Source organism: Artibeus jamaicensis, unplaced genomic scaffold, assembly GCF_021234435.1.
Source record: "Artibeus jamaicensis isolate MK-2021 breed Jamaican fruit bat unplaced genomic scaffold, CSHL_Jam_final contig_700, whole genome shotgun sequence".
Classification (NCBI taxonomy): domain Eukaryota; kingdom Metazoa; phylum Chordata; class Mammalia; order Chiroptera; family Phyllostomidae; genus Artibeus; species Artibeus jamaicensis.
The window spans coordinates 3,117-125,012 of record NW_026521930.1 but is presented as its reverse complement, the minus strand read 5'-3'; the positions used below and the strand labels follow the sequence as shown (position 1 = coordinate 125,012).

Below are 121,896 nucleotides of genomic sequence, written 5' to 3'. Positions count from 1 at the left end.
TCTTTCCTTCCCTTCTCTGAAATCAGTGGTCTAAGTACCGAAGAGCTTAGAAGAGCTTACAACCGCAGGTGCGAGGGGTTAGGATTCAAAGGTGCAGCTTGCCATTTCCTTTCTCCATGACCTAGGGTCAAATAGTTAGCTTGTTTTGACTGTACACAGACCTTTTCATTTCTCTGGCACAACCTGAACTTGATGTGAAGCACTTACACAAGGAATGGTGCAGACAAGAAGGCAGCTTTATTGTACTTTGGGGAAAAAAACTTAATTCCATTTAGGGCGAAAGAAAAAAAAGCCATTGACACTGAATAAGCAACACTGCCACCTAGTGAAATGGTGGCATACCACCAGGACTCCTAGGACCAGCTATGAAATGTGATTTGCTGGTTTAAATTTTCACCATAAAACGTCATTTTTGATGAGCTAAACTTCAGAGAACCTCAGATTTTAAGAAAATATTTTTATCTGTGAAATGCATAAGTATATGTTTTCTCTGCATTTTTAAGAGTTTAGGTTTTGTTTCTTTTTTTTTTAACTGACCTGCAAATTAAATCTCAAAGTTATGAAACACTTTAGGGCAGCCTGCCTTTTGAACATCCATCACTCTTACACTCTTACTGGACAGTCTAAATAGCAACCCCTGACTATTACAGACAGTTCATAAAGAAGAAAACCTCAACTGTACAAGAACTATGTTTAGTCATTTCCTCCTATTTTTACAAAACAGGGTGCTAAGTATTTGCTCTTCACTTACATAAATTTCTGGAAAAAAAAGCATTAAAAGGAACCAACAATTATGCATAAATCACAGAATCAAACTCATTACAACTCCACGGTAACAATGGTAATACTGGTGTGAGGATGTGGGAGTGCCATTCTTAATGCATAGTAGAGTAATTCTCCTCAAGGCTTTAATTCTCCTTTATGCCCAGTTGTTGCAGTAAATGTGTTGATTTGATGACTTCTATGAGCATATAAATGGGAATATTTAATGAAACACTTGCCTGAAAAAAAATAGAGTTGTGAAAATAACATACTATTAATAACCACAATCTCAAATTGGCATCTCTGCTATTACTGAGATTTTAGATTCTGGGTTAAGTGCTCTACTCTTTGGAATATCCACAATGGTTATTGACCAGCTAATGAGTTCCTCCTGTACTGCAGCATTTCTGGTTAAATGGTTGGAAGCACTCACAGATTCTAGAATGCACAAGTCTGACACTGTCTCCATCAATTCATACTCTTGGCAAATAATAAATTCAGTCAATGATTTCAGGAAGAACCAAACTCTGGGAAAGAGGTATACAAATGTACAGTAAAAAGTTGAAAGAAAACATCTTCAGGTTGCATTTTTTTTCAGTAGACACAACTGAATGTTTCCACTCTGAGAACCTGAGATTGTCCAGAACAACAACGTTCTGAGTGTAGGACGTTAGCTATTGCAAAGTCAGAACCCAGTGTTTTGCGTTTCCCAAAGCAACATAAACTAGGGAGTAGGAAGTCCCTGAAGTACTGTATCTGAATGAGGTTGTTCTTTTGAGGGTTGGTCTCAATTGCCTTGGTGTTCACAATTTAAAATAACACCCCCAGCCCTCTCATCTGAAGCCTTTCTTCGTGGCATGTTCAAGTCAATTGTGTCTTTCACTGTGCTACTATGTGGGGAACCCTGAAATCAAAGCAGTAAGTGGTGCTAGGGGAGAGCCTTACATTAACTCAAACCTGATATCAAAGTCATCTCCAAAAACGTTTATTAGCATGATTAAAAACATTTTCTTGAATAATGACAGAATGTCTAAACATGAAAGCACACCAGTGGCTATACCTTATAACCAGAATTTGCAGCTGAATGAATGCCTTTATTGTCAGTCTTCATTTTATTAAAAACAATCCATTCTTATTGTTTCCATTTGTAATCATGGCTATTGCTTAGATGGGTGTGTGGAGGGGGTGTCCCCCACTATGATTAAGTATAAAAAATAGCTTCTGTAATTGAAGTGAGACCTACATTATTAAGAACTAATTAAAATCCTCAGAGTTGGGTTTTGTTCTTAAAAAAAAACATTCATTTTACACACTACAAAGAAATAATTAGTATTTTGGCTTTTCAAATTCCTACATGATATTTAGAACAACAGCCCCCAGAGGTCCCCCCTTCACGTAATGGAGAACACAGACCCTTTCCAGGAAGACTCTGTAGACTGCAGCCTCCATGGGTTTACACTGGTTTGAGCACAAAGACCGCGTCATCCAGAACATAGTAGTCATTATACATGTCCCCTTCACACAGGTATGGCAGTCTGGTGAAAGCTTCAATAACAAAACCCGCTTTTCTGAAAACTTCAGGCAGACTATTCACTTGTTCTTCCCAGTTCTGTCCCTTGATTTCCAAAATTTCTGACGGTTTCTCCCACTTGCCACCTACTAAAACAAATAAAAACATTAAGTTAAATTATTGAACATATAAGTTATTTCAAGAGGGAAGAAGGGAAGAATCTGTGCCGAGCACTGGGTGCTTTGATGACTCACCTGCCAGGTACCCCTGAGGTAGGTGGACAGAGACAAGGTACAGCCTTGGAAGGTCTAAAGAAGGAGTCCAAGCTTACAAGGCTAATAAGTGTCAGAATATCAGGTTTATCTGGACCCAAAGCCTGTACTATCACCTTCTCTGGCAGAGTTTCAGATATCACCCTCCCTTTGACTGATCCACCAGGGTATAATGGTTAATGGTTTGGAAAACTGCTCATTAAATAGTGGAATATTGAAGCAAGGAGTAACACATGATATTTGAAAAAGGGTTTTGGGTAAGTGCTTACAAAATACCAGTAATCTAATAAACTTATGCAACGTTATTAACTACAGAGGTCTGTGAGGCTGAAAATAAAAGTAGGTTAATGCAGAACTTTAATTTATAAAAATAAATAATCACTGTGTTTTTCAAGGGAAGCTGATCTAGTTCCTAACTTATCAGAACAATTTCATGAAAGTTAAGCTCCAGGATCATAGAGAGGTAGAACACTAAAATGAATGAGTCATCCCAGCATGTCTTAGAATAGTGACTAGAATTAATGTCAGTCATTTCCACATCTATGAGCATCAAATGTGGGGGAGGCAGGTGGGGAGAAGGGGGGATGATAAGGTCTTCAAGTTCACATGAACACCAAGTATTGACTATAGAGAGAGATACACACAGATAATGGTACATATAAATATGGGGTGCCTTTACTATGGTGATATAAAATAAACACACATATACTAAAAATATTACTAAATTCAGACTGGGAATAACTTTCTGTACATGAGAATATGTGTAAGTGATAGGTACCAACAGTACAAACACTGTAGTGGAAAGACTTTCATTCTCTTCAGAGGCCCCGCACCTGAATCTTGTCCCAGAGTCTTGGTGGCAGGCAAAGCCTGGAAAGCAGCTTCCCCCAGCCTTTCTTGCCACTAAGGCACTAGGCACCTGGCCTGAGCTGATACACTCATCTAGCCCTGGGATGAAGAGCTAGTGACCCAGGAGTGGGGCTCAAAGCTCCTTCTCTGGGGGTAAAGCAGTGGCAGTGAGTCAAGGCTGGGCCAATACTGAGCAGTACTAAAAAAGTCTGGTCCACACCAGGACATCTGGTGTTTGGTGTGATATTGTGAGCTTCAGATGAGTCTGATGGAATGATACGGGGCATTTTTCTTGGCTGCAGCCCCCACATATGACTCTCCAGTACTCCCAGTGACTCTGTAACTGCCTACCCCAAATCCTTTCCATAAGTTCCCCTTTGCTTAAGTCAGCAGAGTCATTTTCTGCTGCTTACGAAGAACTTACAAGAGTGGGTGGTGCAGGGTCTGGGGAAGGTATAGGATGACAGAGATTCCACACATCTGTTTCACAGCGTATCAAAAAGAGGTCACACAAAACTGGGCACAACTACTTAATGGTACTCAGTTTATTTTTCACTGTGCGGCGATACAATTATTCTTCACTGATCTTCCCACTGTCTGTATATGAAGACACTTCCTTCTGCTTCTCCATTCCCAGCAGTTACTGGCCCAGCACTGAGCACACACAGTAGGTGCCCCAGGACCAGAGATGACAGCTCTGGAAATTTAAAGGATCAATTATCTGTCACATGACACTCCTTTTTGGGAATATGCACAAATCATAATCTTACTCAAACCATCTAATGCTTGTGAGAATTTGTAAAATCCAGGAAAAATTTATCATATGAACATTTAAAAATGTGCTGTAAGCTAAAATCTCAACTTTAAATGGTGAAACTGTGTTAAAAACAATATTTACACAATTACAAAAAGTTCCTGATTATGGTTCCTTAATAAGAGTTCCTCTCTTCAGTTCTTCCTTTTTAAAAAGAGAAAAAAGAGCCAACTCTCTTTAAATGCATACTCCCCGCCACACACACACAGAAATGGAGGCTGTGAGCACGGTCAAGATCATTCTCGGTCTGGAAATCAGTCTGATTCTGTTTTATGTCGGTAAGGTTCTTTTTTATTCTCTCTCTCTCTCTCTCTCTTCCATTTTATTTAAATCAACCACTAGTTTTTGCCTAACACATTTATATTTTAAGGCCCTGCAGATTAATTTTTAAGTGTAGACATTATGGAAATTATCTAAAGTGGTAAGTTTCCTTTTCCCCTAGGAAAATAAGTGATAAAAGAATAGCTGAGAAAGTTTTATGTTAACACTGAAAAATACCTTTTGCTATTATGCTGCTTTATAGAGATAGCACCTCACCAAAGGGTTGAAATATTCCTAAAATCCCATGTACTAGTCATCAAAAATTTAATTCCCGTACAATAAGCTCCCAAACTCACTCAGCACATAGAAGCACTGAACAATTTGAATACTTTCAGAGAACAGTGTTTCTGAAAAGCCCAGTTTCTGTAAATTAGACAGTAATTATCTGGGGAAAAAAAGTTGTCACGGCTCCTTTCCAGAAAATAACCATCCCATAATAAATCCATTTTAAAATTCTCCCTGTATCTGTTTTTCATCCAGGAAAAAGAGAGTTTCCTACCTCACAGTTCTAATAATTTCATCATAGTTCTAATAAGTCTAATGATTTCAGATTTGCCCACAAAATCTGGGTCGTAGGGCAGCAAAACCTCTTAATTTTTCATCTGTGAAATATATAAATTTAAACTGAATATTTTGGGTAAAAGATCTATGATTTCCATTTCTACTTTCAGTAATAGTTTGTATTTTTCTATTAAATATGTATTGCATTTATAAACTTTTAACTAGTGTTATTTTAAAGAAGAAATCTGGATCTTTTAAAGATGTACTCTGAAAGCTATGCATCTGCAATGTCTGGGATCTGCCCTAAAACACTGTGGGAGTGAAGGAGCCTGAGTGGGGAGGATGCAAAGTGGGGCTGGAGCCGGCGATGGCAGGAAGCTCACTGAGCTAGCCTGCTACTACTCTGCATGTTTGATATTGTCCGTAAGAGGCTTTTAATCAGTGTCAAAAATTAGTTTTCCACATATTTTCTAGTTTTGTTTTTAAAAATGGTAATCTTTTTTAATCCCCTCCTCCAAGGAGATAAACTTTCAACCTCTTCAGAGGGTTCCGTGCTTTTAAAAAAAATCCTGTAGAACATGAGAGTTCTTAAAGAGAAGTTTTTCCCCAGGAGCAGGCTATGGTGTGACATATTATCCAAACTTCTCTTTTTTGATAGACATTGCTTAACTTGTGTGGGGGAGAAACAGATGTTTCCTCATAAGTCTGTGCTCTCACAGGAAATCCTACAACTGGTTTGCTCTCACGCAGACTCATTTCACAGAACTGGGAAACAGGCAGACATAAAACTCCAGAGTTGCAAATATCTTTCACCGTGGGGCATTAGCTCTCCAAGGAAAGTGTTAAAAGTCAGCTTCTCCCTGGCTGGTGTAGCTCAGTGGATTTAGTGCAGGCCTGCAAACCAAAGGATCTGGGTTCGATTCCCAGTCAGGGCACATGTCTGGGCTACAGGCCAGGTCCCAGCAGGGGACGCAAGAGAGGCAACCATACATTGATATTTCTCTCCCTCTTTCCTTCCCTTCCTCTCTAAAGATAAATAAATAAAATCTTTAAAAAAAAGTCAGCTTCTCTTTTAAGAACTCCATTGGACAGAGGACACAGAATTGAGACATTGTTGGTTAATTCTTATGTTCTGACAGGCCCAATTCCAATTCAAACTTCCAAGATACAACGATCATTTGTTACACGCTATAAAGTGTTTGTCTAGGCTTCTAAGGTGGCAGTCTGGGTAGGAGGCGTGAGGGACTATTTATGATACTTAGCAGTGAACCCAGTACCCTCAGCTGGTCTTCTCCAGGTGACCTAACCCTCACACATAATTTATATTTATCAAGTCACTAAAAAGCTCCCAGCTCATCTTGAATTGTACAAATATTAAAATTAAAATATGGTGAGAACAGATGTGCCTCATAAGACCTGTAAGAAAATGTTAAGTGACAAAGCCCATCCAAAACATAAGTATCAGGCCAGCTACATGATTCTTCTATTTCATTTACAGATTCACACAAATAAGACCATTTGTAAACACACAACCAGGCAGAAGTCAAACTAAAAATTGGCAAAAATTAAAAAAAAAAAAAAATAGGGCAGAACTTCCATTTATAAACACCTGAGTAGCTTTCCAGCTTCACACGCCCGGGATAAGGTCAAGGTAGGATCAACCTGTGTGACTTGAAAAGTAGCACAACATGGTGGAGAGAGCCCTGGCCTGGGTGTCTGGTCCCAGCCCTGCTAACACCTTTAGCAGGCGGATGGCCCTGCTGGGACATCCACAATTATCTCTGAAATGGGCATATAACACTGTGGAAGTAGGAAAATTGGTACAGGCAAAAGAAATTCTCTACCTGTTCTTAAATATTGGGCTGGCCAAAAAGTCCATTTTGTTTTTTCCATAAAATAAAATATACATTTTTCATTTTTACCAATAACTTTATTGATTTGGAAATTTTGAGTATGCTGGCTATCTCCTACTATTGGCTTCTAGTGAGTAGAGGTCAGAGGTGCTGCTAAACATCTTCTAATGCATAAGACAGTTCTACATCAAAGAATTATTTGGACAAAATGTCAACAGTACCAAGAAACTTCACAAATCACTTCTGAAACATTTGATAAGTCACAGCATCTTCTCCATACACTGCACAAAGTTTTTCCTGCATTTCAATTGCATTTTACCTTTCTTGAAATAATAAAGCATAATACACCAAACTTTTGTATCTTCCTCCATCTTCAATATTAAAATGGCTGCACAAAAAGTCACAAATTTTGATGAGTTTTTTTAAATACACACTGATATGACAGCTGTCACACAGAATCTAACCGAATTGTTCTGAATGAAGTTAGAGACAACTAAGCACTACTAGAGCCAGTGTATGGGAAAAATGTAATGGACTTTTTGGCCAACCCAATACTTCCTACAACCCCAAAGCAGGAGGGTTACACAAGTAAATCCTCCTACATTGATGGTCTCAAACATCCCAATGACCCCACAAGGTACAGAATACTACCCCATTCTTCTAATGAGGAAGCTGAGAGGCACAGACTATAGAGATGGCAGAGCTGAAATCCCAACTCAAGTCTGTGACCTTTATCATGATACTGTTCATCGAAGAAGCTACAAGGGACTATAAAGCAGTGATAAAGATGCAGGAGAAATCAGTTTGCTTAGCCCAGACATGGCCCACTCAGGAGGCATTTCCCCAGGTGCACACTTTTCTTTTATAGTATTTCCCATAGGGACAGTGCTTCGCAATAGGACAATTGTGAACTGCCATGAATTCCTAGTAATCCCAAACCCCGTAAGGCAAAACACCAAATGCCTACTGCTCAGGTGGCTCAGCCATGGAAGCAACACTGGCATGAGGGCTTTGATCCCAGGACCACACTGAACACAAGAGTCCTGTGAGGCCAGGGGTACAGATGAGGACACAGGCTCTGAGAGATCCCAGGAAAGCCTGTCAGTCCACCGAGAGGGAATGTGGGGACTCTGAACCTCTGACCTGGAATTGTGGCCACCTCTGGTCCCAAGGCTGATCCCACTGGAACTTTTCTGAGGCTGTACCCAAGTAACCAGACATCACTGTGAACCAGCAGGCTAGGGTCAAGAAACACAGGGAGTTAAGAAAAGTGAGGACCATCGATGGCTTACTTTTATAGTCTTGTTTGTGCTGGGAGTTAAGATTAGAAAAAGAAATTTGGAGTTTCTAAGCCCACAAATGTTAGCAAGATAGAAGCACAGGCTGTCTTCCTCCCACAGGTGCTGCAGGCGACTGTACGATCTCTGTCTCTCAACCATCTGTCCTCGAAGTGGACTACACTCAAGTGGCTGTGACCATGCTCTGCACCTTCTCCACAGCGGGGTGCCCCCACAAGCAACCCAACAACCTGTGGTTTCGCTATGGGAATCACCAGCCAGAGACCCTCTGCTTGGATGGGTGCACAAGCAAGGCAGACAAATTTATAGTGAGGAAGGACCTGGCACAAAACCAGGTATCCCTCACAGTCAACAGGCTGACGTCCAATGACAGTGCCATCTACATCTGTGGAATAGCCTTTCCCAGTTCACAGGACCCAAGGGCCAAGCAAACCGGAGCTGGGACTGTGCTGGTGGTGAGAGGTTAGTTGGTCATGGCTGTACTGTGGTACACTGTATTCACTCAGCCAATTAAATGTGTTACACAGCTTACACACACACACACACACACACACACACACACACACACACACACACACACTATGACAGAACTCTGCTGGCTTAATACTCTAGCTGGGGAAGGGCCATGACCCTAGCACAAGTTGACACGCAGTTTGATTAAAAAACCAATGTGACACCCTCTCCAACCTCTGCAAAGTCGGGGGTATGTTGAGCGCTATGTTCTCTCCCCAAGTCCAGATGTTATTAGTGAGGGTGACCTTTCTGTCTATTATGGTGAGCGGTGTGACATACTGAGGCCAAAGGGAAATGTGTGATGGTTAGCATCAGCTTTCTCAGGAACTGGCCTGGAATTGCACCATTTAGAACAAAGTATTGGAGGAGTGCATAAGTGATCATAAATTGGACCCAGAAAAAGTATGTGTTACAGAGAATAAATACAAATTTGGACAGAAGCCACAGTGGTGTCCCTGACCCTACTATTCTGGGTGGACAGAAGAGAAAGGGACTGGAGTGACTATGGCTACTTGAGATTTGTTAAAACCATGACAATTTCTTCATTCAAGTAAGGATACTGAAACTAAGTCCTATATGTCAAGAAATTAAATTTTAAAATTTCAGGAAAAATGCTGCACATAATTCTAGGGAAAGGAAGAGAGGGCAATAACTCCTTGACTTTTTTTTAATCTCTTCCCTTATAAAGGACTCCAGTATGATGAGCACTGAGATCATGGAAACGTGAACTCACTTACACAGGACTTTGAGGGCCTGAGCTCTGCTGTGTTAGAATCCCCGCTTTCAATTACTAGGATGTTCCCAGGGGCTTTTGATAGTCCACTGCCATTTCACCCTATTTGATTCTCTCCTGTAAGATAAATCATACATGAATTAATATACATAAAGCACTTTTAATGGTGCCTGGTTTATAGCAAGTACTTGGTAAATGTTAGCTACAGATATTAAAACAAAAACACAAAAGTTCTGGAGATTTATATAGCTCACTGCATTAGTCTTCTATTAAAAAAAATGTTAGCCAAAAGAAAAAAGTGTTTGAAGAAGATAAAGGTCCCAAAACTGCAATCTCATGTTAAGAGAAATTCTTGTTTAGCAGCAGAAATGAGAGTATCACCAATATAGACACAAAAATTTCATGCCTTTTCTGTAGAACTCCTAACTTAGCCCTTGAAACATTTTTTAAAAGCTTTACAGATCTGGCCCTGGCTGGTGTAGCTCAGTGGATTGAGCACGGGCCTGTGAAGCAAAGGGTTGCCTGTTTGATTCCCAATCAAACATGGGCACATGCCTGAGTTGCAGGCCAGGTCCCCAGTGGGGGACACATGAGAGGCAACCACACATTGATGTTTCTCTCCCACTCTTTAAATAAATAAATAAAAATTTTAAAAAGCTTTATGGATGTGTTAGTTTCAGAACAAAAGTACTGTTGTTATAAACTGAGCTCACAAAATAAGCATCTAGGGATATTTAGTTTAAAAGTTCAGGTTTTTTAGATAATGACCACAAATCAAATTGTATTTTGTACTTCAAATAATCAAGTACTTAAAGACATAGCATGTTACCCATCCCCACATACAGCATAAGACACTTCCTATAAGGAGGAAGAAATTAGAATGGGAAGATGGATTTAATAATTCTACCTCCAAGACTTTATTAGTGAGAAGAAGGGGAACGTGGAACAACACCTGTCTTTCAAGTGCCTAGAGAGCGCATGGCCTTCTCAGGTCCTTTTAGATACTGCACTAGTCAGCTACATATACTGAATGGCTCAAGGTTACAAATGTCAGCATTAACAAATACAGAGGAAATACCTCTTTCACTCCATAAACACAGTCTTAATGACACTGTACATCATTTCTACCAAAAAAAAAAAATCATAAAGGTACCCCTGGCTAGTGTGGCTCAGTGGATTGAGTGCTGGTCTATGAACCAAAGGGTCACTGGTTCAATTCCCCCATCAAGGCACATGTCTGCGTTGTGGGCCAGGTGCACAACTGAGGGTGCACAAGAGGCAACCACACATTGATGTTTCTCTCCCTCTCTAAAAATAAATAGAATCTTTTAAAAAATCATAAAAGTCCTTGAATAACTGTCTTAAAATGTTTACCTAACTTTAAGTAATGTTTTATATAAAAATAATTTTTATCATTATGAAAATTGAATTAAAAAAATTTTTAACTTTAAAAACAATTAAATTTTTAGTATAATACATTTTAAAAACTGTTTAACTGGCTTTAACTATATGATATACTTGAGTATCTTTTGAATCAAAAGACAAAAATAAATTTTTATTTATTTGTCGAGCAAAGTTCATGTTTCATCTCTAAAATATAGTTTCGGTTAAACTTTAAACATATATTTGCAGTAATAAGTTTCAATAATGACTGTGGCTCTCTCTGTTTTTATAATTAACAAGAAATGAAAGGTCTAGGCAAGGAACTACAGGGTCTCCTGATAGCTCTGTTATCACTGCTCTCCATCTATGTTGCTGGTGTACTGGTGATCTTCATCATCCTCTCCAAAGTAAGTTAAATTCCCTTGCGTCTGGATTCCCACCCATCCTCATGTGAGCATCAGAAACAGCTCATCCAATTAACACCTTCCTGCATAGCTGTAGGAAATGTTGCCTGCAGGAGAGGTCATAGAAAAAAGTGTACATTTTCAACACGGAAATTATTACTGACCAGAATACATAATGTCTTCTCTTTAAAACTCAGTAGTATGGGAATAAGGAACCCTTCTTTATACCCATCTTATATGCTATCTTTCTGCTGGGGTAGGGGAATAAAGGTTTAAGAATGAGCAAAAAAGGGGTGAACAAAGAGATTAGAAGCTGCCCTAAAATACTCTTTCTCAAAAACTTTAGGCCTTTTAAAAGTATCTTCTGGCTGCTCATGTGCTATAAGCATGGTCTGTATGTATTATATTAGGATTACTATAAATCCAACAACCAGCATCAGTCTGAGTTATTTTATTATTATAAGCATCTCAAAAATGGCATAAAAATAAGTTTTACAGTATAGTATTAAATACTAACTTTCAATCTCATGGTAGGAGTTGTCTGCCGCAATTGTTTTGAGTACATAAAATGTCTTTTAAGAGTTTCCTTTTCTTCTTGACAGTCAAAATCTAATACTCTAAGAAGCAAAGAAACAGAAGACTCACAAAAGGTATTGATACCAGTGCTTGTAAAATATCTTTAAATTGTGGCTGGTTGTAACTATTTCAAATCTGAAACAGTATAAGAAACACAGAGAGCATCATGGTAACTTTCAACCACAGCTACCATTTCCTCTTGTTGAGAAACTCAATTATAACTCAAATGCTAAACTGGGATTTAAACCTGATAGTTTTTAGCCATAAATTCTACTTAATATATTCAAAATACCAGTTACAGGTAGGTGCAGGTGTGCTGGAGGAGGGGAGAGGGAGCTTGGTGACATGCAATGTCTATAGCTTCTAGTCCTAAGATGGAGGCATTTTTTTCTCATTTATATTTACAGAAAAAGAGTGCTAGGCGTATTTTCCAGGAAATTGCTCAAGAACTTTATAATAAGAAACACATGGGAACAAGCCAACAACCTGTAAGTGTAAAGTATGAAAAAGATGTCACGCAGACATAATGTATGTTTGACTAAAAAACTAAGCTGCCAACAGCCATCAATAATCATGGTTTCCTGTAGAAGAGTTCAAGAGAGGATTTGAACAAATGCAATGAATCTTTATATAGAACCTGTTTTGATAAAGACATCTGATACAATATTAAAGAGACCAGGCTGGTATCTCAGTGACATGGACTCTTTCAGAAGCATAGTGGGCACAGACAATGCTTTCAACACAGACAAGGCCACTTTTGTGGGCTGAAGACTCCCTGGTACAGTATGCAGGAGTAGGCATTGTACACAAGTTGCAAACACTTGTGGATCAAGTTACAGAGTAAACATTACTTGTTGCTAATAGGGCAGAAATAAGTTAACAGAAGAAAAGATACAGCTAATGAAAATAAAAGTTGACTATTTCTTCAGGATTTGGGGTTGGAGTGGTAGGAAGAATGCACTGACATTATCTTCTGACGGTGTCTCTTTAAAGTCCTATGTAAACTGGTTTTGCAAACGGGATGTGATTTTAGAGCTAGTAGAGCAGATACTCGGTTTCCATGACATATTCAGATCGTTCAAATTTAAGTTAAAATAATACAGGAAAATGAACTTCTATACTACTGAGGATACTTTCTTCTTAAACAGCAGCCAAAATGGCAAATGTAATAGGTTTCTGAAAGAGATGTGCTTTCTAAAATCAACATTTAAAAAGAATTTTCATCCAGGAGAGAGTATCACCTAAGTAGTCATTTCATCTTTCAATGTATATACAAATACATAAAGAAGTGGTCTGGTACCTAACATGCTAGTCTGAATAATTATAAATGCCTGTTCACACTCTTCTTAGTGAGGTTGGGGCATCTTTTTCAGGAAAGAAGCAAAGGTAAGTGATCTGAACATAGGCCTGGAAGTAAGAATTATAACATGTTCTAAGCCAGGACCTTAACAAAGGCATCTGAACAAGAAGATTAACTTTCAGTTTCCACATCTTACTCTAAATAGAGGAAAAATGGTAACTTGACGAGTACTTAGGAGTACTTAGGACCCAGAATGCAAGATGGTACAGCAGTTCATATGTTGCTTTCAGCATGGTATCATTGGTTATATAACCTGAAATATTTACTATTGCAGGAGAAAGACAACACTTATGAAAACAGAAGAGCACTTGACAACTATGAAAAACCATAGAAATGGTTTAATTTTCAATTAAGTCCTGAAAATTCAGAAGTTAATGGGCATACACCCATCAGGGCTTTAAAAATATAATCAAAGATAAATGGAAAAGACAACTGGCTACAAGTAAGAATGCTGAAATACAAGGAAACTACAACTAATGATAATTACCAAAATTCTAAAACGAAATCAAACTGTAAATACTACCCTAAATCACTAAAAGAATTCTAAGCACTTTAACATTTTCAAAAAAATTCTGTTTTTATAACATGCATCCTCTATTTTATTCAACATATGAAGTGTGTGATGATTATTACCCTGAAGATTTGAAGCCGCACCACATGCCTCAGTCTTGAGTGGAAGTTGTACAAGTGACAGGCCAATTAGACTAAGTTGGGAGAGAAGAAAGAGAGAAGGAAGGAAGGGAGGGAGGGATGGAAGAAAGGAGGCAGGGAAGGAGAGAGGGAGGGAGGGAGGGAGGGAGGGAGGGAGGGAGGGAGGAAGGGAGGAAGGAAGGAAGGAAGGAAGGAAGGAAGGAAGGAAGGAAGGAAGGAAGGAAGGAAGGAAGGAAGGGAAGGGAAGGGAGGGAGGAAGGAAAGGAGAGAAAGAAAGGAAGGGAGGGAGGAAGGAAAGGAGAGAAAGAAAGGAAGGGAGGGAGGAAGGAAAGTGTCAAAATCTGAGCTGGAGAAAAATCATCTTGCCAAGTACCTTGGAGCAAAAATCATCTCCTTTAGTACTGCCATGGGCAATGGTGCAGTGCACTCTTCTGCTGGGCTATACAAATGACTCACATTACACTGCCAACAAATAGCAAGACTAGAATAGAACGTAGTAAAAAGATGGTAGCTAAAATATAGAAAATTCAAAGCAGAAGGCCAAACAGAAAACCCCAGAACAAATACACCACAGCTGATCCAGATGTCAGAATTATGCCCAATAACCCCAGAGGAGTGGGTGACATCCTATACTTGACAGTGTCTTTGCCTTAGTGATTTGTAACCAACTTAGGAGGGAAATATCAGATAATGGGCTGATCCAGGAAGTATGTTTATGGAACTTATTATCATCTCACCAAGAAAAGATGCTATGGCTTGTTCTTTGAAAGTTACCTCAGTACAAAAAATTTATTTAAAATATCCACAAGTGTATATTCACCATTAAATATGAGTTATAACCTATTATTTTTACTTCATTAAAGTGTTTTAAGTGGTATTAAATGAGGTGTATTCTTATTTTAAAAGCCCAGATAGAATTTTTAAATATTCTATCTGGGTAGATAGAATATTTAAAAATATTAAATGAAGGTTCCCTTCAAAAATGTTTTGCATAGATGAATTAAATCTGTGATCTCCAACCTGTCTAGTTAGTCACACATGCCAGGAAAAATGGAAAAAGAAGGGAGAGCATGTAAACTCATTTTATTTATGTGTACATATATGTTGTACATAAATATAATGTATGTGTGTACATGTATATGTGTATATATGTGTTAGACACCAAAATAGAAATTAAACAATTGGCATAAAAATATACAGTTGACCCCTGAACAATTCAGGAGCCAGGGGCGCCAACTCTGTCTCCCTGCTGAGCAATCAAAAACACACAACTTTTGACTCCTCAAAACTTAACTACTAATAGCCTACTCTTGACTGAAAGCCTTACTTATAACAGTCAATTAACACATATTTTGTATGTTATATATATTATATACTATATTCTTACAATAAAGTAAGCTTGAGAAAAGAAAATATTGTTAAGAATATTCTAAGAAAGAGAAAAACATTTACAGCGTATTTTCAATTCTTGAAAATAAATCTGCATGTAAGTGGACCCATGCAGTTCAAACCCATATCGTTACACAGTCAACTGTAATTAGAAATGCCAATATTTTCTTCCTATATCCCGAAATAAATTGTCTTGTATACTCCCTGAGGTGTGTACCCCACTTTGAGACTGCTAGCATGGATGAAATAAAAGAACTACTAAACAGGATGGCAAAAAAGAGTAAGCAGTAACACTATCCAGGTGAACAGAAGTATTGAATTAGATCACTTACTTTTCATTTCTGAGAAGCACTACATTTTAGTACTTCCAGGGCTGAACATATACTATTCTTTGCATAACTAACTGGCAGGCAAAATCCCTTAGATAAATAAGTATTGATATTTAATTGAGAATAAGCTTTACCCACCACAAGCAAGAACTACATTTTAAAGATTGATTTTTAAGCAGAAATTTGGAATACACTTTCCCAAAGAAAGTAGTTATTCTCCCTCAGATCATATATAAGAGTGCTTGGTGTGTGCATAATGTCCATTCTTTTATTCATCCTTCTAGCCAACAATATTTATTGAACACAATACTATTACTCAAAGGCCTCTGGATACTATCCTTGGGTCCTGCTGAATGTGTCCTTCCCAACTCCACCCTGTCTACTCTCTCATGCTTCTGCATATGCTGTTCCCTCTGCCTCATAAAAGACTTCACAGAAACGGAACAGCCTGAGTGTCACCAACCATGTGAAACCTTAAGTGATTCCCCAGGGGTTAATGGGTCTTTCCTAAACCAACAGTACTTGGTCATATTTCTTATCAAACTATCCTGCCATTGTCTGTTTACATCTGTCTTCTGTCCTATTCTGTAAGTATTTTAAGGCTAGAAGCACATTTTTTCCACTGCCCAGCACTGTCTGGTACATAGTAGGCTCTCAAATGCCATTATATGAATGAAACTAAAAAATGTTTCTATAGAAAAATATTTTTTCAACACTTCAACTGAGATGTGAAGCACATTCGCTCCCTAGCCACCAACCCTCATACCCCTATCCATAAGGACTATTTATTGAATTCCTAATAGTATTAACATTCCTACTGAGTATTCAGAATTTTTGATGGAAAAGATTACACTGTAGCTTTCTGTTTAGATTTGAGTTTGCCATGATAATGAAAACAGAATATTACTGAAAGAACTGAAAGAGGGAAACAGACATGGTTCTAGTGTCTACACATCCTTTCATGACCACTTAAACCACATACCAAAAGATGGTAACAGGATTTTCAGAGTAAGCCATTTCTTTCTCTCTGCTATAAAAGACTTGAGAGAATCTGAACCTCTGACTAATTGGCATATAGTTAAGTATCTTTAGAATCAAGTCACATAAACTGATGGAAAATGCAAACTTGAAGCTGAAGTTAAAAAATGGAAAGAAGGCATCGAATTATTATTTTTATTGTTAAAGGAGTTTCACAGGCAAATCTACAGGACATTAATAAATATTTCAAACTGAAGAAATGAGAACAGGTATGATCAATAAAGCCACAAATAAAAATGAAATAACAGAAGAAGATGGGATGTATCAAATACCAGTGCTGAGACAGACACAGCTGGGCTCTACCCTATACACAAGATTATTTAATCCTAACAACATACTTTATGGACAGTATTAGCCCCAATTTTACAGATGAAACACTAAGCTTAATCAGAGGCCCAGGTTAGTAAGGGCTGATCTACATTTCTAGTACAGGTTGCCCTACAAAGACCAAGATCTTTCCAGGAAACAGTCCTGCCAGAGACTTGCTTGTATTTAGACTGACGGGAGCTTTTAGACTTACTGTGTCTAATTTAGCGAGAACAATGAGCCTAGTGAGAAAGTTGCCAAAGGCTACCTTTCAAAGAGCACATGCCCCAGTGGTTATCAGCCTCACTGCTATTACAGGAGAAATCTACTAAACTTTCAGAGATAACCACATGCCTTTTAAACTGTTCCGGAGCAGAAGAGAAAAAATTTCCAAATTAGTTTTTATGAAGCCAGCAGAACATCGATATTGAAACATGGCACAAATTGTATTCATCAATATTAATGCTAATATTTTTATTTAGAATTTTTGTAAAGACAATCTAATGATGCATTACAAAACTATTCTAAGCCCAGAACTGCAAAAGTGGATATATATTAGAAAAGTATTATTAATTTAATAAGTCAAAGGAAAAAAAAAACAGGATGACCACACCTCCACAGATGCTGAAAACAACCAGTGAAATATATCAATAGTGGTTCGTGATTTTTTAAGCTCTTAAGAAAACAGGATTAAAAAAATACGTATCTCAAGACAAACAACAGCAATGTCAAGCCAAAAGATAGCATCACATTTAAAGTGGAAACATTTCATTAAAGTCAAAATCAAAACAAAAACATCCACTGTTTTTAATGAACATTTTCTAGAATTAACTACCAATTCTAGACCAAAAGAAAAAGTCTGAAAATGAAAAGTAGTAAAACCATTTCTAAACATGAGAGAATCAATAATAAAAATATTGGAAACACTACAATAATTCAGTAAGACAAAAGATAAAAAATCAACTGCTAGTGTATACACGGTATTCATTCTATAACACAATGGAGGACCCACTTGGCGACAACATGAACAAACCTGGAGGACATTATGCTCAGTGAAGTATACAAATACCATAGGATCTCACTTGTACTTGGAATCTAAACAAGCCAAACTCCTAGAACCACACAGAAAAATAACAGTTGTCAGGGGCTGGGGTAGGGAGGAAATGGGGAGATGTCAGTCTAACATCCAGTTTGAGATGAGTAAATTCTATAAATCTAATGTACAGCAGGGTGACTACACTTATGATACTACTGCATAGTATACACGAAATTTCCTAAGGTAACTACATGAGGTAATGTGTTAATTAACTTGATAGGGATAATCATTTACAAAATGCATATATATATTAAAATCATCATGCTGCATACCTTAAATATATACATTTTTATTTGTTAACTATACCTCAATAGAGCTGAAAAAATAAAAATTAAAAATATGATAGAAGAGAAATTTCTATTTAAAGTATCTCACACACACAGACCCCATTAGAATAAATCTAACAAAAATTGTGCTGGACCTTTGTGGAGAAAAATTCCATGTTACTAAAGAACACAAAGAAGTGATGCAGTTGGACGATATATCCTATTATTGACTAGGAAGGCTCAATAATCTCTAAATTAAGATATAAATTTAATTTAAGGGGAACCAAATAAGCTAATGGTAAAGTTGATCTGTTAAATAAATGAGCCAAGAAAAGACTGAACAGGAACTGACTGAAGGCAAGCAGTGCTACAATATTAAAACACATCATGAACTGCATTAAGTAAAGTCATTTGGTACTAACACACAGAAAGATCAGTCTTAACAGCACAGAACCACACACACAGGATTTTAGTCTATGATAAAGGTGACACTTTAAAGCACTGAGGAAAGGATAATGATTCAGTAAATGATGTTAGGATCACAGGCTAGCAGTTCCAGCCCTATAACTGTATCCTACAGACAACCTTAACCTTACTTCCTCCAGGTCTTTGTCATACCCTCTCAGTGAGGTCCCTCCCTAGCCTGCCCTGTAAGATTACAGAACTCAAACCCAACCCCCAATTTCAGAAGCCTGTTTCACACTTTTGTTGTTTATTTCCTACCCAACACTCACCACCAATGACATGCCATTTCCTTAATGTCTATCTTCCTCGCTAGAGTGTAAGCTCCATGAGGGTAACTACATGTGTATGTTTTTTGCTCACTGTATCCCCAGCATGTAGGTACTCAGTAAATACTTTTTAAATGAATGAAACTATTCTGTGACATAGAGTATTCAGTACCCACTTCCCTTTTGCTTGCTCTCACTCTCTCTCCTCCCCATTCCCTTTCTCTCTAAAAAAATTAATCAATAAAATTTTTTAAAAGAATGCTCATGTCACTACTATTTATAAAGCAAACTGCCAGTGTCTGAAGGGGCTTCCTAAAGTGGTCATGACACACCCTGTGGTGTGTGGGTAAATGTTTAGCAACCTGCTCCAAGGAGAGGCTACCTGTGCTGTGTGCCAGTTTCCATGGTATTGGCACTTGCACCACGGTCAATTGCAGTAATGGCCACGTTTACAACCAGAGCACCAAATTCCTGCCACTATACCAACCAGTGCTCATGAGCCAGTAAAACCAGCTCCAGCACACCACTGCTTACAGTCCAAGAATGACATAGACACATATGAGGTCCATCTGAAAGAAGTCTAGCCATTGTTAATATAAAGAGAACAGTTTGCACGACATTGATGAAACCTGGCTGCCAAGGAGAGTGGACTGGAATGTGCATGTGTGAACAACAACTTCACTGCACTAGTCAGTGGGGGCAGTAGACGCCGGTGAGTAAGCATGTGTGCTGTGTGGCCGTTGCATTCAAAATGACTGAGCAAACTGAGCAACAAATCTGCATCAAATTTTGTGTTAAACTTAAATGTTCCTCTGCAGAAACTAATTAGATGATGCGGAAGGCCATAGCTATTGGCAACTGGTGATTGGCAGCTTTATCACAACAACACACCCACTTATGCATCACATCTTATGCAGAGTTTTTTGGTGAAACATCAAATCACCCAGGTGATTCAATCCCCCTACAGCCTAGATTTGGTGTCCTGTGACTTCTGGCTTTTCCCAAAACTAAAATCACCTTTGAAAGGGACAAGATTTCAGGCCATCAATGAGATTCAAGAAAATATGATGGAGCAGCTGATGGTGATTGAGAGAACTGTATGAGGTCCCAAGGTGCCTACTCTGAAGGGACTAAGGTATCATTGTCCTATGTACAATGTTTCTGATATCTTATATCTTGTTCAATAAATGTCTCTACTTGTCATATTACATGGGTGGATTCCTTCTGGATAGGCCTTGTATATGTTGGTAAGGAATAATCTGCTAGATATGTTTAAGTGGCAACAAAAGTATGATGAGCTTTAATTATATAATCCATTTTCCCATGTATACACATACTTATATATGTACAGACTACCTTTGGGGATATTCAATAAACCTAAACAAGATTGTGGAACAGGAAAGGATGAAAAACTATTCATTATATACCCTCTTGCAAACTGCTGGAATTCTTTTTTTATCATGAATTTCCTTTTTATGAAAATTACAATTAAAAAAAATTATACATCACTAAATTTTCAGTTTTGCAATATAATTCTCCTTTTGTTGATTATACAATTTTTACTTTTTTTGATGCTTACGACATTTCTCAGTGGATTTAATAATTCCTAACCAAAATTGGGTTAGTAAACCAAATAAACTGAAATTAGGTACATTTTGCATTTATTCCAAATGTTAATACCCAAGTAACAAAATCACTATAGTTCAAATTTAAGACAAATGAAAAAATTACAGAGAGAATCATTTAATCTACAATTGCTTTTTGTTCAAAAATAAATTAAGCCAAGTGTGCAACGTATACTCAGCTAACCTTAGAATAGCCCAGTACTCATGAATTCACACAGCAAGATCACCTTGGACATCCCACACCTCACAGTGTCACCTGGAGGTGTCACTGAGAGGGACTCTGAGGGACTGTCACAGTGTCACAGAGTCCCTTAGTGTCACCTAGACCCTGGAAACCATCAGGGTCTAATCAGTGACTTAGAGAAAGAAAGAAAGCCATACTAGAGTACCAAGGAGCAGTGCACAAAATTTATAGATCATTCCAGGTAACCCACAGTAACGAAGCTGCTTGTCTCAGGTGTGCTGTGTCACTGCAGACTCCCTGGACTCAGCAGGCAACACTGTGTACCCACCATTAATGAGCTTGTTTTCAGTCCTTACTAGAAACAGCCCTGTTGTCCAAAGTGACTCCTCAATTTTTAGTGTCAGAAACACAAGGATATAAAAATCATGGTCAAACTGTTTCTTCCCCTGCTCTTCCATCTCCTACTATGCCAGGAAGTTGCATTAAAGTTCTACCATGTGGTTACCCAATAAGGCACAGGAAACCAGGACCTTACAACCTGATGACTCATGACTGAAATGCAGAAAGACAGAGCTAAGGTCTGATTATACATGAATATCATTGAAATAAGATCAGGTTGCTGAATTATCAAGAAGGACACTTACTGGGTTTTTCACTGTACAACACATATATGATATACTGGGACTCACCCCTAAAGCAGTGTTTTCTTTACCATGACAAACGAGTCAACAACAAGAATGTAAAAATGGACATGGAAAGGGAATAACTGTACAACTCTTTCCCACCCTCCTATGTCCAAAGAAATCCCCATTTGACTATCATCAACACATACTTAAACCATTTGGTAAATGTTAAGACAAGCATTAAATATCAACAGACTAAAACCTGATGGGGGAAAAATAAAGACAAGAAGAAGTGAAGGAGCAAGTGAGTAGAAACACAAATCCATGGCCATAAGCAAACATAAACATTATTTCTTAGGATACAGATTTTCACAGAAGTCACTAACCACAATGCTTACAAAATATTCATGGATTTCTTAAATATGACTACAAGCTGTCCTGGCGGGGTGGTTCAGTTGGTTGGAGCCTCATCCCATATGCCAGAAGGTTGTGGGTTCAATTCCTGGTCAGGACACATACCTAGGTTACAAATTTGATCCCTCATCTAATCACATATGGAAAGCAACAAATAAATGTTTCTCTCTCACATTGATGTCTGTCTTTCTCTCTCTCTCCCCACCCCATCCTCTTTTTTCCTTTCCTCTCCCTCTCTAAAATTCTAAAAATCAATTAAAAAATATATCCTCAGTCAGGATTAAAATTTTTTTAATTTAATGTCTGCAAGCTCCTAGAGGTTTTTAAAAACAGATTTTATTTTTTTAAAGATTTTATTTATTTTTAGAGAGAGGGGAAGGGAAGGAGAAAGATAGGGAGAGAAACATCAATGTGTGGTTTCCTCTGGCAAGCCCCCTACTGGGGACCTGGCCTGCAACCCAGGCATTTGCCCTAGACTGGCAATCGAACCAGCGACCCTTTGGTTTGCAGGCCAACACCCAACCCACTAAGCTACACCACCCAAGGTAAAAAATGATTTAAGAGACAGAGAAAGAAAAACATCAATGTGAGAGACTAACATTAATTAGTTTCCTCCTGTACATGCCCCAACCAGGGATGCATTCTGCAACCTTACAGTGTACAGAATAGCACTCCAACCAACTGAGCCACCCAACTAGGGCAGCACTTAACAGTTTCTGAATCTCAGGCTGAGCTAGGCAGTAAAATTTTAAAAAACTAACGACTTTAAAACATTAACATGTACTATTTATATAACTAATATTTTTATATTATAGTACATTAACTTATAAAAATGCAAAGAGGCTGAAAGTCATAACTTTCAAAATGACCTGAAATGAAAAGCATATTAGCTAAAACTATGAGTCAATGTGATACTGCCAGAAGTCAAAGTAAATAAGTATAAATAGGAAATCAAACCATTTCTTCTAATATATTCTTCACTCAACATTGCTGAAGAGCAAGTCCACACAATCACAAAACCAAATGTTACGCAAAGAAATAATACCTGCTGGAACACAAAAGGGCAAAATGGATAACAGCATTTACCACTGTGAGAGTCTGGGATGAGAGATGTAAAATACAAAACAGCTATGACATTCAGCAAGTAGATACACGTAGATTAAAAAGCATCATTTACTTCTTGACCCAGCTTATAAACTAATAAATAAATAGTGCGAGTTCCATTTAAAAGCACTAAAGATGGGCCCATGTTAGGCTTTTTATTGGAGTGGACAGACACCACTGAGCACTAATTATTACCAGTGTGGATTTTATGAAACTCTAGAGGGACTGGAGTTCCATAAAACCCACACTGAGATGAACATTCATCAAGTAGGTATTTTCCATGGGTAAACTGTATTCTTTAAAATTCCAGACTATATTCTAAGAAACAGAATCCCAAATAGCAATAAATGCCTATGGTGGAAAAGAGGCTACTTGACCACACTCACCGTTTTCCACATAGGGATGAAAGGGTAAGACCAGGGCCAGGATGACCCTGCCTCTAGTTGGCTCCAAGACACTTCTGATATCCTTCAATAAAGTCAGGGGCTGATCACAGCGGTCCAGCAAATTCAAGCAGCTGATGACATCATACTGGAACCCTGTATTCTGCCATTCATTTATACCGAGCACTCTGGAAATATCAGAGGGAACTGGATTGATACAAAACTCCCTTAAACTCATCTTTAAAAATAACTGAGATGGCCCTGGCTGGTGTAGCTCAGTGGATTGAGTGCAGGTCTGCGACACATGATCGCGGTTCAATCCCCAGTCAGGGCACATGCCTGGGTTGCAGGCCAGTTCCCAGTGGGGGACTCACGAGAGGCAACCATACATTGATATTTCTCTCTTTCTCTCCTTGCCTTTCCCCCTAAAGGTAAACAAATAAAATCTTAAAATAAATAAATAAATAAATAAATAAATAAATAAATAACAAAATAAAAATAAAAATAACTGAGATGCCAGTAAAGCCTCTTAACTTTGTCTTCTAAACAAAAGTACATTTAAAAATCTTCATTTATAATCTATATTTGTAGAACTAAAAGGGCCAGGCAAGAGAAAAATTGCTACAATATTTTTTAAAATTTAGCATGTCACCTATTTCCAAATCTCAAATCATAAAATTTTCTTTACGAGAGCTAATCATATGTTTTATAAGTATGATGACATGGTGATAAAAATTATAAAACTAGAGTATCAAATGCTTGAACATCAGTTAATGAACAAAGAGTCATACTTTCTACATTCACTAGTATTTAATCATAAAACATATATTTATGTTTTCCATTCCTAGGGTCCCTCCTATTTTTAGAATGGCTAGGTGTAGTACAGATGATTTCCATTTATAACTTATAACCTTTTGAGCATATGTATTCCTGAGAGAGATATTATTTCATATTCTGGGATCTTCATATCTGAATAATTTATAGAAGAAAAAGCATAGAACATTCCACTAAAACTCTAAGTACATGAAGGGTATAGTTTTTATTTGCTAATATTTTTTAATTTTGTAATGTTTTATTGATTATGCTATTACAGTTATCCCATTTTCTCTCCTTTATTCCCCTCCACCCTGTGCACCCACTCCCACCCATGTCCCCCTGCTTTAGTTCATGTCCATGGGTCATATACATAAGTTTTTCAGCTTCTAAATTTCCTATACTATTCTTAACATTCCCGTCTATTTTCTACCTACCATTTATGCTACTTATTCTCTGTACCTTTTCCCCCTCTCCCCACACCCACTCCCCTGCTTATAACCACCCATGTGATCTCCATTTCTGTGATTCTGTACCTGTCCTAGTTGTTTGATTAGTTTGTTTTTGTTTTTGGTTCAGTTGTTAATGATTATGAGTTTGCTGTCATTTTACTGTTCATATTTTTATCTTCTTTCTCTTAGATAAGTCCCTTTAACGTTTCATATAATAAGGGTTTGGTGATGATGAACTCCTTTAACTTGACCTTATCTGGGAAGAACTTTAATCTGCCCTTCCATTCTAAATGAAAGCTTTGCTGGATAGAGCAATTTTGGGTGTAGGTCCTTGCCTTTCCTGACTTGGAATACTTCTTTCCAGCCCCTTCTTGCACGCAAGGTCTCTTTTGAGAAATCAGCTGACAGTCTGATGGGAACTCCTTTGTAGGTAACTCTGTCCTTTTGCTGCTTTTCAGATTCTCTCCTTATCTTTAATCTTGTTTAATGTAATTACGATGTGCCTTTGTGTGTTCCTCCCTGGGTCCAACTTCTTTGGGACTCTCTGACCTTCCTGGACTTCCTGGAAGTCTATTTCCTTTGCCAGATTGGGGAAGTTCTCCTTCATTATTTGTTCAAATAAGTTTTCCATTTCTTAATCTTTCTCTTCTCCTTCTGGTACCCCTATAATTTGGATGTTAGAATGTTTAAAGATGTTCCTAAGCGTCTCATTTTTTTTGAATTCTTGTTTTTTCACTCTGTTCTGGTTTAATGTTTCTTTCTTCCTTCTGGGCTACATCACTGATTTGAGTCCCAGTTTCCTTCCCATCACTGTTGGTTCCCTGTACATTTTCCTTTATCTCACTTAGCATAGCCTTCATTTTTCCATCTAATGTGAGACCATATTCAACCAATTCTATGAGTGTCCTAATCACCAGCGCTTTGAACTGTGCATCTGATAGGTTGGCTATCTCTTTGTTGCTTAGTTGTATTTTTTCTGAAGCTTTGATCTGTTCTTTCATATGGGCCATTTTTTTTTTGTCTTGGTGCACCTGTTAGGGGCACCTATAAGGGGCAGAGCCTTAGGTGTTCATCAGGGCAGGGCAACCCATGGCACTGCGACGTGACATTGTATGTGGGGGAGGGGTTTGAGAAGGAACAATGTCACTTGCTCTGCTCTCTGCCAGTTTTCAGTCATTTCCCCTGCTACCCACAATCAAATTGGGCCCTTCTGGTGCTGATTCCCGGGTGGGTGGGCATGTGTACATTCTAGGACCCTGTTGGTCTCTCTAAAGAACTCTCTTGTGAGGCTGGCAGTGTCTCCTGCTGTTGCCTCAACCCCCGCTAGTGTTTTTAGTCAGAGGTTTGAGGCTTTTTTCCCCATACTTGAACCCCAGGTTGCGTGGTCTATCTCACTCCCCAGTTCTTCCTTTCAGTTTATCTGCACGTGAATATGGGATCACCCATTCCTCAATGCACCACCTCACCGGTCTGCCAACTGCTGCCTTGCTGCGAGTCTTCTCCACTCAGCTGCCCATCTCCACCCCTCCCACTGGTCTGGATGAATGTCTCTTCTTTAACTCCTTGGTTGTCGGACTTGCATACAATTTGATTTTCTGTCAGTTCAGGTTGTTTTTTGTTTTTAAACTTGTTGTTGTCCTTCTTTTGGTTGTGTGAGGAGGCACGCTGTGTCTACCTATGCCTCCATCTTGGCCAGAAGTCCCATGAAGAGCATAGTTAACATACCTCTCTTAGCCCTCAATCTCTCCCTCTCTCCCCTCGCCCTTTCTTTTTCTCAAAGAACATTTCTAGTGCTTCACAGTGTTTTATCCATAGAAAGGGGGGATTGTATATGAGTTATCAAGAGTATTAGCTGATTTTATAACTTCTTCACTTCTATTTAGTTATAGCAACCACAATGTAGTAGGGCATGCATGTTATGATAGATGGGGGGGGAGACAGTAAAAGGATCTCTGGTAAACAAGTCTTTGATAATGCTGAGCAGACACAGTAGAGATAACCTAGAAAATTCTAAAAATATCATGATACCTGCTCAGGAACATGCAAACACTTTCCTCCCCATACCTACTTTCAAAACACAGATATTTTTCAAAGTGGGGGAAGTCAGATTAGTAATGCAGCATAACTTAAGCCACTGTTACAACAAAAGTCAAGCATTCCAAGATTTGAAATGGTGAATTAATTTCTAATTGAAGGAACATGTTTCAAGTATTATCATACAGACCCACCAGGATTTTATCAGAGACAGATTGCTAGAGTGAAGAGGGATCTTACATATCACTTAGTTCAACATCATACAGACATAAGTCTTCTATAACAAGTCCCTATATATCTGATCTCCTCTTACCAAGTTGTCTCCCATCTGCTCTTTTCCTCCCAACAGTCCAGAAAAATACTGCCAAGAAAAAATGATCTCTCTCAATTCCCACTTAACTGTAATATGGAAAGTTTTCTCTTTTTTAGTTTCTAACCACGAAAGTGTTTCTGATTGATATCCTTTAAATAATACACTCTCAAAAAGAAATACATCTAAAACCAAGAAATATATACCAAACCATGTCTAAAAATTATACCTGTATTTCTTCTTCTGAAGCTGCCATATCATAGTTTCAGAAAGCTCAGTGGCATAAATTTCTTCAAAATGAGGGCTCATGATTTTTGTGACTTCTCCATCTCCAGCACCCAAATCAAGAAGTCTATGGGTTTTCCAGTCTGGATTAATTTTAAGCAGTTTCTGGAACTGATCTGGTGAAAACACAAACATTGAGCCTCTTCCTAGCAACCTGAGGGAAAAAAAAAGAGGACAAAAATGGATGAGTCAATATGAGGTAAGCACAGCTCATATACATATACAGGGTGACTTTGGTGACTCAGCACCAACAGCTTTTTGAACTTACAAAATGTTTAGTTTACATGATTATGTGATTAAAATACATGTAATATTTTATATGATTTATATGATTAAAAATTAAAGTTAATAAAACAAGAAAATACCTCTAGATAGCATCATTTGTCTTTGAGGTTGCAAGTAATACCCCAAAAGAAGTGGGGCAAAAACAGGAATAAAAGATGAAAGAGGAAAAGAATGAGAGGGGAAGGGAAGATAAATAAATGAGAAAAGGTGAATGTGAAAAATTTATCTCAAAATAGGAAGGAAAGATGGAAAGAGTAACATAGAACATATTTATTAGATGACAGACCAACAGAATCAGGCCACAACACTAGCCAATAACACTAAACAGAAAAACCAAATATGGGAGAAAAGCCTTTATGAAACTAAACAATGGGTAAGAAAGAAATAGTTTTAGTATAATAGATTTTTAAGAAAGAAAAGTGGTCCTTGTGATATCAGCTCATTTGCGTTAAGAAAGTAGATTCATACTCATATCAGTGTAATTTGTTATACAATTGGCTAGATGCTATTACTTCTAAAGATCCTAAAAACGCTCATACAATATCTTCTGGTCAAGATGGAGACATAGGTAAACAAGACTTCCTCTTCTCATAACCACATCAAAATTACACCTAAACTATACAACAATCATCATTCAGAACCACCAGAAATCAAGCTAAATGGGAGTCTTACAACTACAAAATTAAAGAAGAAACCACATCAACACTGATAGGAGGGGCAGAGACATGGAATGAACTGGTCCCACACTGAAGTGTGGCAGATGAAAATCAGGAGAAATATCTTAAAAGTGAGGGGTCCCAGCCCCACACCAGGCCCCCTAGCCCAGGGTTCCACTGCTGGCAAGAGAAGTTGTCATAACATCTGGATTTAAAAACCAACACAGACTGAGGCTGCAGAAGACAGAAACTTTCGGAGTCCCAGGCAGTTCTTTTTAAAGGGCCTGAACACAGATTTACTCAGACCCACTAGCTCTGAGCTCCAGTACTGGGGAAGAAGACTGAAAAGCACCAGAAATATGGGGAGGAACTGAATTGTGCTGCATCAGGATCAGAGTTTGGGAGAAGCGTTCTCCCAGACAGAATGCTGACAGAGTCTACTCTTCCTTTTCTGAGCTCTCCCCCCCCACACAAAGGTAGCAGATGGGTGCCATATCTGAGACTCCATCAACCTGGCTCATACTGTTTGACCAACCCTGGTGATTCCCTGATGCTCACCCCACACAATTTTCAGGCCCACCCAAGCTGTTTCCAGTAGCTTTTCCATACAAATGGCTTGTCTTGGCTCATGCTTCAGATTTGCCTAAATTCTTTAAAACAAGCAACATCTAGTCTGAGTGAGCCCTGTACTTCTTGTTAAGTGTCCCCAGGCCTGGTACTAGCAGCAGCTAGCCTTGGTTCACAGCTTGGCCTCACCTGGGCACCCCCAAGAGTTGTAGCAACTCTACCTAATACACAGAAACTAACACAGGGAAGCTCTCTAAATAAGAAGACAAAGAAATGTGGTCCAAATGAAAGAACAGAGCAAAGCTCCAGAAAAAGAACTAAACAAAATTAAGATAAGTGATCTATCAGATGCAGAGTTCAAAACATTGGTTATAGGGATGCTCAAAGAACTTAGTGAGGACCTCAACATCATAAAAAAGATACAGTCAGAAAAGAAGGGCACACTAATTGAAATAAATAAAAATCTACAGGGAATGAACAGTAGTGTGGATGAAGCTAAGAATCATATCTCACTAAGTAATTTGGAATATAAGGAGGCAAAAAAAAAAACCCACCTCATTAGTAGAGCAAGAAGAAAAAAGAATCCATAAGGGGGAGGGATTTGGAGGAACAAATAGGAAGGACACAGGGACGAGAACTAAGGGGGGTGGAAATGGGAGGGAGGTGGGGAGCAAGGGGCAGGGGAGGCTGGGATGGGAAAAATAGACAAAAAACTGTACTTGAAAAATAACTAAATAAAATTTAAAAAATAAATAAAAAAATTTAAAAAAAAGGATAGTATAGGGAGCTTCTGGGACAACTTTGAGCATAACAACACTCATATCATGGAAGTACTGAAAGGAGAAGAGAACAAGAAACTGAAAACCTATTTGAAAAAATAATGAAAGAAAATGTCCCTGATTTGATGAAGAAAATAGACATGCAAGTCCTGGAAGCAGAAAGTCCCAAACAAGATGAACCCAAAAAGGCCCACACCAAGATACATCATAATTAAAATACAAAAGCTTAAAGACAAAAAGAGAATTTTAAAAGCACCAAGAGAAAAGAAGCTAGTTACCTACAAGGGAGCTCCCATAAGACTGTCAGCTAATTTCTGAAAAGAAACTTTGCAGGCTTGAAGGGATTGGCAAGAAATATTCAAAGTCATGAAAAGCAAGGACCTACAACCAAGATTACTCTACCCAGCAAAGTCATCATTTAGAATGGAAGGGCAGATAAAGAGCTTCACCAACAGGAAAAAGCTAAAGGAATTAATTACCACCAAACAAGTGTTATATGAAATAACAAGGGTCTTCTTTAAGAAGAACAAGAAGATCAAAAATATGAACAATGAAATGGTAATACATACATATTAACAGCTGAATAACCAACACAAAATAAACAAACTAGCAGAACAGAAACAGAATCATACATACAAAGAATGTTTTGATGGTTCCCAGATGGGTTAGGCAAAAAGGTGAAGGGGTTAATAAGTACAAATTGGTTGTTATAGAATAGTCATAAGGATATAAATTACAGCATAGGGAATATAGTAGCCAAGAACTTATTCTATGACCTATGGACATGGACAACAGTGTAGGGATAGCCTGAGGGAGTGGGAGTATCTGGTTGGAGGGAGGAAAATTGGGACAACTGTAGTAGCACAAATAAAATATATATTTTTTAAAAAACACTCAAACATAGGAATGCCTTTGAAAAATAGAGACTGAGAGGAGTTAAAAGGGAAATCAAAGAGAACCCCTGGAAAAGAGGTAGAGATCATACAAAGTCTCATGGAAGCATCATGTGGAAATGACTGGACTCCCATTTAGGACAGGTTTTCTAGCTCTCAAATCCTCATTTGTCTACAGCACAGACCCTCACATTTCTTTAAGTACAGAATTATACAGGGAGCTACTGCTGGATGTAACAAACCTTAACAGGATCATCAAAAAATTCTAGAGTTAGAGGTCATCTGAGGTCAGAGCTCAGGAGGTCATCTCACTGGTCTACATCTAAAGGCACCAGAGAGAGAAGCACTGTCCACAAAAAGATTAAAACTGTCAAAAATAAATAAAAATTCATTGAGCCCAGTGTGTCTCAGCCAAGACCAACTTTGTCCTCTAAGAGTCATTGGTAGCAGGTGGGAGAGTATGGGGTAGTTAGAATGGCTTAGTGGGCAAGACCAGAAAAGTCAGATTTTCTGCAATGTGTGGGATAGTCCGATAACTCTACTTAAAATGTTAAGACGCTGACCTCAACACAAAGTTTCCAGCAAACGTATACCATGGAGAGGTCTGCCTCTCTAATTTGCCTTTAATTACCAAAGTTAGTGATGTCCATGTGATTTTTTTTTTAAGTGTTGAATAACCATCCTAGATTTTCTGACCACAATCTAAGTTCTTTCCAGATTCAGAGTCTGTAGAGCAGGTATGTGTTGTAGACTGCTCTGCTTAGCTTTAGGAATTGTATCTCGATCCCTTATGGCTAAGGGCGAGAGACGACCTGTAGAATGTGAGCCACAGGAGACAAAGCTTGTCTCTGGTAGCAAACACTGCCTCAGTTCCTCTCCCTGCCCCCAAAGCTTGGTTGGAAGTCAATGATGGGTAAGACCCCTCATAGCAGGGGCAACCTAAGCCAGATTCGATCACTTGGGAGGCCTTCATGGAAGGACTTGGGGGGCTGCAACAAAGAGCAATGGACTCTCACCCCCTGGCTTGACATAGCCCGAGTCCCCATGTTCTCTGGGAGAAGCGCTTCTTGGCTCTAATCCCGTTAAGCCTGAATACCTGATGGGAGAGTTGCAGCTCTTTGCCTTGCCAGAGCATGTCCTGGGGAAAAAAATCTGGCATCACAAAGACTTGCTGATAAACCTGTGAAATCTTCTCTAAGAGTGCTTTCATTCATATGATAAGGGTCTGAGAGGAAATGTGTATGTCTCCCAACGTTTTTGCAACTCTCTTCCTGACAGACACTGACTCAGACTCTGAAGCCCTCAGATCTCTTTGAAATGTTATCTACTGTTTGATCGTTGCTGCCCTGTATTCCAGTGTATTACAACCCAGTAAAAGCTCTGGAGCAGGGGGCTCGAGGCCTTTTTCTCCTCGGAGGAACTGGCTGCTGCTCGCCTTTGTCTCCCCTGAGAAATTGGTCACAGCCCACTCCTCCTCCTCCCTAAGCAGATCACATCATGTCTACAGTCATATTCACTTTCGTCCGTGGCACCCAGGTTCGGGGGAGGGGACTCGCGAAGAAGTCGCTTCCACAGGTATGTCTCCTCAAAATATCTTCCTTATAAAATAAATGCCAAAACACCTATCAAGTACACCCTTACTTAGCCTTTACCTTCCATCACAAAGGAAGTCTAATAAGCATCTTACGGTCTTACTTCAAGAAGATGCCATAGTAATTACATCTGTAAGAGATGCTCATTTATGGTAACAATCTATCACTGCCATGGATGTGCCAATGGGCTCAAAAGTAAGCTTTCAGCTGAGAATAAGGACACAGGGCAAGAGCTGTTTATGTTTTTGTTGGATGGGAAGGTGGAGAGGGGATAAGGGTTAAAAAAAATGTAGAGAGCTATAGACAAGGAAAGCCAAAAGGGTTACTGTCTTAACTGTACTACCTCTCTTTGACCAAACTGTGAAATTCCCCAGCAGAGAATTTTAACCAGGGTCCAATGGGGTAGAGATAGGGGCAAGTAGCTCAGAGTTTGAAATCTCCCCAAATTTTATGCAAAATGTTAAATGTAAGGACTATGAAAAAAGGATTCCTACCTTTTATTGCTTTCAAAAAGGTACAGGGCCCCAAAAAGGTTACAAATCATTGCTACAGTGACTTGTCTGCTTTTCAGTGAAAAAATAAATGGAATAGAGCAGAGAAATTCAATGCAGCCAATTTTAGAAACAAAGTGTCAGGCCCAGTTGTATAAATTCAACTACCAATACAAAAATAACTGTTTGCTGAAGCAAACTTCAGCCAATTTCACATAAGCAATGAAAAAATCAAGTAAGAAATCTTGAGAAATGGCTCTAGGTACTGGAAAACATATGTAAGAAACACATGACAAACTGGGGACACAGATATTCAGTAGACACTGGCTCTAAACCAGTGGCTTTTAGTGGTCCAACAAGCTTGTAAAGCACTGAGCTCTGCTGCTTTCCTCTTTGATGTTCTGGATTCTTAAGCCTTGGGATGTTTGAAAATGTGGCCAAGAGATAAAAAATATTCCTAGAGCTTTTTCCATAGATTTCAATGAAACAACCACTCTAAGGATAAAGAATTCCATAGTAAGTTTTTAAAAGTCTGGTGAGCCTAGACATCTAAGAACAGATACAGGAGTCTTCACTGAAAACAAGCCATCACCCACTGCTGGGTTGAAATAGATCCTCCCAAAACTTGCTCCTGGGACATGTGCTTAAGGCTAAGACCTTACTCCTCAGCTCATCTCTGTCAAGGGTTTGGGGTTAAGTATCTTGCTACTCCCTCTGCTAAATCAGCAGCAGCAAAAGTATCACCTGTTTAAAATACAGACTCTCAGGCCCCACCCTAAACCCACTGACTCTGAACCTGCATTTTAACCAGATCCTCAGGTGATTCCTACAGACATCAAAGTTGGGAAGCACTGCTCTAGGTACTTCCCATCATAAAAATTGGGACTAAGACTAATGAGGCTATTTATCAAGTTATGGTGAACTTAAAAAGCCTAAGCACAGACAGCGAAGACACTGGATCTACCACCAAGGATTTCCTCTAGCACAGGGATGTCTAACTCATTTTCATCAGGGGGACCACATCAGCCTTGCAGTTGCCTTCAAAGGGCCAAATGTGATTTTAGGACTGTATAATTGTAACTACTCCTTAACAGTTAAGAGACAGCTTGGTGCTGCTGCCAGGTAGAAACAAGGTGGAGGGCCAGATTTGGCTCACAGGCTTTGTGTTTGCTACCTATGCTCTAGCAGTTAAGTGTTGTCACTGCTGAGGTGGTCAACGTCCTGAACAAGATTTCTTTTGTTTTACATTTTCCTTTTTTAAAACCTATGGATTAAAAAAAAAAATCCAAGATTCACTTACCCATTGATAGATGTTCTAGACATAAACAGACTAAAAACTGATGACACAAAGGAGTGGTATAATTGGATAAATAGCCAGCCTGACTTCTCAATGCTGTTGTTTAAGAAGATCTGTGTTCCTTGATCGAGGTAACTCTGAACAAACACAGCCTGGAGCGATTCACATAATTTCTCTCTGTTGCATACATACCACTAAAAAAAAAAGAGGAAGAAGAAAAATTAAAACACACAACTGAAGTGTTATCTGAGAAGTCCAAAAACAAACACAGAAGACTGAGTTAAATCTAAGATTTCCAAATATTATAATCTCATAGCACTTTGAGGATAACCATTCTCCCTTATAATACTCATACTTATAAAGTATAAAACACTTCTTCATAGGTAATTTCTCTTTTAAGTCTCCTGACCCTTGAGGTAGGAAGAGGGTAGGGATGGGGAAGAGGCATTCGAGTCATGCAGCTTAGTAGGTGGCAGAGCCGGGCACAGTCCAGGAGATCTGACCCTAACCCAATACTCAGTCACAGTACCCTCTGGACCTTCAGATATAGGAAAGCTCTGCTAGCCTCTCCTTCACTAAGATGAAACATAAGGTGGCCATAACCAGCCCTGGCTGGTGTCGCTCGGTAGACTAAGTGCTGGCCTGCAAACTCAAGGGTCGCTGGTTTGATTCCCAGTCAGGACACATGTCTGGGTTGTGGGCCAGGTCCCCAGTGGGGAGTGTGCAAGAGATAACCACACATTGATGTTTTTCTCCCTCTCTTTCTCCCTCCCTCCCCCTCTGTCTAAAAGTAAATAAATAAAATCTTTTTTAAAAAATCTTTAAAAAAAAAGGCCATAACCAGCATTATTAACCTTGTTTTAGGTTAAAAAAAAAAACAAAAGTCACATAATACAATGATTTAACTCAAAACCACCAAACAAATCAATGGCAGAATATGCAGTAAAATTTAACACTTTAGTGACCAGATTAAGCAGCCTGTCTTCCTATACACTATATACAGACCTTTAAAATACTGACGTGTGCTCTACCAGGTCATATAATATTCTTACATACAGGGCACACTGCACTTGAGAAAAATTAGAAAGTACTTAAGGTCATACTGCAATCAATAAGAAAACAAAGTGATGATACGCTAAGAACAAAATTTCTAGGAATAGGCTATAACCAGAATATATGTTTTAGAACAAAACTCAAGAACCTTCACTGTGAGAGAAATTTAATCTTCCACAATAAATGGTTTCCATTTCCATTTAGATCCAGTGAACCAGAGAAAGGGGAAAGTAGACTGAAAGTTGCATCAGCTGTACTATCAGCCCCATAATTAGTGTTCTGGCTCTGTCATTTTGTGTGAGCTCAGACAAGTCACTTAATCTCTGAGCCCCTATTCACTCATCTGTAGCCTAGAAATGTTATTAGTTTCTATCCTGCTACTGAGAGGATTAAACATGATAATGCAAGCAAATCTTCATTATAGGAGCTGAACCAGAGGAGAACCCAACAATAACAGCAATAGGGTCCCTGTAAATACTGCCTGATAAATAAGAGTAAGCCCAGTCAAGATGGTGGTGTAGGCAGACATGGCTCACATCTTCACACAACCACATCAAAATTAAAACTTAAATATAGACTAACCAAGAATAACTATCACTCAGAACTATCAGAAATCCAGTTGAATGGAAGTCTGACAACTATGGAATTAAAGAAACCACATCTATCCAGACTGGTAGGAGGGGCACAGACACAGAACAGTCTAATCCCACAACCATGTGTGGTGGATAAAAATTTGGGAGGGATATCTCCAGAGCGAGGAGTCCTAGTCCCACACCAGAGATCCAGCCCAGGGATCCAGTGCCAGAAAGATAAGTCCTCAAAACTTCTGGCTGCAAAAACCAGCAGGGATTTGATGGGGTCCGTGACAGTGTGGATGGGGGAGAGACATTCATGCAGACTACCAAGTCCTGTGGAGGAAAGGGACAGCACTGCTTTTTCTCTCAAGGGGAGCAAAAAGCCATAGTGTCCGCCATGACAGGCCTTTATTGGGTTTCTCCACACATTACAAGATGGTCCTCATTTACTATGCACAGGTTGGCTTTAGGTGGTTACCCTTTACAGAAAACAAAGAAGCCAATGCCACTAATCACATCACAGAAGAGGGATATTTGCAAATGAAAAGGGAAAAGTGGTTGAACCAGTTACACTCCATATTGGGAAGTTTTAGCATAGATTTTAGGAAGTTACGGTAAGCACTTATTGTCTCAATTCAGGGTGAGGGAGTTTTAGCAAAAACAAGTCTCAAAGTGGCCCAGGCACATTGCAGGCCTGATTCCCCACAGAAGAACCTATCTGTGGGTGTGGGTCCTGTGCATCTCCAAGTGGGAGCTGGGCCCACACCACGCAGAACAGTCTCCTACAGGGACTGAGTCAGTGAAGGAAACTTCCGGAGCCCCAAGCAGTTCCTCTTAAATAACCCACACATGAACTCACATACTCAGACTCACTTCCTCTGAGCTCCAGCACTGGGGTAGAAGCTTGAAAGGCATCACTGACATACTGGGGGAAACTGAAGTGTCTGGCATCAAGGTGAGCTGAGGCCATTGTCCTTTTTCTAAACCCTCCCCCGACGGAGGCCAGCAAACTGGTGCCATATCTGAGACTCCATCACCTGGCTAACATTGTTTCACTTGCCCTAGAGATCCCCAGAGACTCCACATCACCCAACTTACAGGCCCATCTAAGCCATATGAATGGAAAAGGGAAATGGAAAATGGTCTTGGCTCATACTTCACAACTTCCTAAATCCTTTCAAACAACAGCTGGCTTTAGTGAGCCCCAGGCCCAGCACTGGCAGCAGCCAGCCTAGGTTCACAGCTTGACTTTGCCTGGGAATCTCTAAGCCCAGCACAAGTAGCAGCCATCTCAGATTGCTTTATAGCTCAGGAAAGGCAGCTCTAAGCAAAGCACAGTGGGGGGCGGGGCTGACCTTGGCCTGAACCACCTGGGAAATCCCAGGGCCAGTGTACCCAGTGGACAGCTACAGACCATGTTGGAGCACTACCACCCTGCCCCTGTATAGCTGATTCTCCACAGAGGGTGCAGGTTGGTGGTGGTCAGAGCTCACAGCCAGTCCTTGCAGCTGACTTGCCTATATAATCCCTCCCACTGATCTGCCAACAGCAACCAAGGCTCAACTAAAAGAGAAGGGTGTTCTAAGCCCATACAGAGGGCACACCTTGAATACCCAGCTTGGGTGATAGGAGAGGGTGTGCCACTAAACCCTACAGGATGCCTACTATATTAGGCCACACTACTAACACATGGAGTCAAAGCAGCTTGAGCTAATATAATACACAGAAACAAACACAGGGAGGCTGTCAAAATGAGGAAACAAAAAAAACATGGCCCAAACAAAAAAAAACAGATCAAAACTCCAGAAAAAGAGCTAAATGAAATACAGATAAGCAATCTGTCAGATGCAAAACAATGATCATAAGGATGTTCAAGAAACTTAGTAAGGACCTAAACAGCATAAAAAAGATCCAGTCAGAAACAAAGGAGACACTAATTTAAATAAAGAACAATTTACAGGGAAACAACAGCAGATTGGATGAAGCAGAGAATCAAATCAATGATTTGGAACATAAGGAAACAAATAACAACCAATAAGAACAACAAGAAAAAAGAATCCGAAAAAATGAGGATAGCATAAATAGCCTCTGGGACAACTTCAAGAGGTCCAACATTCCCAACATAGGGGTGCCAGAAGGAGAAGAGAAAGAGCAAAAAATTAGAAATGTATTTGAAAAAATATTGAAAGAAAACTTCCCTAATTTGGTGAAGGAAGTAGACATGCAGGTGTAGGAAGCTGAGAAGGTCCCAAACAAAATGGATGCAAAGAGGTCCCCTTCAAGACACATCATAACTAAAGTGCCAAAGCTTATAGAGAATCTTAAAAGTGGCAAGAGCAAAGTAGTTAGTTACCTACAGGGGAGTGCTCATAAGACTGTTGGCTGATTTCTCAAAAGAAACTTTGGCCCTGGCTGGTGTGGTTCAATGGATCAAGTGCTGGCCTATACAGCAGGGGCCACTCCTTCAATTTCCAGTCAGGGAACATGCCTCAGGTGCAGGCCAGGTCCCTGGTAGGGGGCACAGGAGAGGCAACCACACATTGCTGTTCCTCTCCCTTTGTCCCTCCTTTCCTGTCTAAAAAAAAATACAATCTTTCTTAAAAAAAGGGACTTTGCAGGCTAAAAGGGACTGGCAAAAAATATTCAAAGTTATGAAAAGCAGGGACCTACAGCCAAGATTTCTCTATCCAGCAAAGCTATCATTTGGAATCGAAGGGCAGATACAGAGCTTCCTGGACAAGAAAAAAAAATTAAAGGAGTTCATCATCACTAAACCATTATCATAGTTAAAGGGACTTATTTCAGGAAAAGATCAAAACTATGAACAATAAAATGGCAAAAATACATATCCATCAATAATTGAATCTAAAAAACAAACTAAGCAAAGAAGAACAGAGACAGAATCATAGATATGGAGAGCATCCTGATGGTTGCCACATGCGAGGGGCGTTTGGAGGAACAGGTGAAGAGGTGAAGGGATTAAGAAGTATAAATAGGTAGTTACAGAACAGCCAGGGGAATGTAACACAGAGTATAGGAAATGGAGTAGCCAAAGAACTTAAATGTACGACCCATGGACACGAAAAATGGTGTGGGGATTGCCTGAGGGAGGGTTGAGGGGGCAAAAGGGGAAAAATCAGGACTAAAATAGCATAATGAGTAAAATATAATTCTTAAAAAAAGACTAAGCCCATGAAGTACAATGATGGAACCACAGAGCCAATCAGTTACTATTAATCAATTATCTGCTAAAAAAAAAAACAATTTTTCTCAGTAAGGAGCAAAAAGCAACTTGTTTCCCCCTGACAAATATGACTATCAGCAGTAGGTGTTCCACAACTGCTTACACTATTGGTAGTCCAATTTTCTAGTCACCCTAAGCTTACTAAATGTAGGTGAAATCTTGCATAGTTATAAACCAATACAAACAAGCAAATAAGTACATTAAAATTTCAAACATTGACTAACATTATACAAACCCTGTACTCTAAACTGGATAAACCAAATCCTTCCAATTGTTGATTGATCTGTATTAATTTACCATTTAAACATTGTTACCAAAACTACTTGAACCTAAAGACTAGTTTTATTTTTACAACTATATGACAAGCTCTGAAGCTTCTTACATTTAAGGCTTATACTTTTTCCTTGGTCTAAAAATGTTCACCCTTAATCATTAACTAGTTCTTAATACTTACTATGCCTCAAGGTATGCCCTGTGCAGGTCATAAACCACTTTTAATACTTGTGACCTCCTGGTGCACATTTTGAACTCTGTAATACTAATGCCACTCTGATATTTGTTTTTCATTCTCTGAAATTATTAATCAAGATGAAAGTCATCTCCTTGGTAACAGGAAATCAGGTACATTCTATTAATGTGGACAAGAACTCATTCAGGTGAAACCAAAGGGCTAAGAATTCCTTGTCATCCATTTGTATATGAAAAACTGGAACAACAATGAACTCTGACTTGCAAAACTAAGCAATACGTGGCAATGTTAACTGCAAGTACTGTTTTCAAATGCTAAAAGAAAAAAATCACATTTTTAACAGTATTTCTCTCAATTCATCAACATTAACACATGTGGTTGAACCTTTACTGCCATGCTTGTCTTTTAGAAAAGAAATGGCTTACTGAACAAAATGTGTACAGAATAAAGAGCAAAACCCTCTCTTTAAAGATAAAGGTTGAAGGATTTGGAAGATGGCAACAGAGTAGGAAGGAGCAGATTCCACTTTCCCCTACACACAGGAGAAAAACCTGGCTGAGCTATGGAGGAATAGAGCAGCCAACAGTACCCCAGCATATATGAAAATAAAAGACTAAAAATTGTAGTAGACACTGAAAAACCAGAAGGTAAGGAGACTGCTGCAGGACAATAAGGTCCCTGAAACCATGGCTACAGCCCCAGACCCGGTGCCCTGTGCCTGGCACTTGGCACTGGTGCTGGGTCTACCACAGACTCCTTGGGAGTGGTGGGCCTGCCACAGAGTCCTTGGGAGAGAGCCAGGTCAGCTGCTCCCTCCCTCCCCAGCCAAGCAGGGTTTGAGCAGCACCGGCAGAGACCTGGTTGCTTGAAGTTGCAGAGAGGAGAATAAGGACAAAGAGGCAAACACACAAGGGCCATGATCACCCACAGTATGTGGTTGCTGGCTTGGGAGAGTTGAGAATCACGCAGTGATGCACACTGACCCCAGTAGTCACTGGTCTGGCTGAAGAATTGGGTTGTACTGAGCGGCAGGCTTGAGTAGGAGGAATTTCTCAAAAAATAAAACTGTTTGGGGGATTCTCCTGCAACAGCCACTCAGCTTACTCCCCACCCAGTTGGGCAGCAATTCCAAGGTTGCACGGAAGGCCCTGCATTTCCCCATAGCACTGGGAAGGGATCGTGTCCAAGCCGGAAGGACCCAGGCAGCCTGGCTGGGCACATGCAGGCACCCGCACCCCAGCCCACAGCAATGACCCCTGGGGAAAGAGCAATCTAAAGACGACCTGGATCCCCTGCATGGGGTGCTGGGGAGAGGCACCAGACTAGCTCTTGGGAGAGTGCTTGCAAGAATGACTGAGTACATATCGGGAATGGAGAAAGGCCACATCAATCGCCCCTCAGGCTGCTGCAGCCAGCAAGAGCACAAAAACTGGTTTGGCCAGTTCAAAACCAAAAAGAGGTATGTTTTTTTCAAGTAATCTTTTACTTTTTAAATTTTTATTATTGTTTTATCTTTCAATACCTTTTCCCCCCTCTTTCCTTCTTTCTTGTTTTATTCCTCCTTCCTTTTTTTCCAATTTTATCTCTTCTTCCTCCCTTCTCCTGCCTTTTTTTTTTTTAATTTTACTTTTTTACACCCACAAGTGAGACAAAAAACTTGGAACTATGAAAGGACCAGAGCTGGACCCAAAGAGGGGGTATCCCAACAGTTGAGACAGTGAGACAAATTTCACTTTGTATTGCAGAGAAACTACAAGTTACTGCATATTTGTATTATTTTTTCATTATTCTTACATCTTTTATTTTAATAGCATTTTTGTATTCCTTTTCTTTCTGTATAGTCTTCTTTGCTTGGCTGGTTACATTGTATCATTTGACATATTTCCCCTGTTCTCTCTTCTACAGTGTATTTCTAATTTGCTATCCTTTACATCACTTGTGTTTCTTTAGCGCACTACTCAAAGTCCTATACCCCCATTCATGTTACCCAGATCACATAGATTCTGTCATGATTCTTGCTCTAATATTATTGTAAATAATAGCTATTCCATACAATCGTAAATACTTCACAACACCCCTCCCAGACCTTAGCCCACTTCACAGTTTCCTGAACTCTATTATTGTAGTGGTTAACTCTATTCTCTCACACACTACACCTATTTTCTATCCTTTACTCTGACCTTACCTCAGAATCTGACCTCCCACAACCTCATTGCTTTCTAGGTCCAACTCACAATCCTTCCCTCCCCAACAAGAGTCTTATCTTCTTACCATCCTTTCTTAAAAGTGGCTAGTTGGGTTGAAGAGCATGGTTAACACTATACATAGCCAAAGGATCTCCAATCTCTTCTCTATCACCTGCTACTATAAATATCATAGAATACTCACCTGCAGTAGTAAATCATTTTGACTTCCCCTCTAACTGATCACAAAAAAAAGAGTAAGTGGAAGCAGTGAACACCAGGATACCCACTGGAAGAGGAAACCCAACAACAGATAACAAAGGAATGACCAACAAATAACAACAGAAGAAGCTGAATGAGGGAGTGAAAACCACACAAACCTTAATCCAGGACCTATCTGGAAATACAGCTAAATAGTGGAGAAACTATCCAGTACAAACAACTGAACAAGAACAAAAGAGAATCCTCAAAACCTTGTACACACAGAAGAACTAGCTTTAACACAACCTGCCCTTATGACCACAATAAATTACAAGAAGTGGTGGACAGAGTGACCATCAGTTAACCAACTGGTGGGAAGGACCCACAAAAGAAAGATCCAGAAATGATCAAAACCCAAAAACAAACACAGAGCCAACTTAAATGACAGCCCAAGACAAGTGAGCTTGAGAGATCAAGGAGACTACACCACTAGATCTTGCAGGTATTCTACCACAGAAGTTCACACCATAAACCCAGGGAGCCAGAACAAATCAATTTAAGAAGCTGAAGCTAATAAGAAGAATCTCACAAACAATGGGAAGACAAAGAACCAATCCCCAAATGGAAGGAAAGGAGGAAGCCTCAAAAAGAATGCTGGATGAAATACAGGTAAGTCAACTATCTGATATTAAAATCAAAGCACTGGTTATCAGGAAGTTCAAAGAGCTCACAATGAGCTACCAGAAACTACAGGGGAGCTACAATGAACTCACTGCAAACTACATCAACATGAAAAAGGAAATAGAAACTATCAGCAAGGGACAAGAGGAAATGAAGAATACAATTTCTGAACTGAAGAAAACAGTGGAAGGAATTAAAAGCAGGATTGATTAAGCAGAAGAATGGATCAGTGAATTGGGAGGACAAAGTACAAAAAAGATCCATAAAGAGCAAGAAAATGGTTATTTTTTTTCAGGGAAGATGACAACGGAGTAGGACGGAGCGGGTTCTAGCTCTCCTACTCATGGCTGAAGATCCTGGCAGATCTATGGAGAAGCAGCGCACTAATCCATCAGTTATCCAGTATTTGTGAAATTAAAAGAACAGATATTGTGACGGACACTGAAACACCAGAAAGCGGCAGGTCAGTGGGGTCTTGGGGACCGGAGTAAAGACAAAGCGGCGGCGGGGGCCAGCGCCCCTGGCCAGGTGGCCCCGGTGCTGCCTCTACTGCCAGGGACCAGAGCCATCGGTTTGAGACCAGCACCAGAGGTGTCTGCCACAGGAGCCTGGGCACCCAGCAGCCCCAGTGGCCACCAGCTCAGGCCAGCAACTCCCCCACTCCCCACATAAGCAAAACTGGACAACACCGGGCAGAGATCTGTCTGCTTGCCCGCTTGCATTATCAGGGAGGGTTACAAAGACACAGGGCCTGACTGCAGTTCAACTGCAGACTCTGTGGTCGCAAGCCTGGGAGAACTGAGAGACGCATTGGCCTCACTGGTCTCATTGGGGACTGGGCTGGACTGAGAGGTAGGCTGTCTGGAGAGTTTTGGGTTTTTTTTTTAAAGTGGACTGAGGTGTTCTCCTGCCAGGACAGCTTGGCTTGCTTCCCACCCAGTCTTGCAGTGAGCCAGGGGGAAAGCGGAGGCCTCTGAGCCACCGCCAAGGAACCGGGAGGCACTCCACTGGTTTCTCAGGTCCCAGACGGCCTGGTGGGTGCACACAGGCGCAGAAGCCTCTGAGTCCCCGACACAGGACTGGGAAGTGCCTTGCTGGTTTCTGGCTGGTGTGCACAGGTGCAGAATCGGTTGAGTCCCGCCACAGGACTGGGAAGGACCCTACTAGAACCCGTGGGACCCAAGCAGCTTGGCGAGTGTGTGGGCGCCCACAACCCAATCTGGTAGCCTGGCTGGTGCACGCACTTGCGCCGGCATCCCAGCCCACAGAGAGATCCTGCTGCAACCAGAAAAACCAGTCTGGACAGTTTGAAACCAACAAGGGAAGGATTTCTCTGTTGCTGTTGTTATTGTTTTTTGTTGTTGTTTGTTTGTTTTTTCTTTTTTCCCTTTTTTAAGTAACTTTTTTGTACATTTGTTTAGTAATCTTATATATTTTTTAATTTTATTACTGCTTTATCTTTCTATACTTTGTGCCTGTCTTTTCTTTTTCCCTGTTTTAGTCCTTCTTCCTTTCCTCTTAAACTCATCTCTTTTGCCTCCCTTCTCCTGCCTTTTTGTCTGTTTGTTTGTTGTTTGTTGCTTTGTTTTCTTTTACCCACAAGAGACACAAACAACTAGGAACTGTGAAAGAACCAGAATGGGACCCAAAGATGGGACATCTCAACAGTAGAGACAGAGAGACAAATTTCACCTTCCTATAGCAGAGAAGCCACCAGGTGTTGCATATTTTTTTCATTATTCTCACTTCTTTTATATTTTAATAATATCTCTGTATTCCTCCTCTTTCTGTATAGGCTTCTCAGTCTTGAGTAGTTATATTGTATTATTAGACAGGTTCCCCCTGTTCTTTCCTCCACAGTGCTTTACTAATCCTCTATACTGCACGCCACTTGTTTTCCTTTAGCACACTACCTAAAGCTCTATACCCCCTACTCAGACAAATCACGTAGAGATTATTATATGAGTGCTGCTCTAATATTAGTGTAAATAATAGCTGATCTATAAAACAGTAAATACTTCACAACACATCTCCCGGATCTCAGCCCATTGTACAGGTCCCTGAATTCTATCACTGTAAGGATTAACTCTATTTGCGCACACACTACACCTATTTACAGTTCCTTACACTCACCTTACCTCAAAATCTGACCATCTGCAACCTCACTGCTTTCTAGTTCTAACTAACAAGCCTTCCCTCCCCAACAACAGGCTTATCTTTTGTTCATCCTCTCATAAAAGTGGCAAGTTGAGCTGAAGAATACAGTTAACACTATATATAGCCTAAAGATAGCCTATCTCCTCTCTACCGGCTATGACTGTAAATACCACAAAAAACTCTTCTGCTGTCATAAACCATTTTGCCTCCTCCTACAACTGACTACACATACACGATAAAAGGAGTAGGTGGAAATGCAGAATATCAAGACACCTGAAGGTGTCTGCACCACTGAAATTCACAGGTATTATACCACAGAGGTTCACAACATAAACCCAGGGAGTCAGAATAGATCAATTTTAGAAGCTGAGGCTAACAAGAAGAGTCTCACAAACAATGGGAAGATAAAGAAACAATCCCCAAATGAAAGAAAAAGCAGAAACTTCAGAAAGAATGTTAGGTGAAATAGAGGCTAATCAACTATCAGATATTGAATTCAAAGCACTGGTTATCATGAATTTCAAAGAGCTCACAATGAACTACCAGAAACTACAGGGCAGCTACAATGATCTAATCCCAAACTATATCAACATGAAAAGGAAATAGAAACTATCAGCAAGGGACAAAAGGAAATGAAGAATACAATTTCCAAATTGAAGAACACATTAGAAAGTTTCAAAAGTAGAATGGATGAGGCAGAGGATCAGATTAGTGAGCTGGAGGACAAAGTAGAAACCATCTCACAGAAAGAGCAGGAAAATGAAAAGAAACTCAGAAAGAATGAAGAGGGATTAAGAGAAATACAAGACAATATGAAACATAATAATGTGAGGATGCTGGGAAGATGGCGACGGAGTAAGATGGAGCTGATACTAGCTCCTGTACTCATGGGTGAAAATCCTGGCAGATCTATAGAGAAACAGCACAATAAACCATTGGTTACCCAGCATTTATGAAATTAAAAGACCAGAGATTGTGACCGACGCTGAAACACCAGACGGCGGCAGAGTCAGCTACTGGAGATGGGTCTCACGCGGCCCCTGTGCTGCCGCCAGAGCAACAGGCCTGGGAGCCGGGGAGTCAGGTACGGAAGCCGGACAGTCCAAGCCCCTGTGACGGTCCTGGGAGACAGAGGAGTCAGGAACCGGAGCGGGGACACCCTTGTGCCGATGTCATAGCTACGGGCCTGGGCAACGGAAGGGTCAGTTGCAGGAGCTGGGACACCAAAGGCCCCTGTGACGCCACCATAGAGACAGGCCTGGACCCTGAGGAGCCAGCTATGGGAGCCGAGACATTCGCAGATCCTGTGCCACTGCCATAGCGACGGGACTGGACACCGGGGAGTCAGGTACGAAAGCCGGGACTCTCCAAACCCCTGTGACGCAGCAGAGGAGCCAGCTACGGGAGCCGGGAAGCTCTCAAATCCTGTGCCGCTGCCATAGCGACGGGACTGGACGCCAGAGAGTCAGGTACTGAAGCCGGGACACTCCAAACCCCTGAGACAACCTGGGTGGCAGAGGAGCCCTCTACGGGAACTGGGACGGTCTCAGCCCCTGTGCTGCTACCATAGCGACGGGACTGGACACTGGGGAATCAGGTATGGGACTTGGGACTTTCTAAGCCTCTGTGCCACTGCCATAGAGACAGGACTAGACGCCGGGGAGTCAGGTACAGGAACCGGGACACTCCAAGCCCCTGTGACGGCCCTGGGCGGCAGAGAGAGCCAGATACGGGAGCCGGGACATTCCCAGCCTCTGTGCCACTGCCGCAGTAACGGGCCTGGGTGCTTGAGGAGGCGGCTACTAGAGCCGGGACATTCAGCAGTGGTAGGGGACCAACGCAGGGACCAGCACGAGGACCAGCGTGAGTGTAGGTGGACACTAAGAACATCAAGAAACTTCAAGTAGTCTGCACCACTGAACTTCACAAGGAACATATCACAGAAGTTTACACCATAAAACCAGTGTTTCAGAACAGATCAATTTTGGAAGCAGAGACTAACAAGAAGAGTCTCAAACAATGGGAAGACAAAGAAACAATCCCCAAATGAAAGAAAAAGCAGAAACTTCAGAAAGAATGTTAGATGAAATACACGCTGATCAACTATCAGACAGTGAATTCAAAGCACTGGTTATTACGAAGTTCAAAGAGCTCACAGTGAACTACCAGAAACTACAGGGGAACTATAATGATCTCTCTGCAAACTACAGCAACATCAAAAAGGAAATGGAAACTATCAGCAAGAGACAAGAGGAAATGAAGAATACAATTTCCGAATTGAAGTACACGGTAGAAAGTTTCCAAAGTAGGATAGATGAAGCGGAGGATAGGATTAGTGAGGTGGAGGACAAGGTAGAAAGCATCTCACAGAAAGAGCAAGAAAATGAAAAGAGGCTCAGAAAGAATGAAGAGGGATTAAGAGAAATGCAAGACAATATGAAACGTAATAATATCCGAATAATAGGAATACCAGAAGGAGAAGAAGAAGAACAAGGGATAGAAAACGTATTTGAACGAGTAATGAGAGAAAATTTTCCTAATGTGATAAGAGAAAAAGTCTCACAGATCCAGGAATCACAGAGAGTCCCAACCAAGAGGAACCCAAGGAGGCCCACTTCAAGACACATCATCATCAAAATGGCAAAATTCCCAGACAATGAGAGAATCTTAAAGGCAGCAAGGGAGAAAAAAGAAATAACATACAAGGGAGCCCCAGTAAGGTTAGCTACTGACTTCTCAACGGAAACACTCCAAGGGAGAAGAGAATGGCAAGAAATATTCCAAGTAATGAGAACCAGAGGGCTACAACCAAGGCTACTTTACCCAGCAAGGCTCTCAATCAAGATAGATGGCCAAATAAAGAGCTTCCAAGACAAAAGAAGCCTAAAAGAATACGCCTCCACCAAACCAGCTCTACAAGAAATACTAAAAGGACTGCTTTAAGGGAAGGAAGGATAAGAGGGAGACAGAGAGGAACACAGGTACAAAAATGGCAATGAATAAGTACCGATCAATAATAACCTTAAACGTAAATGGATTAAATTCTCCAATCAAAAGACACAGAATAGCTCAATGGATAAGAAAGCATGACCCACACATATGCTGCCTACAAGAGACCCACCTCAGGACAAAAGACCATCACAGACTAAAAGTGAATGGCTGAAAATAAGTTTTCCAAGCAAATGGACAAGAAAAAAAAGCTGGGGTAGCAATTCTCATATTGGACAAAATAGACTTCAAAAAAAGAGCCATAAAGAGACACCCAGAAGGTCACCTCATTATACTCAAGGGAAGAATCCACCAAGAACACATTAACATTGTAAACATATATGGAACAAACATAGGGGCACCCATATATATCAAGAAAATCTTAGAGGACTTCAAGAAAGATATTGACAGCAACACAATTATAGTAGGGGATTTGAACACCCCACTATCAAAAATGGACAGATCTTCCAAACAAATTATCAACAAAGATATTGTGGCATTAAACAACACCCTAGATGAAATGGACTTAACTGATATATATAGAGCCCTTCATCCCAAAGAAGCTAAGTACACATTCTTTTCAAATGCACATGGAACATTTTCAAAGATAGACCACATGATAGGACACAAATCGAGCCTCAAAAAAATTCAAGGAAATTGAAATCATACCAAGCATCTTCTCTGACCACAAGGGGCTGAAATTGGAAACCAACCCCAAAGAAAAAAACCCAAAGCACCCAAAAACATGGAGACTGAATGGTATGCTATTAAACAACAAATGGGTCAAGAATGAAATTAGGGAAGAAATCAAAACATTTCTGGAAACAAATGAAAATGATCTCACAACAACCCAAAACTTATGGGACACAGCAAAGGCAGTCCTGAGAGGGAAGTTTATAGCAATACAGGCCTACCTAAAGAAGACAGAAACATTTCAAACGAACAACCTAACCCTACGCCTGCAAGAACTCAAGGAACAACAACAAAGACAGCCCAGAGCAAGCAGAAGGAAGGAAATAACCAAGATTAGAGCAGAATTAAATGACATAGAAACTAAAAGCACAATTTTAAGGATCAATGAACCCAGGAGTTGGTTCTTTGAGAAGATAAACAAAATAGACAAGCCTTTAAGTAGGCTCATCAAGAAAAGAAGAGAGAGGACACAAATAAACACAATCAGAAATGAAAAAGGAGAGATTACAACTGATACCACAGAAATAGAAGAGATTGTAAGAAATTACTATGAAGAACTGTATGCCAAGAAATTAGAAAACCGAGGGGAAATGGACACATTTCTAGAAAAATACAATCTTCCAAAACTCAGTGAAAAAGAAGCAGAAAATCTAAATACACCAATAACAGCAAAAGAAATTGAAGCAGTAATCAAAAAACTCCCATCACACAAAAGCCCCGGACCAGATGGGTTCACAGGAGAATTCTAAAGCATTTAAGGAAGAACTAACCCCTATTCTCCACAGACTATTTCAAAAAATCCAGAAGGATGGAAAACTCCCAAATTCTTTTTATGAAGCCAGCATCATCTTAATTCCAAAACCAGATAGAGACACAACAAAGAAAGAAAACTTCAGGCCAATATCGCTGATGAACATAGATGCTAAAATCCTCAACAAAATATTGGCAAATCGCATCCAACAATATATCAAAAAGATCATACACCATGATCAAGTAGGATTCATCCCAGGGATGCAAGGATGGTTCAATATTCACAAATCAGTAAATGTAATACATCACATAAACAAAAGCAAAGACAAAAATCACATGATCATATCAATAGATGCAGAAAAAGCTTTCGATAAGGTACAACACCCATTTATGATAAAAACACTCAGCAAAGTGGGAATACAGGGAGCATTTCTCAAAATAATAAAGGCCATATATGAGAGACCTACAGCCAATATCATACTCAATGGGAAAAAACTAAAAGCTTTTCCACTAAGATCAGGAACAAGACAAGTTTGTCCACTTTCACAACTTCTATTCAATATAGTATTGGAAGTTTTAGCCACAGCGATCAGGCAAGAAAAGGAAATAAAGGCATCCAAATAGGAAAGGAGCAAGCAAAACTGTCACTGTTTGCAGATGACATGATAGTGTACATGGAAAATCCTATAGACTCTACCCAAAAACTGCTCAAACTAATTAATGAGTTTGGCAAAACAGCTGGTTACAAAGTCAATATCCAGAAATCAAAGGCATTTTTGTATACCAACAGTGAATCAGCAGAAGCAGAAATAAAGAGAAAAATCCCATTTGATATAGCAAAAAGAAAAATAAAATATCTGTGAATAAACCTAACTAAGGAGGTAAAAAACCTGTATGCAGAAAACTACACAGCCCTGAAGAACGAAATCAAGGAAGACACAAACAAATGGAAACATATACCTTGTTCATGGATTGGAAGAATTAACATCATCAAAATGTCCATACTACCCAAAGCAATATACAGATTCAATGCAATACCTATTAAAGTACCAATGGCATATTTCACAGACATAGAAGAAACACTTCAAAAATTTATATGGAACCATAAACGAGCACGAATAGCAGCTGCTCCTTTGAGAAAGAAGAACAAAGTAGGGGGGATCACAATACCTGATATCAAACTGTATTACAAGGCCACTGTAATCAAAACAGCCTGGTACTGGCATAAAAACAGGCACATAGACCAATGGAACAGAACAGAGAGCCCAGAAATCAACCCAACTCTCTACAGTCAATTAATATTCGACAAAGGGGGCAGTAACATAAAATGGAGTAAAGATAGCCTCTTCAACAAATGGTGCTGGGAGAACTGGACAGCTACATGCAAAAAAATGAAACTTGAGCACAGACTTACACCATACACCAAAATAAATTCAAGGTGGGTAAGAGACTTAAATATAAGCCTTGAAACCATTAAAGTCCTAGAGTAGTACATTGACAGGAAAATCTCAGATATTTCACGCAGCAACTTCTTTACTGATATGTCCCCTAGAGTAAGGACTGTAAAGGAAAGAATAAACAAATGGGATCTCATCAAAATAAAAAGCTCTGCATGGCTAAAGAAAACAGTATTAAATTAGCAAGACAACCAACTGTATGGGAAAACATATTTGCCAATGATACCTCAGACAAAGGTTTAATCTCCAAAATATACAAAGAACTTACATGACTCCACTCTAAGAAGACACCCAACCCAATTAGAAAATGGGAAAAGGACTTGAACAAACACTTCTCCAAGGAGGACATACAGAACATTCAGAGACACATGAAGAGATGCTCAATATCATTAGCTATCAGAGAGATGCAAATTAAAACCACAATGAGATACCACTTTACACCAGTCAGGATGGCTATTATAAACAAAACAACAAACAACAAATGTTGGAGAGGTTGTGGAGAAAAGGGGTCCTTAGTTCATTGTTGGTGGGATTGCAGACTGGTACAACCATTATGGAAAACAGTATGGAATTTTCTCAGAAAAATAAAAATCGACCTGCCTTTTGACCCAGCAATTCCACTGCTGGGATTATATCCTAAGAATCCTAAAACATCAATATCAAAGAACCTATGCACCACAATGTTCATAGCAGCACAATTCACAATAGCCAAGAGTTGGAAGCAACCTAGGTGCCCATCAGTAAATGAATGGATCCAAAAATTGTGGTACATATACACAATGGAATTCTATGCTGCAGAGAGAAAGAAGGAGCTACTACCATTTGCAACAATATGGATGGAACTGGAAAGCATTATGCTGAGTGAAATAGGCCAGGTGCTGAAAGACAAATACCATATGATCTCACCTTTAACAGGAAGCTAAACAAAAAAACAAACAAGCAAGCAGAAAAAAAAAAAAAAAACAAAGACACTAAAATAGAGAACAAGGGGATAGTGACCAGAGGGGAGAAGGAAGGGAAGTTAAGGGGAAAAAGGGGAGGGATTTGGAGGAACAAATAGGAAGGACACAGGGACGAGAACTAAGGGGGGTGGAAATAGAAGGGAGGTAGAGAGCAAGGGGCGGGGGAGGCTGCGATGGGAAAAATAGACAAAAAACTGTACTTGAAAAATAACTAAATAAAATTTTTAAAAAAAGAAACTAAAGAAAAAAAAAGAAACCACACACACACACAAAAAGAAACATAATAATGTCCAAATAATAGGAATACCAGAAGGAGAAGAAGAACAAGGGATAGAAAACATATTGAAAGAGTCATGAGAGAAAATTTCCCTAATTTGATGACAGAAAGTCACACAAATCCAGGAATCACAGAGAGTCCCAACCAAGAGGAACCCAAGGAGGCCCACTTCAAGTCACATCATCATCAAAATGGCAAAATTCTAAGACAAAGAGAAAATCTTAAAGGCAGCAAGGGAGAAAAAAGAAGTAACATACAAGGGAGCCCCAATAAGGTGCTGTTAGTTCGCTGACTTCTCAATGAAAACACTCCAAGTAAGAAGAGAATGGCAAGAAATATTCCAAGTAATGAGAACCAGAGGCCTACAACCAAGGCTACTTTACCCAGCAAGGCTCTCAATCAAGATAGATGGCCAAATAAAAAGCTTCCAAGACAAAAGAAGTCTAAAAGAATATGCCTCCACCAAACCAGCTCTACAAGAAATACTAAAAGGACTGATTTAAGGAAAGGAAGGAAAAGTGAGAGACAGAGAGGAACACAGGTACAAAAATGGCAATGAATAAGTACCGATCAATAATAACCTTAAACGTAAATGGATTAAATTCTCCAATCAAAAGACACAGAATAGCTCAATGGATAAGAAAGCATGACCCTCATATATGCTGCCTACAAGAGACCCACCTCAGGACAAAAGACCATCAGACTAAAAGTGAAAGGCTGAAAACAAGTTTTCCAAGCAAATGGACAAGAAAAAAAAGCTGGGGTAGCAATTCTCATATCAGACTAAATACACTTCAAAAAGAGGGCCATAAAGAGACACCCAGAAGGTCACTTCATAATACTCAAGGGAAGAATCCACCAAGAAGACATTAACATCGTAAATATATATGCACCAAACATACAAGTACCAAAATATATCAAGAAAATCTTACAGGACTTCAAGAAAGATATTGACAGCAACACAATTATAGTAGGGGATTTGAACACCCCACTATCAAAAATGGACAGATCTTCCAAACAAAATATCAACAAAGATATTATGGCATTAAACAACACCCTAGATGAAATAGACTTAACTGATATATATAGAGCCCTTCATCCCAAAGAAGCTAAGTACACATTCTTTTCAAATGCACATGGAACATTTTCAAAGATAGACCACATGATAGGACACAAAACGAGCCTCAAAAAATTCAAGGAAATTGAAATCATACCAAGCATCTTCTCTGACCACAAGGGGCTGAAATTAGAAACCAACCTCAAAGAAAAAAACCCAAAGCACCCAAAAACATGGAGACTGAATGGTATGCTATTAAACAACGAATGGGTCAAGAATGAAATTAGGGAAGAAATCAAAACATTTCTGGAAACAAATGAAAATGATCTCACAACAACCCAAAACTTATGGGACACAGCAAAGGCAGTCCTGAGAGGGAAGTTTATAGCAATACAGGCCTACCTAAAGAAGACAGAAACATTTCAAACGAACAACCTAACCCTACGCCTGCAAGAACTCAAGGAACAACAACAAAGACAGCCCAGAGCAAGCAGAAGGAAGGAAATAACCAAGATTAGAGTAGAATTAAATGACATAGAAACTAAAAGCACAATTTTAAGGATCAATGAACCCAGGAGTTGGTTCTTTGAGAAGATAAACAAAACAGACAAGCCTTTAAGTAGGCTCATCAAGAAAAGAAGAGAGAGGACACAAATAAACACAATCAGAAATGAAAAAGGAGAGATTACAACTGATACCACAGAAATAGAAGAGATTGTAAGAAATTACTATGAAGAACTGTATGCCAAGAAATTAGAAAACCAAGGGGAAATGGACACATTTCTAGAAAAATACAATCTTCCAAAACTCAGTGAAAAAGAAGCAGAAAGCCTGAACAGACCAATAACAGCAGATGAAATTGAAACAGTAATCAAGAAACTCCCAACACACAAAAGCCCTGGACCAGATGATTTCACAGGAGAATTCTACAAAGCATTTAAGGAAGAACTAACCCCTATCCTTCACAGACTATTCCAAAAAATCCAAAATGATGGAAGACTCAAAAACTTTTTATGAAGCCAGCATCATCCCAATCCCAAAACCAGATAAAGACACAACAAAGAAAACTTCAGGCCCATATCACTGATGAACATAGATGCAGTTTGCTCAACAAAATACTGGCAAACTGCATCCAACAATACATTAAAAAAATCATATACCATGACCAAGTGGGATTCATCTCAGAGATGCAAGGATGGTTCAAGATTCACAAATTAGTAAATGTAATATACCTCATAAACAAAAGCAAAGACAAAAACCACATGATCATATCAATAGATGCAGAAAAAGCATTTGATAAGATACAGCACTTATTTATGATAAAAACAGTCAGTAAAGTGGGAATAGAGGGAGCATTCCTCAACATAATAAAGGCTATATATGAGAGACCTACAGCCAACATCATACTCAATGGGAAAAAACTAAAAGCTTTTCCACTAAGATCAGGAACAAGACAAGTTTGTCCACTTTCACCACTTCTATTCAATATAGTTTTGTAAGTTTTGGCCACAGCAATTAGGCAAGAAAAGGAAATAAAAGGCATCCAAATAGGAAAGGAGGAAACAAAACTGTCACTGTTTGCAGATGACATGACAGTATACGTGGAAAATCCTATAGACTCCACCGAAAAACTGCTCAACCTAATAAATAAATTTGGCAAAACAGTGGGATACAAAGTCAATATCCAGAAATCAAAGGTGTTTTTGTATAACAACAATGAAACAGCACAAGCAGAAATAAAAAAAAAATCCCATTTGATATATCAAAAAGAAAAATACAATACCTAGGAATAAACCTAACCAAGGAGGTAAAAGACCTGTATGCAGAAAACTACACAACACTGAAGAAAGAAATCAAGGAAGACACAAACAAATGGAAACATATACCGTGTTCATGGATTGGAAGTATCAGCATCATCAAAATGTCCATACTACCCAAAACAATATACACATTCAATGCAATACCTATTAAAGTACCAATGGAGTATTTCACAGACATAGAACAAACACTTCAAAAATGTATATGGAACCATAAATGACCCTGAATAGCAGCTGCAATTTTGAGGAAGAAGAACAAAATAAGAGGGATCACAATACCTGACATCAAACTGTATTACAAGGCCACTGTAATCAAAACAGCCTGGTACTGGCATAAAAACAGGTACATAGACCAATGGAAGAACAGAGAACCCAGAAATAAACCCAAGTCTCTACAGTCGATTAATATTCGACAAAGGGGGCAGCAACATAAAATGGAGTAAAAATAGCCTCTTCAACAAATGGTGTTGGGAGAATTGGACAGCTACATGCATAAAAATGAAACTTGAGCACCAACTTATACCATACACCAAAATAAATTCAAAGTGGATAAAAGACTTAAATATAAGCTGTGACACCATTAAAGTCCTAGAGGAGAACACAGGCAGGAAAATCTCAGGTATTTCATGCAACAACATTTTTACTGATATGTCCCCTAGAGCAAGGGACATAAAGGAAAGAATAAACAAATGGGATCTCATCAAAAGGAAAAGCTTCTGCGCAGCTAAAGAAAACAGTATTAAAATAAAAAGAGAACCAACCATATGGGAAAACATATTTGCCAATGATACCTCATACAAGGGTTTAATCTCCAAAATATACAAAGAACTTACACGATAAAATTAAAGAACTTACACGACTCCACTCTAAGAAGACAAGCAACTCTTTAAAAAGTGGGCAAAGGACTTGAACAGACACTTCTCCAAGGAGGACATACAGAGGATCCAGACACATAAAAAGATGCTCAATATCGCTAGCTATCAGAGAGATGCAAATTAAAACCACAATGAGATACCATTTTACACCACTCAGGATGGCCATCATAAACAAAGCAACAAACAACAAGTGTTGGAGAGGTTGTGGAGAAAAGGGGACCCCAGTTCACTGTTGGTGGGATTGCAGACTGGTACAACCACTATGGAAAACAGTGTGGAATTTTCTAAGAAAACTAAAAATGAAATTGCCTTTTGACCCGCAATTCCACTGCTAGGATTATATGCTAAGAATCCTAAAACGTCAATTTCAAAGAACCTATGCACCAATGTTCATAGCAGCACAATGTACAATAGCCAAGAGTTGGAAGCAACCTAGGTGCCCATCAGTAAATGAATGGATCCAAAAATTGTGGTACATATACACAATGGAATTCTATGCAGCAGAGAGAAAGAAGGAGCTACTACCTTTTGCAACAACATGGATGGAACTGGAAAGCATTATGCTGAGTGAAATAGGGCAGGTGGTAAAAGACAAATACCATATGATCTCACCTTTAACAGGAACCTAAACAATGGAACAAATAAGCAAGCAAAATATAACCAAAGACAATGAAATAGAGAACAGACTGACAAGGACCAGAGGAGAGAGGGGAGAAAAATTCAGGGGAAAAGAAGAAAGGTTTACAGGAACAAGTATAAAGGACACATGGACAAAAACTAAGAGAGGTAGAAATGGGAGGGAGGTGGGGAGCACTGGGGGCATGAGCTGGGATGGGAGCAAAAGACAGAAAACTGTACCTGAACAACAATTAAAATAAATAAATTTTAAAAATTAAATAAAGATGAGCCCTGGCTGGTGTAGTGGATTGAGCGAGGGCTGTGAATGATAGGGTCGGCAGTTTGACTCCCAGTCAGGGTACATGCCTTGGTTGTGGGCCAGACCCCCAGTATGGGGTGTGCAAATGCAACCACACATTGATGTTTCTCTCCCTCTCTTTCTCCCCTTTCCCCACTCTCTAAAAGTAAATAAATAAAATCTTTTAAGCATGATACAAACATTAACTCCATGGCAGCATTCTTCATAATCACCAAAAGATGGTAAAAACCCAAATGACTATCAACTAATGAAAGGACACAAGAATATATCTCTACTATTCTGCCATAAAAAGGAAGGAAAGACAGATTCATGCAATGACATGGATAAACTTTGAAAACATTATGTTATGTGAAATAATCCAGTCACAAAAGGCCACAAACTATACAATTTCATTTACTTGAATTATCTAGAATAGAAAGATCCAGAGAGAGAAATTAGATTGTGAGTACTAAGGGGTGAAGGGAGGAACCCATGGGAAGTTGTCTGCTAATTGGTTTCTTTTTGAAATGATGGAAATATTCTGAAGTTAGAGTTGTGATGGTTGCACAACTCTGAATATACAATACTAAAAACCAGTAAGTTGGATATTTTAAAAGAATGGATTTTATGGTACATGAAGTATATCTCAACAAAGCTGCTTTTTAAATTTTTTAAAAGTTGAGTCTTGTTTTTTTTTAAGATTTTATTTATTTTTAGAGAGAGGGGAGGGGAAGGAGAAGGAGAGGGAGAGAAACATCAATGTGTGGTTCCTTCTCACATGCTCCTCAACTGGGGACCTGGTCTGCAACCTAGCCATGTGGCCCTGACTAGGAATCGAATCAGTGACCCTCTGATATGCAGGCTTGTGCTCAATCCACTGAGCTACACCAGCTAGGTCTTAAAGCTGTTTTTTTTAAACACACACAAATCTAGATTCTGATCTTCTAGAAATTAAAAGTGGTTTGAACTTTTAAGTGATCAAGCAAAATTCTTTAAAAATGCAAATTTTTAGTACAAATCTGATCATGTCACTTTCCTATTTCACAGAAGTCCTAGGATAAAATCCAAAATGCTCAGTCTGGCTTATGAGGCAATATACAATTTGTCCATTCTGCCACATGAATCCCTCACCACATGAATCCCTACCAACACATTAACACCTGGCCCTTATGTCAAAAGACCCTACACTTTTTTTTTTCTGGAAGGCTGCTTTCCCACAGCTGTCTCACATGGTATTTGCTCTGTCCCCTACACTTCTTACCACCCCAACTCATTCCTTCTTCACCTGGTTAACTTGACCTGTGCCTAAATGTTTCTTCAACTATGTTTCCCTTGGACTTCTAGACTTGGTTGCCCCTCCACCCATTCTAATACCCTCTCATAATGCCCATATGCCTCCTCAGTGACATTTATGACCAGTAAACTGAATAGCTACATACTTGCATGTTCGGTGTCAACTTTACAAGGTAGACCTAAAATTTCATAAAACAGGGATGATGATTGACCAGTACCTGGCACAGATTCAGATGAATAATAAATGTTCATCAAATGAATTGTTAAAAACCACAGGCAGCCTGCTCTGGCTGGGGTAGCTCGGTGGGTGAGCATGGGCCTGGGAACCAAAAGGGGCTCAATTCCCAAGCAGGGCACATGCCTGCATTGTGGACCAGATCCCCAGTGGGGGGTGCATGAGAGGCAACTACACATCGATGATTCTCTCCCTTTCTCCTTTTCTTCCCTTCTCTCTAAAAATAAATAAGTAAATAATCTATTTAAAAAATTATAGGCAGTCTAGCAGAATTTGGAGTTTCTAGCAAAATCCTGGAGGGAACCAAAGGATGACCAGCTGTCACTGGGCTTCTGTCAACTTTTAAATCTCCAAGGGTTTTGCAAGGCCTTTCTTTAATCCAGTTCTGCTAATAGTTGTTAAATCCATCCACCCACCACAAAACTGTATTACCATGAGCAAGCAAAAAGGAGGACCTACTTTTTACCAGGCACCCATTTACTTCTGAATAATGAGAAGCCTGGGGTCCCTGAGCAGCTCCAGCTGATTTAAATTCCTGTTCAACAGATGTATGTTGTTTTACAAGAAGCTTCTTTTAAAGCAGTTTCTTTGAAAGAAACCTCTCTTCACCTCTATCCAGCATGTCTGCTTGAGATTCACTTTCACAAAAGAAAAGCAAGCTTCTTCTGCCCAATTAAACTGGACTGGATTTGTTTACAGAAAAGATCTAGATAGCAACTAAATTATTATAGAACAAGGTTTCTCAACACTACTGTCATCTGGGCCTGGATAATCCTTGTCATGAGGCTGTCCTGTGCACTGTAAAATGTTTAGCAGCAGCCCTGCTGGGTGGGTATCTACCCATCAGATACCAGTAGCACTCCCCTAGTTGTGACAACCCAAAATGTTCCAGACATTGTCAATGTCCCTGGGAGCCCAAATCAGCACTGCTTAAGAACCCGTAGGTGGGTTTACCGAGAAAATATCATTGTTCTGACTTTCCAGTAGTGTTTCCTAACTATCTAAATTTAACAGTGGTCTAGGGAATTTAGGGTCCAGAGGGGGAATCAGAAACCAAGTGAAAACAAGTAATGGATTATGATCTTGCCCAGGAACTTTAGGCCTTAAATGAGCAGCCACCTTGCCCTTAAGTAAGATGCCTAGAGAGCAAATCGTCAAGGGAGCCCCTGCAACCCTTGGCAATCTCCCTGAAGTTACCTCTGAGACAACCCAGCTTCAGTGAAAAGCTGCAATGAGCTCACAGCAAAGGGTGGCCTGTTTGTGGGTTCCTGTGCACTACTTTGAATGTGTGCTCATCAAAGACCACAAAGAGAACAGTGCGCAGATAAGATCAAAGCATTATGCTTGTTAAATTTTCACAAATGAAGGACCATATGCCAGGCTGGACTCCAGCTGAAGACCACAGTACATGAAAATGCCTCATATTAGCATCTTCCTTTAAAACCCACTCAAATTTTGTTCAATCTAAAGAATAAGTAAATCTTTTGAACACCAATCAACCCAGAGTAATGCAATCATCTGCTGATGCCAAGTATAAAGTAGGATAACTAAACATAACATCTTCTAAAAATGACAGCAACAAGACTATAAAAACGCAAATAATTAACCAAACAATAAATAGCCAAATAAAGTAGATGACAGGAGGTCTGCACATATATTGGGTGACATTAATCAAAGTAATAGAGTATTAGGTCCTCTCTTAAAGACTTCATTATGTCCATGAGCATCTCCTAATCTTTACATAATCTTGAATGGTGAATCATTCTTTCAAAGCAGAAATGCAATATTCCTATAAAATTATCTTTGCTTATCAGACTGAGATAGAGATAAAGTTTTTTGAAATTATTTATTTGGAATTCCTCAATCAGTCAAACATGAGTTGTATGATATAATGGTCTTTTATTCCAAAATATAAAGGATTTGATCACATTAGCTGAACTAGAAAATTATTTTTAAAAACTATCTTCCTGATTTTTGGTAATGTGGTATAATAAGTAAATATTTGGTCTTTATCCTCAATTCTAGGCACAAAGTCCCTAAAACCTCTTAAGTGATAACAATAACTTCTGTAAGCTAAATAGAAAGTGGAACTTTCAGCCCAGCTCATACCTCCAAAAAGGGGTGAGGGGCTGGAGACTGAGTTCAATTAACTAAAGGCCAATAATTTAAATCACACCTAATCATGAAACTTCCATAAAACTCCTAAACAATAGGATTTTGGGCATTGTATGTTGCTGTACACATGGTGTGCTGGGAACCTGGGGGGAATCCCAGAATTTGTAGCCAAGTGGACTGTGACTGGCAGAGAGAATCATCTAAAGTGTGGGCAATCTTGTGGGACTGAGCCCTTAAACATGTGAACTGACACTAACTCCAGTCCTTAGTGTAGGACATCTAGTTGATGTCAGAGAACTGGAGAACTGGTGACAGAAAAAAAAAAAAAACACCACAGGTAAGATCCCCCCCCCCCATATTAAACTTGATGAAATGCATACAAACTGGATAAAGGTCAGCATTTGGAACAGTTGTCCCACCCTTGTTTAACTCAAACTGCAAAAAACTCTGACTAGTGTTTTGGCACACCTCTATATAATTCACCACCCATATAGAGGGTGACAGAAGTGGGGGCCATCTCCTATTGAGAAGGCAGCCAATTTCACAGGTTTTCCTGGAGTGGTATCATGAACTAATGGAAAAAAAGGAGACAGACCAGGGCTTAAAACCCAACTCTGCCATAGGTGAACTATATAAAAACCCAACTCTGCCATAGGTGAACTGTACTTTTAATCATGTCTCATCTCTTTTAGCTTCAACCTTCTATCTGTAAAGTGGGGGTAAGCCACCTACTTTCCAGAGTTGTCATGAGGATTAGAGGGGATAATATATTTAAAGTGCCTGGCACACAACAATAGCCCAGTAACTGCAGATTTCCTTCCTGGCAACTTCCTGTCCAAGATCCACAGAATTTGGTCAGAGGAAAACTAAACTTCAAGGGAATGCCTAAAAACCACATTGTCGGTCTGAGCACACAGTCATTCTTAAAAGCAGTAAGCAACCAAAAACCTGAGACATTCAGGGCCACTAAAAACCATCAGGATGGCTCCACTGATGGGGCCCATGAACACAGAATCTTTTCTACTACAGGGAGTAGTCAGATCAAGCCCAACGACATTGACCTTGACAGCTAAAGATTCAAAAGCCACATTCTAAGTTTCTGCAATGCAATCCAAACAGTGTACACATTTCACCAATGACACCTTCATGCATCTAAACACAGCACAGACATAAACAGGCAAACTACTCATTATTTTTCTACTAACGATACAAACCAACCCAACAAGCTCTTTAGCTGAGATTTCAATGTGTGAAGTAACAAGGCACCCTCACATCCATGCTCGGGAACAATTTTATAGATTAAATTAAGTTGCTTCAGCTTTGATTTCATAAATAACTGTCCACCTTCATTTCAAATACTGTTAGTATTTTATAATCCTGAGGTGTGAACAAAGCTTCAGAGGGTCTAAACAACAGTCTTTTACTGGAAGTTACCATCCTTGTTTAACTCACAAACCTCAGCTAGTGTTTTGAGGTCAATATCTCTACAGAGTTGACTTTTGAAGGTCTCCTAGGGCACATAAAGGCCCCTGGTATACACAGCAAGAGAGAAATAGCAGTTCAGTTCTGGGAAATTGAATTCTACTGAGAGAACAAATGATTTTCACCGATGTAAATGCAGAAATCTTCAAAGGGCTGCCTTCGGTCTGCAGTTATAAGGCAAAGCTATTTCTGTGTTTTCCCTGAATTCTGATGGCAATACAACTGTTTACTTGCTCCGAGATTCAGCATGTGATGGTGACCTTGAGAGGATCTCACTCTCAGAGCCTGGCAGGCCTGTATTTATGTTCCATTTCCATTACTTTCTGTATGACATTGCATATGGCTTACAGATTGTCACCTATGTAGGATATATGTTAGGAAAGTTCACTATTGAAGGTCGTATTTATTCCTTGAAGCCTGTTTTCTGACAAAAACTTATGAATTATAATGAAAGAGATTGTAAACTCCCTAAGGGGCTGACACCAGAGACTTGTCATTCAAGTACTACTGTTTAAATGTAACTACTCCTTTACTGTAGCAATCACTTGTTTAGGGTTTCACCACAGGTTATAAGGAAGGAAAGAACTCCCCTTCAAAATTTCTGGTATTCAGCTGCAAAGGCCTCCAGACTCTCGAAGGTAGTTCAGAGGAAGACACGAATCCATCTGTCTGGCTGACTGCTTTGAGCACTGTTAACTCATGCCCAACTTCGGTCCACCTCCACAGATAAATGAGGAGTCATGAGACCAAATCTGTCCTATAGCACAACCTCTGACCTCTGGTTGTACTGTCCAAGTATTTTTCCATTTGGGAAAAAATCATAGTAATTCTATCTATAATCCATCATCACTTGTGGCATAGCACAGTCCTGAGCTTATATAAGAAGGTAAAAAAAATAAGTCAAATAGACACATGCAATTGGAGGTTACACCTTAATAACTGCAGATACTGAATGTCGCCTGTGGTTGTAAAGAGCCATGCAGTAAATCATCTGGAGAAAATGTCCTGTCTTGGTTCTAGGGTATTCTATAACAGTTCTCTTTTCATTCCATCAATTAAGATGCTATTGAATGACTGTTATTACCAGGAAGTTAGTGAGGCCTAAGAGTTCTTTCAACAGTTGCATCAACTTAAAAGTACTGGGTGCAATGCATAGAAAAAACTAGATCCAAAGCTTTTGTTGCTGCTTTCTTTTAAAGTCCCAAGTCTGCCAATACAAAAAAAATGGCATGTTATCTCTCCCCAATGAGTCAATCTACTGACCTTGAAACTTTCGATTAAGAATGTACTGATTGAGCCCTGGCTGGTGTAGCTCAGTAGATGGAGCGCGGGCCTGCGAACCACACGACTGCTGTTCGATTCCCAGTCAGGGCACATGCCTGGGTTGCGGGCCAGTTCCCAGCAGGGAACTCACAAGAGGCAACCATACATTGATGTGTCTCTCCTTCTCTCCTTCCCTTCCTCTCTAAAGATAAATAAATAAAAATCAAAAAAATATATTAAAAAAAAAAGAATGTACTGATTGAGAGACCTACATTTTTCTCTGGAAAAAACGCTGTAGGGACTTCCGCCAAGATGGAGACGTAGGTGGAGGAACGACCTTGCCTCTGTGCACAACCAAATCTAAGAACAACTATTTTTAACAACAATCACAACCAAGCCACACGGAAAATCGACAATACGGAGTCCAGAGGACAACTAAATGCTCAGCTAAACCGGTAAGAGAAGCGAAACCAGCAGCGGAGCAGGTTAGCAAGAAAAAATCCCTGGGTGGTGTGCGGTGCGAGAGCAGCCGAAGGCGCTGTGAGCTAGCTACGGGAGCGCACAGGGAAGAGGCGCTGCGGGCTGTCTGCGGTGGGTCGCGTGCATCAGTGTGCGGAGAAACCAGTGAGAAGGGAAGCCTGCGAGGGGCAGCAGGCTTGCACAATTCCGATCAGATAAACAAGCCCGTGGCGAGTGGTGTGATTGGACGGGCTCGGCTAGCAGAGAGGACAGCCATTGCTCCCTCTCTGACCACGCCCCCACACACAGCGTCACAAACCAGCGACCTGGGTCTCCCCATCCCGGTAAACAACTAAGGCTTTGCTCCGCTTACTTAACAGCACGAATAGACCAAAAATGGCTCTAGGACAACTCAGAGCCCCAGAACCGATAGATCTAAGCGATGAAGAAATAGCCAGTCTTTCAGATGCACAGTTCAAAACACTGGTTATCAGGATCCTTACAGAACTGGTTGATTTTAGTCACAAATTAGAGAAACATATGGAAGCTAAACTAATTGAAATGAATGGTAATACAAAGGAAATCAATAGTAATGGAAAGAAAATTGGGACTCAAATCAAGGGAGTGGACCACAAGGAAGAAAAAAATGATCAAACAGAAAAGAATGAAGAAATAAGAATTCAGAAAAATGAGGAGAAGCTTAGGAACCTCCAGGACATCTTTAAACGTTCCAACATCCGAATTATAGGGGTACCAGAAGGGGGAAAGGCACAGCCACCAGTGGAAAACTCATTTGAACAAATAATAAAGGAAAATTTCCCCAATCTGGCAAAGGCAATAGACTTCCAGGAAATCCAGGAAGCTCAGAGAGTCCCAAACAAGTTGGACCCAAGAAGGAACACACCAAGGCACATCATCATTACATTAGCCAAGATTAAAATGAAGGAGAGAATCCTAGAAGCAGCAAGAGCTAAGGGGACAGTCACCTACAAAGGAGTCCCCATCAGACTGTCAGCTGATTTCTCAAAAGAGACCTTACAGGCAAGAAGGGGCTGGAAAGAGGTATTCCAAGTCATGAAAACCAAAGACCTACAACCAAGATTGCTCTACCCAGCAAAGTTTTCATTTAAAATGGAAGGACAGATAAAGTGCTTCTCAGATAAGACCAAATTCAAGGAGTTCATCATCACCAAGCCCTTATTATATGAAATGTTAAAGGGACTTACCTAAGAAAAAGAAGATAAAAAAGATGAACAGTGAAAGGACAGCAAACTCACAGTTAGTAACAACCACACCTAAAACAAAAGCAAACTAAGAGGACAGCTAGATCAGGAGCAGAACCATAGAAATGAAGATCTCATGGAGGGTTAGCAACAGGGGAGTGGGAGGAGGAGAAGGGGGGGAGAAGGTACAGAAAATAAGTAGCATAGACAGTAGATAGAAAATAGGGGGGAGGGTAAGAATAGTAGGGGAAATACAGAATCTAAAGAATTTGAGACATGTGTTCATGAACTAAAGGGGGAAATGGTGGGGGAGGGGTATGCAGGGTGGAGGGGAATGGAGGGGGGAATAGAGCAAATGTAATGGCATAATCAATAAAAAAAATTTTTTTTAAATTAAAAAAAAAAAAACGCTGTAAAGGACCAGATAGTAAATATTTTAGGCTTGCAGGCCACAAAGTAGCAACTATTACTCTGCTGATGTATGCTGGAAGGACTCATAGACAACATGTAAATGAATGTGGTGGCTCTGTTCCAACAAAACTTTTTTGTAGACACTGGAATTTGAATTTCATATAGAAATTTTCACATGTTACAAAATAATGCAATTTTTTGCAACCACTTAAATTTACTTCACATGCTGTGCAAAAAAAGTCCGTGAGCCCAATTTGGACCACCAGATACATTCCTGCTCTAAGAAAAGCTGGTCCCCTGTTTCTCTTGCCCAAAGTGAAACAATCTCAGTTTTTAAGGTAGCACACCAAACCAAGTTACGAAAATGGTGCTACTACAATAGTTTTAAAGCTTATTTAGCTCAAAGAAGGCTTGTATCTGTAGGCTATAGTTACTAAATAGCAATCATTAGTGAATAAACATTGCCCAAGTGCCAAAGTGGTGGGGAATTATTTTAACCAAAGGATCTTCCACCATAACTTCTTAATAAAATAACCATAAGGAAAGCTGTGCTAAGTATGGTACAATCAAATCCATAATCCTATTTTCATGCAACTCCAAAAGAATCAGATGTGTCTGGTATGGAATCCACACACCCAAATAAACACCAAAAGACCTTGCATAAAACTATTAATTTGATGGGGTGAGGGGAACCATTAGAGTTGCTATTTCACAAGCAACAAAGTTTATAAAGCAAATCCAAGATCCTGGAATTCAGGTTGGGGTAAAAGTAGGTTTACAGATGTTGGTATGAAATACAGTTATTAATAAATAACAATACAAGAATAAACTGTGTTCCCCAGACTCACAATTAAAAACCTACTTTTGCCCCACCCCATATAAAGCAAAGAGGATAGTCTCACTGTGGTTTCTATACACATTTCTTTTGCTCATTTTAACCTTATTTGTGAATACTTTCATAATGTGACTGTATCATCTCAAAATAATGTCTGGATTGATTATTCTAAGGAAAAGAGATATATCTCCCACTAACTATTCAGAAATCAACAAATTAGTCTTCACCTTGGAGAAATTAATTACCAAATTGTTAGTGCAACTGGTTGAAACATACACAAACCACACATACACCCACACACAAACACATTCACATAAACATGCACACCTGAGTATCTCTGAAGCATAATGAAGTGAATGAGGTATCTGAAACCAGTATTAATTTTCCTTAGAATCTGACAGATGCAGCTTTAAAAATGTATACCATCAAAAAGTAACCTCTGTTAGGAGATATTCTAAGGCTGTATCTACAGCTATAATTCTACCCAGGTTCCATAAAAACCAAAGAGTTGACACAGTTTTTCAATTTTTTAAATATGCCCAATTTTATGAGCATTGAAGACATCATATTAAGGGTGCTGCAGAAGAGGTAGTCACAACAAGTGTTACAATAAACATCTACAGCTAAGACACTCACCCATAATTACACTTCAGCGGAAATAAGCCTCCTTTTTATCCTATCCAGAACCATATTTCTACCACCTGCTGAAAATGACCTTTTAATTCATTTTACACTATTGTCTGTGTTCCATATGGAAATGTGACATTTTGGTAACTGTACATTATCACTGCACTACTTGAGAGTTGTTTATCTAAAAATGACTAGTGTGAGTAATTAATCCATAGCAAAGAATGTCGTTTTACAACTTAAGATCACCTACTAGCTTTATGCACACTCCTCACAGTATCATAAGCGTTATTACCTAACAAATTGCAATAGCTGTGGGATACCAAAAAAAGTATGGAAATTTATGATTTCCTTTAAACGTAGAAAAATGGCCACTGTAAATATTTCTTATGTAAGAAATGCTACTTTTCCAAATAAATTCTTTTATCTCCTTAGACAATTCTTTATTATCATTAAAATGCATGAAATCACTCTGAGTGTAAACTCGCTGAATACCTGGCATACATAATAAGAAAAGCAACATAGAAAAAATGAGAAATCTATGAAAATAATGATTCCCCAAAATGGGGAATCCGATTCTGCTCTCTGGAAAGGCAAACTACTATAAACGCTATTATAAGCCAACACTCCGGCAGAGGTCAAAAGCCTTTTCAATGAATGTAAACTGTAAATTACAGTATGGTCAAATATTTAATATTGCACCCTTAATTCCACAGCTGACCTGCACATATTTCTTTAACAGCACAAAGCTAAACTAATGAAAAAGACAGCACAGCCGGCCCCTCTACATCAACTACAACCCTTAGAATTCACTCCAGAGTTCTGGTTTAAAACCCTGCCAGTAAAACCTTCCATACCCTCCGTTCCTAACACATCTTCCTGGTCAGACAACACCTCAGTTTGAAGTTGTTCCCTTAGGTAGGAGCGGAAAGCTGGGTGCGGTGGGAGCGAGGGCCTGTCAAATAGTTTGTGCTTCGGACAAATGTTACTCGAATAAGCCCGGAGAGTTGAGTGGCGACGCACGGTTACCTTTATGACCCTTTGTATGATCACAGATACAACCAGACAAATAGAGGGGGCCGGTTCTTCGGGGGAGTGGAGAGTGTGGGGCGTGACGGGCACTGTCTGCTCGTTTATACCTCAGACCTGGTGCCAGACGGGTGACCACCGCCGTGGGCCGAGGTGGTCGAGAGTCTGCAGCAACCGCCTGAGGCGCGGGAGCAAGGCGGGGTCTGGGGCGCCCACGCTCGGGCCTGCGGCGGGGATACAAGGGGTCTCAGCAGCCGGGGAGGGAACGAAAGGCGTCCTCGGCCGAGCGCCGGGCTGGGAAACTTTTCGCGGGGCCGAGGCCCCTCACAATGGCCGCCGAGCGCAGCTAGGCCCGGCCGCCACGCCCCCGCCCCGCGGGCCACGCCGATACCTGGTGGTTCTCCTTCCTGCCACCCGCTGGCTCCACCGGCCCACCGGGGCCACTCGTCATATTCACGTACAAGGAGCGGGTGAGCGGGCTCCGCAGCGTCCACATCCTCCGCGCCAGCCACACTGACGCCAGGCTGAGGCACAACCAGCCCGTCAACAGTCTCATCAGGGGCAGCGGCCGCTGAGTCTGATCACCGCCGGCGCCGAGGCGAAGAGCAGAATTCGCCGCCGCCTCGGGCCGCTGCCGCCGCCGCCGCCGCCGCCGCCACCCGGGCTCGAGCCATCGTTCCCTACTTGCCCATTCGGCCCCTGCGGGCCCGACGCTGGGGAGAAGAGGGGCAGGCTGCGCGCAGCCTTCCCGACTCCCTTTCCGGCCGCGGAACGCCGCCGCCACCGGCGCGGGTTTCCAGCCGTAGCGCGAACGAGCGGGAGCGCGTAGAGGCCCGGAACGCTCCTTCCGCCCAATCAGCCCTGGGGACCGGCGGGGAAGCGGAACAAGGGGAGCGCGCATTCCTCTGGCGCGCACCCCCGTCCCCGTCTCCTCCGGTACTCCGAGCAATAGTGGGAATCATTCAAATTTTTTTAGGGCAGGTGCGATCCCTTCCGGAGAGGGTAACTAAAACCTCCCGGTCCGACTAAGGTGGTGCTACCAGGCAGGACTTCTGGTCTTTCCTTGCCTTAGTGGTTATCTCTGGGCCGCTAATCCCCAACCCCGATCGACGTTCACCTGGTTGTGCAAATCAGTTCGGGGCTATGGAGCGGAGTCTCCTCTCTCCCGACCTTCAGACCCTGGCCTTGGAGACTGACGCTGCCAGTTCTTCGTTGTTACTGGCTCAGCTGCGTGGCTTCCTATTTAGTAGGAGCCGACGAGCCAGACCCCTACCCCAGGGGCGTCCATCCTTCTTTGCCAGGTTTGCAACCGGAGAGGACTTTGGGGGGAAAGGATACCACTCAACCCGGTTCCCCAAGGCAGGCCGGTTACAACTGGCTTCTAAGAGGAATCAGTAAAAGCGCCGCTTTTGTTGGGAGCTGCTGCAAGTGGGGCACCTGCAAGTGATGTTTTGATGTACTGTCCAAGACCCTGTCCAAAAATGAAGACCTCAAATTAGAGTCCCCGGCTGTAGCTAACAGACGGAAGTTGAGCACAACACTCTTAAATCGAACTAAGTTCTGGGAGCAGTATTTACCCGAATGTTTCTTTGATCATTTATAGCTCGAGGAGACCTAGCAACCTTTCAAAACTGAAGGGCTCTCCATGTTCCTGTGTCTAAAGTTTTTCCTGCTGCTACCCAACGTGTAACTAAGGAGTAATATAGTTCATGGATTCCCAAACGTTAATATCTTCCTAGGTTCATTTAGAAAATGCTTTCAATTTAACCGCACTAGAAAGAATGTGTGTGTGTGTGTGTGTGTGTATACAATATATACACGGTATATATGTATATTGTATATCTTGTGTATATTGTATATCTTGTGTATATAGTATATACTGTATACAATATGTGTATATATACTGTATATATATATATATATATATGTGTGTGTGTGTGTGTGTGTGTATATATATTTATCTGAGTTCCAAAGAAAACCTTTCTGTTAACTTCATGTTGCACTTCAAAGGCTGTCATTTATGGAACAACAATCTTGTTACAGAACGCAGTCGTTCCTCACCCACAAACATTTTTATTAACTTCTAAGAATCTTAGCTTGGCACCTTTAGCTAACATGGACATCTTGTTGCCTAAAGTGGCACAGGCTATAACAGCAACAAAAAAGAATGGAACAGGAAAGGGGGAGGGTACTTTGTATTCTTTCTTTCCAGTATACTCCCTGACTGGGTCCTGCCACAACCCCAAACAGCCTGCATCTTACTATCTCTAGTTCAAACCTCTAATGGTCCTAGCCCAAATCATCAAAAAGGAAACTATAGTAGCAAGTCAAATAATTCAATTTGTCATGTCACCTCTCCCTCCTGTCTCTTGGGATTGTCACAGATAAAACAGCTCTATGCCAAAAAACAAAACAAAAATGGGCTGGGTTGGGGAAGGTGGTGAAAGCAGCAAGAGTATATAAAATGACATATTTCATCTATAAATACAAAGCTTTGAGACAAATAGTTATACTCCCTAACTAGAAGCCTGACGATCCGCAGCTCAGAGACTATAGAACATGTCACATGAGCAAGAAGCAACTAGATGGCTGCTACAGTGTGAAGGATTGAGATCAGCTGACTGCCACAGAGCCTAGCATCTCAAAAGGAGCAGATTTTTCACTTTATACATGAGCAGCAGGTCTGGAAAAATAAATTGCTCACACATTACCAAATACTCAAATACTCACCAAATACTCAAATACATGTAATTTGCATTTAGCAAGTTAGCAAGTCCAGAAAAAAAAATACAGTTTGATCAAATGAGCAAATTCAATACCAGACCTTTTCATAGATAGAACCTGGTATCCCAGCCCATTGTTCTTCCATCCATCTAAGAAGCCTTCTTGTCTCTCAGAGAGCCTCCTGAATTACAAATTGAGGAGGAAGGGAAAACAGCAAGAGTACATATACTAAGCAGAAGTTTAGATTGCCCCTGGGAACTGCCTGCTTCCTTTATCTACTAGAAGGTCACTACAGCATATTAAAACTTCTATTGTCCATCATGGGGACAGGAAAAGGTAGAGAACACACGAAAACAAATATGAGCCAATACCTTTCTAATGTGGCTTTGAAATACAGGCAATGATATTCGAAAGACTAATACCCTCTGCACTGAACTCTGTATGGCTTGGGTCCCAGCTCTGTGCACAGGCCCAAAATCTTGGCTGGATCACTTTCCTATCTAGAGTTCTAGGCAAAGAAGCTTTGAGTTGTAATTGTTCTTATTGGCTACATATTATGGCATTTTCATGTTTTCTTTTCAATTACAAAGTACAGTATAAAAAGAAGCCATAGGGAAAAAGACTTGGATCTCTAGAGGGCAAAGAATGTGCCAGTCACTATTGGTCATTGTCATCTCCTGGAAGAAATAACAATTTAGCCCGGACTGGTGTGGCTGTATGGGCTAGGCATGGTCCCACAAGCCAATAGGTCGCTGGTTCAATTCCTGGTCAGGGCATATGCCTAAATTGTGGGCAGATCCCTGGTTGGGGGCATGTGAGGCAACCAATACTAATTGCTGTTTCTCTCACAGATCCATATTTCTCTTCCTCTCTTTCTCCCTCTCTTCCCATCTCTAAAAATAAATAAATAAAATCTTTAAAAAAAAAAAGAAAGAAGAGCCTAAAAGGACTCATATAATTACACATTTTCATGGACTTAACATTTTTTATACTTTTTAAAAGACTTTATTTCTAGAGAGAGGGGAAGGGAGGAAGAAAGAAAGGGAGAGAAACATCACTGTATGGTTGCCTCTCACCGGCCCCCTACTGGGGATGTGGCCCACAACCTAGGCATGTGCTGCAACTGGGAATCAAACCAGCAAAATTGATTTGCAGGCTGGTGCTCAATCCACTGAGCCATACCAACAAGGGCCATTTTTTTTAATATTCCTTAACAATGTGTTGTAGAATGTTAGAAAAAAAGTACAAGTTTTCCTCAATATATTCAATGAATGTGTCTTGTGGTTATTAAGCAATGGCCACCTCTAAAAAAATCAGTATTCAAATGTATTCAACAATTATTTTTTAGTTAGTAAATTTAGGGGATTCTTATCTGGACTTGGTTGATGTAATTTCAATCATATGCAATTACATAACTATAGTCTCTGATAAATTCTAAGCTAAAGTGAAACTGCAAACAGATTTTTTAAAAATGGCAACATAAAGTAGCAGCATTGAACCAGCTGGTTGGAAGACCTATAGTAGTAGCAACAGTCTATCTACTGCAGATCTCCCAATGCTACTCATTAGCATGGCAGTTTATCCTCTGAGCTGATGAGACAGGCTGCCTGGGTTTGATCCCTGGCTTTATGCTCTTGGTTATGCAGTGTGTGGCAAATGACCTCTAGGTCTCAGTCTCTTCATCTGTAAAATGTGAATGATAATAATAATGGTTACCTACCTTGTAGAGATGTGGTGAGTATTAAATAATATATTCTAAATATAGGCAGTTTAGTGCCTCAACTCAGAATCAGCTCTCAAAAATGTTAGGTTGCTCTTGTTTTCACTGTGACTTAGATAAATCGGTCTCTTCTGAGCCATTCTTTCCTCATCTATAAACTGAGGGCCATTATTCTGAATTGCATGCTTTCTGTCTGTGAGACTCAGATGTTGTGAAAGCTTCATTAAGTGTAAAAACATCAACAAATGTCATCATAATAGGAACACTCAATTCTAATGTGACTGTGGTCTCTGCAAAGCTTTTCCAAAAAACATTCCATTAGAGCCCCCAAAGATAGTCTCTTCTCATAATATATCTATTCCCAGACCCCTTCCTGAGACTAGAACTACCAGAATGAGGATCAGAGTAGGAGAAAAGAATGTAAAATACAAAACTATCAAACTTTCAAATCTAAAATCATAAAATCAGGCAGCAAACTCTAGCCATGTATTAGTCAGGGATGCCTATCTTTCTGGTAGGAAAGTCTTTCCCCTCTGACATGCTAGCCCAAGCCATCCCACCTGCTTAGAAGCTTCTGAACCCCACAGTTTTCCTCCAATGGCAATCTCATATCTGTTTCAGTTTGTGTCAGGAATAACATTATAAAGACAAAGAATTGTCATTTTCACATAGTCAATAAATGTTTACTCAGTACATACAGCACACCAGCCATTGGACTAAATGGAATAGAAAGCAAAATAAACACAATATGCCAGCCTCACACACTTTACTCTCTAGTAGGGAGGCAAACCTTCCAAGCAATCACAAAGAACACACAATTACAGACTGCTGAGTTCTAGAAGGAATCGCATATTGTTATAAGAATTAATAGCAAAGAGACTTAACTGCGGAGATGGAGTGGTGATGGGAGGGGGCGCTGTTCAGGGAAAGCTGACCTGAGGAAGTGTGACTTTGCTGCCCTGTTGTGATATCTGCTTGCTAAGCTGGAGAGCTTCTGAGTTACAACATTCCTCTTTTCTGCAGTGCCCCTTCCTTTTTAAAAATATATTTTATTGATTATGCCATTACAGTTGTTCTATTTCCCTCCTTCATTCCCCTCCATTCTGCACACCCCCTCCCCCACAATTCCCCCCTTTAGTTTATGACCACATGTCTCAAGTTCTCTAGATTCTGTATTTCCCATACTATTCTTGCCCTCCCCCTATCTATTTTCTACCTACCATCTATGCTACTTATTTTCTGTACCTCCTCCCCCTTTCTCCTTCTCCCACTCCCCTGTTGCTAACCCTCCACATGATCTCCATTTTTATGGTTCGCTCCTGATCTAGCTGTCCTTTTAGTTTGCTTTTGTTTTAGGTGTGGTTGTTAATAACTGTGCATTTGCTGTCCTTTTGCTGTTCATATTTTTTTATCTTCTTTTTCTTAGATAAGTCCCTTTAACATTTCATATAGTAAGGGCTTGGTGATGATGAACTCCTTGAATTTGACCTTATCTGAGAAGCACTTTATCTGTCCTTCCATTCTAAATGAAAGCTTTGCTGGGTAGAGCAATCTTGGATGTAGGTCCTTCCCTTTTATGACTTGGAATACTTCTTTCCAGCCCCTTCTTGCCTATAAGGTCTCTTTTGGGAAATCAGCTGACAGTCTCATGGGAACTCATTTATAGGTAACTGTCTCCTTATCTCTTGCTGCTTCTAGGATTCTCTCCTTCATGCAATCTTGAGGAATCATAATTATGATGTGCCTTGGTGTGTTCCTTCTTGAGTCCAACTTCTTTGGGACTATCTGAGCTTCCTGGACTTCCTGGAATTCTACTGCCTTTGCCAGATTGGGGAAGTTCTCCTTTATTATTTGTTCAAATAAGTTTTCCACTCATGGCTGTTCCTCTTCCCCTTCTGGTACCCCTATAATTCGGATGTTGGAATGTTAAAGATGTCCTGGAGGTTCCTAAGCCTCTCCTCATTTTTTTGAATTCTTATTTCTTTATCCTTTTCTGTTCAGTTGTTTCTTTCTTCCTTCTGGTCCACTCCCTTGATTTGAGTCCCAGTTTCCTTCCTTTACATTGATTTCCTGTGCATTTCCCTTCATTTCAATTAGTTTAGCCTTCATATGTTCCTCTAATTTGTGACTAAAATCAACCAGTTCTGTGAGCATCCTGATCACCAATGTTTTAAACTGTGCGTCTGAAAGTTTGGCTATTTCTTGGTCGCTTAAAGTTATGGGCTCTGGGGCTTTGAGTTCTTCTTGAGCCATAATATTTTGCTGTTTGCACCTGTTATGTAAGAGGAGTGAAGCCTTAGGTGTTCACCAGGGTGGGGCCACCCTAGTCACTGTTTTGTGATGCTGTATGTGGGGGCGGGGTCAGGGAGGGACAATGGCGGTCCCCTCTGCGGCTTCCTGCCACTGGGGCCTGCGTGGTCCATCTCACTACTCACTCCTTCCTCGGTTTATCTGCACACAAATGTGTGACCCCAGTCAGCCCTCATTGGGTCGCCCGCTGCTACTCCACACCTGGGATCCGCCTAAGGCTGCCTGCCCGCCTGGGTCACACACCCAGGTTGGTCTGGTGTATCTTTCCTGCCTGACCCCACTCCGCTGCTGGCTCTGCCCCTCTTACCAGTCTGGCTGAATGGTTCGTTGTTGTCGGACTTCCGTATAGCTCAATTTTCTGTGGTTTGGCTGTTTTTATTGCTAAAACTTTGTTGTTTTTAAACTTGGTTTTGATAGAAGAGACAATGTTTCCACCTATGCCTCTATCTTGGCAGAAGTCCTTGCAGTGCCCCTTTCTAACTCCTGGTGGTATAAATGGTGTCAAACAAGAGTTCAATGTAATGTCGTAAGGAAATTTGTAACTTCACTTTATACTGCTTCCCTGCCCTGTGCCTCAGTTTATTTTACTATAAAATCAGTCACCTACGTGCTTATGCTGTGCCTATACACAACTGCTTACCTACAAAGGATCTTTAAAAGAAATATAATAGTTTAAACCACTTTAAAAATACATATTTCAACTCAGCAAGATCCCTCTCATAGCAGGTCTGAGTCAGACTTCTGATGAAAAAGAGGAGGATGTTGTTTTCATAAACTTTTTGGGACATTTTCAAAGGTTAAAGATCTTTTATTTTAAGTATATTTTCAAACTGTCCCCATCCTTGGCCTCTTAATCACTATCTCCTGTATGTATGTGAGTTGAGTCCTATGAATGGCTGCTTCCTCTCTATGCAACTATAATTATGCCATTGTGTTTTTAATATACTTATATGAAACTATAAAACCTTATTTTGTGACTATTAAATATTCAAACTATGGTTTCTATGAAATACATGAAAAAAATTGCAATGACAAAGAGTAATTGCAACAGTACAATGAGCAAGCTTTTAAAACTTCAATATTTTCCCTGGCTAGCATAGCTCAGTGGATTGAGCATGGGCTGTGAGCTAAAGCGTAGGCTGTTCAATTCCCAGTCAGGGCATATGCGTGAGTTGCGGGCCAGGTCACCAGTGGGGGCCATGTGAGAGGTGACCACACACTGATGTTTCTCTCCCTCTCTTTCTCCTCCCCTTCCCCTCTCTCTAAAAATAAAAAAAGAAATAAAATTTTTAAAAAACTTTAATATTTTATAGTAGAAAAATATGTATGCACATACATAAACATATATGGGCTTAAACAGTGTGTGTATCAGACTTCCTTTAGGCCAGCACATCTCTGCTGACCTAGAAGAAGACCACTATTTTATTTTTACACAATTATTAATACAACTAGTCTGAGAATGAGGAAGAACACATTTATGAAAGAGGATATTTGAGCAATCAACCAACCTGAAAATCAGACAGAACATTCTGCTCTGGTGAAAACTGTGATTGATTTGTTAACAGGCACAACTAATGTGAGTCTATTTTACAACTTAGCTCTGGATCTTCCTTAAGTTGAATGTATGCACAGATCATTAAGTCTGTAGGAAAGGCATTTGGCTATTAGGTAACCAGAACCCAAGTGCTGTGCAACCTACAGTTGCTTCTCTCCAGTCACAGTTTTCCCTCAACAAGCACCCTTTTTTCCAAAGTCACGAAGTCAATACTGAAATCAGTTATTCAGCTATTTTACAGTAAAAAATTTATTTTGAAGTTTATTAGTTTTCTATGCTGCTTTGGAAAAGGTTTTAGGCATTAGGTTAGCAGCAATGAAATCATTTTTTCCTCAGCCAACAAACCCAGATTCCACCTTCTTCCTCCTACCTCTCAGTTAAATGACAGTTGTCCTCATTATCCCCCCATTACTCTCCTCTGCCCTACCCACACCCATCTCCCACACTCAATCCTATCCCTCTTCTCTATGTCCATGGGTCCCTTATACAGGTTCCTTGACGACCCTTCCCCTTCTTTCCCTCATTACCCTCCTCCACCCTCCCATCTCATCATTGTCAGTTTGTTCTTAATTTCAATGCCTCTGGTTACATTTTGCTCATTTCTTTGTTTTATTGCCTGGGTTCCATTTATAGATGAGATCACATGGTATTTGTCTTTTAATGCCCGGCTTACTTCACTTAGCATAATGCTCTCCAATTCCATCCATGCTGTTCTGAAGGGTGGGAGCTCCTTCTTTCCACTCTGTAGTATTCCATCATGTGAATGTACCATAGTTTTTAAATGCACTCATTTACTGATGAACGCTTAGGCTGTTTCCAGCACTAGACTATTGTAAATTGTGCTGCTATAAACATTGGCGTGCATAGGATCTCTTCTGAATTGGTATTTTGGGAATCTTGGACTATAATCCCAGCAGTAGAATTGACGAGCACAAGGCAGTTCCATTTGTAGTTTTCTGAGGAAATTCCACACTGTTTTCCACAGTGGCTGCACCAGTCTGCATTCCTACCAACAATGTACTAGGGTTCCCATTTCTTCACAAGCTCACCAGCACTTGTTTGTTCATTTGTTTATGATGGTCATTCTGACCAGTGAGAAGTAGTATCTCATTGTGGGTTTAATTTGCAACTGATAGCTAATGATGATGAGCATCCTTTCATATATTTCTGGGCCATCTGTATGGCCTCCTTGGAGAGATGTGTGTTCAGGTCCTTCACATGAACGAATGGGCAAAATTTTTCATTGCATTGTGATCAAACCCTTGTCTGAGGTATTATTGGCAAATATATTTTCCCATATGGTTGGTGCCCTTTTCACTTTTCTGGTGTTTTCTTTAGCCATGCAGAAGCTCTTGTTTTTAAATATTAAGTCCTATTTGTTTGTTTTTTCCATTATGTCCCTTGCTCTAGGGGACATGTTCATCAAAATATTGCTGCGGATAACACCTGAGATTTTCCTGCCTATCTTCTCCTCTAGAACTTTTATGGTGTCATGACTTATATTTAAGTACTTCATCTATTTTAAGTTAATTTTTGTGTATGGTGTAAGTTGGTGGTTGAATTTCTCTTTATTTATTTATTTATTTATTTATTTATTTATTTACTTACTTATTTATTGCATGTAGCTGTCCAGATCTCCCAACACCAATTCTTGAACAGGCTATTTTTACTCCATTTTATTTTTTGTTGAATATTATTTGACCATAGAGACTTGAGTTTATTTCCGGGCTCTCTATTCTCTCATTGATCTATGAATCTGCGCTTATGCCAGTACCAGACTGCTTGGATTACCATAGCCTTGTAATATAATTTGATGTCAGGTATTGTGATCCCTCCTACTCTGTTCTTCTTTGTCAAAATTGAGGTGGCTATTCGGGGTCATTTATGGTTCCATATAAATTTTTGAAATGTTTGTTCTATATCTGTGAAATATGTTATTGGTATTTTCATAAGAATTGCATTGAATCTCTAAATTGCTTTGGGTTTTATGGACATTTTGATCATGTTAATTCTTCCAATCCATGAACACGGTATATGTTCCATTTGTTTGTGTCTTCCTTAATTTCTTTCTTCAGGGCTGTGTAGTTTTCTGAGTACAGGCCTTTTACCTCCTTGGTTAGGTTTATTCCTAGGTACTTTATTTTTCTTGTTGCTATAGCAAATGGGATTTTTATCCTGATTTCTGTTTCTGATATTTTGTTGTTGGTGTAAAAAATGCTTTCGAAGCCCTCGCTGATGTAGCTCAGTGGATTGAGTGTGGGCCTGCGAACCAGAGTATCGGAGGTTTGATTCCCAATCAGGGCACATGCCTGGGTTGCAGGCCAATTCCCAACAGGAGAAGCCTGAGAGGCAACCATACATTGATATTTCTCTCCCTCTCTCCTTCCCTTCCCCTCTAAAGATAAATAAATAAAATATTTTTTAAAATGCTTTCGATTTCTAGATATTGAGTTTGTATTCCACTGGTTTGCCAAATTCTTCTTGTTAGATCAAGTAGTTTTCTGGTGGAGCCTATAGGGTTTTCTATGTACACTATCATATCATCTGCAAACAATGACGGTTTTACTTCCTCTTTTCCTATTTGGATGCCTTATATTTTTGTTTCTTGTCTGATCACTGTGGCTAGGATTTTCAATAATATGTTGAATGGAAGTGTTGAGAGCAGACATCCTTGTCTTGTTCCTGATCTTAATGGAAAAGTTTTAGTTTTTGCCCATTGAGTATGTTGTCGGCTGTAGGTTTCCTGTATACACACTTTATTATGTTTAGGTTTTCTTTCCCCAATCCCACTTTCCTGAGTGTTTAATCATAAATGGGTGATCTACCTTGTCAAATGCTTTTTTTGACATCTACTGATATGATCATGTGGTTTTTATTTATCCTGTTCTTTGTGTGATGTATTACATTAATTGATTTGTGAATATTATACCATCCTTGTATCCCTGGGATGAACTCCACTTTATCATGGTGTATGATCTTTTTAATGTATTATTGGATGCGGTTTGCCAATGTTTTTTTTTAAACTTTAAATTAATTTTTTTATTGATTATGCCATTACAGTTGTTCTATTCCCCCCTCATTCCCCTCCACCCTACCTCCCCATCCCCATTACCCCCCCGTTAGTTTATGACCATGTGTCTCAAGTTCTTTAGATTCTATATTTCCCATACTATTCTTGCGCCCCCATCTATTTTCTATCTACTGTCTGTGCTACTTATTTTCTGTATCTTCTCCCCCCTTCTCCTCCTCCCACTCCCCTGTTGCTAACCCTCCTTGAGATCCTCATTTCTATGTTTCCACTCCGGATCTAGCTGTCCTATTAGTTTGCTTTTGTTTTAGGTGTGGTTGTTAATAACTGAGTTTGCTGTCCTTTCGCTGTTCATATTTTTTTATCTTCTTTTTCTTAGATAAGTCCCTTTAACATTTCATATAATAAGGGCTTGGTGATGATGAACTCCTTGAATTTGATCTTATCTGAGAAGCACTTTATCTGACCTTCCATTCTAAATGAAAGTTTTGCTGGATAGAGCAATCTTGGTTGTAGGTGTTCAGATTTCATGAAGCAGAAGCAGCGTTGCTGCCAGAGATAAGCTTTGTCTCCTTAGTGGCTCGCATTCCGGAGGTGGCTCACTCAACCTTAGCAATGGGGGCCAGTTACAACTTCTGAAACCAGGCAGAACAGTTACCAACAGCCAATGAAAAAGACCTTTATGTTACTTTTTGACTTTTTATTTTTTTAAGATTTTATTTATTTATTTTTCAAGAGATGGGGAAGGAGGGAAAAAGACAGGGAGAGAAACAGCGATGTGTGAGAGATATATCAACCAGTTGCCTCTCACACCCCTCCCCCACAACCAGGGATCTGGCCCATAACCCAGCCATGTGCCCTGACTGGGAATCAAACCAGCGACCCTTTGGTTCACAGGCTGGTGCTCAATCCACTAAGCCACACCAGTCAGAGCACATTTCAATTTTCTTAATCCTATGTATCAGGATTTCCCAAGTATGAATACTTTATGTGCTACTTTTTTTTTCCAAGTTTATTTTAAATCACTAACTTACAAACACCTTAAGTGTCATAAGCAAAAGTATACATGAAATCATTCATTTGGTGGGTTTCATTTTTTTCTAACACAATTAAAGTACCTAACCATTAACAAAAAGAAATATTGTGTATCATCTGAAAATCATCATGTGTACTACCAAAAGTACACATGCTATACTGTGGGAAGGAGCTCTGTAGGTAAAGGAAGTCATTGAAGATTTTTAATCCAGGGAAAGAAATAATCTGAATTTTGTTTAGAACGTTCTGGCAGTAGTATGAAACAGATTGTAGGGGAGGGAAATGAAAGCTTACTCACCACCTCTTATGCAACAAGTGCTCAGAATAGAGATAAATGAAATAGGTTGATACCACCAAGGAACTTACAGTCTAGTAAGGGAGACAAACATGAGGACAGAAAATTGCAGCATGAAGTAGAAGGTACTATTATTAGGATTATCTTATATGGCCCAAAGGCAGGCATAATCAACACTGCCCCAGAAGTCAAGTCCAGGAGGCTTTACCCAGGAAAAGATGCTTCAGCCAGGTTTCAGTGAAGGTGTTAGTCCTATGAATGAAGATCAGAGGTACTTAAGAAAGAGAAACAGTATGAGTAAAGCATGGACACATGAAATGATGGGCATTCATTCAACAAACATGGACTGAACACTTACGATAGACCAGGTCCTGTGCTGAGCTCAGAGAACAAAGGGCCTAAAGATGCAGTCCTAACTCTGAATAAGCTCACAGTTAATTACAGTGAAAATCATAGTGCTGTGTGGTTGGTGTTATTAATACAAATGAGTGTGGGACTGCATACCACTGAACCTGTAATTCACACTGTATGGTAAAGAGATAATCTATCAGATGAATTGTGGAAATGTGGCCAAGTCTGTACAGGTACAGGCTGCATGAGATCAGGTGACATGCCTGTAGGCACTGCAAATGGTTTAGTGGAGTTTGAGATGTGTGGATTTGGTCCTGAAAGGAATGGAATATTATTATTACTAAACTGAGGGCTAATAATATCAGATTTGCCTTTGAAAAGATCTGCTTGTAGAGTGGAGAGTGGTTTGAATGGAGGCTACATGAATTGCAGTGAAAGAGCAGTTTTCGCAGATGAGTTAATTTTATATGAGAAATGCTATGGTGGGCCTGATCTACAGCAGTATAACATGGAAGTCAGGGAGGAGACTGATAACAAGAGAGAGTAAGGAATCAGAATCAATAGAACTTGCTGATACTTGGTTATGGAGACATGAGTCACAATCGGGTAATTGTGTGTTAAGAAATAATGTGAGTGTATGAAGGAAGTGACTTTGGACTATTTTGGACAGCATTTTTTTTCTGTAGAGTTTGAAGTAACTCTCCATTTACTAAGTGAGTGTTTCCTACCTGCACTGAGGAAGTTGCTTGAAATTCGAGTGACATAAAAAACCTTAAACCATGCTGTGGAGGCAAACCCTAGTGCCAGAAAGGGGAGAGGAACACATTCTGGGGTGGGAAGGAATCAAAGCTCACTCACTAATTGATGTGAGGGCAATGGAGGAAGCAAGGGTGCACTTGTGCTTCTGAAAATTTTCTTTGAGAACAGAGGCCCTTAAGGAATGGTACTCAACCTTGTTCTGCATCAAAATTTCTTGGAGCTCAAAAGAGTCTTGATGCCCAGGCCACACACTGGACCAATTAAATCAGTCTCTGGAGGTTAGATCCAGGTATCAGTATTTGTAAAGCTCCCCAGCTTATTCTACTGTGCAGCTAGTGTGGAGAACATCAAGATTTACTTCCTTGGAAACAAAGGTCTAGAGACTAATTCTTGTTGACTTGAGCACAGATACGTGGACAATCACACACGTTGGCAATCTAGTCTCATGAAACTAAGCATTTTTAGAGGTATCAACTTAATCAGGGCATGCAAGTATCATTTCTCTTTGATACTTTGATGTCCGGTATCAGGTGGCCTCACATAACTAATGCTAATCTTAAGTGTCTGTCTGAAGTCCAGAGGCCAAGTGTACACTCAGCAGGTTATGGTCAGATTATTAGAGAGTGCTTTGAGGTTTACCAGCATGACGAATTTAGCACAAATGTCTGTTTGAAATAGATTTCATACTCGTCAGTGAGTTTTCTAGTAACTGATTAACTTATTAGATCATGACATGGAAGACTGTATAGTTCAGGGATATTGCCCTTCTTCCTGCCACTTTGGAAAGATGGTTTGTTATTACTTGATACAGTTGAGATATATTGTTCTAACAGTATGAATCATTTTACTAAGTTTAATAAATCTATATTTTTAATTGACCCAAGGAAATACTACTCACTAGCCTGTAAATGTAATGGTTAAATTAAGTTTTTTTTGTTAATGGAGATTCACAACTGAGGTGCTTGGTCAACAAAATCAATGTGCACTCTTTTAATTATAAGTAATAAGGTTCTTCGTGTAGTAATATTACAAATTGATTAGCTTAGTTGTTTTATACAGGTATCTCCTATTTAAAAATTGCAACAATATTGACTTTCAGCCAAGATGAAGGTATAGGTAGATATACTTTGCCTTCTTACACAACCAAAAAGACAACAACAAACTAGAAAACAAAAAATAACCAGAATTGCCAGAAAATCAAACTGTATGGAAGGCTGACAACCAAGTAGTTAAAGAAGAAACATTCATCCAGACCAGTAGGAGGGACAGAGATGGACAGCTGGGGTGGAGAGAACTCACAGCAAGGCAGCAGCTGGCAGAGTGGGCGGTCCCACACTTGCATGCAGATAAACCTAGAGGAACAACTGGGGAGCGAGACAGATGTGCAACTGATGCTTCCAGTGAGGAGAAATAAAGCCTCAAAGCCCCCGATTAAAAAAAAAAACCCATGGGGGTTGGGGCAGGAGGAGAAACTCCCAGCCTCACAGGAGACATCATTGGAGAGACCCACAGGGTCCTAGAATGTACACAAAACCACCTCCCTGAAAATCAGCACCAGAAGGGCCCAATTTGCTTGTGGATAGAGGAGGAAGTGACTGAAATATTGACTGAGAGCTGAGTAAGTGGCATTGTTCCTTCTTGGACCCCTCCACTATATATAGTGCCACAATGCAGTGATGTGGGTTGCCTAGCCCTGGTGAATACCTAGGGCTTTGCCCCTTACTATGTAACAGGCATGCCAAGACAAAAAAAAATATGGCACAAATGAAAGAACAGATCAAAGCCCCAGAAAAAATACAACCAAGGGACGAAGAGATAGCAAACCTATCAGATGCACAGTTCAAAACACTGGTAATCAGGATGCTCACGGAATGGTTGAGTTTGGTTGCAAAATAGAGGAAAAAGTGAAGGCTACCAAAAGTCAAATAAAGAAAAATGTATAGATGTTAGAAACTGCCCTGCCTGGTTTCAGAAACTATAACCTCCCCACAGCTAAGGCTGAGTAGAGAGACTTTGGGACCATAAAACACCAAGGAGATAAGCTTATCTTCCTGGCAGGGGTGCCATCTCTGCCTCCTTTACTTTATCATGCTTGGCCCCAGGCAGATGACTGGTTAGCCAATGACAGGTAAGATTCCTCAAGGGAGGAATGACCTAAGACAGGCACACTGTGAAGGGGCCCTGAGGGAAGGACTTAAGGGGGCTATAGAAAAAGGGGGTGGTGGTCTGGCCAACATGGAGGGGTAGATAGACACACTGTGCCTCCTTGCACAACCAAAATGAGGACAACAACAATTTAGAAACAAAATAACAACCAGAACTGACAGAAAATTGAACTGTATGGAAGTCGGAGAGCCAAGGAGTTGAAATAGACACATTCATCCAGACTGGTAGGTGGGGAGGAATTAGGTGGCTGAGTGAAGAGGGGTCATCTCGCAAGAAGTGGTGATACCAGGCACACAAGGCACCAGGGGTGCGCAAGATGGCAGTGGGTGGACGCTGGGCACATAGGTGGCAGCTAGCAGAACCTGGGCCTAGGGTGTCAATGGGCAGACCCAGCAAGGTGGCAACTGTGAAGCGAGGCACTGCGCGCAAGGTGGCTAGCTGACTGGGCAGCAGTCCCACATTTGCGTGCAGATAAAACAAGTGAAACTGGGAGTGAGACAGACTGTGCAGCCCAGGGTTCCAGTGTGGGGAAATAAAGCCTCAAAACACCAATTGAAAACACCTGTGGGGGTTGAGGTGCAGAGAGAGACTCCAGGCCTCTTAGGAGAGGTCACTGGAGAGACCAACAGGGTCCTAGAACTTACACAAGCCCACCCACACAGGAATCAGCACCAGAAAGGCCCAGTTTGCTTGGGGGAAGTGGAGGAAGGGATTGAGGTCTGACAAAGAGTGGAGCAAGTGCCATTGTTTTCTCTCAGACCCCACCCTCACATACAGTATTACAACCCAGCTACTGGGTGTTGTAGACCGCTCTGCCTAGTTTTAGGAATTGTATCTCTACCCCTTGTGGCTAAGGGCAAGAGACGACCTCTGGAATGCCACCTGCAGGAGACAAAGCCTGTCTCTGGTAGCAAACGCTACCTCAGTTCCTCTCCCTGCCCCCAAAGCTTGGTCAGAAGTCAATGACAGGTAGGACCCCTCACAGCAGGGGGCAACCTAAGCCAGACTCGATCACTTGGGAGGCCATCATGGAAGGACTCCACGGGCCACAACAAAGAGCAATGGACTCTCACCCCCTAGCTCTGTCAAAGCCTGAGTCCCCATGTTCTCTGAGAGAAGCACTTCCTGGCTCTAATCCCCTAAAGCCTGAATACCCGTTGGGGAGAGGTGCAGCTCCTTGCCTGGCCAGAGCGTACCCTGGGGAAAAATCTGGCATCACAAAGACTTGCTGATAAACCTGTGAAATCTGCTCTGCTGAGAGTACTTTCATTCATATGATAAGGGTCTAAGAGGAAATGAGTATGTCTCCCAAAGTTTCTTCAACTCTCTTCCTGACAGACACTAAGCCCTCAGATTTCTTTGTAATGTTATCTAGTGTTTGATCTTTGTCGCCCTGTATTCCTGTGCATTACAACCCAATAAAAGGCTATGAAAGAGGGTGCTCTGGGCCTTTTTCTCCTCGGAGAAACTGGCCGCTGCTGGACTTTGTCTCCCCTGAGAAACTGTCCACAGCCCACTCCTACTCTCTAAACAGATCCAGCATGTCTCGGCCATATTTATTCATTCACGCATGTCTGTGGCACCGGGGGGACATCTCATGAAGTAGTCGCCCCCACAACTGGGTTGCCCCACCCTGGTAAACACCTAAGGCTCTGCCCCTCACTACATAACAGGAGTGACAAGACAAAAAAAAATGGCCCAAAGGAAAGAACAGATCAAAACTGCACAGCAAATACAATTAAGTGACCAAGAGATAGCCAAGCTATCAGACACACGGTTCAAAGCACTGGTGATCAGGATGCTCACAGAATTGGTTGAATTTGGTTGCAAATTAGATGAAAAAAAAAAAAAAGAAGGCTACACTAAGTGAAATGAAGGAAAATGCACAGGGAACCAACAGTGATGGGAAGAAAATGTGGGCTCAAATCAATGGAGTGGACCAGAAGGAAGAAACAAACAACCAAACAGAAAAGAGTGAAGAAACAAGAATTCAGAAAAAATGAGGAGAGGCTTAGGAACCTCCAGGACATTTGTAAATGTTCCAACATCCAAATTACAGGGGAACCAGAAGGGAAAGAAGAAGAGCAACAAGTGGAAAAGTTATTTGAACAAATAATAAAGGAGAACTTCCCCAATCTGGCAAAGGAAATAGACTTCCAGGAAGTCCAGGAAGCTCAGAGAGTCCCAAACAAGTTGGGCCCAAGGAGAAACACACCAAAGCACATCATAATTATGATTCCTCAAGATTAACATGAAGGAGAGAATCCTAGAAGCAGCATGAGATAAGGAGACAGTTACCTACAAATGAGTTCCCATGAGACTGTCAGCTGATTTCCCAAAAGAGACCTTACAGGCAAGAAGGGGCTGGAAAGAGGTATTCCAAGTCGTTAAACGACCTACGACCTACATCCAAGGTTACTCTATCCAGCAAAGCTTTCATTTAGAATGGAAGGGCAGATAAAGTGCTTCTCATATAAGGTGAAATTAAAGGAGTTCATCATCACCAAGCCTTTATTTTATGAAATGTTAAAGGGACTCATCTAAGTAAAAGAAGATAAAAAACATATGGTAAAATGACAGCAAAGTCACAATAATTAACAACCACACCTAAAACAAAAACAAACTAAGCAAAAAGCTAGAACTGGAACAGAACCACAGAAATGGCGATCACATGGAGGGTTAGCAACATGGGAGTGCGAAAAGAGAGGGAGAAAAGGGGAAGAGAATAAGTAGCATAGACAGTAGGTAGAAAATAGACAGGGGGAGGGCAAGAATAGTATGGGAAATGTAGAAGCTAATGAACTTTAGACACATGGACATGAACTAAAGGGGGGGAATGTGGGTGGCAGAGGGTATTCAGGGTGGAGGGGAGTGTAGGGGAGAAATGGGATAACTGTAATAGTGTAATCAATAGAATATATTTTAAAAAACAGGGGGTGGTAGATCCACACCCCTTGGCTTTGACATAGCTTGAGTCCTCATTCTGTCTCCTAATCTCTTGGCTGCCTTACTTCCCTACCTGACTTAAGCCTGAAACAATGCCAGAGGTGGGAGCAGCCCAACACTGGAAAGGGTGGGTTCCCCAGGGTGATCAGGCCTAAGAAAGAATGCATAAAATTCTGTGAAACTTGCTTTGCTAATACCCTCATTTTAAATTATAACAGTCCAAGCATAGATTGACTTTGTTCGCCCAAAGTTTTATGGCCCTTTAGCTATCTGACCCTGACTCAGAATAAGCCCTCATAGTTCTTTGAATGTTATCTATTGTTTGATCCTTATTACCTGACAATGACTGGTGAACTTTACCTGTATTTCTGTGCAAATTGAACTCAGTAAAAGCCCATTGAAGAACAGGCTTCTGTCTCTCTCCTTTAAGAGATCAACCACCTTTTCTCCCTAAGCAAATCATGTCCTGGTAGACTTATCCTCATCCATGGTGGTTGGGGGTGAGGGGCCCTGTGGGTGGAGCTCCCCCATATACAAGGAATCAACAACAAAAGAAAGTAATCCAGGACTCAAATCAATGGTTTGGAACAAAAGGAAGAACTAAACATCCAACTGTAACGGAATGAAGAAACAAGAATTCAAAACAATGAGGAGAGGCTCAGGAACCTCTGGAACAACTTTAAATGTTCCAACCTCTAAATCATAGGGGTGCCAGAAGGAGAGAGGAAGAGTAAGAAATTGAAAACTTATTAAAAAATTTAATGAAAGAGAACTTCCCTAATCTGGCAAAAAAAAAAAAAAATAGACATGCAGGAAGTCCAGGAGGCTCAGAGAGTCCCAAAAAAGTTGGACCCAAGGAAAAACACACCAAAGCACACCATAATTACATTACCCAAGATTAAAGATAAGGAGAGAATCTTAAAAGCAGCAAGAGAAAAGAAGAGTTACTGACAAAAGAGTCCCCAAAAGACTATCAGCTGATTTCTCAAAAGAAACCTTGCAGGAAAGGAAGGGCTGGAAAGAAGTATTTGAAGTCATGAAAGGCAAGGACCTATACCCCATATTAGTCTATCCAGCAAAGCTATAATTTAGAATGGAAGGGCAGAAAAAGTGCTCCCCAGATAAGGTCAAGTTCAAGGAGTTTATCATCACCAAGCCCTTATTATATGAAATGTTAAAGGGACTTATCTAAGAAAAAGAGGAAGATAAAGAATAGGAACAGTTAAATGGCAACAAACTCACAACTATCAACAACTGAACCTAAAAAAAAAAACAAAACCCAAAACCAAAACCAAAAAGAAACTAAGCAAACAACTTGAACAAGAACAGATTCACAGAAATGGAGATCATATTGAGGAATATCATCAGGGAGTGGGTGAGGAAAGAATGGGGGGAAAGGTACAGGGGATAAGAAGCATAAATGATAGGTACGAAGTAGACAGGGATAGGTTAAGAATAGTACAGGAAATGGAGAAGCCAAAGAACTTATATGTGTGACCCATGGACATGAACTAACATGGGGGAATGATGGTGGGAAGGGGAGGGTACAGGGCACAGGTTAATAAAGGGGAGAAAAAAATGGGACAAATGTAATAACATAATCAATAAAATATATTAAAAATAACTAAAAATAAATAAAAATGGCAACAAACTCTATACTTTTCACAAAAGAAAGAAACAGTGACAATGGAATTGTAGTATACTATAGAAAAGGAGCTACCCCTCCTATTTGGCCAACAAAGCTTGCTTGACTTATTTTTTTTTTTTCAGCACTCATTTATGGAGTATCTACTGGGTGTTAGCACCTAGCTGGGAATGGATATGCAACGTCATATGCCAAGATGCCCTGGAAGCTTACCTGGCATTTATGGGTGGGGCAGCTGGAAAGTCCTGTACAACAAGCTAAGGCCAGGGTAGAAATAAGCACAAAGAGCAAGAGGACCACCAGCTACTTGCTAAGCTGCTTGTTATGGATGTAGGGCACTGCAGTGACCCCATGTGGCAGCACTGCCTTGCAGTCCTGGCTGAATTCCTGCTTTTACACTTTTTCCAGGGGTCAAAATATTTATTTGTTGGATTACAGCATCACATGTGGATACTTTTCAGGAAACATAAATAAAAGCCATTACTTAAAAAATATTCTTCTACCTCAATCTGCTATAAATATGTGTTTTTAAAATTTATGCATGCAGCTTTCATTTTGCTTTTGTCTGAAACCCTCACAATAGATACCTTCAAAATTATACATGCAACAAAAGTTTAGAAAGTGACTTTTCTCTTAATGACATGGTAAGCAATACTGTATTGAATTCCAGTAAAGAAGCATATTCGAAATAAATTGTTTAAGGGCTTGTCAATTATTGAATAGTTGAAAAAATATAACCTTAAGGCTATTTAAGTAATGAAAATATTCTTGGTGTTTAGTTATATGTAGTTAATCATTAATCATTGAAGATAAGTATTTTCCATAGAGATTTACTATAGTGAGAGCTTGGAAATTCTTAGGCAAGCATCTCTTATGCTTGTTTAATGACTTCTGGTTCATATTAGGACTAAATTGGAGGTTTCATTCAGTGTTAAAGAATAGGTTACCTAGACTAGAAATGAGCTAGTCTTATGTATTATATTTGGTGCTGGTGGGTTTGTTCTTTCTAAGTAACAATTCTATCTATATCATCCTGTAGATTTTGCTGAAATGCTTATTGTGAATTTGCTTATTAATGTTTTTGACCACTAGAGGCCTTGGAAATAAAGAGCTAAAAGATCTAGAAATAGGTACCAGTTAGAACTTTGCATGTGTTTGGAACCCGACTTTTACCCTCCCCATCATCGTGTACTGCAGAAGATAGAATTGAAAAAGTATACAACTTCTGGTCAAGATGGAGGCATAGGTAGACATGTTCACCTCCTTGCACAACCATAAGAAGGATCACAACTAACCTCAAAGGAAAAAACACCAAAAACTGCCAGAAATTCACACTGCATGGAAGTCCAACAACCAAGGATTTCAAGAAGCTATGTTCATTCAGTTGTGTATGAGGGTTGGAGATGGGGAGCCAGGGCATAGTGGTAGCAGTATGGCACCAGAGAAGTGGCAGTGATGAGGTGGTAGTGGTGGTGGCAGCTGGTGGAACATATGGTCCCACATTCATGTGTGGAGGATAAAAATTGGGAGGGATACCTTGGGAGGCAGCAAATCCAGGCCCAGGCCAGATCATGCAGTCTAGGGTTCCAGATCCAAGGAAATAAAGCCTGATAACTTCTGGCTGTAAAAAACCAGTAGCGGTTAGGGTAGCAGAAGAAACTGCTTGTCTCTCATGAGAGTTCATTTAAAGGGCTTGCACAGTCCTGGAACATATGCAAACCCACACACTCTGGGAACCACCACCAGGGCAACAGCTAAAAGAGTGCCTGTTGCATATGGGGAGTAGGTGAAGTGACCGAAAATTAGGCAAATTCTGGGAAAACCTCCAGAAGCCACACAGCAGCACTGTCCCCTCTCTGACTCCCCCTGCCCCCTACCACCACACACACACAAGTGGTGAAGTGGGTTGCCCTGCCCTGGCAAATACCTAAGATTCTGCCCCATACAACTTAACAGGTGCACCAACAGAAGGAGTCAAAGCAACTCTACTTAATACACAGAAACAAACACAGGGAGGCTGCCAAACTGAGGAGACAAAGAAATATGGCCCAAATGAAAGAACAGAACAAAACCCCAGAAATAGAACTAAACAAAATGGAGACAGCCAATCCATCAGATGCAGAGTTCAAAACACTGGTGAGAAGGATGCTCAGAGAGCTTACTGAGTATGGCAAAAGCATAAGTCAAGAAATGAAGGCTTCTATATTGCTACCATTCAAGGCTGGACAGGTTTTCATGGGATTTGGGCAGAGGGAAGAAAATTCATGGAGCCGTGGAGGTGTCTGACATGCCTTTATTCAAGGGTGGGGTGGTCCATGCACGCTGCAACCCATGTGTTGCACCAGCAGGTAGTCCCAATTCCTTTATAGACTAAGTGCACACAAAGCTGGCAGGGTGCTAAGATATTATATAACAAAGTGTGATTCTGTGCATATGGGCCCATTCTCAAGGTATGGGAGTGCTGCTGATCAGGCCTGGTGAGGGAGTTGGACTGACTCCATTTCCCCTGCAATCCTCCCCTTTGGGGTTCCTCACCATACAATCTATGTGAGGGTGTCTTCCATGAGGGTCCCTTGCAAGTATGGCAGAGTCCTGCACTCAATTGCTGCAACAGCAGTACAAACTACAATAGTACACAACCAGAATACAAGTGCTGCCACTGAAGACAGCAAGGATCCACCACCACTCAGTAGTTAGGGATTCCCACGATCCCTTAACCTGTCAGGTGTTAGATAGCATGTGTCTCAGAAGCTAATGCTGGTAGAGCTTAGGTAACATTGTGATGAGCATCTGGAATGTACGCACAGGATTCAGCCCCATCTAGGGCACATACCCCACCCTGTTATGCAGTAAGCACATCTAAGGCCATACGATTTTGTAAGGCTACTTTTTTAAATTGATACACTGCCTCATTTAAGAAGCTTAAAGAATCATGTGTTGCATTCAGTGCATGAGCAGTGTGCAAAGTCAAAGCAGTTAGCTCAGTCTCAGTGACTATAGACACAGCTTGAGGAGAAAAAATAGCTAATGTGTAATACTACCAGGGAGTATGCTTTATTCGGCATCGTGCTTTAATCACTTCTCAACTGGATGGCCAAGTTGCCAAAATTTTCTAAACTCAAGCAGGCGAAGGGCCATCCCCAGGTACAATGGCCAGTCCAGTTTCAGGGCAGGTAAGGGTACTCATGTGAACCATACACCCAGAGGACACTAGTGGGAACTGCAGCCCACACATCATTCCGCACCTCCCAGAAATACTTTAAAGTCCAAGTCTGATACAGACCTGTCAGAGTCCAGCCCACCTGGGCTTGTCCTTCAAGGTTCTCAATGTAAAGGGGAGCTGGTCTGGATAGCTTCACAGTTTCAGCCATGAGCCGCCATGAGCCATCTCATGGAGTAGCTGCCTAATGAAGGGGTGGTCAAACTGCTGCTTTGCCTCAGTGTAGATGTCAGTCCAGGTTGCATTCTACAAGGGATGTGCACTGTTCCACTGGTTTTGTAACCAAGTCCAATTTGAGACAGAAGCAGGAGAGATGCACCATGGGAGGCCAATAGACGTACTCAGGGTAAGTTCAGTGCAGACTCAGTATGCTGACTGGTCAGCCACTGAGACGTAGGTATGAACCCAGTCCACTAAGGTGTTAGTTACTTTGCACCCTAAGGACAGAAAGACAGAGCAGTTACAGCCACTAACAATGGAAAAGTACAACACTCAGGCAATATACAGGCAAGTTTCTGGTCAGCCAATAAGACAGTGGCTGGCAGAGGGGGCCTCCCTGGGTGCAAATACCATACCTTTCACACCTTCAGCATCTGCTTGCAACAAGAGTGGAGAACTCATAATGGGCCACAGGGAAGTCACAAAGGTGCCATGAAGAAGAATTTCACAGTCTGCTGGCCCTGGATATGTCACCTTTAAGATTGGGGGCCATCTCCCAATCACCCAGGGCACTATTTGCAAGTTTCTCTCCACCTCTTGTCCCCAAGGGGCTTTTATTTCCCAAGATTGTGGGGGCAACTTTGCCCTCAAGTCCCCCTATCCACCACAGATGAAAGTAAACACGACCAAAACATGATCTGCTTGGGGAGAAGAGGTAGCCAGTTTCTCATAGGAAAAAGGCCTGGAGCCCCTTCCTCCTGGGGCTTTTATTGGGTTGTAATACACAGGAATACAGGGTGGCAAGGACCAAACAGATAACATTTCAAAGAAATCTGAGGGCTTAGTCTGAGTCAGTGTCTGTCAGGAAAGGGGTTTGAAGAAATTTTGGGAGACATAGTCATTTCCTGCTTGGACCCTTAACATATGAATGAAAGGACTCTTAGCAAAAAGCAGGTTTCACAGGATTTTTAGGAATTCTTTCTTATGCCAGATTACCCTGGATACTGCTCTAGCAAGGCAAGGAGCTGCACCCCTCCCCATCAGATTTTCAGGCTTAAGTGGATTAGAACCAGGAAGTGCTTCTCCCAGAGGACTTGGGGACTCGGGCTATGTCACATAGCTGGGGGGCAAGGGTCCATTGCTCCCTCTTTATTGCAGACCCTGCTCCCAAGTCCTTCCATGCTGGCCTCCCAAGTGATTGAGTCTGGCTTTGGTTGCCCCTTGCTGTGAGGAGTTGTACCGGTCATCAACATCAACCATGCTTTGGGGGCAGAGGGAGTAAACTGAGGCAGCATTTGCTACCAGAGACAAGTTCTGTCTCCTTTGTGGCTCGTATTTCAGAGGTCACTCGCTCATCCTTAGCCATGGGGGTAGTTACAATTCCTGAAACCAGGCAGAGTGGTTCCCAACACAAGGCCACATCCAAGTACCTGTGTTCCGTCACTCCAGGCCCTCCAGAGCAGGTGAGAGAGTATTTTCCTGTTTTTCCATGCTTGGTTTCAGCAAGGCATGCTTAGTCTGTACCTGCAGCTGAGTTGAAGCTGCAGTCTGGTGGAGTAGCACTTCCACCAGGGCGGCCCCCCCCACCGACTTCTCTCATTTAGAGTCTGGAGGATCTTGTCCATAAACGTTTTGTACAGCCCCGTAGCATAGGGGTGGCAGCTGTGGCTCACAGGCCCTGCTTTATGAGACCATTGTACTGTTCAATCAATCTGGCTGCTTGGGGGTGATAGGCCACATGGAACTTCTAATCAACCTGCAGGTCTTGGGACCATTATTGCACCAAGACTCCAGTAAAATGGATCCCCTGATCACTTTCAATATTCAAGGGTTGCCCACAAGCAGCCCATAAACACTCTAGTGCAGCGATTACCACTTTCTGATCCAGGTGCTGTGCAGGGTAAGCAGCTAAAAGCCTAGTAGCTCTGTCCACACGTGTGATTGATTACATACCTATATGCCTCTGAACTAGTCAGGGGCCTAACTACACCAACCCCCTCTCAGGTCAGTGGGACATGTTCCTGCACCACCTGCCCAGTAGTTACCAGAGACCTCTGGGGTGCTCTCATGAGCAGACAACACAGATCTCACAAGCTTCCTGCACTTCTGCTAAGGTGACAGGTAACCCTCAAGTTTTTATAGTGGAAGCAATGGTGTAGCCACTGGACTAGTTCTCTTCCTGACGGGCTGGTAGACACTGTTTCCAGCCAGTGCACCTTGGCTGGCTTGTCAGCCTCCTCATTCCCAGGGAAGGCAAGGGGTGCATGATATACAGTGATGTACAGTGATTCATTTCTGGTGGCCTAGTTCCCAGAGGTCTTTACCACAAGGCCTGCCCCCACAATGGCCTATGCATAATCATCCATGTATTTGCCCGCCATGTAGAGATCCACAATGTCAGCCCCTGGTACACTGCCCAACGCTCTGTGCAAATAGTCAAGGGCAGTGCCTCATTGGCAGCCACGAGCCACACGGTATATACAGTTCTGCCCACTAGTCACTCAGACCTACGCCAGTGTCAAACCAGATAGTGCTTGTTTCTGGTTGAATTGCCACATGGCAGGCTGACCCCTGCTGGACCCATCAGGTACCATATGAGGGAAAGTCTCCTCGGGTTCTTGAGGTGAAGCTTATCAAATGGCCTATAGGGGGCTGTGGAAGAGTACTCTTTTGAAGCCCACTGGACTTAGCCAACGTGGACATCTGAGTCATCCCAATATGAGGCTTGGCCATCCAGTCCCGGACCCACCCTTCAGTGGGGTACATGGTCCTTTCTGTCACAGGGGCAGTTCCTATCATAGCCTCTGTGGCCAACAGGGCAGCATATACTGCCACCAGTTGCTTTTCAATGGGGAGTACCGTACCTCTGTCCCCCACCATAGTTGGGACCAGGACCCCAGGGGTTGATGTAGCTGTTCCAGTAGCTGTCACAAACCCCACACAAAGCCTTCTTGTGTTACAGGCACGTGTAGCTCACAGGATCTAGTAGGATCCAGAGCATGAAAGGCCTGAGCGTATTTAATGATGCACTTTGCTCCTTGGAACACTTGTCCCAAGGCCTGGGTCCAGTCCCAGCTCACTCCCTTTTTTACCAAAACATACAAGGGAGGAACAACTTGAGTTAGGTGAGGCACAAATGCTGTCCAGTACTCTAGCAAGCCCAACAATTGTTGGAGCTGTTTCACAGTGGTTTGCAGCCACACTTTTTGGAGCACTTAAATGTTCAGGATATACTCAGAAACCAGGGACACATACACTGGACACTCACGGGTGTGGGGCAGTCACCTAATACCCAGGGAAGCATCAAGGCCTTCACCTTTCCCAATCCCCACCTGTCCCCTGTAGATTGGTTCTTTGGCCTTCTCCTTATTCAAATTTCCAAAGTATATTTCCTCCCTCTTTTCCAGAGGCTGGCACAGCCATGAGGTCTTCCAGATGCCCAAGATGCCACCCCTCCCACCCCTGGTCACATGTGACCCCTCCCAGGTCACATCCTCAGGTTTTTTCTTTACTGCTTTCTTCTAGGGTTGCAGGAAACATTGTTCAGCTTGCAACCACAGGGGGCAGCTCTTTAACAGCAAGACAGGGAGAGCTCAAGCTACCGCCCCTCCTGCCCACAGCTGCTTTTCCTTGGACAGCCAAGCTGCTGCCAGCTTTGATGTGCTGCCACCGGCTGCATCATCCTCACTGACTTCCACAACAGCACACAAAAAGCAGAGCTTTCCAGGCGCCAGTGCCTCTGCTGCTAGAGCACCTAACCCCAGTCCTATGGCCCAATTGCTCTCGGTATGTTTGTTCCAAGTCCCTGTGCAGTGGGAGAGGGGAAGCGGGTACAGAGGCGGCAATTCCCCTGCTTTTCCTCTGAATTGTTCACTGCGATCGGGGAGGGGGATTGCCACGGCTGTGCTGTTCCAAAGTCTTCCTCCAGAGTGCAGATTCTGGCCACCGAAGCCTCCTCTGGGCCTTGGAGTTCGGGTAACTTCACCACATCACCGAGCACATCACCGAGCATAGTCTCCTCTCCCTCAGCCTCCAAGGCTTCCATTCTGTCTTGGAGCTCTTCAAACTTCCCCCCTTGAGAAGCGCAGTCCCTGTCTCAGCTCACAAAACTGATGGAAAACACCCAAGCCCACTGCCCCCACAGCCGCCTGGGCACTCAGCTTCTCTAGGGTCTTCCCGACCACCTTCAGGGACTTCTCTACCATGTCAGGTGTGCCACTAACATCTGGAAAATTCTGCGGGGAAGCCCAAACTGCCAGGAGACTCACCAGCAAATACAATGTCCCAGTCACCAGACACCCCTCCAAGAAGGCGTAGGGCTCCTCCATACCATACTGCAACAAATCCTACCCTCAGTGCCAACTGCGTTGTGACGTTGTGACGTTCAAAGCCAGACAGGTTCACATGGGTTTCCCGCCCAGGGAAGAAAATTAGCAGAGCCATGGGGGGGGGGGTGTCTGACGACTTTATTCGAGAGTGGGGCAATTCATGCACGCTGCAAACAGGTGATGCACCGGGCAGGGAGTCCCAACTCCTTTACATACTAAGTGCACAGAAAGCCGGCAGGGTGCCAAGATATTATATAACAAAGCGTGATTCTGTGCATGTGGGCCCATTCTTAAGGTTATAGATACATGGCTTATTTGGCCTGGTGAGGGAGCCTGACTGACATATTTCCAGTACACCTACAGTAAGTGAAATAAAGAAAAATCCACAGGGAACCAACAGTGAAGGGAAGGAAGCCAGAGTTCAAATTAGCAATTTGGAACATAAGGAAGAACTAAATATTCGACCAGAATAGAAAGAAGAAACAAGATTTTTTTAAAATATTTTATTTATCTTTTAGAGGGGAGGGGAAGGAGAGAGGGAGAGAAACATCAATGTATGGTTGCCTTTTGTGGGTCTCCCGCTGGGAACTGGCCTGCAGGAAACTGGTCTGCAACCCAGGCATATGCCCTGACTGGGAATCAAACCGCAATTCTCTGGTTCGCAGGCCTGTGCTCAATCCACTGAGCTACACCAGCCAGGGCAAGAATTTTTAAAAATGAGGAGAGTATAAGAAGATTTCGGGACATCTCTAGAAATATCAACATCTGAATCATAGGGATACCAGAAGGAGAACAGGAAGAGGAAGAAATTTCAAATTATTTGAAAAATAATGAAGAGAACTTCCCTAATTTGGTGAAGGAAGTAGACATGCAAGTCCAGGAAACACAGAGAGTCCCAAACAAGATGGATGCAAAGAGGCCCACTCCAAAACTCATCAAAACTAGAATGCTAGAGGCTAAAGAGAAAGAGAGAAACTTAAAAGTGATAGGGGACTCAGGAGTTGGAAAATTTTAGTTTAAGATGAATAGTTAATAAGCCTACTAGGTAATGCATATGTGCATACGTTAAAGCTATATTCAGGAACTGCAGGTACAGCTCACTACTCCTGGGAAAGACAGCCGATCTCCTGTGCCAGCTGGAGACATTTGAGCCATTTTGTTCCAGAGAGAGACAGGTGAACCAGAGAGAGAGATGAGCACCCGCCCAGGGGGGACAGCTAACTGCCCAGGGTGAGAATGCTGCAGTTTTCAAAATCTAATTTTTCCTAAATTTCAAAACCATTCACCACATTTTGTTCTCTGTTATAAAAAGGCTGGCTTGAAAGGAAATGTACTGTTAGGGTACAAACATTGTCTTCTCAGGTTGCTGGTCATCTGAGTAAAGGGCCAATAAAGATTCAACCCCTGTCTCTGCTTATTGAGTTTGGTAGGCGACAGGTAGCACAAACACTGGCTTTTCTGGTTTCAAAAGCAGCAAGAGAAAAGCAGAGAGTTGCCTACAAAGGACTTTCCATGTGACTATCAATTGATTTCTCAAAGGAAACTTTGCAGTCAGGAGGGGGCTGTAAAGAATTATTCAAAGTCATGAAAAGCAAGGACTTACAACCTAGATTACTATATCCAGCAAAGCTATCATTTAGAATGGAAGGAGAGATAAAGTTGCTTCCTATACAAGATAAAGCTTAAGGAGTTAATCATTGCCAAGCCCATATTATATGAAATGTTAAAGGGACTTATTAAGAAAAAGGAGATCAAAACTATGAACATTAAAATGATAAGAAATTCACAACTATCTACAGCTAAAAAACAAAAACAAACTAAGCAAACAACTAGAATAGGAACAGAACCAGAGAAATGGAGATCATATGGAGGGTTATTAGCTGGTAGAGGGAAGATGGAAAATGGGGGGAAAGGTACAGGGGTTAAGAAGCATAAATGGGAGGTACAAAATAGACAGGGGGAGGTTAAGAATAGTATGGGAAATGGAGAAGCCAAAGAACTTATATGTGTGACCCATAAACATGAACTAAGTGGGGTTTGCTGTAGGAAATGGGGGTACTGAGAGGAGGGAAGCAAAGGGGCAAAAATTGGGACAACTGTAATAGTATAATCAATAAAAATACTTTAAACAGTATACAAAATATTACAGCGAAAGAACCGTGTCCATATAAGCATTTACATTTGTTGAGGTTGCTAGAATAATCAGTCTTTAACAAGGTTCTTATATAATGAGCCCATTTGTTGGCTATAATGAACACTTGTAGTATTCTAAATTGTTAAAAACGTTTGGCCCAAAAGATGAGGACTGAGGGCTAAATCAGTTTACTAATCATGTGTCAGAAATAGCACTGTGATGTGAAGTTTCATGAAGGGAATTCTATCCATGAGTTCATAGGACCACAATAACACAGATTCTGTATTTAAACACAAAATTATCAGTGATATTTCTGCTCCATAGCTCATTTCTCTTCTATAAATAGGGTCCTAACATTTTATTACAAACGAACCACCTGAGGACAAGATTATGTCTAAAGAAGGAGATAGCCTTCAGAGTTTGAGGGAGGGGAGAGAAATATACTGGTACTTTTTTTCATTTAGTCTTTTTATTTTAATATATTTTATTGATTATGCTATTAAAGTTGTCCCATTCCCCTCCCTTCACTCCCCTCCACCCTGTACACCCTCTCCCACCCACGTTCCCCCCATTTAGTTCATGTCCATGTGTCATACTTATAAGTTCTTGGCTTCTACATTTTCCATACTATTCTTACCCTCCCCATGTCTGTTTTCTACCTACCATCTATGCTACTTATTCTCTGTACCTTTCCCCCTCTCTCCCCCTCCCAATTCCCTGTTGATAACCCTCCATGTAATCTCCATTTCTGTGGTTCTGTTCCTGTTCTGGTTGTTTGCTTGGTTTGTTTTTGTTTAGGTGTGGTTGTTAATTATTGTGAGCTTGCTGTCATTTTATTATACATGTTTTTTATTTTATTTTTCCTAGATAAGTCCCCTTAACATTTCATATAGTAAGGCTTGGTGATGATGAACTCCTTTAATTTCACCTTATCTGAGAAGCGCTTTATCTGCCCTTCCATTCTAAATGAAAGCTTTGCTGAATAGAGCAATCTTGGATGTAGGTCGTTGCCTTTCATGACCTGGAGTACTTCATTCTAGCCCCTTCTTGCTCGTAAGGTCTCTTCTGAGAAATCAGCTGACAGTCTGATGGGAACTCCTTTGTAGGTGACTGTCCTCTTATCTTTTGCTGCTTCTAGGATTCTCTCCTTCATTTTAATCTTGGGTAATGTAATGATGATGTGCCTTGGTGTGTTCCTCCTTGGGTCTCACTTCTTTGGGACTCTCTGAGCTTCTTGGACTTCCTGGAAGTCTATTGCCTTTGCCAGATTGGGGAAGTTCTTCTTTATTACTTGTTCAAATAACTTTTTGACGTGTTGCTGTTCCTCTTCCCCTTCTGGTACCCCTATAATTCGGACATTTAAAGATGTCCTGGAGGTTCCTAAGCCTCTCCTCATTTTTTTGAATTTTTGTTTCTTCACTCTTTTCTGTTTGGTTGTTTGTTTCTTCCTTCTGGTCCACTCCATTGATTTGAGTCCCAGTTTCCTTCCCATCACTGTTGGTTCTCTGTACATTTTCTTTTATTTCACTTAGCATAGCCTTCATATTTTCATCTAATGCATGACCAAATTCAACCAATTCTGTGAGCATCCTGATAACTAGTGCTTTGAACTGTGCATCTGATAGGTTGGCTACCTCTTTGTCACTTAGTCATATTTTTTCTGCAACTTTGATCTGTTCTTTCATTTGGGCCATTTTTTATCTCATCGCACCTGTTACATATGAGGGGTGGAGCCTTAGATGTTCACCAGGGCAGGGTAACCCGGTAGCTGGGTTGTGATGCTGTATGTGGGGCAGGGGTCCCAGAGGGAACAATGGCACTTGCTCCACTCTTGTTGGATTTCAGTCACTTCCCCCGCTTCCTGCAAGCAGATTGGGCACTTCTCATGCTGATTCCTGTGTAGGTGGGTTTGTGTACATCCTGCGACCCTGTGGGTCTCTCCAACGAACTCTCCCAGTGATACTGGGAGTTTCTCCCTGCGTCTCAACCCCCACAGGTGTTTTTAGTCAGTGTTTTGAGGCTTTATTTCCTTGCACTGAGACCCTAGGTTGTGAGGTCTGTCTTGCTCCCCAGGTTTGCCTTGTTTATCTGTGTGTGAACGTGGGATGAGAGGTGCCTGGACGAGACACACCCCTCTACAATCTGCTGCCTTGCTGGGTCCACCTGCTGCTGCCATGAGTGTCTGGGTCTGCCAGCCACCCTGCTGCCAGCTGCCCTGACTGGAGCCCTCTCAGTCCCAGCTCTCTAACTCCGCCCCTCCTACTGGTCTAGATGAATGTGTCTACTTTAGCTCCTTGGTTGTCAGACTTCCATACAGTTCAATTTTCTGTCAGTATTGGTTTTTTCTTTGTTTTTAAATTGCTGTCCTTATCTTGGTTGTGCGAGGAGGCACAGTGTGTCTATGCCTCCATCTTGCCTGAAATTCTCCATTTAGTCTTTATGGTGGAAACATTAACAGTAGTCCCCAAACTCTGGAGAAGAGAAACAGGTATATAGGGAGTTAGATTCTTATATTTCTGTGCCAGCAATGTGATCGTACCAAGCTTTTAGTGTTTTTGTGACAGTCCGCTCATCGCCTTTCCAGGAGAGTTACTGAATTAATTTCCACAGAGAGCATATGATTTTCTTCTTGACAAGTGATTTTTTCTTCTCATAAATTTACATTATCAATCTCATTTTCTCTCAGAGAGATTTTTAGTTCAGATCCAGGTAAAAACCTCAGCTCAGCTGTGGACCTTTGGAGAGTTGAATTACCCTTGCTAAGCCATAGTGTCTACTTCAGGGGTATTGTGAAAATTAGTAGAAATGACAGAAAAATGTCAAACAGGTCCAGGCACATAGGAAGCTTTGCAATACATGTTAGACTGTCATTATTGTTTAAGGAATTCATCAGGTTGACTCTAGAAAGGAGAAATTCCCTCTTTGTCCTTGCAGTACAAAAACGCTTGAGGATTCAAGTTTTCCAACTATAATTCAGAAGAGCCTGTATGGCCATGAAACCATGTTTCTACTCCTCTGGTCATTTTCCATCCTGGACTCTTTTTTTTTTTTCCGTGGGAGTGCTCATACCAATTTGGGGGGCAATTTCATAGACAAGATTGGGCTGACTTCATCAGGAACAGCTTTATTAATTGTATACTTTTTGAAGTTATATTGATAGTGGAAAAGTAGAGTGGAAAGGGGCCAGACTTTGTTTTAGTTTTGTGACGTGGAAGGTCCTAAATGAGATAGGATTGGAGATGAGAAAAGGATGAATAATATGGTCCCCTTTGCCTCAGAGAGCTGAATTTGCAAATGGTTTAGCAGATGTAAGCTAAGACAAGAAGGAAAAGATACCAGACCATAATATTCTAGAATATTATAATCTACAGGTAGATATTTTTTATTTTTGAGTGTAGAGCATTATGAGAGAAAATTGTACAAAAATTGTTCTATGAGCAGAGTTGCAATTATTATTATATATGATACAATTAAATATATTTATTTATTGTCTCTTTGCTTCTACTATTGATAGAATGTAAGGATATTGTTGACATTTACACTATATTGTAAATACCTAAAACAAAAAACCCATGCAGTAAATATTTATTGAGCAAATTAAATTATAAGCAGGGCTTAGGAATTATTTTTCTACCAGAGATTCATTCAGAAACTGTAGCTAAGTGCTCACTTTGGCAGCACATGTACTAAAACTGGAACAATACAGAGAAGATTGGCACAAGGTTCTGCACAAGGATGACATGCAAATTTGTGAAGAATTTCATATTTTTACAAACTAGATACACTGATCTGAACAGTATTAAAATGTTAAAAAATTTTTAAAAACGCTGTTCTCAGGGTTGCAATTGACATTCTGAAAACTTAAAGAACCAACTAGCCAGAAGATTCCTGCCTGTTTAAGCAGAGTGAGTCATGGGGTGTCTCCAAATTAGAACATCTTAGGAGAAAGAGGAAATCTTAAGGAAACAATAAGAAATAAAAGAAATTTTTGAAAAGTATCCAGTGATTCAACCATGTAGTAGTAGAGAATGACCTTTGCTTTAGAAAACACAAATCTGTTGAAGTGATTGTGGCTTTGGTAGTAACAATATAAGTCTGCAAGCGCTGGACCTAGACCACAATATGGTGGTTATTGAAGTGCCTTGTCCATTTAAAGGCTTATTTCCCTGCCTTCCCTTGAAGTTCTAGCATAAAGCTTTCTCTTTGCAGGATAGTCTGTGTGCTCAAATGAAGCTTTGCCTCTGCAGATATCACAGGTGTTCCCCATGCCCCCACTTACAATGAAAAAAAGGGGAAAACACTGTTCTGTCTTGGAGATAGATAGTCTTCCAGAGAGAACCTCTGGTGGCTGCAAGCCAATTTCTTGATATTTCTGAAACTGGAATCTGTTATAACTGGAGAATGCCAAAAGATAATGGGCTCCTGCTGCTCACTATACACTCAGATAAAATGCATGGAGGTGTCTTGGCCAAGCAGACACTGCTCTTCATAAAACACCAGACTTCTGACCACACATTGTAGTAATTCCATGACTAGCTACTCATGGCCATGGCTCTGTGGGTTTTTTTTTTTTACCCCCTTCAAAGGTCTTGATCGGAAGGAACTTTGCATTTGAAAAGAGTGTAATATAGGTGGCTTCAAAGTGAGACTTGGGTTTCTGTTACTTCTTTGGCATTCCGCACCCAGTTCTCCCATCTGATCTGTCTTGTGGTTCCAGTCAGTGAACAATCAAAAATGGTGAGAGCAGCATCATGCTTGGGTGTACCTAGTACAACATCAAGTTCAAAAGTAAAATCATGACCTTGTCTTCTTATTCGTGAAATTTGTGCTCAGCTGTTTCAAATCTCCTGTGTCCTAGTTAGTAGTGGCAAATTAGAAATCACTGAATCCTTTCCCCATAGTGGTTCGAGACAGCTAATTTATAACTGAATATAAGTGACAATGGGAATGGTATACAATTCATACCACTTTGGCTGAAAGTGGCAGAAACAGGCGAGCTTAAACAAAAAAGGAACTTAGTTCATGTCACTGAAAGTCAGGCAGAGCTATATTTAGGTTGGTATTCAGGTGATGTCAGGAACCTGTTTCTCTGTCTCTGACCTTCCTTTTGTGTTGGGTGCATGCTTTTTACCACATGGCAGCAAGATAGCCCCAGGTTTACATGGGCCTAACAGTCTAAGATGCTAGGAAATGTATGTTTGTCTCTGCAGCACAGCAAAAGTCCCCAAGTGGCCTCTGAAAGTCTTCAGGTGAACCACAAGGCCCATCCCAGAGGTGTGGTTGTAGCCTGGGGCTAGAGTACTCTAATCAGATCTGGGTGTGTACCTGACCTTGGGGTTGGGAGTGAGGCAGACTGCACTGAGTCTTCAGGACAGAGACAGGCCTACTGTGGAAGAGGGGAGAGGATTTTTCTTAAAGGAAGGAGTGCTGGGAAAACAAAACACCATGTGCCCTAGAAATGAGGTTTTCCATAGATAGTTTGTGTGGGGCAGCAGTGTAACCACATCCTGATGGCAACCTTGGGGCCTCTATTATTTCTAGTGTCTACAGTGAGTGTGTGTCAGATGGTTCAGCCCATGACGTAAACCTCTGTGTTCATCTAGGTCCCAGAAAGTAGCAGCAGAGGAACAAGAAATGGGTAGGTCATAATCATTCACTTCTTGGACTGAGAAGAACTCGATGTGAAGGGTGCTCTTCTGGAGCAGTAGTGGGAGGGATGGCCAAGCATAACAGATGCAGTCTAGTCCAGAGTATCAGTTACATTCCCAGCTCTGGCTGTTAGAGGAGGAAGCAGTGACAGGTGGAGGTTTTGCACATGATTTCAGGCAGAGGCCTTTTAGTTAACACCTACTTATCCTTCAGAACTCAGCTCAAATACCACTTCCCCAGAGAAGTCTCCCCTGGACCTGCCATCACTGACCTTTCACAGTATCATGTAATCCTATATAAATAAACTTATAATTACCGGACTGGTTCCTGCACTCAGAGGTAAGCTCCATGGTGTTGGACCTCATCAGGTTTACCTACTACTGAATACCCAGTATGTTGCCCAGTGCCTAGCACATTAATAATCACACAATGACTTTTTTTAGATGATGAGTGCTATAGAGGTTCAAATAATAGCAATGGATTTTATTATGAAAATGTAACAAACTATATTCTCTTCTTGTGTCCTATAGTTTGATCTTTTCTTTTATTTCCTCATCTGGCTGAATTAATGAAGTGCTATTTTAGGGAGCCCAGGTAACCCAAAAGAATCTGCAGATAATCAGGAGCCCGTTTTACTGTATATGATTGACCGATTTTTCCCAAAGCATTTGAAATAAATATATATGACTTAAATGGGAAAAAAGACCTACCTGGAATATAATTGAGAACCATAGCAATTTTTAGGCTTAATGGTAATTCTTGGGAAGTAACCTGGACATGCTACTTGTGAATATTATGGTTAACCTTGGTTTCTGTAGGGGTAACTTTTTCACAAGTACCCCCCCCCCCCGTGTGCCACAGATGAGAGTAAACATGACTGAGACAGGGTGCGATCTGTTTGGGAAAGAGAGGTGGCCAGTTTCCTAGAGGAAAAAGGCCTTGAGCAGTTGCTAGTTTCTCAGGGGAAAAATTCGTTGAGCTCACTCCTCCAGGGGCTTTTTTGGGGGTTGTAATACACAGGAATACTGGGCAGCAAGGATCAAACAGCAGATAGCATTTCAAAGAAATCTGAGGGCTTAGTTTGAGTCAGAGTCTGTCAGAAACAGAGTTTTAGGGTTTCTTGCTCGAACCCTTAACATATGAATGAAAGCACTCTTAGCAGAGCAGATTTCACAGGTTTATCAGGAATTTTTTGTGATGCCAGATTTTTCCCTAGGACATGCTCTAACAAGGGAAGGAACTGCACCCCTCCCCGTCAGATATTCAGGCTTAAGGAGATTAGAGGCAGGAAGCTCTTCTCCCAGAGGACATGAGGACTTGGACTTTGTCAAAGCTGGGGGGCAACAGTCCATTGCTCCCTCTTTGTCGCAGCCCCTCCCCTCAGGTCCTTCCATGATGGCCTCCCAAGTTGTCATGTCTGGCCTAGGTTGCCCCTCCTCTGAGGGGTCTTACCTGTCAAGGACTTTCGACCACACTTTGGGGGCATGGAGGAAACTGAGGCAGCATTTGCTACCAGAGACAAGCTTTGTCTCCTGTGGCTTGCATTCCAGAGGTCACTCATTCATCATTAGCCACAGTGGGTAGAGAGTTACACTTCCTGAAACCAGGTAGAGAGGTTCACAACAGGTTTCTTCTTGCAACCTCTAATTGTGTGGAATGGAAGTCAGTTTAGTAAAACAAAAAATGAAGGCTCAGCTCCCACTTTGTTTAAAACTTGTTGGATGATAATTTCAAGACTAAAATATTGTGAGTATGTGGATGTACATACATTGTGTCAATCCTCTGGCCTCCCGTGTAGTCCTTCACCATGACTGTGCCACTTCTCCCAGGCATAGTAAATATGGTTTACATGTCAGCATCCTCTGGTACAAGCAACCAAAAGGTAGGGATTACTCATTTATTTGAATGAATCAAAAGTATTTGATAAAATTTCTGTCATTTTAAAAATGGGTTCAGTAGGTGGCAAAAGTTTTCTGAAGCCTTTTGTTAAATAGCTTTGAAGTATAAAGAAAGAAAACCCACTGGAGAAAGTATGTTTTAAACCTGGTTTTTTTTTTTTGGTAGTACATTTTTAGATATTCATTGTGCTATGTTTAATTTGATTTGCCTGGTCCCACTGGGCACTGCAGTAACTCAGATTCTGGTTTGAAGTCCATTCCCTATCTTTTTTTCCTGTTATCTTATTCCCCCCCCCCTCTGGTTACTGTCAGTTCCCAATTTCAGTGTCTCTGGTTATATTTTGCTTGCTTATTTCTTTTGTTCTTAGGTTCCACTTATAGATAAGATCACGTGGTATTTGTCTTTTACCACCTGGCTTATTTCACTTAGTGTAAAGCTTTCCAGTTCCATCCATGCTGTTGCAAAGGGGAGGAGCTCCTTCTTTCTTTCTGCTGCATAGTATTCCATTGTGTAAATGTACCATACTTTTTTGATCCACTCATTTACTGATGGCCACCAAGGTTGCTTCCAGCACTTGGCTCTTGCATATTGTGCTGCTATGAATATTGGGGTGCATATTAGTGTTTCAGAATTCTTAGGGTATAATTGTAGCAGTGGAATTGCTGGGTCAAAGGCAGTTCCATTTTTAGTTTTCTGAGGAAATTCCATACTGTTTTCCACAGAGGCTGCAACAGTCCACATTTTCAATAATAATGTACTAAACTTCTCTTTTATCCACACAACCTTGCCAGTGTTTGTTGTTTTGTTTATAATGGCCATATGCTGTGAAGTGGTATCTCATTATGGTTTTAATTTGCATCTCTCTGATGCCTAGTGATGCTGAACATCCTTTCATATGTATCTGGGCCCTCTGTATGTCCTCCTTAGCAAAGTATCTATTCAGGTCTTTCGCCCATTTTTTAATTGTATTGTGTTTCTTCCTGGAGTGGAGTCATGCGAGTTCTTTATATATTTTGGAGATCAAACCCTTGTCTAAGTTATCACTGGCAAATATATTTTCCCCTAAGTTTCGTTCTCTTTTCATTTTTCTGATGTTTTCTTTAGCCATGCAGAAGTTTTTAAAAAAATTATTAAGTCCCATTTGTTTATATTTTTCATTATGTCCCTTGCTCTAGGGGACACGTTCATCAAAATATTGCTGTAGAGAATATCTGAGATTTTCCTGCCTATGTTCTCCTCTATAACTTTTATGGTGTCATGACTTATATTTAAATCCTATATCCATCTTGAGTTTATTTTAGTGTATGGTATAAGTTGGTGGTTGAGTTTCATTTTTTTTAGTGTAGTTGTCCAGCTCTCCCAACATCATTTGTTGAAGAGGCTATTTTTACTCTATTTTATTCTTTGTTGATTATTAATTGACCATAGAGACTTGAGTTTATTTCTGGGCTCTCTATTCTGTCTCATTGATCTATGAGTCTATTCTTATGCCAGTACCAGATTGTTTTGATTACTATAGCCTAGTAATATAATTTGATGTCAGGTATTGTGATCCCTCCTACTCTGTTCTTCTTTGTCAAAATTGAGGTGGCTATTCGGGGTCATTTATGGTTCCATATAAATTTTTGAAATGTTTGTTCTATATCTGTGAAATATGTTATTGGTATTTTCATAGGAATTGCATTGAATCTCTAAATTGCTTTGGGTTTTATGGACATTTTGATCATGTTAATTCTTCCAATCCATGAACATGGTATATGTTTCCATTTGTTTGTGTCTTCCTTAATTTCTTTCTTCAGTGTTGTATAGTTTTCTGAGTACAGGCCTTTTACCTCCTTGGTTAGGTTTATTCCTAGGTATTTTATTTTTTTAGTTGCTATATCAAATGGATTTTCCCCCTCATTTCTGTTTCTGATATGTTATTGTTGGTGTACAAAAATGCCTTTGACTTTTGAATATTGACTTTGTATCCTGCTGTTTTGTCAAATTCAGTTGTAAGGTCAAGTAGTTTTTTGGTGGAGCATAAAGGTTTTCTATGTACACTATTATGTCATCTGCAAACAATGACAGTTTTTACTTCTTCCTTTCCAATTTGGATGCCTTTTATTTCTGCATCTTGTCTGATTACTGTGGCTAGGACTTCCAATACTATGCTGAGTGGAACTGGTGAAAGTGGACAACCTTGTCTTATTCCTGATGTAAGTGGGAAAGCTTTTAGATTTTGTCCCTTGAGTATGATGTTGACTGTAGGTATTTCATAAATGGTCTTTATTATGTTGAGGCATTCTCCCTCTACTCCCACCTTGCTGAGTGTTTTTTTTTTATCATAAATGGGTGATCTACCTTGTCAAATGCTTTTTTTGACATCTACTGATATGATCGTGTGGTTTTTATTTTTCCTTTTGTGTGATGTATTACATTAATTGATTTGCGAATATTATACCATCCTTGTATCCCTGGGATGAACTCCACTTTATCATGGTGTATGATCTTTTTAATGTATTATTGGATGTGGTTTGCCAATGTTTTGTTGAGGATTTTAGTGTCTATGTTCATCAGCAGTATTGGCCTGAAGTTTACTTTCCTTGTTGTGTCAATTTCTAGTTTTGGGAGTAGGGTGATGCTGGCTTCATAAAAAGAGTTTTGGAGTCTTCCATCATTTTGGACTTTTTGGAATAGTCTGAGAAGAATAGGGGTTAGCTCTTGCTTAAATGCTTTGTAGAATTCTCCTGTGAAACCCTCCAATCCAAGGCTTTTGTGTGTTGGGAGTTGTTTTTTTTTTATTACCGCTTCAATTTCATCTGCTGTTATTGGTCTGTTCAGGCTTTCTGCTTCTTTTTCATTCAGTTTTGGAAGATATATGTTTCTAAAAATGTGTTTATTTCACCCAGGTTTTCAAATTTCTTATCATATAGCTGTTCATAGTAATTTCTTACAAGCCTTTGTATACTGTGCTATCAGTTGTAATCTCTCCTCTTTCCTATCTCATTTTATTATTTGGTGTCTCTTCCTTTTTGGGGTTGTTGATTTTGTTTATCTTTTCAAAGAACCAGCTCCTGGGTTCATTGATCCTTTGAATTGTTCTTTTAGTCTCTGTCATTTAAGTCTGCTCTGATCTGGATTATTTTGTTTTTTTCTATTTTCTCAGGGCTTTGTTTGTTGTTGTTCCTACAGTTATTGTAGATGTAGGGAAAGGTTGTTTATTTGAAATGTGTGTATCTTTTTGGGGTAGGCTTGTATCACTATAAAGTTCCCTCTCGGGAGTGTCTTTGCTGTGTTCCATAGGTTTTGGATTGTTGTGTGTTCATTTTCATTTGTTTCCAGAAACTTTTTGATTGCTTCCTTGATCTCATTATTAACCCATTCATTTTTAAGAGTGCCGCTTTTAGCATGCTATTGAGCCTCCATGAGTTTGAATATTTTTTACTTTTTCCTTGAGTTTGGTTTCTAGCTTCAGGGTCTTGTGGTCCAAGAAAATGCTTGATAAGATTTCAATTTCTTGAATTTGCTGAGGCTTGCTTTGTGTCCTATCATGTGGACTATCTTTGAAAATGTTCCATGTGCACTTGGAAAGAATGTGCATTTTGCTTCTTTGGGATGAAATGTTCTATATATAAATCAAATAAGTCCATTTGATGTAATGCATCATTCAGTTCCACAATATCCTTGTTGATATTTTCTTTGGAAGATCTACCCATTGTTGACGGTGGGGTGTTAAAATCTCCTACTATAATTGTGTTGCTGTCTACATCTTTCTTGAAGTCCTCCAAGATTTTTCTTATATATTTGGGTGCTCCTGTGTTGGGTGCATATATGCTTACAATATTTATGTTTCTTGATGAATTCTTCCCTTGAGTATTATGAAGTGTCCTTCTGTGTCTCTTTTTATGGCCTTTGTTTTGAAGTCTATTTTGTCAGATGTAAGTATTACTACTGTGGCTTTTTTCTCCTGTCCATTTGCTTAGAATAATTTTTTCCAACCCTTCACTTTCAGTCTGTGTAGGTCTTTCGTTCTGAGGTGGGTCTCTTGTAGGCAGCACATGTGCAGGCCATGTTTTCTTATCCATTTAGTCCATTTACAATTAACGTTATTATTGATAGGTACTTATTCATTGCCATTTTACCCTCTTTGTACCTGTGTTCCCCTCTCTGTCACTGTTTTTCTTCATCTTCTTAAAGCAGTCCCTTTAGCATATCTTGCGGTGCTTATTTGGAGGAGGTGTATTGTTTAAGGCTTCTTTTGTCTGGGAAACTCCTTATTTCACCTTCTATTTTAATTGAGAGCCTTGCTGGGTAGAGTAGTGTTGGTTGCAGGTCTTTGCTTTTCATTACTTGGAATATTTTTTGCCAATCCCTTCTGGCTTGGACTGTTTCCTTTGAGAAGTCAGCTGCTAGCCTTATTGGGGCTCCCTTGTATGTTACCTCCTGTTTCTCCCTTGCTACCTTTAAGAGTCTCTCTTCGTCTTTGCATTTTGTCATTTTAATTATGATGTGTCTTGAAGTTGGCCTCCCTGGGTTCCTCTTGATTGGGACCCTCTGTGCTTCCTGGATTTGTGTGACTTCTTTTCTCATCACATGAGAAAAGTTTTCCATCATTACTTTTTCGAACAGGTTTTCTATCCCTTGCTCTTCTTCTTCTTTTTCTGGTTCAAAAGTTGTTGTGTTTCAGGTTGTTCTTCAGTTCCCTTAATCCCTCATCATGCCTTTTTAGTCTTTCTTACTTTTCTTCTCCTTCTGGGAGTTTTTTTCTACCTTCTCCTCCAGCTCACTGATTTGATCCTCTCCTTCATCAAGCCTGCTTTTGATTTCTTCTACTGTGTTCTTCAATTCAGTCATTGTATTCTTCATTACCTCTTGTCTCTTGTTGACTGTTTCTATGTCCTTTTATATGCCATATAGTTTACAGTAAGTTTCTTATAGTTTTCCTGTGGTTTTTGGTAATTCTCAGTGAGCTCATTTTTGCTTCCTTTTAACCACTGCTATAAACTCAATATCTAGTAATCTACTTGCTTCAATTTCATTTAGCACTCTTTCTGAGGATTCTTTATTTCCTTTCATTTTGGTGTTCATTGTCTTCCCATTATTTGTGAGACTCTTCTTTTCACCTCTGCTAAACCAAAATGTTATGACTCCCTGACTTCATGGTGCTAACTTCTATGGTGGGAGACCTGTGAGATTCAGTGGCAGTCTCCTTGATCTCCTGAACTTGATGCTCTTAGGATTCCCATTATGCCATTTATGTGAGTTCTCTGGATGTAACTGGGTTTTGATTATTGTTGGGTTTTTCTTTAGTGAATCCTTCTCTCCAGCTGGTTGACTGAGGTTTTTTTTTTTTCCACCCACCATGCCTTATATTCTGTTGTACAGGTGCACTGTTTTTTCTTTCTGGATCCACCTGTGGCGATTTCAGATCTTGACCCCATCTGAATGTAGGCAGCCTTTTTGAGACTTTCAGGGATCTATTGTGTGTGGCTCTCTTTCCATTGGTAATCTTGTCTCTCTATACTCAGCAGTGAAGCATAAGCCCCATAGAGTGGGGAAACATCCCTCTCTGCGCAGGATGGTCTGCCTGAGCAGGATGGCTACTGTTACATGGGGTGTTGTTCAGCACTGGCATCCATGCAGCTTCTCTCTCAGTTGTGCTCCCAAAGCCTCCATCCTCAGTCTCTCCTCAAGCATCTGCAGTCCACTCTGTGCCCCCCCCCTTTGTCAGGGATCTACTGTCTGTAGCTGTCTCCTTCAGTTGTTACTCTCAGCATGTAGTCACTCTGCACTCAGCAGTCAGGCTCAAGCATCACAGGGCCAGGGTAGAGTCCTTCCTGTGGCTTGGACTATTGTTTCCCCCTCAGACTACTGCTGCTGCTCGAGGGGGAGCAGTATGCCTAAGCATGATGACTGCTGGAGTGTGGGGGATGACTCAGCACTGGGATCCTGGTGTCTACTCTCTCCCCAAAACTTCCATCCCAAGGTCTCTCTTCAGGCTTCTCTAGCCCACACTGTCCCCACCTTTGCCAGTGCCCAGGGTAAGTGGCTGCAAATGAAAATTTTTGTGTTGGCCCTTTAAACAGCTCTTTGCATCTCCAGCCATCTGTCTCTGGCAGATAGAAACCCTGCCACTTTTTGTTGCTGGTTGTTATCTGTGTACTTTTTGGACTCTGGTTCTCTAGGCTGGGGATCCCAGCTTAGGATTTAGACCCTACTTTCCTTGGAGGAGGTTCATCGGCTGCTTAATCATCCCTCTGGTGCTGCCACTTGTGGGTGCCCAGCCAGCCCTCTCAAGTCTCCAGTGCACTCCTTTGTCAGTGAGGTTGTACTGAAGCTGGTTCTTCTGTCTATCTGAGGTTATAAGACTTCTCTTTCACTATTTATTGTTCAGTTGTTTATTCTGGGTGATTGCTCCACAATTTAGTTGTAATTCCAGATTGCTCCTAGGATGAGGTTAGTGTGACTAATATTCACTCCTCTGCCTTTTTGTGCCTATTTTTGCTTTCATAAGGGGACAGATTTATAGATAATTTTCACGACATCTGCAATGCTTATCATAATTATTCAGTGGAACAAGTCTTCAAGAAAAAAAAAACCCTAAGTTATCCCTGTAGGGTTTGATAGCATGATGGATTCACTTTTTTTAGAATCTCTGATACACTGTTTGATTGACAGACTAGAATTTCTGCATTATTGTACAACAGTACAATACATGGGCATATTTTCATCTTCACACATGGTAAATCACATCACATTGGGGGACAGCTAATACTTGTTACCTCTTACCCTGTTTAAAATTTATATCTGTTTAAACACAAATAAATATCAGAAAATTTTAAGGATGTTTAAAGAAAAAGAATAAATCAAGTCTTTTTAACATAACGGGTAATACATGAGTCAATCATAAAATTGCCATGAAAAAAATTCTGGAAATAAGGAAATAAAATTGCTGTCTGAGAATCACACTTTTTTTATTAAAAAATCATGCATATAGTCAATTAGAACAAAGCATTTACAAACTCATTTTTTAAAAAGGTAGGTCTCTGAGCCAAGACAACCACAAATTGGCTACAGGTAGGTAGTAACATTCATAGAAATAACAGTTCATGGCAGGGTGAAGGGTGAGAAAAGTTGGACCAGCTTTGAAAACAAGGGAAATGGCAAGGGAGGCTCATCTGGTAACAGATCTCCATCACCAGCCCAGGACACAGAAGCCTGGTCTGCCTTTGTTCAATTCATCCACATGGATGAATTGATCACTATATCAAGGCACCATATGATCATCATTAATGTCTTTCCAAACCACCATGTCCCTCCTTCTGTGCTCACCACATCCCTTCTATAGGGTGGGAATGTGCTGATGGAGAGAATGATTATCTACCTCATTGATAGTTAAGTTTCTCAGTATAAATCAGTAAATAGGTTTTGTGTTTTGCTTTTAGTTTTATTGCATTGGTTTTTTAGTTTGATTCATGCTAGTGTGCCAGGGAGAGGTGATTTCATTCCCAATGTACCACATGTTAAGTTTTTTTTAAACCAGCAAAACCTGAGAAAATGATGAATTTATGCATAACTCATTCCTTATGGGAACTGAAGGGCACCAGCCACCTTTCCTTCACTCAATGGGTATCAGACCTCAGTTGCCTTAAAAGTGCAATGGATAGAAATGAGGGCTTTCCCAGCATGCCCACGTTATTTTTTAAAGTCCATTTTTGCCCAGCATACTCTCCCAGTCCTCAAACTCCATGTCAGTTTATCCAGCCCACATCTTTATCATCAAAAACAGGGTGAGGATGTGCACTGGGAGGCAGGAAGCCCAAATTCTAGTGACATCCCTGATGTTTCATGCTATCCTGAAAATCATATGACCTCAACTATTTTGTCTTTAAAAATGGTAATATAGATCATCTGTACAAAGTCATGGACCTGGAACAGAGAGTTTTAAAGTTCCTTCCAGTCATAGGATCCATTCCTTCACCTGCTTACTTTCTTTCATGAGTTATGAATTCTGTAGATTCTCCCCATATACTAGTAAAAACATATCTGTACTTAATAGTACACAAGAGAAGTGGTATAATTTCCTGTTTTTCCCCACACTCTAAAAATACATCTCACAAGTTCAGGCCCTGGCAACCACTGATGTGTCTGTGATAGTTGCACCTTTTCTCTAATTCCACATAAATGGAATCGTACAGTAAATAAGTTTTGAATCTATCTTCTTCACTTAGCATTATTCATTTGGTATTCATTTATGCTGTTGTATCATAAATCACTCATGTTCATTGATATGCAGTATTTCATAGTACAGATGTATCACAGTGTGTCTACCTATTAATCAGTTGATGGACATTTGAATTGTTTTCCATAACTATTGAGTTCTATAACCCTCCATAAAATAGGAAATAATTCACTACAAATAGTATATACTTATGACTGAGGTTCTAGTGGAGACATGTTTTGTTTTAAGAGTAGATTCTTGACAAATTGTCAGCTCCTTATGAACTGAAACCCAAATCCTTATAGTTCTTCCTCCCCCATATTCATCATGCTCCACCTTGCTGACACCTATTCTTTGATAGTGTAGGGCTGTCCCAGGCCTCTGGGAAGCACCCAGGAAGAAAAGTACTCTAGAAATAAAAATAGACATATTTCCTGGCTGGTGTAGCTCAGTGGATTGAGCGCAGGTCTGTGAACCAGAGGATCGCAGTTCAATTTCCAGTCAGGGCACATGCCTGGGTTGCAAGCCAGTTTCCTGCAGGCCAGTTCCCAGCAGGGGATGCACTAGAGACAACCATACATTGATGTCTCTCTCCCTCTCTCCTTCCCCTCTAAAGATAAATAAATAAATAAATATTTTTTAAAAAATAGACATATTTCTACCCCATCAAATACTAGATCCAGGCCACAGCCTCATTCTCCATGAAAAAGAGCCTCTTTCAACATCACTGAAAGAGTACCACACATGCCACTAACAAATGGCATATATTAGATGCCATTGTGATATGTGCCATCTTTTAAATTCTTATTACAATCTACTGAGGTTGATACTATTTTTACCACTTTTTTTTCCACAGAAGAATCCAAGACACAGAAAGCTTTCATTGTACAGCAAATGAGTTGGGGCAGAATTTAGAGCATGTAGTATGATTTAGGAGCCCACATTCTTCACACAATGCTATATTGCCTCCTAGTGTTTATTAACAATTTTCAGATCACCAACATCAGAGTCCCCAGTGGTGTTATTTACAAAACAGCTTCTGGGGCCAGCCCAGGAGCACTGATACAGAATCTTGCTCTAAACAGGGACTTTTCAACATTGCCCACAAGGTAAAAAACACAGAAGAGGTTCTTAGCAGGAGCAATATGTATTTTAATTAAAAATATTCAAAGTCATGAAATTACTTCTTGAATGAGGTCGTTATTTTTAAAGTCAGAGGTAACCTGAAAGAAGAAAATGGCATTTCCAAATAGCAAGTCAAATGACTTCTGTGTAATTACTTCAGGACAACCTTCTAAGAATAAAATGGAAACAATTTCTGTGATCAACAAATTTTTTAAGTCACATAATTCATCCTCAGTACTGTACAATTTATGGCTTTTGACCAATGCATACAACTGTGAAACCAACACCACTATCAAAATATAGAATATTTCCATTACCTAAAAATAACCCATTCCCTTTGTAATCAACCCCTGTCCCCAACCTGCAGACCCTGGCAACCTCTAATGTGTCTGTTACCCTGATAGTTGCACCTTTTCCAGAATATCACAAAAATGGAATTGTACAGTAAATAAGTTTTGAGTCTGGCTTATTAGCATTATTCATTTGGCATTCATTCATGCTGTCATATCATAAATCAGTCTTGTTTATTGATATATAGTATTTCATAGTATAGACGTATCCAATCTGTTTACCTAATAACCAGTTGATGGACATTTGAATTGTTTTTAGTATGTTTGTATGTATTATTTTGAATAAAACTGCCATAAACAATTTTATACATGTTTTGTGTGGACATAGTTTTCATTTCTCTTGGGCAGATACCTACAATGGGATTTCTGGATCATATGTCAAGTGTATATTTAACTTTCTAACAAACTGCCAAAACTCTTTTCCAAAACAGCTGTACCATTTTAATTCTTATCAGGATTCTATGAGAGTTCTGGGTCCTTCCCAAATTTGTCAGCATATAATACTGTGAGTTTTTATTTTAGCCATTCTAATAGTTATGTAGAAGAATCTCATTATGGTATTAATTTGCATTTTACTCATGACCAATAATGAAAAATATATTTACATGTACTTATTTTCTATCTGTATATCTTCCTTGGTAGAATGTCTGTTCAAATATTTCCCCATTCTTATTAGGTTGTTTGTTATCTTTTAATTGGTTGTGAGAGTTCTTTTTTTTTTAATTTTTTATTGATTATGCTGTTACAGTTGTTCTATTCCCCCCTTCATTCCCCTCCACCCTACCCCCGTCTCCACCATTACCCCCCCTTTAGTTTATGACCATGTGTCTCAAGTTCTTTAGATTCTATATTTCCCATGCTATTCTTGCCCCCCCATCTATTTTCTATCTACTGTCTATGCTACTTATTTTCTGTACCTTCTCCCCCTTCTCCTCCTCCCACTCCCCTGTTGCTAACCCTCCTTGAGATCTTCATTTCTATGGTTCTGCTCCTGATCTAGCTGTCCTTTTAGCTTGCTTTTGTTTTACATGTGGTTGTTAATAACTGTGAGTTTGCTGTCCTTTCACTGTTCATGTTTCTTTAACTTCTTTTTCTTAGATAAGTCCCTTTAACATTTCATATAATAAGGGCTTGGTGATGATGAACTCCTTGAATTTGATCTTATCTGAGAAGCACTTTATCTGTCCTTCCATTCTAAATGAAAGTTTTGCTGGATAGAGTAATCTTGGTTGTAGGTCTTCCGATTTCATGACTTGGAATACCTCTTTCCAGCTCCTTCTTGCCTGTAAGGTCTCTTTTGAGAAATCTGCTGACAGTCTGATGGGGACTCCTTTGTAGGTGACTGTCCCCTTATCTCTTGCTGCTTCTAAGATTCTCTCCTTCATTTTCATCTTGGCTAATGTAATGATGATTTGCCTTGGTGTGTTCCTTCTTGGGTCCAACTTCTTTGGGACTCTCTGAGCTTCCTGGATTTCCTGGAAGTCTATTTCCCTTTGCCAGATTGGGGGAAGTTCTCCTTTATTATTTGTTCAAATAAGTTTTCCACTGGTGGCTGTGCCTTTCCCCCTTCTGGTACCCCTATAATTTGGATGTTGGAGCGTTTAAAGATGTCCTGGAGGATCCTTAGACTCTCCTCATTTTTTTGAATTCTTGCTTCTTCACTCTTTTCTGTTTGGCCATTATTTGCTTTCTTCTGGTCCACTCCATTGATTTGAGTTCCAGTTTCCTTTTCATCGCTATTGGTTTCCTGTGCAATTCCATTCATTTTGATTAGTTTCGCCTTTATATGTTTGTCTAATTTGTGGCTATAATCAACCAGTTCTGTGAGGATCCTGATCACCAATGTTTTAAAGTGTGCGTCTGAGAGTTTTGCTATTTCTTCATCACTTAGATTTATAGGCTCTGGGGCTTTGAGATCTTCTTGCGCCATTTTTGGTCTGTTCGCGCCCTTTAAGTGTGAGGAACGGAGCCTTGAACTCCCAGGTTGTTGGGTTGTGCCACTGTATGTGGGGGCGTGGTCAGAGCGGGAAATGGCAGCCCCCTCTGCTGTTTCATGCCACTGGGTGAGGAGCAGAGCCTTAGGTGGTTCACCAGGGCTGGGCCACTCAGAGTCGCTGGGTTATGACGCTGTGTGTGGAGGTGAGGTCAGAGCAGGGAAATGGCGGTGCCCTCCGCTACCACTTGCTGCTTGCCGCTTGCCGCTTGCAGCTTGCCGTGGGGACCCACTGGGTCCTGGTCCAATTGCCCACTCCCTCGCTTGCCTATCCACACACAAATGCACGACCACAGTCAACCCGCACCCCTGCTCCCTTGCTGTTTCCCCCGAGGTCACTCGCTTGGTCGCTCACTCGGTTGCTCACTAGGTCCAACCCTGCACCTGGATTCCGCGCGCCTGAGTCCGTCTGACCGAGTTTTCCTGTGCAACCCTGCTCCACCAGCTGCTGGTTTCTCCCCTTACTGGTCAGGCTGAAGAATTTGTTGTTAACAGACTTCCGAAAAGTTCAATTTTCTGTGTTCTGGCTGTGTTTTCTGTTGCTAATATTTAGTTGTCTCTAAACTTGGTTGTGTGAGAAGACATGGCATATCCACCTATGCCTCCATCTTGGCGGAAGTCCGAGAGTTCTTAATATAGTCCACATACAAGTGTTTCATCAAATAGAAATTTTGCAAATATTATCTCCCACTCCAAAGTTACCTCTTCATTTTCCTAAAAATGTCTTTCAAAGATCAAAAGCATTAAAAAATTTTCAGCCCTGGCTGCATGGCTCAGATGGTTGGAGCATTGTGCTGTATGTTGAAAGGTCACCAGTTCAATTCCCAGTCAGGGGTGCACGTATGCTTCGGTTGTGGGTTTGATCTTCATTTGGGATGTGATCGCAACCAACAAATGTCTCTCTCTTGAAATCAGTAGGAACATGTACTATGGTGAGGATTTTGAAAAAACTTTTTTCAGATTTATTGAGGTATGACTGACAAATAAAAATCGTATATACATATTTAGGTTGTAAAATATGATTTTTAAGGGTGTACAATGGAATTATTTAATATATATACACTGTGAAATAATTACCATAATGAAGTTAATTAACACATCCACCATATCACAACTTTTTTTGTGGTGAGAACACTTGAGGTCTACTCTCTTAGCACATTTCAAATATACAATACAGTCATGCACTGCTTAACAACAAGGTTGTGTTCTGAAAAGTACATCTTTAGGTGATTTCATCCTGGTGCAAACATCATATAGTGTGCTCTTACACAAACCTGGATGTCAGAGCCTACTACACACCTAGGCTGTGTGGTAGAGCCTATTGCTCCTGAGCTACAATTGTGTGCAGCATATTACTGCACAAAACAACACAAGATTAAATCAAGCACAAGAGAAAATGATGCCATGAAAAGATTTGGGATAGGTGAGGATGCTATTGGTGTAACACAGCATACTGTTACAGCAAAGTTTTTTTTTTAATATTCATCTGAAGATATTTTTCATTTATCCTAGAGAGAGGGAGAGAGGGTATAAGGGAGAGAGAGAGAGAGAAAGAGACAGAGACAGGGAGAGAAAGAGAGAAACATCCATTAGTTGCCTCCCACACGTGCCCCGAGGGCTCAAACTCACAATTCAGGCATGTGCCCTGATTGGAAATCAAACTCAGAACTTTTTGGTATACCAGATGAGGCTCCAATCAACTGAAGCACCCAGGCATGTCACAAAGTTGTTTTTTAATAATTAAAAAGAGCACACTTTAAAACAATGACAAAAAGTGCAGAATAGTAAATACATGAACCAGTAACATCGTTAATTATCAATATCAAGTATTATGTACTGTACATAATTGCATGTGCTGTACTTTTATTGATATGGGAAGCTTTGAAGAACCTGTTTAACCTTCATTTACCCAGGCCCCAGGTGCCCTAGACAGAATGATAGGGCTGTCTGGGATAAGTAAACAACAGTGCATTAGTTAGGGCTAAGATTAGCACCCCCGCTGTTAGAACTAATTTCTGCATTTAGCCTTTATACTTTGCTTCTGCCACATAGCCAGGACTAACTTCGCATTTCCACTTCTGTATCTGTATCTTCTTTGCTACGTAGACTGTAAACCCCACCCTTTGTGTGTTCTCGCCGTGTGAGAGGCTACAAGATGGGAGGAAGGCCGACCATCATCTTAGACTATATAAACCCCAAGAATCCTTTGTTCAGGGCTCAGAATTGGGAGACTGACTGCTCTGAGCCCATGCACGTTAATAAACCTCAAACCTCGTATTCCAGAAACCCTCGGTGTCAGGTTGCTTCATTTTCCTGCAACATTATAAGTTGTCAGTGAAATAGATTTGTTTATACCAGCATCACCACAAACATCTGACTGATGCACTGCACTATGTTTGCCATTGTTGAGGGAAATTGATAGCTATTTTAAAATATAGCACAGTGCATAGGGAGTGACTCGCTATTTTAGAAATACAGCACAGCAATTAAGGGGGTTGTTTTACAGCCCAGGTTTTTACAGCCCAGTGATTCGCCTTGTTTCTTCTAGCTTATTGGCTACATACTAGAGATAATGAAATGCTCTGCTTTCTGCTTCTGTAAATTGCCTCCTGCTTTTGGTCCAAAGGACAAGCCCCGCCCCCCACCCTTGCTCTATAAAATAACTGCTTTCCCATTGTTTGAGGCCCAGAATTTGGAGACTGACTCCTCTGGGTCTGCGCACACAAAATAAACTTTCACTCCGTACACCCGAAAACAGCTGAGTTGTTTTCTGTAACACCATGGCTCCAATCTGATGCAGACACCAGTCCGCGGTGTCTGCATCATTATGGATGAAATGAGACATTCACACAGACTACTAAGTCTGGTGGAGGAAAAGGGACAGCATGGCTTTTTCTTTCAAGGGGAGCAAAAGCCTTGGTCCTTGCTATAACTGGCCTTTATTGGGTTTCTGGGAACATTACAAGATGGTTCTCATTTACTATGCACAGGTTGCTTTAGGTTACCTTTTACAGACAACAAAGGAGCCAATGTGGCTAATCACATCATAGAAGAAGAATATTTGCAAACAAAAAGGGAAAAGTGGTTGGGCTGGTTACACTGGTCTAGCAAGGTTTAGCATGGATTTTAAGAAGTTATTTTACAGTAAATGTTTGCCACAAATCCAGGTGAGGGAGTTTTCAGCAAAAAGCAAGACTCAAAGTGGCCTAGCTACATTGCAGGCCTGATTCCCCATAGGAGAACCTATCCGTGGCTATGGGTCCTGTGCATCTCCAAGTAGGATCTGGACCCATGCCATTCAGAATGGTCTCCTACACAACCTCATTAGGCAAGAGAAAAATTTTCAGCTCCATAACTATATATGGTTATAGATTATAACCATATATGTGGTTCTTGCAGACCCAAATATTGTCACACAGGGCAAGACTGTATACAAACTATAGTCACTGTGCTGTATGTTAGATTCCCATCAAACTAACTTAACCATCTTATAACTGAAAGTGTGTACCCTTTGACCAACCCTTTATTTCCCTGACCCCCATTTTCTGGCAACCAAACTACTCTTCTACTCTCTGGTTCTATGATTCAACTGCTTTAAATTCCACTTATAAGTGAGAGCATACAGCATTTGTCTTTCTGTGCCTGGCTTATTTCACTTAGCATAATGCCCTCCAGGTTCAGCCATGTTGTTGTAAATGACAGGATTTCCTTCTTTTTTATGGCTGAATAATATTCATAGATCTTTTTTCTTTATTTAATTATCCATCAATAGACATGTATTCGGTTTGCATACTTGGCTATTGTGAATAATGCTGCAATGAACATGTGAGTGCAGATATCGCTTTTCCCAGTTTTTTTAAAAATTTTATTTATTATTTTTAGAGGGGAAGGGAAGGAGAGGGAGAGAATGGTTGCCTCTCATGTGTCCCCCTGCTGGGAACTGACCTGCAACTCAGTCATGTGCCCTGACTGGGAATCAAACCACAGTCCTCTGGTTCACAGGCCCTGCGCTCAATCCACTGAGCTACACCAGCCAGGGCTTTTCCCAGTTTTATTAAGCTATAATTGACATACTGCACTGTGCAAGTTTAAGAAACATAGCATAATGACTCAACCTATTATATTGTGAAATGATGACCTCAATAAGTTTAGTTAATATACATCTACAATAAATATAAAAAGAAGATATAAAATGTCTTTCCTTGTGATATGAACACTTAGGATCTACTCTCTTAATACCTTTTCAAATATACTGTAATGGAGGAGTCAGGCCAAATCATGGGGAGAAGGCAGGGAACCGGGAGAAAAACCCAAGGTGTAATTGAAGGTTAGAAGCAGCTTGTCATCCCTGGGAAGGGAGTGGCCACCAGAGAAGGCAGCTGAACAGTCTGGGACTCAGCATAAGCGAGCACGTACAGACCATGTGTGACTGGAGACTTTCTGCTTAGGGGACGTTTGGGCAGGAGCAGGGGCAACTGAAAACATGGCCAGCACTGGCCCTCATTTTTTGGAAAGCTGGACACTCCCACTAGCTTATAGCATGCAGGGGATTCTGGGAGAGGAATTTAAATAGAGTGCTCCCGGAAGCACAAGGTTGCTGGGTTCTTTCCCATCCATGGCTAGCCTGGTTCGTCATGGAGAGCCTGAGCTCCTGAGACTGGTGGGTTCCCGGAGACCCTGCGGCCAGGCCCCAAGCCCTTACACCCCTCCAGCACAGAAAATGGCAGCTGCTGCAGTTATCTGCATTTTGTAAAGGATGGTACATTTTAGGAGTGGGAAAAGGGTTTCAGGGTGCATTCTTGAACTGGCAGAGGGTGGCAGGGCCATTTATCTTCGGGTATTTTAAAGGGAGTGGGGCCTGATGCAGAAACCTGCCACTTTCCCAAAAGTGTATAACCTTTCAATAAACAACCCCTTTCCTTTTCAACAAACTCCTGTCTCCAGAGTTGTGCCTCTAGACGGCAAGCAATAGAACCTCACCGACTTTTGGAATAGCACAAGGCTGTCAAGTAACAATACCACACAAAAATGTTAGCTGTAGTCATCAGGTTATACATTACATCCCCAGTACTTATCTTTTTAAAAAAGATTTTATTTATTTATTTTTTTCAGGAGGGTAAAGAAGAGAGAGAGGGAAAGAGACATCAATGTTCGGTTTCCTCTGGCACGTTCCCCCACTGGAGAACTGTCACAACCCAGGCATGTGCCCTGACTGGGAATCAAACCAGCTGCC

General features: G+C 40.7%; 2 protein-coding genes and 1 non-coding gene across 6 annotated transcripts; 2 read left to right on the top strand and 1 right to left on the bottom strand.

The window, feature by feature from the left end:
• Positions 1-215: 215 nt before the first annotated feature.
• METTL9 (methyltransferase like 9) lies at positions 216-67,881 on the bottom strand. Of its 4 annotated transcripts, none has more exons than XR_008392721.1 (6): positions 67,461-67,881; positions 33,746-33,936; positions 27,127-27,336; positions 23,292-23,476; positions 9,431-9,543; positions 2,331-2,421 (listed from the first exon to the last, which is right to left on the bottom strand). XR_008392721.1 is itself a non-coding variant. In XM_053671606.1 (5 exons), the coding sequence occupies exons 1-5, from the start codon at positions 67,623-67,625 to the stop codon at positions 2,216-2,218; spliced, it is 954 nt and encodes a 317-aa protein (XP_053527581.1). In that variant the 5' UTR covers positions 67,626-67,881; the 3' UTR covers positions 216-2,215. The 4 variants fall into 4 exon arrangements, 2 of the variants coding, with proteins under 2 accessions (XP_053527581.1, XP_053527580.1); XR_008392720.1 differs by lacking the exon at positions 2,331-2,421 and adding an exon at positions 8,000-8,120; XM_053671606.1 differs by lacking the exon at positions 9,431-9,543 and having other exon boundaries at positions 216-2,418.
• Positions 4,379-13,756, top strand: IGSF6 (immunoglobulin superfamily member 6). Its single transcript, XM_037144213.2, has 6 exons — positions 4,379-4,485; positions 8,283-8,642; positions 11,110-11,216; positions 11,816-11,863; positions 12,197-12,277; positions 13,424-13,756. The coding sequence occupies exons 1-6, from the start codon at positions 4,389-4,391 to the stop codon at positions 13,478-13,480; spliced, it is 750 nt and encodes a 249-aa protein (XP_037000108.2). The 5' UTR covers positions 4,379-4,388; the 3' UTR covers positions 13,481-13,756.
• A 33,225-nt stretch (positions 67,882-101,106) lies between the features above and the next one.
• Positions 101,107-101,214, top strand: LOC119039982 (U6 spliceosomal RNA). Its single transcript, XR_005080764.1, has one exon. It is a non-coding gene; the product is annotated as a U6 spliceosomal RNA (small nuclear RNA).
• The last annotated feature ends 20,682 nt before the right edge of the window (positions 101,215-121,896 follow it).

What these genes read in the sequence shown, in the direction of transcription:
- IGSF6 (XM_037144213.2), top strand. Translation starts at nt 4,389, where the DNA reads ATGCATACTCCCCGCCACACACACACAGAAATGGAGGCTGTGAGCACG. An exon ending in TCTGATTCTGTTTTATGTCG is followed by an intron (nt 4,486 to 8,282) that starts GTAAGGTTCTTT and finishes TTCCTCCCACAG; the next exon opens with GTGCTGCAGGCGACTGTACG. An exon ending in AAACAGAAGACTCACAAAAG is followed by an intron (nt 11,864 to 12,196) that starts GTATTGATACCA and finishes TTATATTTACAG; the next exon opens with AAAAAGAGTGCTAGGCGTAT.
- METTL9 (XM_053671605.1), bottom strand. Translation starts at nt 67,625, where the DNA reads ATGAGACTGTTGACGGGCTGGTTGTGCCTCAGCCTGGCGTCAGTGTGG. An exon ending in GCAGGAAGGAGAACCACCAG is followed by an intron (nt 33,937 to 67,460) that starts GTATCGGCGTGG and finishes TTTTTTTTTTAG; the next exon opens with TGGTATGTATGCAACAGAGA. An exon ending in CTTCAGAAGAAGAAATACAG is followed by an intron (nt 23,477 to 27,126) that starts GTATAATTTTTA and finishes TGATATTTCCAG; the next exon opens with AGTGCTCGGTATAAATGAAT.